At 48.0% G+C, this 143,514-nt stretch overlaps 3 protein-coding genes and 1 non-coding gene across 4 annotated transcripts; 3 read left to right on the forward strand and 1 right to left on the reverse strand.

The window, feature by feature from the left end:
• The first annotated feature begins 2,467 nt into the window (after positions 1-2,467).
• On the forward strand, positions 2,468-44,529 carry LOC102268389 (epididymis-specific alpha-mannosidase-like). Its single transcript, XM_070371905.1, has 19 exons — positions 2,468-2,554; positions 3,026-3,080; positions 4,269-4,441; positions 4,830-4,918; positions 5,690-5,867; positions 12,026-12,224; positions 15,334-15,524; positions 26,706-26,844; positions 27,720-27,853; positions 31,349-31,623; positions 37,076-37,267; positions 37,767-38,019; positions 39,126-39,236; positions 39,314-39,506; positions 40,227-40,370; positions 42,036-42,043; positions 42,565-42,669; positions 43,009-43,129; positions 44,432-44,529. The coding sequence occupies exons 1-19, from the start codon at positions 2,468-2,470 to the stop codon at positions 44,527-44,529; spliced, it is 2,745 nt and encodes a 914-aa protein (XP_070228006.1).
• A 19,704-nt stretch (positions 44,530-64,233) lies between these two features.
• On the reverse strand, positions 64,234-64,305 carry TRNAC-ACA (transfer RNA cysteine (anticodon ACA)). Its single transcript has one exon. It is a non-coding gene; the product is annotated as a tRNA-Cys (tRNA).
• A 425-nt stretch (positions 64,306-64,730) lies between these two features.
• Positions 64,731-66,960, forward strand: LOC138988246 (MORF4 family-associated protein 1). The gene is made up of 3 exons (XM_070372739.1): positions 64,731-64,877; positions 64,997-65,430; positions 65,931-66,960. The coding sequence occupies exon 2, from the start codon at positions 65,034-65,036 to the stop codon at positions 65,415-65,417; it is 384 nt and encodes a 127-aa protein (XP_070228840.1). The 5' UTR covers positions 64,731-64,877; positions 64,997-65,033; the 3' UTR covers positions 65,418-65,430; positions 65,931-66,960.
• Positions 66,961-105,265: 38,305 nt separating this feature from the next.
• BLOC1S4 (biogenesis of lysosomal organelles complex 1 subunit 4) lies at positions 105,266-106,017 on the forward strand. The gene has a single exon (XM_070372740.1). It carries the CDS (start codon positions 105,324-105,326, stop codon positions 105,975-105,977), a length of 654 nt encoding a protein of 217 aa, XP_070228841.1. The 5' UTR covers positions 105,266-105,323; the 3' UTR covers positions 105,978-106,017.
• The last annotated feature ends 37,497 nt before the right edge of the window (positions 106,018-143,514 follow it).

Consider the following 143,514-nt stretch of genomic DNA (forward strand, 5'->3'; position numbering starts at 1 on the left):
TCTGAGCAATCACATGTGGCCGGAAGAACCTATTCAGGCAGGCTAGAGGACTTCCAAGGGAGTTTGTAGGTTGAAACACTGTCACACCCAGGAATTATTAACTGGAGCTATAAGCTAACTCTTTTTTCAGAGAGGTAGTGGGGGACAGCCCCCCGTAAAGTCAGAAGTGTAGGTGAAAGCACAAAACAGAAAGTAGGCAGACTCTGGTTTTGGGGGTAGATTGCTCGAGAATTTCCAGGGAGACTCCTGAGGCTTGATCCCGCCTTTGCGTATGCCAAGCCTCCTTCCTCATGACCTTTGCCAGAGGCGGAGCTCGCTCCCCGCAGGTCTGTCTAGTCAAGGCTATGGTTTTTCCAGTGGTCATGTATGGATGTGAGAGTTGGACTGTGAAGAAAGCTGAGCACCAAAGAATTAATGCTTTTGAACTGTGGTGTTGGAGAAGACTCTTGAGAGTCCCTTGGACTGCAAGGAGATCCAACCAGTCCATTCTAAAGGAGATCAGCCCTGGGTGTTTTTTGGAAGGAATGATACTAAAGCTGAAACTCCAGTACTTTGGCCACCTCATGCGAAGAGTTGACTCATTGGAAAAGACTCTGATGCTGGGAGGGATTGGGGGCAGGAGGAGAAGGGGATGACAGAGGATGAGATGGCTGGATGGCATCACTGACTCGATGGACGTGAGTCTGGGTGAACTCTGGGAGTTGATGGACAGGGAGGCCTGGCGTGCTGCGATTCATGGGGTCGCAAAGAGTCAGACACAACTGAACGACTGAACTGAACTGAACTGAGCTTTACTACATTCACTGATTCCCTCTAGTAATTTTCTGGTGGCATCTTTAGAGTTTTCTCTGTATATTATCGTGTTAACAGCAAACTGTGAGAATTTTACTTCTTTTCCTGTCTGGATTCTTTTTTTTTTCTTCTTCTCTGATTGCTGTAGCTAAGACTTCCCAAACTATGTTGAATAATAGTGGCAAGAGTGGGCTGCTGCTGCTAAGTCGCTTCAGTCGTGTCCGACTCTGTGCGACCCCATAAACAGCAGCCCACCAGGCTCCCCCGTCCCTGGGATTCTCCAGGCAAGAACACTGGAGTGGGTTTCCATTTCCTTCTCCATTGCGTGAAAGTGAAAAGTGAAAGTGAAGTCGCTCAGTCGCGACTGACTAGTAGAGACCCCATGGAATGCAGCCCACCAGACTCCTCCATCCATGGGATTTTCTATGCAAGAGTACTGGAGTGGCTTGCCATTGCCTTCTCCCTTGTCTTATTCCTCATCTTAGAGGAAATGCTTTCCGTTTCTCACTGTTGAGAACAGTGCTTGCTCTGGCTTTGTCGTGTAAGTCCTTTATTGTGTTAGGTGTGCTCCTTGTATGTCTACTGTCTGAAGAGTTATAATAAATAAGTGTAGAATTTTGTCAAAAGCTTTCTCTTAATCTACTGAGATGACCACGTGGCTTTTATCTTTCATTTTGTTAAGATGGCATGTCATATTGATTGATTTGTCTCTTGTGTGATGGTGATATTCTGTATATTGGAGAATCCTTGCACCCCTGAGATAAAGTCTACTTCATCATGAAGTATGATCTTTTTAATGTGTTGTTCGATTCAGTTGGCTAGAATTTTGTTGAGTATTTTTACATCTATTTTCACCAGTGATATTGGCATGTAAGTTTCTTTTTTGTGCCATCTTTGTCTGGTTTTGTTATCCGGGTGATGGTGGCCATGTATAATGAACTGGGATGATTTTTTCCTGTGCAATTTTCTGGAAGAGTTTGAGCAGGATAGGTAACAGCTGTTTTCAAAACTTTTGACAGAATTCGCCTGTGAAGTTCTCTTGCCCTGGGTGTTTCTCTGTTGGAAAATTTTGTGAATACAGTTTTGGGAATCTGTGCTTGTGACTGGCCTGTTCATATTTTCTATTTCTTTCTGGTTCAGTTTTGGAAAGGAGTATTTTTCTAAGAATGTGTACATTTCTTCCATGTTATCCATTTTATTGGCATATATTTCCTCATAGTAGTCTCTTATGATCTTTTGTATTTCTGTGTTGTCTGATATAACTAATTTTTCATTTTCAATTTTATTGATTTGAATCTTTCTATTATTTTTGATAAGTCTGGCTAATGATTTATCAATTTTGTTTAGCTTCTCCAAGAATCAGATTTTTGTTGTATTGATCTTTCCTATTGTCTATTTCTTTTTTTTTCATTTATCTGCTCTGATGTTTATGATTTCTTTCCTTCTACTAACTTTGGGGGGGTTTTGTTCTTCTTTTCTGTTGCTTTAGTGCAAAGTTAGATTGTGTATTTGATGGTTCTCTTGTTTCTTGAGGTAGGCTTGTATTGGTATAAACCTCCCTTTTAGCACTGCTTTTACTGCATCCCATAGGTTTTGAGTCACTGTGTTTTCATTCTCCTAGGTCTTGATAAACACTCTCGAGACTTAGTTTTAGATAGAATATCTCAATGGGGGAATGGCGGTTTTCCCAGCAGCTCAGAGGACAGGACGAGCTGAGTGTGGGCATCAGGCCCTGGGGATGCGAGCTCATCCTCTCCCTGAGGTGACACTTCTCAGCTGGGATTCTCAGCAGAGGCCTGGAAGAGAGGTGGGACACAAAAGGGTGCCCCCAGTGACCCCATCCTCTGAGAGGGAGCCCAGCTCAGGTCACATGGGGGCTGGGGCTCCCATAACTGCAGTGACAGAAGCAAATGTCCCCAAGAGGGAAGGACACGCCTGGGGCAGTCCTGAGAGGACCCTGCTGTCCTGGTTATTCCTGCCCCAGCTCTCGGCCTGTGCCCACCCCCTCCCCCTCCCAATACCAGTAATCCCCTGTCTCCTGGGTGCCCCTCTGTTCCACCTCCCTGCTTCTCTCTGACTCCTCCTCAGCAGAGTTAAAAACTGCTTAACATTCTCCTGAGGAGGAAGGAAGCAGGTCTCTCCAGCTGAGGCGGAGACCACAATTCCAGTGTCCCCTTGGCCTCTCGGGCACCTTGGCCCCTGCACTCTTGCCCCGCCCTCCATTACTGGGCAGGGAGGTCTTGACCTGGTCTTTGTGCTCATTAGGACGCTGGTTCAGCTGCAAGAAGGTGACTGAGTGACAGTGACTCAAGCAAGAGGGAAGGTTACTTCTCTCAGCGAGGGGGTGGGGCATGGAGTCTACACTGAGGGCTGTTCTGGGCCATCAGGGGTCACTGCTCCACAGAGTAATGAGGCTTCCAGTAGCTGGTGTGTTTTGCTCTGCCACCCCACAGGGTGTCCCTGTCTTCCTTGCATGGCTGAAGGTGCCTCACCCCCCTGGAATATCATCTCAGTTGGGAAGGGGAGGGGAATGAAGGGAAGAGGGCAGTGCATCCTCGAAAAGGTGACCCTGAACTACCTTCATCACTTCTGGGCACATCCACTGTTCAGAACCTCATCACGTGGTCTGTCATCCTCAGGAGGCAGGGGAATGCAGGCTCCTGCCGGGAGTCTATTACCCTGTCCTAATTAGGAGGGGCTGTGTGGTTCTGTTCCTAAAAGGCAGAGGGGAGAGTATATGTTGGGCAAAGATTAATTGTTTTATGCATTAATCACCTGTTCATCTGGACCTCAGGAAGATTTTCTAACAGTGTTGAAAAAACCTGAGGTACACTGAGCTGTCATTAAGATATTTACTGCTTCCTTACAAAGAAGGGGGAGGATTTAGGGACGGATTCTGCAGCCCACTGATGTTTCTCATATTCTCATATCCTCTCCCACATGATCACAGAATGGCTGCTACAGCTCCAGTCATCAGGAAAGAAAAGGGGTACAAGGGGACATTGCTTGCTGAATCTTCTTAAAATAGAAAATGTGTGAATTCTTGCCCTGAAACTCAAGCCAGTTAAGCCCATACATCTTTTCAGCTATAACTATTTGCATGCCCACTTCTAGTTCCCACAGAGGTGGAGAAAACAAGAATCAGGCAGAGGTGGGTGATCTTTCCATGACCTGTGGGACCAGTGCTAAGTCATCCCTTGGGTCTGGGTCAATATTCCCTGACTGAAGTGAGGATTCTGAGTGTGGAATTAGGGGACATCAGACCTGCCCTCCTCAGGCAGATGATATGGGGACAGGGTGTGCCCTTCACAGATTGCTGAACCCCCATCTCAGACCCCCATCCCCAAGTCTTCCGCCTCTTCTCCAGCTGCTCCTCCTTGGTCTCCTCTGCTTCCTGCACCTCCTCTGCTGCTCCCACTGGTCCCTGAGTTCTCAGAGCCCACCCCAAGTCCAACCGCCTGGCTGTCTCTTTGCAGAAGGACACGGCTTTCTCTATGAAACATTTGGGGTCCGGCCACAGTTCTCCTGGCAGGTGGACCCGTTTGGTGCATCCTCCACGACCCCCACCCTCTTTGCCCTGGCGGGCTTCAATGCCCACGTCATCTCCAGGATCGACTACGACCTGAAGGAGGCCATGCAGGATAACCGGGTGAGTGGTGAGCCGCATCTACTCAGCCACTTTCTCACCATCAGAACTGAAAAAAGCAGCAGTACCTTTAGTAATAGTGATGAGCTCCCGGTGTCTGCAGGCATTCAAGCCGAGTTACAGACAGCCTGGATGGCAGGTCCTGACAGAGAGTCCTGCCCTGAGGAGGGTCAGATGAAGGTGCAGACAGGCACCATCTGGAGGGCCGATTCCTCCGCCTCCTGTGGCTTTGGGAGGTCAGGGCGAATCTTGAGGAGGGGGCAGCAGAGGAGGATCTTGACCTGAACCCCTGAGAGCAACGGGGGCGGCGAGGAGACTCAGGCGGGGCCTGGGGGGGAGCTGGCAGCCGTGTCACCCCTGTGCCCTCACTCCCTTCCCTCTGGGTTTGCAGCAGCTGCAGTTCGTGTGGCGAGGGTCCAGATCCCTGTCGGCACAACAGGAAATCTTCACACACGTCCTGGACCAGTTTGGCTACTGCTCGTGAGCACCTGCCTCGGGCCAGCCCCCATCCCAGCTCCCTCCCTGAGGACCACCTCAGGCACGCCCCTCATGGCCAGCCCTGAGGGCACGCACTGAGCACCCATCTTACAGAAAGAACAACTGAGGCCTGGACATGCGCAGTAGCAGCTGTAGGGCAGCTGCACTGGGCTCAGAAGGCAGCACCAAGGCCTCCGTGTCCTCAGTCTCCCTGGGTCTGAGGATTTTGTAATACTGCTCTGTCTTTATATAGAATTTTGTGATTCTGTTCATCACGATGTTTTTTGCTTTTTTTTTTTTTTATTTGAAAAGTGTGAAAATCTCATTAAATTGTTACTGAGATTTTTACAAGTGCGCAGTTTTGTGTGAAGGCAAGTATCTCAGTTGCCTCATTCTGGTCCCAGCCCTGCTCGGGGTTCTTGGAATCAGAACTGAAGGGCACAAGGATGACCTAAAGAATGAGTGATCGCATGAATTGCTCCTGATCCACGTGAAGGAAGTGGGGCCCAGAGGTTGTGGGCTCCACGGAACAGCTGAAAAAATATGGGCTTGTAGGGTCACGTGCCCAAGGTCCTGCAGGGCTGAAAGGTGATGCCTTCTGTCCACTCAGCTCTCATCTGCCCACCACCGCCCTCTGCCCTCTGATGGGAGACAGAGGCCCCGAGCCAGGTCTGCAGGCATAGTTGCTCTGGCCTTGCTGAGTCTTCCCGACCTCCTAGGTCTCGGGCTGCTGCCCTTCTCAGGGCTGGTCCCTAACACTTGTTTCTCTCTCAGTGAGGGATTTTACTGGGATGGCGACCCAGTCTTCCCAGGTCCACCCAAGAATGGCCTGTACCCCTTCATGGAAATCCCTGTCACTGAGGACACCATCCCAAGCTTTACCAATCTCCTGGTGAACAACGTGTTGGCTCGAGCCACCTGGTTCCGGACACCACACATCCTCTGGCCCTGGGTAAGTGGGGGTCCCTGGCCCTGATCGCTCAACTCTGCACAAGGGCTGCTCTCATGTGTCCCACCCCAGCAGCCGGGTCCACCCCAGGATGGTGTGTCCTGTTCTAATCAGGCCAGTGTCCATCCAGACAGTGGGCCATCCCAGCTCCGGCTCAGTCCTCCTTCCCTGCACCCCGAGTCCTCACCCAGTCTACCAGCTCCTCACCCCACCCTGGATCACCCCAACAACCTCTGCCTCCAATGCAGCCCCTGCCCCACGCAGGCTCCAGCCTCTCCCCAGCTCTCCCCTCCTTTCTCCTTCTCAATGCTGGGAGCAGAGGCTTCGGCCTGAATCCTGGCTTCCTACTCAGGGGCTGTGGGACTGGGAACACTCTGAGCCTCACTTTCCTCATCTGTGAAATGGGGATGATGACAGGACCTGCTCCATAGGCTGGATCTGAGGTCAAGTGGGAAAGACACCCCAGGGGACAGTGCCTGATGTTATGTCGTCACTGCTAAACTGTAGGGAGCACCCCGTTCTATGGGATGCATGTGTATCCTCCATTTCCTCTGCCCACTGGGCATAGGGGCAGGCCCTATGGTGTCCTGTCTACTCATAAGGGACTGAGAGCCAGAGAGGTTAGGGAATCTCCCTGAGGCCACATAGGTGCTTAGCAGGGCAGCTAAGAAAGTGGAATTTGTGCTCAGAGCCGTCAGAAAAGCTCCCGAGCGAGAACGCACGTGTGCACGCTCCCGCACTCAGCATGCTGCACGTTACGTCCTCATGACGTGTTTTTCAGATGGAAACATAACTTCTGACCTCTGTCAAGCATTTAGCCTACCCTGCAGCCCCTGTCTTTGGATCTACCCATATGTTCTCTCCATACATGAAGCTATTTTCCACATACTTTCTGTTTTCCTTTCATTCACGTATACCTGAGACCATATAGTATTTCATCTTTCTCTGTCTGACTGGTTTCCTGAGCATAGTGCCCTGAAGTTTCATCCATGCTCTTGCAAACGGCAGGATTTCCTCTTTTTATGGTGAATAATACTGTGTACATATATAACATTTTCTTGATCTCGTCGTCCACTGATGCACATGTAGGTTGATTCCATATTTCTTGCCGATTATAAATACAGCTGCAGTGAACATAGGGTTGCAGAAGTCCTTCCAAGTTAGTGTTTTTGTTCTCTTTGAATAAATACAGAGAAGCGGGGAGACTGAATCACGTGGCAGCTCTATCATTCGTTTTTCGAGGAACCTCCACACTGCTTTCCATAATTGCTGGAACAATTTACTTTTAAATCAAAAGTGCGTGAATGTTTACATTTCTCCTTATCCTGATGTACATTTGTTGTTTCTTTTCACTTAGACAATAGCCGTCGTAACAGGTGTGAGGTGGTACCTCTGTGTGGTTTCGATTTGTTCAGCATCTTTTCCTGTGTCTGTTGGCATCTTCATGTCTTCTCAGACAAATATCTATTCAGGACCTCTGCCTATTTTTTACCTGGATCGTTTTCATCATTACTACTGATCTATATGTGTTCTTTTTATATATTGTGTATTATGCCTTTCCAGATTTATGACTTGCAAATGTTTCATTTCATGGAAGTGAAAGTGAAGTCGCTCAGTCGTGTCCGACTCTTTGTGACCCCATGGACTGTAGCCTACCAGACTCCTCTGTCCATGGGATTTTCCAGGCAATAGTACTAGAGTGGATTGCCATTTCCTTCTCCTGGGGATCTTGCCAACCCAGGGATCGAACCCAGGTCTCCTGCATTGTAGGCAGACGCTTTACCATCTGAGCCACCAGGGAAGTCCATTTCATAGGCTGTCTTTATTTATGAAGTTTCTTTGCTGTGCAGAAGCTTTTAGTTTGATGTAGTCTTATTATTCTCTGTGTTCCTTTTCCATGTGATGTCAAATCCAAAAACTCATCATCAAGATTGATGATGAGGAATTTACAGTGTATGTTTTCTTCTGGAAGCCCTTATAGTTCCAGGAGTTACAATCAAGTCTTCAATTAGCTTGACTTACTGTTTGAGTACAGTGTCAGGCAGTGGTCCAACCTCATTCTACACCTGAGGATGTGCAGTTTTCATAAGACCATTTCTGGTAGAAGACGTCCTTTCCCAGTTTATATTCTTGCCCTTTGCTTTAGTGTAATTACCATACACACATGGCTTTGTTCCTGAGCTCTCTATTCTATCCCATTGATCTATCTGTATCTTTTATTGTCTACTATTTAGATTGCTATGACTTTGCAGTGAACTCTGAAATCAGGGTGTACGATGCTTCTAGTTTTGTTCTTACTAAAGATTGCTCTGACCACTCATGGTCTTTGTGGTTCCCATAAATTTCAGGATTGGTTGTTCTATTTGTGTGAAAAACATCATTGGAATTTTAAAAGGTTTTGCCTTGAATCTTTAGATTGCTTTGGAAAACGCAGCCCTCCTCTTGCAGTCACGAGCTCAGAATATTTTCCCACTTAACTTGTGTCTTCCTCCATTTTGATCATCACAGTGTCATCTAGTTTTCAGTGTGCAAGGCTGTCACCTGCTCCGTGAAATGTATTCTTAGGCATTTTACCTTTTTTTAATTTTTTTTTTATTTTTTAACTTTACAGTATTGTATTGGTTTTGCCATATATCAACATGAATCCGCCACAGGTATACACGTGTTCCCCAACCTGAACCCTCCTGCCTCCTCCCTCCCCGTACCATCCCTCTGGGTCGTGCCAGTGCACCAGCCCCAAGCATTTTGCCTTTTTCATGTAACTATCAAGAGGACTGTTTCCTTCATTTCTCTTTCTGATGGTTTGTTGTTAGCATGTGGAAACACTAATCAGCAGGTGATTGTGTCTGTTGATATTTTATCCTGCAACTTTACTGCTGTTATTCATTTAAGACCAGCACGGCCACTATGGACAACAGTGTGGAGACTCCTTAAAAGCTGGAAATAGAACTGCCATGCTGCTGCTGCTGCTGCTGCTAAGTCGCTTCAGTCATGTCCGACTCTCTGCGACCCCATAGACGGCCTCCTACCAGGCTCCTCTGTCCCTGGGATTCTCCAGGCAAGAACACTAGAGTGGGTTGCCATTTCCTTCTCCAAGAACTGCCATATGACCCAGCAATCCCAGTACTGGGCATACACACCAAGGAAACCATAACTGAAAGGGACACGTGTACCCCAGTGTTCATCGCAGCACTGTTTACAATAGCCAAGACATGGAAGCAACCTAGATGTTCATCGGCATATGAATGGATAAGAAAGCTATGGTACATATATACAATGGAATATTACTCAGCTATTAAAAAGAATGCATTTGAATCAGTTCTAATGAGGTGGATGAAACTGGAGCCTATTATACAGAGTGAAGTAAGCCAGAAAGAAAAACACCAATACTGCATACTAACACATATATATGGAATTTAGAAATATGGCAATGATGACCCTATATGTGAGACAACAAAAGAGACAGATGTATAGAACAGTCTTTTGGACTCTATGGGAGAGAGCAAGGGTGGGATGATATGGGACAATGGCATTGAAACCAGTATATTATCATATGTGAAATGAATTGCCAGTCCAGGTTCGATGCATGATACAGAATCCTCAGGGCTGGTGCACTGGGATGACCCAGAGGGATGGCATGGGAAGGGAGGTGGGAGGGAGGTTCAGGATGGGGAACACGTGTACACCTGTGGTGGATTCATGTCAATGTATGGCAAAACCAATACAATATTGTAAAGTAATTAGCCTCCAATTAAAATAAATACATTGATATTAAAAAAATTTTTAAGATTTGTCTCTAGGGTTTTCTGTAGTCACTATTTTTATGACATCATTACAGCAGCTATTAGTGAGAATTTTATTTCTTCTGTTCTGATTTCCATGCTTTTTCACTACTAATTGCTGCAGCTCTGATTTATAATACCACATTAAATAAGTGGTGAGTGGGATCATCCTCATCTTTTTCCTGATCTCCCAGGAATAGTTTTACCTTTTCTTCCTTGAGTTGGTGTTAGCTGTCAGCTTGTCATGTATGGCCTCTACTATGTTGTAATTTTCATCCACACCCACTTTGAGGAGAATTTTTATCACAAATGGAATTTGAATTTTGTCTTATGCCTTTTCTGCATCTGTTGAGATGATCATATAATCTTTATCTCACATTTTCTCGTTGGTTGATTTGAGGATGTTGACTGATCCTTGCATTCCTGGAATAAATCCCTTGCATTCTGCTTTATGATGATGCAATATTGTCTTCAAGTATTGTTGATTTTGTTTGTTATTATATTGTTGAGGATTTTTGCATCTATGTTCCTAGGATATATTCAGCTATAATTTTCTTTTCTTGAGGCTTCTTTGCCTGGTTTGGTGTCAGGGTAGTCTTGGCGTTGTAAAATTATATTGAAAACTTTCAGTCCCCTTCTAGTTTGTAAAAGAGACTAACAAGGATCTGTATTCCTGAATCCTTGATGGCAATACCAGACCCGCTTACCTGCCTCCTGAGAAATGTGTATGCAGGTCAAGAGCAACATTTAGAACTGGACATGGAACAATGGACTGGTTCCAAATTTGGAAAGGAGTAAATCAAGGCTGTATATTGCCACCTTGCTCATTTAACTTATATAAAGAGTACATCATGCAGAATGCCAGACTGGATGAAGCACAAGCTGGAATCAAGATTGCTGGGGGAAATATCAGTAATTTCAGATATGCAGATGGCACCACCCTTATGGAAGAAGTGAGGAATTGAGGAGCCTCTTGATGAAACTGAAAGAGGAGAGTGAAAAAGCTGGCTTAAAACTCAACATTCAAAACACTAAGATCATGGCATCTGGTCCCATCACTTCATGGCAAAGAGATGGGAAACAATGGAAACACTGAAGGACTTTACTGTATTGGGCTCCAAAATCACTGCAGATGGTGACTGCAGCCATGAAAATAAAAGATGCTTGATTCTTGGGAGAAAAGTTATCACCAACTTAGAAAGCATATTAAAAAGCAGAGACATTCCTTTGCCAACAAAGGTTCATCTAGTCGAAGCTATGGTTTTTCCAGTAGTCATGTATGGATATGAGAGTTGTACCATAAAGAAGGCTGAGCACCGAAGAACTGATGCTTTTGAACTGTGGTGTTGGAGACAACTTTTGAGATTCCCTTGGACTGCAAGGAGATCAAACCAGTCAATAGTAAAGGAAATCAGTCCTGAATATTCATTGGAAGGGCTGATCCTGAAGCTAAAACTCCAACACTTTGGCCACCTGATGCGAAGACCTGACTCATTGGAAAAGACCTTCATGCTGGGAAAATTTGAAGGCAGGAGGAGAAGGGGATGACAGAGGAGGAGATGGTTGAATGGCATCACCAACTCGATGGCATGAGTTTGAGTAAACTCTGGGAGTTGGTGATGGGCAGGGAAGCCTCGTGTGCTGCAGTCCATGGGGTCTCAAAAAGTTGGACACAACCGAGTGATTGAACTGATTGAACAAGGATTTGTATAAATTCTTCAACATTCGATAGACATCACTGCTGAATGTTGATCTTTGCTTTCTTGAGAAGTATTTGGATCCTGGTTCAGTTTGGTTCTAGTATCCATTTGTTCAGGCTTTCTATTTACACATAATTCAGACTGGGCAGGTTATGTATTTCCAGGAATTTATCTGTTTTTCTACTTTGACATCTTTCTGAGGACGGGATTAAGGTCAGTAAATTCAAGCAAGCCATTCTGTTTTTTATTCTTGTTTAGTATCTCATCATAATCAAGGTTATTGATACCTAAGAGCAGTGCTGGGATTTAAGAAATTGTCAGGAAACGGAATCTGGCAGACACAGAAAACCAAAACCTAAATCATCTCACTTACGTGGAATTTTACAAAATCAGTCTCATACAGAAAGAGATCAGATTTTGGCAGCCAAAAGCGGCCCTGGAGAGTGTGCAGAATTGGGGGAATGTTGTGAAAGGGTACAAACCTGCAGCTGTAAGACAAACCAGTGCTGGGGAATCACCCTCAACATGGCAGAGAGGCAGACACAGCCCGCACAGGGCCCGGGATCCGTGCCCGCCGCGGGGAGTGTGGGCGGTCATGGGGGTAAGAGGGGCTCTCCCCGTGCAGGCTGGGCTCTGCACCCAGAAGGACAGGACGTTGCTTCTGTCCCCGGGCCTGCAGGGATGTGACAGGCAGTTCTTCAACGCCTCACTGCAATTCACCAACATGGACCGTGTAATGGAGGAAGTCAACAAGTTCACAGACAAGCACGGCATCCGGATGAAGTACGCCTCGCTCGGCAACTACTTCCGGGCTGTGCATGCGCACCGGCTCTCCTGGAAGGTCCGAGACCACCAAGACTTCCTGCCTTATTCCTCAGGTAGGAGCCGCTGGTTGGGGAGCAGGGAGGGATTCGGTGCCAGGGAGGAAAGGGGCCCCCAACTCAGTGCCTGCTCAGGCTTCTGCTTGGAGCCTGCTAGGGGCCCTGGGGGAGGTACAGGCCCTGACCCTCCTTCCTGACCCCCTCCACACTCTGCCCGCTTCCTAGCTCCCGGAGCCTCTCACGCTGTCCACATGCAGCAGGTCCCGTCTCTGCCTTTTATTGCAGTGCTGCCGGAAGGACTGCCCCGTGCCCACCTCCTCTTCCTGCAAAGTCCCAGTTGTCCTGTAATGTCACCTCCTCTGATCCCCAGGTGGTGCTTGTGGTAAAGAACCCACCTGCCAATGCAGGAGACACAGGAGATGCAGGTTGCATCCCTGGGTAGGGAAGATCCCTCAGAGGAGGAAATGGCAACCCACTCCAGGATTCTTGCCTGGGAAATCCCATGGACAGAGGTGGGCTACAGTCCGTGGGGTCGCAGAGTTGGACAGGACTGAGCATGCATGCATGCATGTCACCTCCTCCAGGAAGCCTTTCCTGACCTTAAGTCTAGATCGGGTGTCTCCTCTTCCCCTCAGGGTCCCACTTTTCACCTATTGCCACAGAGTCATTAGTGGGCACAATAATGCCCACGTCTCCCACAAGCCTGTGTCCTGGAGGCCAGGACAGGTTTGGCTGCGGCCAGCAAGGCTCAGAGTGAAAGGTCATGGAGTGAGCCTTGTGCTGGGTTGTGTGCACTGTGGAACCACTCTGTGTCAGGAGAGGGGGGATGTTCATCTTGGTTAGCTCATCCAGTGTGAGAATGAAGTGAGATGAGAAGAGCCCTTAGCCTAGTGCCTGGGCCAGAGCCAGGGCTCAGCAGATGCAGCTTTTAACACTGACAGCAGCATCTCCATCCTGGGAGGCCAGGCTCCATCCTGGACATGCTGTGGGCACTCCGTGTTGAGGAAGCTAGCCCGGGGCCTGATTGCCCTGAAGGAAGCCCAGCATCAGCGTCTCTTCCAGGTCCAGCCCCACCCACCTCCAAGCGGACCCCCTTAGAAGGTCCAGCCCCGCTATCTGCAAGCCAGACAGGAATTATGCACACACAGCTTCCCACTGACAGCTGGGGAGGCAGAACGCCCTCCACACCCCAGTCCAGCCTTTGCTCAGGGCATCCGCGGGGGATGGCGTTGGCTAAGTTATTGAGTATCTGAAACTCTTACTGCATACAATGCCAGAATCCTTGAAGGATCCTTGTTGTCCTGCTCCCCTTTTCCAAAAAAAAAGAGGAGCTAAGGGGTATGGTCGTGGGAGGAGACTGTGGCCAGGACCCCATGAGCCAGGATTGCCCAGGGACCCTGATCAGGTCCTACTTCCCAGGCAGGTTTGCCCAGCTGTAGGTCCATGGTGGGATCACTCAGCAGGACAGGTCGTTTTAGAAGGGAGAGGTGAGGTGAGTGTCTGTCTCCATGGACAGTTAGGAGACACAGGCTCACAGCAGCATCCACTGGCTAAGCATCCTCCAGGGGACCAGGGTGCCTGAGCTGCGCCTCTCCAGGGCCTGTGCCCTGCCCGCCCTCACCATTTAGCAGGCACAGTGTCTCAGCAGGGCTGGCCCCAGGCGGTGACTCAGATGCTCACCTGGGTTGAGATCACAGCTCCTGCCCCCACGGGCTGGGTGGCTTTGGGTAAATGACGTCACCGCTCTGAGGCTTGGTTTTGTCATCCATGACATGGGTTCTCAGAGGACTGGAGGGAATCCCACATGGCAGTTCAAATACAACCACTTCCCTTCTCATTTCCTTTCCTTCCGAAGAGACAACAGGATGGGCCCCCAGCTGCAGGGCTGGTTCTGGGCTGGGTGCCACCCTGACTGCCCCAGATCTGGATTTGCAGTGCCTCTCCGGCCTTGGTCTTCTGCCTGAGTGGTGAGAAAGGGGAGCTACATATCTCTCAGGACACTTCCCTTGGGACCTCATCAGATTGGGGGAGGGCTGGCTCCTAGAGTAGATGAGAGGGGCTACCAGAATGTGGGCGGTGTCCCAATTGAGGTGGGTGTGACACTGCCGTGTGGGCGTGGTCACACTTGAGGTGGGAGGGGATAGAGGATGTGGGCGTGGTTACCAGGAGGCAGGAAAGAGTGTATGCTGAAAGGTCCAGTGAAAAGCGAGGTGGGTGTGGCTACTTAGCCTCCCTCTAGAGAGGCACTATTTAATCAGAGACTAAAGTTCAAGGAGGAGACTTGGTCCTGATCTGAGCACAGGGTTATCTTGGTAGCTTTGTCTAGTTGGGTCCCTGCTTAGAGCTGAGGCTGTGGTGAGCCAGTGCCTGACCTGTGTGCTCAGCTTCCGGGAGGAGCTGTGGAGGGTCCCTGTGTCTCCCCCCTCAGATTGTAGCCTTTCCCAGGTCCTCCTGGCTTCCCTTCCTTGTCTAGCCAAGGTCCTCTGAGGGAAGAACAGAGAATGGAGGCACAACCCAGCCTGGGGAGGAGGCAGGAGGAGTGAACATTCGGGAACCCTGAACCACCTGCTGAGACACATCCCAGCCCCAAGGTGCTCAGACTCTTGCCCATTCCACCAGCCTCACACTCTTAGTCCAGGGTCAGGACCGTGGCTCCGGGGCTCTCACAGCTCCCACACCGCTGCCATCCTTCCCTGCTGAGCATCCAGAGAGAACTGCTGAAATGCATGCCTTCCGGGACCCACTTTTTCTCCAGAGGCACACAGGGGCTGCCAGCACTCCAGCACTTCCCCCTGGGTCCCTCAGCCCTCGCCGTCATCCCTCTCCCTCCTCCCCTGAGGTACTCAGGGCCTTTCCCCACAGGCCCTACCGAGGGTTCAGGTGCACACTGAATTCTTGTTGTCATCACAGTGCTTCAGCACTCGGGCCTCTCCAGGCCTGCCCCAGCCCAGCCTGTCCCTGCCAGCTGCCCAGCCATCCAGGAATCTTGTACCATTGCTGATCTGGCTGGGACAGGAGCCCTGAGATCACCCCCCTGACGTAGGCTGTGTCCCTGGGGACCCAGGCAGGTCTATCTCTGACCTCATCTTCCTCAGCATTTCCCAGATGAGGCTCAGGGGCCTCCATGGGCAGGACCTCACACCCACTACTGACCTTTTGCTTCTAGAAATATTTCATGCTTGGACCGGATTCTACGCCTCCCGAAGTGGTCTCAAGGGGCTGGCAAGGCGAGCCAGTGCTCTGCTGTATGCTGGAGAGTCCATGTTCACACGCTACGTGCTGTTGGCTCCCCACCGGTTCCTGGACCCGGCCTGGGGCCTGCAGCAGCTCCAGCAGCTCCGCTGGGCCGTCTCCGAGGTAACACAATGCCTCTCAGAGACAGGACAGGATTGGACCCTCCTGGGCTGTGTGCTTCTCCCTCCCTAGGTCAGCACACCTCCAAGTCCCTGGTCACTACAGGTCCACTTTACAGATGAGAATACTTAGGTTGCCTTGGTCACAAGACCTGTGCATGTTGAAGCTGCCCCAAGGCTAGGACCATGGCCTGCAAGGGTTCAGCTTGTGGTTCAGTGAGATTCAGAGCCAGATTACCCAGAGGGGAAAGGGCAAAGTGGAATAGCACTGATATCCAACAATCCAAGGCTGGGCTCAGTTCTGTGACCTCAGGCTGCTGAGTTCCCCTCTCTGAGCTTTGTTGCAGAAACCAGTGCTTGAGAAACCAAGCACCACACTCAGAGAGTTGGAGAAGTCAGGTTTACTATGCTGGCAGGCCTGGAGGAGTTGGCACTCTAAGCTGGGATCCCCAAAAAAGGGGTTACCGAGTTTTTAAACACGGACAGGAATGACTCTGTGGGTTTGCAGGGGCTGGGAGATTCCAAAGAGCAGGACAAAGGTGAGTGAGATAAGCTCCAGTTCCTAGTATTGTGAGTCCCCACTTTCTGAGACGGTGTGACCTGCGTGATCCAGACTTTGCAAGGAGCAAGCTGAATCACAGAGGCAGAAGGAGCAGGGGGTTATGTAAAACTTTACCTTATCCTCTGCATTCCCCCCTCTTGATGCTTCTGTCATTCCCTGTAGAAAGCATCATCTCGTGTTTCGGTAGGGTATTCAAAGCTCCCCTTTGTTTAGGGGGTATATTGAGCGATTACCATTGTAACTATGGATTCGGTTCGAGAGGTTATGAACTGGGTAATAGCACTGAGAATACAAGGACCAAACAAGAGCGGCACAAAGAACGTGAAGAGAGGACTGGCTTAAGGGCGGACCCACGATGTCCAGCTCCATATGTGGTTCCAGTGACCCCAGGAATTTGCTAGTTCCTCTCTCTTTTTCATCATTCATTCCCTTAGATATTAGGCCGTGTCCCTGACTATTCCTGATTGGTTTACATAAAAGCAGCAGTCTTTGTTCAAGAAGAGGCAGAGGCCTCCCTTTTCAGCTGTCAGTAAGTCTAGTCCTCTCCTATTCTGTAAAGCCACCTTAGCCAGGGAATCTGTTCGGTCCTGTAAAGCCACTAAGGATTTGGCTGCTCTCTCAGTGGTCTGTGAAGTCCCTGGATAGTGTATGGTAGGAGGAGGTTGATGAAACAATTCCTCCTATTCCCATACCTATTCCAGGAGTAATTTCCAGACCAACTAGTAGAGGCATAAACTGGATGGCCCTTTTTGAGCATGTCTTTGCTGCCAAAGGTGAGAGTCTGGCTGTTAGGGGCAATATTCATCGGCGGAGTGAGGAAAGCTAAGATGCAGATACGCATCCAACTGACTGGTAGGCATAAGTAAGCATCTTTCCCACAAAGAAAAGGCCTTGATAAGGGCAGCAGCATATCGTGTTTGTGGGAGGATGAGTGAGCCACTCACCTTTTAAAGTTTGATTACATTGGTCCCTGGCTAATTTGTCTACAGGTTCAGTTCCTGCATTATTTGTAAAGCATTCTGGAGCCTTCTGAGTTAGCTCAATTGTCCTTAAGACTGGCCCTTGTAAGGGTGAATATATAGGCGGTCCCATGGCTGTTGCGTTGTTCAGTGGTACTGGTGTACCTAAGTGCCGTGGCACTCCGTAGGATAAGCAAAGCCGGCAGTCCCTGACCAGCTGGGGGATGGTGTCTTTAAGAAGGCGATGGGTTGCACTGAGAAGCTGGTACAGATGCGGGTTTAAAGGGGAGTTAACTCTGTAACCTGAGTCACGCTGCCAAAGGACAGAGCCTGAGCGTTCAGGGCAAAGTTGCTCCGTGATTGTGTCTGTCTGCATTATTGTTCCTGTCCAGTAGGTTTTTCCATTTATTTGTAGACAGACACCTGTTCTCTTTTATTGCATCTGTGTGCTGTTTGGGGGTAAACGGAGGCACGGGGGCATGATGACAATGGCATGGCATCAGGATACCCCTGGGGCTTGGACCACCTGGTGGGGGAAAGGTAGCAGCAGTGGGGGGCATGAATGGAGAACATTTTCGGTGCCCAGGCCTCTGGATATACGTCACATGGTTAAGGCAGTAGGTGACCAGCCTATAGGATTGGCTATCTACACATTGTTCACGCTGATGATTAAGGACACAGTTTTCCAAGGGTTGACTGTAATGTTGACCGGTGCGTGATGGGTAAGGAACGGCACCATCTGTTACAGCAAGCGACAGAAAAGATTGCAAAGCAACCTGCACATAACAGATAACTGAACACTAGCAAAAGGTTTTCTCCCCGTCTTTGGGCTGTCATGGCTATAGCAACTGAGCCTATCATGAAGGGGGTCAGCTATACTGTGAGCGATTTAGTTAGTAGGGCGAATTGATCATAAGAGACATGATCTCTGAGGCTTCCCGCTACAGTGAGGTAACAGACAGCTAACTGCAGCTTCGGACCCAAATCCCAGTCCTGGAGTGCAACCAAAGCTAGTCCTGGAGCAAAGAACACAGCAATAACTCCAACCAGGGATACAGACCAAGGTTGACAATGAAAATCCATTGATATTTTGATAGCCAGATCCTCAGTCTTCCGCCAGGGAATGACCAGTCAGCTATCGGAGTGTGGCTGGAACAATCCTCAAACTTCTGCTCTGCATTGATTGGTCAGCTTCTGAAGTGACTAGAGCAGAGCTCAGCGAGCGCCCTTTGTGGGTGAGGGCCACTGTATTTGGAACCAGACCTTGAGGGGATTTTCCGAGTCCTGAATTGCTTTCCAGATGTCCTCGTCACAGGAAGCCACTGCCTTCTTGACTCTGGGGGTGGATCCAAGGCATGAAGTCTATAACTTTAACAGCAGTAGGTGTTGCCAGGACGACAGTGAGAGGGCCTGTCTGAACTTGTGGAAGTGGTTCTTTTTCCAGTCTTTAACCCATAGCTCATCTTTGGGCTGATAAGGATGAATCCAATTGCCCAAAGAAATGGGTGTCCTTTCTAAGGTTTCTTGGGCTATACGGTGGAAGACTTTTCCCAGAGCCTGGAAGTGTCAGTACATCTCCAGGCCAGCTGGTTGTTGGGGGTTTCCTTTGAGTTTTCCTATCCCTGGGGGCATTTTCCCATATAAGATCTCAAGAAGAGAATTGTCTGAGGACTGCAAGATACATCTGGCTCGGACTAAGGCTAGCGGTGACATGTCAACCCAAGATAAATGAGTCTCCTGACAGTGTTTAGCTAATGTAGTCTTGAGGGTGCCATTCATGCGTTCAACTTTCCCTGAGCTCTGTGACCTGTAAGTGGTGTGACCCTTCCATTCGATACCCAGTGTCCTGGATAAAGTTTGCATTATCTCAGACGCAAAAGCTGGCCCATTGTCAGACCCTAAGGACCGAGGCAGCCCGTATCTCGGGATTATGTCTCTTAGTAGGGCCTTGGACACTTCTCATGTCTGTCCAGTGCGTGTGGGGTGGCTTCAGCCCATCCCTAGTAGGTGCAGACTGCCACAAGTAAACACTAACAGCCCCTATACCGCTTGACTTCAGTAAAGTCCACTTCTAGATCTTCAAAGGGCAGAGTCCCAACTGTCTGCATCTCTGGGTTAGGTCTTGGTCCTTGGCTGGCGTTGTTTTGTGTACAAGTCACACCTCTAGTACTGATCTGGGCACACAGGGTTGGGAGCTTAAAATTGAAACAGTAGCAGCTCAGTAAGCTCTCCAGCACAGTTTTTCCTAAATGAGTTGTCTCATGATGTTGTTTTACCAGCTGGACTGCATGACTGCTGGGGACAGTGAGTTTTTGGTCTGGGAGCTTCCACCAGCCCTCCTTTGCTTTTATTCCTCCATCATTTAGAGCCCATTGGTCTTCTTACTTGGTGTATCTCGGGGATGGAGGCAATTCTGGTGCCAAGAGGACCTTAAAGGTTGCCTCAGGGTCGACTTTGGGGATTGGTTGGGTCGCCGCCTCCCTGACTGCCTGGTCAGCTGACCAATTTCCTTTGCTGATTGGATCAGTTCCTCGCTGATGGCCTTTACAATGGATGACTGCTATTTGGAAAGGCTTCCAGACTGCGTCTAACAACTAAAGGATTTCTTTTTTGTTTTTAATCTCCTTTCCCCCTCCTGTCAATAGTCCCCTTTCGTTATAAATGGCTTCATGTACACGTAGAGTATCCAAGGCATGCCTGGTATCAGTATAGGTGTTGACTCGTCTCCCTTTGGTGTGCCTTAGCGCCTGGGTGAATGCCCGTAGCTCAGCCTGTTGTGCTGACCACCCTTGTGGCAAGGCCTCGGCCTGCACTTTCTCGTCAACTGTTGTTACGGCAGAGCCTGCTTTGTGCTGCCCGTCTTGGATGAAACTGCCTTTGTCAGTGAGCAGTTCCAGCTCTGGGTTCTGGAGGGGGATGTCCATCAGGTCCAGCCTGCTCAAGCGAATTTCATCTATGACCTCCTTATAGTTATGGTCGGGGGTTCCCACTTACACAGGTAAAACTGTGGCGGAGTTCAGCGTCCGCACAGTCTCGAGTTGTACCTGTTTGTTTTCCCAGAGCAGTCCTTTATAGCAAATCATCCTGGAGTTGGTCAGCCACTTATGGCCCTGGCTGTTCATCAGGGCAGTAACAACCTGGGGAACCTTTGCTTTTATATTTTGTCCTAGAGTAAGCTTATCTGCTTCTCTGGCCAAAATCACAGTGGCAGCTAATGCCTGGAGGCATGGTGGCCATCCCACAGCCGCTGGATCCAGTCGCTTTTACAGGTATATGGCCGGGCGCTGCCATGACCTAACTGTTTGTGTGAGGAGCCCTGCTGCAGTGTGATTTTTCTCATGCACAAAGAGGTTAAAGTCCTGTGCCACATTTGGCAGCCCTAATGCAGGAACAGTGGTCTAGAGTCTCTTTATCTCCTTGAAGGCCTTTTCCTGTTAAGGGTGCAACTCCAGGGGATCCTTACCACTCTGTTGTGGCTTTCAACAAAGGCTTGGCAATTTCAGAGAAACTCAGTATCCATATCCAGCAGAATCCAGCCCCGAGGAACTCACAGACTTCTTTCTTGGTGTTCTGCCGAGGTAGTGAGCAGATGGCTTGCTTCCCCTCCTGTCCCAGTGCCTGATGCCCTTTTCAAATGACAAAGCCCAGGTACTTGACCTCCTGTGTACAGATCTGAGCCTTTTCCATGACACCTTGTACCCTGTGGTGGAGAGAAAAGCCAACAGGGCTTTGGTGCCTCTCCAGCAATCCCCTGGGTGGGACTGGCTAGCAACAGGACATACACATACTGGAGTAGTGTGCAGTTCAAAGTTTCTCTGCGAAAGGCAGCAAGGTCTTCAGCCAGGGCTTCACCAAACAGGTGAGTTTTTGAAGCCTTGTGGCAGCCGGGTCTAAGTCAGCTGTGCCTTCGTCCCAGTGTGTGGGTCTTCCCTTTCAAAGGCAAAGAAGGGCTGGCTGGCAGGCTGGTGAGAGCCAGAGCCAGAAGAATGTATCCTTGTGATCAAAGCAGGTGAACCAGCTTGCATGAGAGAGTAAGAGACTCAGGAGAATGTTGAGATTTGGGACCACGGGATGGTTGGTGATCACCACACTGTTGATGCCACAGAGGCCCTGGATGGGGCGGTAGTCATTCCCTCCTTTTTGACTGGTCAGAGTGGGGTGTTCCGGGGACACTGACATTCCATTAGGATCTCGGCATCTCGTGGGCACTGGCTGTGGTCCCAAATTCCCAGGCATGCCTCCCGTAGGTACTGGATATTGTTTCTAACAGGAGTGGCTCCTGGCCTCGGGTCCACTACAATGGGGGCATGGTTTGTGGCCAAACCTGGGGGCTCCTTCTCTGCCCAGACATCAGAGAATTCTATTAGCAAGCTTGGGGGATTTATTTTTTCCCTCCGTGAGTAGCAGAGACGCCATTCATCTTCCCTGGGCATAGTCATGGCCTTCATCAGAGCTGATTGGCTCCCCAGAGTGAGGCTCGTATGCTTTCCAGGAGCAAAGGTAATTTGTGCCCCCAGGTTTGTCAGTAAGTCTCTACCCAGCCAGGGAATGGGGCATTCAGGTAAGTAGAGAAATTCATGAGTCACCAGATGGCCCCCTAGCTGACACGAATGGGCCTTGCACAATGAGCAGGCTGCCATGTCCCTGTGGCCCCAACAGTAGTTGCTGTTCGGCCTGTGAGGGGAGCCAGAGGTGTGGTTTCCATGAAGTGTTCAGCTCCAGTATCTGCCACAAAAGTCATTGATTGGCTTCCTACTTTCACTGTGACCAGGGGCTCCCAAGGGCCCAGGATTAGTGAGCCCAGTCTTCTTTAGTCTGCTTTTGCTCCAGCCAGGCCAACAAGGTTTTTGACGGCCAGCTCAGGCTGGTGCCTTTCTTTTTGGGTTGACCGAACTTCTTTGACCCTTAGATGTCCCTCTGTGACGGTGGCACTCAATCCAGTGTCTAGTGTCCTTGCAATAGGTGCACTGGTCGTGGTGTAGAGGTGGTCTCTTCTTAGTTTCCCCTTTCCACAAGGGGACATTCTGTTTCACTTGATCTGAGCTCCTCAATGATGCTGCTAGCAGGGCTGCTCTCTGTTTCATTAATTTATCTGATTCTCATTGGGCTTCATGGTCTAGGTTCACGAAGACTTTATTTGCTACCTCCAGTAAATGTGAGGGATTCATCCCAGTGAAGCCTTCCGGCTTTTGGAGCTTTCGTTGGGTGTCTGCACAGGATTGAGCCACAAAGGAAGCATTAATCATTGGTTGATTCTCTATTGTCTCAGGGATGAACAGGTTGTATGTCCGGAATGCTTCACACAGTTTTTCATAGAAATTGGTGGGAATGTCATCTCCCTTTTTTGACTGTTGTTGTAATTTTGAACATATTGGTGGGCTTTTTGGCTCCTGCTTGAAATCCATGTAGAAAGGCATCACAGTAGCAACCCAGGGTTTCTTATCCTCCTCTGAAATTGAAATCCCAACCAGGCCTCATCTCTGGCATCACTTCTTGTGCCCATCCTTCTGCATCTAAGACCTCTGTGGACACTTGTCCTCGGAGCCATTTGGGGGCTTCTGTTGAGATGCATCACCTTTCTTCAGCGGTGAAGAGAGACGTAAGGGGCTGGTGACAGTCATCCCATGTAGGCTGATGGGTGTGGGAAATGGACCCTAGGAGGTCAATCATAGCTGGTGGTTTATCCGAGTACGCTGGGTTATGGTGTTTCCAGTTTAGGAGATCAGTAGGGCTGAAGGCTGGTGATAGAGGAGGGAGCGACCAGGCTGGACTGAGCCTCGTCCACTTGTTGAGGACCTTGAGTTTCTTGCAGTGGCGTCTCATGGGCGGTGGCCAGCTGGTTAGACTGTTTGGCTGAGCGGAGCTGCTTCCCTACTGGCTCAGGGCTGGTGTCTTGCTCATGAGGTGCTGCGGGGGATGTGGAGGGAGGTGGACTGTCTGGCAATGGGTCTGGCGCTGACTGTGCCGGGGCATCTGGAGTCCGGGGAAGGTATGGCAGGGGCAGTCATGGGTCTTCCACTGGATCTCCCTGGAATATATATTTTTTCTCTTCTTTCTTTTTCTGAGTTCTGGTTGGGGAACAAATACCCTACTCTGTCCCTATCTGTTCATGCAAAATCTTGCCCATGGGGGCAGGATCTGTGCTATTAGAAGCCAGGTGTCTATGTATGGGGGCTTCCTTGGTGGCTCAGAAGGTAAAGCGTCTGCCTGCAATGCAGGAGACCTGGGTTTGATCCCTGGATCAGGAAGATCCCCTGGAGAAGGAAATGGCAACCCACTCCAGTACTCTTGCCTGGAAAATCCCATGGACAGAGAAGCCTGGAGTCCCAGTGACTACCTGGTTCACTGCTTGGACAGTGGGAAGGTCAGGATTGCCCTCTGGCAGCCATCCAACATCAAAGGATGGCCAACTGAGCTCACATAAGTTAAGTTTCCTGGGGGTCATCTTGACTAATCTCCTGCAAAGCCCTTCTTAAAGTTCTTTATCAGTCTAAAACTGTTGCTTCAGAGGAACTGCCACCCATGTTGACAAGCATAATCTACCTGGCAGGGTTTTGAGGAAAACCTCATCTCTTACCTGTCAGCTCAAGGAGTCAGTCAACAGAAGAATAACCAGTAACCAATAATTTCTCCCTCACTGTATATCCCGCCTTGAGTCAGTGGTGCAAAGACAAGCAAGGGTGGCTGGCCCGTCAAAAGAGAATACCATTCAGGTGACTGCTTGCCTGCGTCCCTGGGGGGAACTTAGGTGCCTCTTAGCATTGGCAGATCAGTATATACCCCTGATCCAGTTCTGTCTCGCAGTGAGGGACTGGGTCCCTCAGAACAGATACCGCCTTGAACCACATGAGATCACCACGGAACCACAAGTTAGGGCCTACTCGGACTCCATAGCCATGACGGCCGTGAAGCCACACAATCAAGCCAGAAGCGCAAGCGAATCAGGCTGCACACTCGTTCACATTCATGTCTCACCCTCTTGGCTGCTCTCTTGAGGGAGATTTAAGATGCCTCTGAACATTGGCAGGTTGGTATAAACTGCCGACCCAGACCAGCTTCGCAGGGAGAGATCAAATCCCCCACAGACTGGCCCTGCCTTTCAGCCTTATGAGGTCATCACAGAACTGCAGGTTTTGGATCCTCTCAGGCTCTGTAGTCCGAGGACTGTGTAGCTCACTTCCACTTCCTTCAATCAGCAATCATGTATACACAGTAATTCAAGAGGTCATCACAGTACCTCCCTTTTCCTGAGTCCCCAGGTCTCCCTATCTGATGCTCCCTTCCTGGGATCTCCAAGGAGGTGATCAGTCTCCTCTTCTACCCGTTAGGGTAGGGCCTGACTGGGGACTGGCCACGGGGCCTTACTTGATCCTGTGGCCGTTCCTGGTGAGTTGGTCCATTCCTCCAATGAGTCCGGTCAGGGCTAAGCCACCTGGAGAGTCAGAACGCTGGTCCAAAAGAGAACCCAGAACACCACCAGGTGGTGTGCCACCTCGTCCCTTTCGGGGCTCCTCCACTCCGACCCGGCTGAGCAACCAGTCTGGTGGCTCAGGTGGCATGGTTGCAATCTTGCTGGGGCCTCCAGAAATGTTGCAGAAACCAGTACTCGAGAAACCAAGCACCACACTCGGAGAGTTGGAGAAACTCAGGTTTTCCAGAGGAGTTAACACTCCAAGCTGTGAGCCCCAAGCACGGGGCTTACAGTTTGTATACACAGACAGTGATGATCAGTGCATTTGCAGGGGGCTGGGCGATTGCAGAGAGCAAGACAAGGCTGAGTGAAATATGATCCAGTTCCTAGTACTATGAGTCCCCACTTTCTGAGACTACATGACCTACATGATCCAGACGTTGCAAGGAGCACGCTGAGTTACAGAGGCAGAAGGAGCAGGACGTTATGTAAAATTTTAACTTTTCCTCTTCACCTAGGTCAGCACAACTCCCAGTCCCTGGTAACTACACGTCCACTTTATAGATGAGAACACAAAGGTCGCCTTTGATCACAAGACACATGCATGATGAAGCTGCCCCAAGGCTAGGACCATGGCCTGCCTGGGTCAAGCTTGCGGTTAAGGAAGATATACAGCCAGATTGCCCCAGAGAGAAAAGGGCAAAGTGGAGTAGCACTGATGTCCAACAATCCAATGCTGGGCTCAAATCTCAGCCCAGATCTCTGAGCTCAGGCTATTGACTTGCCCTCTCTGAGCTCTAATGTCCTCCTTGGAAAATGAGAACCCTATATCCAAACACACATAGGTTGTTGGGCTCTGTGCTGCCACAAAGGAAGTTGTTCATAACTCTGCATCTTACTTGTCCCCACTGTACAGATGGGAAAACTGAGACCGAAGATCTCCTACAACTTGTCTCTTCAGTAGTCAGAAATGGGCCACGCTGCTCATGACATTCAGTCACTAAAAAGAATTGTTGGCAGGACTAGTCATTGCGCGGGGGTGAAGGGGATTGACTTTAGCACCCATCAGAGGGGGTGGCCATGTGGCTTCACCTCACGGGGACTCAAGTTTCCCTTCTGTGAAGAGGAGGTCATCCAACCCTACGTGGTGCAGGCAAGTAATAGGCCATGTGTGGGGCTTTTCTGGAGCAGGGTATCAGCACTTATTGAAAGGTTGTTGCTGAACCATGAAAAACACCAGATTCTTGGCCTCTGGAGGAGAATTCAATCCAGGGCCAGAGACGAGGCTTGATCACTCAGAGCTTTTGTGTAATAAAGTTTTATTAAAGTATAAAAGAGATAGAGAAAGCTTCTGACATAGACATCAGAAGGGGGCAGAAAGAGTATCCCCCTGCCAGTCTTTAGCTGGGTGTTACATAGCTACTAGAAATCTGCTAATTAGAGAAAGGAAATGTCTCAAAACTCAGAGAATGGCACCAGGCCCCTCACCCACAAGATTCACTGAGATAACATTAGCACCAGGGGAGTCATCCCGGGCCATGAAATGATTGACGTGAATCTTGAAGAAGGGCAGACTGTCATACACAGACACAGTTTCGGTAACATAGATTAGGAGAGCAATGCATGAGTACAACATACTGGCTTGTCAAGTGGGTCCTGAGTCTTTAGGGGGAACCGACTTGAAGACAGAGTCTGGGGAAATACACTGTACGTTAGCACAGCTTAAGACCAACACTTCCATAAGGAAATGCGTTGGTGAGCTCAAGGTTGGAGAAAAGTTCAGGTGGAACCAGGTGTCATTATGGCAACACAGAGTTTTAAGAGAAACCTCTTTTTAAATTTGTATAGAAAAGGGAAAAAAAATAACACTAGTTTGTTTCCTCCTGCCTCTTAAGAGAGAAAAATGTTTGACACTCTTCCATTTGGAGACCCCTGGCCTTCCTGCTTGTTACCCTCTCATTATGGGATGGCTGGGTCATGGAGGGAAGCTGGGGAGGGTCCTTTTCAGAAGTCAGTTTTCTGTCCAGAGTCAGGGACACAGTTATGCGTTTTCCCAAGGTCAAAAACACTTGGGAAAGTTCATCGACCTCTCTGACCTCAGTTTCCTCTTCTGTAAAGTGGGAGGAACCCCCAATTCTCCAGCAGCACCTGCTGAGAGGGAAGTGGTGTCAGGGCCCTGTGGGTGTCAGGACAGCAGGTGCTGAGCAGAGGCTGGCCTGACCCCACTCCTGTCCTGCTCCTGCGGGGGCCCAGGTCCAGCACCACGATGCCATCACCGGGACTCACGCCGGCAAGGTTGGTGACATGTTTGTGGAGCACCTGAGCACCGGGATGCAAGGGGTGCACAAGCTGATGGCCTCCATCACCCAGGACAGGTCTCCAGCAAACTCAGGTAAGCGAGGCCCCTGGGGGCACAGTGGGCCATGGCAGGTGTCTGCCCGGTTGTACTGCCCAGCTCTGCCCTCTGCTCTGTGTCTGTGTGCAGTCCCATCCCACTTTCAGAGTCTGGAAGGGCCCTGGAGACCAGGGGTGCAGCACACAGGAACTCTGCCCATGCAGACTGGTGTTGGGAGGGGAAGACTTTCTCAGTAAGGGACTTAGAACTGGGTTCTTCCGGTTCCTGGTGGGGCTGGCTATTCCAATGAGCTCAGAAGGGCGACTGACTCCCCAAGCAAGGTGTAGGTGGAGACCCCAGAAAGGCATCCAGCCATGGGAGCTGCCTGGGCAGAGGCCAGGGACTGGACAGTGTGTGCAGTGTTCAGGGATCCGGGAGTCATCGGACACGACCTTATCCTGGGGCACATCTGGTGGAGGATGGAGTGGAAAGAGAATCCAGGTTCATACCAAAGAGACCTCCAGTGCTGACCTTGGTGATTGGCCTTGACCCTTCAAGCTCCAGAGAATTTTCTGTACATTTCCAAGCTTTTAAGCTTTGGAACACTGCCTTAGAACATGGGTCACCTTGGGCAGCTGACCCTTCTTTCTGCAGCTCAGTGTCCGCACCAGTAAAGTGGGCTGACAGGAAGAGATGACTGAGGAGCTCATGGACCCTCATCTCTGGGTGGATGCTCTCCCACCCCTCCTGGGAACCAAGACCCAGCTTGAACAGATTAGGAGGGAGTTGGACGTCAGACCCCACGTGTCTGCTTGTTCCTCCCCCTGGACTCTGCAGAACTCATCTCACCTGCCTCAGTTTCTCTTGTTCCAAGGGGCACCGGGGTGAGGGGTGGGTCAGGTACAGCAGTAGAGCCTGTTCTCTGTGTGCAGGCCCGGAGCCTGGGGGCCACTTTGCAGTGGTCTACAACCCGCTGGCCTGGACAGTCACCACCATCATCACCCTGACTCTGGACTTCCCCAATGTCAGCATCACAGACGAGTCAGGCCGCCCTGTCCCTGCACAGGTAAGGGTGACATCCCATCTATGGTGCATGCCCTGTTGCTGACCCTGCTTTGGGCTGGGGCCCCAGAAGTAGGCATCTAAAAGGAACATGTGACACGCTGCTCTCACTGTGAGGACAGTGTCCTATGGGTGAGTCACCATCAGGGTCAGTGGATCCACCCAGGGGACTGACCCTAGGCTTTGGGCATCTGAGTTGACCAGAAGTCTGCTCTACTCTTCCTGCCCTGGAAGGTCTCATGGTATCTTCAGCTCCATGGGAGGCATCCACCCACAGTCCAGCCCCTCATTGGGAATATATATATATACACATATGTGTACATTTCTACTTCTCATGGGGAAGCCAGAAATAGTCCTAATTGTGCATTTATGGAGGTGCTGTCGTAGGGGCAGGCCCCAGCTATGACATCCACATCCTGTGTGGTCCCTCCTCATCTCCTTCCCAGACCTGGGGCTAGACTTGGTTCTAGAGCTGACCCTACTATTACCAAGCCAGCCCTTTCTTGAAGAGGTGAGAGAGGGAATTTCATCAGTCCATCATTCCAGAAACACTGCCAAATGTCTGTTCTGAGCCTGGCCCCAGATGAGTGCTCATCCCTGGACTGTGGAACCATCCTGGGATTCAAGAAACAGACACAGAAACGGACAGTTAAGGCATGGGGTGATGACCTGGCAGGCAGGGCAGTGATCCTTAGCTGAGACAGAGGAGGAAGATTCCTCTATGTCAGGGTCGGGAGACATGAGGGTGTTGGGATGAGTAGATCCAATATATAACATCCCCCTCCAACCCAAAGGCACCACCCACTAAGTCTAAATGCTCTTAAATACTCAGATCAGATCAGTCGCTCAGTCGTGTCCGATTCTTTGCAACCCCATGAATCGCAGCACGCCAGGCCTCCCTGTCCATCACCACCTCCCGGAGTTCACTCAGACTCACCTCCATCGAGTCAGTGATGCCATCCACTCATCTGATCCTCTGTCGTCCCCTTCTCCTCCTGCCCTCAATCCCTCCCAGTATCAGAGTGTTTTCCAATGAGTCAACTCTTTGCATGAGGTGGCCAAAGTACTGGAGTTTCAGCTTTAGCATAATTCCTTCCAAAGAAATCCCAGGGCTGATCTCCTTCAGAATGGACAGGTTGGATCTCTTTGCAGTCCAAGGGACTCTCAAGAGTCTTCTCCAACACCACAGTTCAAAAGCATCAATTCTTTGGCGCTCAGCCTTCTTCACAGTCCAACTCTCACATCCATACATGACCACTGGAAAAACCATAGCCTTGACTAGACGAACCTTTGTTGGCAAAGTAATGTCTCTGCTTTTGAATATGCTATCTAGGTTGGTCATAACTTTCCCTCCAAGGAGTAAGCATCTTTTAATTTCATGGCTGCAGTCACCATCTGTAGTGATTTTGGAGCCCAGAAAAATAAAGTCTGACACTGTTTCCACTGTTTCCCCATCTATTTCCAAGGAAGTGGTGGGACCAGATGTCATGATCTTCGTTTTCTGAATGTTGAGCTTTAAGCCAACTTTTTCACTCTCCACTTTCACTTTCATCAAGAAGCTTTTGAGTTCCTCTTCACTTTCTGCCATAAGGGTGGTGTCATCTGCATATCTGAGGTTATTGATATTTCTCCCGGCAATCTTGATTCCAGTTTGTGTTTCTTCCAGCCCAGCGTTTCTCATGATGTACTCTGCATAGAAGTTAAATAAACAGGGTGACAAGATACAGCCTTGACGAACTCCTTTTCCTATTTGGAACCAGTCTGTTGTTCCGTGTCCAATTCTAACTGTTGCTTCCTGACCTTCATACAAATTTCTCAAGAGGCAGATCAAGTGGTCTGGTATTCCCATTTCTTTCAGAATTTCCACAGTTGATTGTGATCCACACAGTCAAAGGCTTTGGCATAGTCAATAAAGCAGAAATAGATGTTTTTCTGGAACTCTCTTGCTTTTTCCATGATCCAGCGGATGTTGGCAATTTGATCTCTGGTTCCTCTGCGTTTTCTAAAACTAGCTTGAACATCAGGAAGTTCACGGTTCACATATTGCTGAAGCCTGGCTTGGAGAATTTTGAGCATTACTTTACTAGTGTGTGAGATGAATGTAATTGTGCGGTAGTTTGAGCCTTCTTTGGCATTGCCTTTCTTTGGGATTGGAATGAAAACTGACCTTTCCCAGTCCTGTGGCCACTGCTGAGTTTTCCAAATTTGCTGGCATATTGAGTGCAGCACTTTGACAGCATCATCTTTTAGGATTTGGAATAGCTCAACTGGAATTCCATCACCTCCACTAGCTTTGTTCGTAGTGATGCTTTCTAAGGCCCGCTTGACTTCACATTCCAGGATGTCTGACTCTAGGTCAGTGATCACACCATCGTGATTATCTGGGTCATGGAGATCTTTTTTGTACAGTTCTTCTGTGTATTCTTGCCATCTCTTCTTAATATCTTCTGCTTCTGTTAGGTCCATACCATTTCTGTCCTTTATCGAGTCCATCTTTGCATGAAATATTCCCTTGGTATCTCTGATTTTCTTGAAGAGATCCCTAGTCTTTTCCATTCTGTTGTTTTCCTCTATTTCTTTGCATTGATCGTTGAAGAAGGCTTTCTTACCTCTTCTTGCTATTCTTTGGAACTCTGCATTCAGATGTTTATATCTTTCCTTTTCTCCTTTGCTTTTCACTTCTCTTCTTTTCACAGCTATTTGTAAGGCCTCCCCCACAGCCTACTGAACACCTAATATGTGCCAGGTGTTACTCTAGGCACTGGAGAAACTTTAATAATCATGTAGACAATAATCCCTGCTCTCATGGGGCTTCTATTCTAGTGGGGGATGCAGGAAAGAAGAAAATAAGAAAGTGTAGGAGTGACAGATGACAATTGTGGTGGAGGAAATCCTTCAGGACAAGTGTGGGATGTGAGGTGGCAACAGGTGTCTTCTTTAGCTCAGAGAAAGGCCGTGCTGGAGACTGTGAAGTGAAACATGAGTTTCTTCATAGATCCCCCAAACCCTCCACACAGGACTCAGAAATGACACATGTTCCCTAGAAAGTGAAGGACCTCCTGCATAGACCTCTTGTCCTCATCCAACTCCCTTCCCTGAATCAGATGACATGAAGATGGAGAAAGTCTTGTAGGATAATCTGGAAACCTCCCTCCTTGGGAAAACTGGAGGATTAAGAGACAAGGGAGCCCCCTTCAAAGAGGTCAAGGGAATGGCATGAACAACGGCTCAGAGGCAGGAACAGGAGGGAATGTGTGAAGAGGGCAGGTGGTTTGCAGCCCCGATGGAGAAAGAGGAAGGAGGGAGAAGAGTTTGGACCCGGTTGAGCAGGGAGGATGCAGGAGGGGAGCCCAGCTCAGCCCAGTTTTGAATGACCCAACTGTCTCTGTGCAGAGCAAGCACCCCATCCACCAGGTGTGTAAGCCCAGGATTTCCAAGGGGACTGAGGCATCTTCCATCCCTGACATCCATCATTCATCTTTTCCCTCAGGCGTTTCAGGTCCAGAGTTCAAAGGAGATGCCCTCTGCCTATGACCTGCGCATGCTGACCACAATCCCAGGACTCAGTTACCGGCACTACAGCATCCGGCCCAGCAGGAGTTCCCAGAAGGCCACTGGGGAGACTGCACCCTTTGTGGCCAGCACCCAGCATTTTGGACCCAGACTCAGGAGACGTGGCAGACAAGTGGGCTGCCACCTGGTGCTTGTGGAGAATGACTGCTACACCGTGTTCCTGGACACAGACACCAACCTGATGCACAGCATCTGGGAGAGGTAAGGTGCAGCCATTGTGCCTCTGAGGCCAGGAGCACCCTGGACCTGGGCAGGTGATGCCCCACCTGGGTCTCCATTTCCTCAGCTGCAGGGCGAGGGTGTGATGGTGATGAAGCTCCCTGCAGTGAAACCAGTCTAGTTGTGGGAATCTAAGCCAGGTCCATACAGCCTTTCTTGAACTTGTTCATTCCAAAAATTTTAATCCTCATAAAATGGGGTATATCCTAACACACCCCGGGAAAACATACTAATCATGAGATCAACTTTTTAAAACTGAGAGCCATATGAAATCCGTCTATTCACCCACAGTCCCATCCACTATGCACTCACACAACCACTTATCTATGCATCTAACCTTCCTGGTTTCCATCCATCATCCATCCATCCATGCATCATCCATCCATCCATCCACCCATCCACTGAACTATTCACTCACCACCCGCTATTCGTTGGCAGCAGAGAGGGCAGCTGAGCCCCAGGAAAGGCCCCCAGAGCCCTGTCCATGGTGAGGTCACACGATAGGCAGTTTCGACACCTCTTCAGCTCTTTGTCCAACGCACCCACTTCTGTTTCTTGATGTGATCTCCTAACAGGAACAGAAGTTTGCCAGGGAGAGGGTCAAGGAACCTGGGGTGGGGGTCCAGGCACCGGGCAGAAAGTGAGGTAAGGAAAGAGAAGGAGGAGGCAGCCAGAGAAAGGGAGGAAGACAGGGCACATCAGTCTGAGGTGAGTGTCACCTGCAGCTCAGCCCTGTCATCTGTCAGCAGTCTGCAAGCACAGACCTGGACCCCCTCAATAGGGCTCCCTCCTCCAGTCAACCCACAGGTCCTTCTTGAGAGGGCATGAGGCACGTAGTCAGGGCTGACTGCAGAGACTCTGGTGGAACAGAAGAAATGGGCTGTCACCCCAGTAGGTTGTGAGTGACTGCCCCCCCTCCTCCAAGGGGTCATGCTTTGAAAGGTGGAGTCTGCAGGCCAGCTTGAGCTCTGTCATCACTCAGGCCCCATGCCCCTTCTGGAACACCCCTGAACAGCCAGGTCCGTCTCGCCACCCCATTCTTCCCTCCCTCAGGTACCCCATCCCTAAGCCAGGACCCCACATGGTGCTCCCCAGGGGAAGAGCACGCGTCCTGCTGTCCACCTTCCTCACCCTGTGTGTCTTCAGGTGCTTTTGTCTCAGGGAGGACAGCATGTTCCTTATGGTGCCACTTCACGTCCCAGTAGGGAAACCACCAGTGCCTGCTGCAGAGTCAGAGAGGGGAGGCTGTGGGGACTGAGAAAGGGTGGTGCAGAGTGGGCGTGGCAGGGATGAGGCCCCTGGAGCCAGGTGTGAGGCCTTGAAGGGCAGGAAGGAGTCTGTGGGTCAGAGGAGGGGGCAGTGGTTCCTGGGAAGGACCCGAACATGCAAAGGCCTAAGGCAGGGAGCCAGCATGTGCACAGACCACCCCAGGGCAGTTTTGCTGGAGGAGGGCCTTTGTTCTTTTATATACATCAAGGGTGTTGCTGAAAGGCACATACCGTCTGGGTCATCACTTTACACTGTACACGTCTGTGCTGTTCCCTGTGATCACAGCGTCGTACAGGCATCTCCACACTCAGGTTAGGACAGTTACATCACCCCCGAGAGAATCCTCACATGTCCTCTTTTCACCTCCCTCAGGGACCTGGCTTCCCTGCTGGCTCAGGTGGTAAAGAATCCAGCTGCAATGCAAGAGACCTGGGTTCAGTCCCTGGATTGGGAAGATCCCCTGAAGAAGGACATGGCAACCCACGCCAGTAATCTTGCCTGGAGAATCCCATGGACAAAGGAGCCTGGCAGGCTAGAGTCCATGGGGTTGCAAAGAGTCAGACACCACTGAGCAACTAAGCACACACACAGGGCTACCTGGCTAGTGGAATCTCCTGGACTTGCTTAATTTAGACATTTCAGTCAATGGAATCACACCCTACGGGGCCCTTTGGAGCCTGGTATCCTTCACACGGTGGTTGTTGTTCTGTCGCTACAGCGTGTCTGACTTTGTGACCCTATCAATTGCAGTGCCCCAGGCTCCTCTGTCCTCGACTCCCTCCGGGAGTTCACTCACATTCATGTCCATTGTGTCAGTGATGCCATCCAACCATCTCATCCTCTGTTACCCCCTTCTCCTCCTGCCCTCAGTCTTTCTCAGCATCAGAGTCTTTTCCAATGAGTCTGCTCTTCTCATCAGATGGCTAACGTATTGAAGCTTCAACTTTAGCATCAGTCCTTCCAATGCATATTCAGGGTTGATTTCCCTTAGGATTGACTGGTTTGATCTTCTTGCAGTCCAAGGGACTCTCAAGAGTCTTCCCAAGCACCACAATTTGAAAGCATCAGATCTATGGCTTTATGGTCCACTTCTCCCATCTTTGCATGACTACTGAAAAAACCATAGCTTTGACTATACAGACCTTTGTCTGCAAAGTGATATCTCTGCTTTTTTAGTGTGCTGTCTAGGTTTGTCATAGCTTTCCTTCCAAGGAACAAGTGTATTTAAATTTCTTGGCTGCAGTCACCATCTGCAGTGATTTTGGAGGTAGAAATTAAGTCTGTCTTTGTTTCCATTTTTCTCTCTTATATTTGCCATGATGTGATGAGAATAGATGCCATAACCTTAGTTTTTTGAATGTTCAGACTTAAGCCATCTTTTTCACTCTCATCTTTCACCCTTATCAAAAGGATCTTTAGTTCATCTTCATTCTCCACCATTAGAGTGGTATCATCTGCATGTAGGGCTTCCCTGATAGGTCAGTTTGTAAAGAATCCACCTGCAATGTAGGAGACCCAAGTTCAATTCCTAGGTCGGGAAGATACCCTGGCGAAGGAATAGGCTACCCACTCCAGTGTTCTTGGGCTTCCCTTGTGGCTCAGCAGGTAAAGAATCCACCTGAAATGCAGGAGACCTGGGTTTAATCTCTGGTATTGGAAGATCCCCCGGAGAAGGGAAAAACTACCCACTCCAGGATTCTGGCCTGGAGAATCCCATGGACTGTAAAGTACATGAGGTTGCCAAGAGTCGGACACAACTGAGGGCTTTCCACTTTCACTTTCATCTGCACATCTCAGATTGTTGTTCTGCTGACAATCTTGATTCCAGCTTGCGGTTCATCCAGCCTGACATTTTGCATGATGACTCTTCCACTCAGCATCATATTTCCAAGTTTCATTCACATTGCAGTGGGAGTGAGACCCAGTTCCTCTTGGGGGCTGATTTATATTTCACTGACAGATATTCCTGGGTTCATTTATCCAGTTCTCACCTCATGGACATGTGGGTGGTTTTCATTCTGGGGCTTTTGTGAATAAGTCCACTGTGAACATGCATGTACAAGATTTTGTGTTGACAAAAGCTTTCCTTTCTCTTGGGTCATTTCCTAGGAGTGGAATTGTTTGGTCACAGGAAACTCTATGTTTAACACTTTGAGAAGTTGTTGGACTGTGTCCCACCCAGCTGCACCATTTTTCAATCTTATCCAAAACTATGAGGGTCTGATTTCCCCATACCCCACCTGCATTTGTATTAACTGCCTGGTCCATATAGCTACCCTAGTGAACGTGATGTGCTATCTCACTGTGGCTTTGATTTCCAACCCTATGGACTGTAGATGTTGAGCATCTATTCATGGGCCTCTTGGCCATTTGTGCATCTTCTCTGGTGAAATGTCTTTTTAGATCCTTTGCCCATCTCAAAATTGGGCTGTTCTTTATTGTGCAGTTGTAAGAGTTCTTTCAACTTAGGAAGAATTACTACAAACAAACCTTGTGAAGGTGATGGAATTCCAGCTGATCGATTTAAAATCCTAAAAGATGATGTGTGATAGTGCTGCACTCAGTATGTTAGCAAATTTGAAAAACTCAGCAGTGGCCATAGGACTGTAAAAGATCAGCTTTCATTCCAGTCCCAAAGAGGGGCAATGCCAGAAAATGTTCCAACTAATGTACAGTTGCTCTCATTTCACATGCTGGCAAGGATGTATTCAAAATCCTTTAAGCTAGGCTTCAGTGGTATGTGAACTGAGAACTTCCAGGAACTAGAGGTCAAATTCCCAACATATGTCGGATCAGGGAAAAAGCAAGGGAATTCCAGAAAAATATCTATTTCTGCTTCACTAATTATACTAAAGCCTTGGATTTGGATCAAAAGAAACTGGAAAATTCTTAAAGAAATGGGAACCGCAGACCACCTTACCTATCTCATGAGAAAACTGTATACAACTCAAGAAGCAAGAGTTAGAACTGGATGTGGAATAACCAACTGGTTCAAAATTGGGGAAGGAGTTCCTCATGGCTGTATAGTGTCACTTTGACTATTTAACTTATATGCACAGTGCATCCTGTGAAATGCCAGGCTGAATGAATCACAAGGGGGAATCTAGATTGCCAGGAGAAATATCAACAATCTCAGATATGCAGATGATACCACTCTAAAGGCAGAAAGTGAAGGAGGAACCTAAGAGCCTCTTGATGAAGGTGAAAAAGGAGAGTGAAAAAGTTGGCTTAAAACTCAACATTCAAAACACTAAGATTATGGCATCGGGTCCCATCATGTCTTGGCAAATAGAAACAGGAAAAATGGAGAAAATGACAGATTTTATTCTCTTGGGCTCCACAAATTACTGCAGCAGATCATGACGTAACGTGAAATTCAAGATCCTTGTTCCATGGCAAAAAAAAGCTATGTGAAATCTGCACAGTATATTAAAAAATGGAGATACCACTTTACCAACAAATATCCATATACTTAAAGCTTTGGTCTTCGCAGTAGTCATGTGAGGGTTTGAGAGTTGAACCATAAAGAAAACTGAGTGCCAAAAAATTGATGTTTTTGAAGTGTGGTACTGCAGAAGATTCTTGAGGGTTCACTGGACTGCAAGGAGATCAAACTAGTCAATCCGAAAGGAAATTAACCATTGATATTCATTGGAAAGACTGATGCTTAAGCTGAAGCTCAAATACTTTGATCATGTGATGGGAAGAGCCCATTAATTGGAAAAGATCTTGATGCTGGGAAAGATGGAAGGCAAAAGGAGAAGGGGGCAGCAGAGGGTGAGATGGTTAGATAGCATCACCAACTCAATGGACATGAATTTGAGCAAACTCCAGGAGATAGTGAAGGACAGGGAAACCTTGTGTGCTTTAGTGTGTGGGGTCAGAAGATTCGGACATGACTTCGCAACTGAACAACAGCAACAACCAGGAAAGGGAAAGGATCTGATGTCATGTGAGCTCTGGTGGGTCCATACCGCTCTTATCCAAACCAAGTGCATGAGCTTCACTAAGTGAGCTCACACATGTCACTGGTGCACTTAGGAGGTTGTTTGTGTTCCCCCCTTGGCCCAGGCTGGCATCTCCAGAGGCTCTGTCAGCCTGGGTCCCAGAATGAGGATGAGATGGCCATGATGATGACACTCTTTTCTCTTTCCTTTCTGTGCAGGCGGAGTAACCGAACAGTACGGGTGACCCAGAGTTTCATGGAGTATCATGTGAAGAGTGATTCCAATCATGACCCCATTTCAGATAATTATGTGTTCACACCCAGTGGTAGAGCAGAGCCAGCGTGGGAGGCTGTGAGGATGGAGATTGTGGAGGGGCCGCTGGTGACTGAGATCCGGCAGTACTTCTACAGGTGAAGGTGGCCCCCTGGTTGTGCTCAGCACATGGAGGTGCTCACAGGCAGGTGAATGGGGAAATGAGGGCCCATCATGCTTCAGACACCCAGCTCCTGGACCTGGGCTTGGCACATGGTCCTTCCTCCATGGAAGTTCGATGAAGTCATGAGCTGCTCCAGTCTCTGCAGTCCTGCTCTGCTTGCCTGTGCTGTGTCACCTTGGTGGTACCTAAGTCTAGAGGCGGGACAGGAGCCCACAGTGACAGTGACCTAGACATGAGAGCAGTTCTTGTGTTTTCATTAGCAGGACAGACAGAGCCACCCAGGTATGACTTGGTAACCAGAACCTTCAGAGAACTGGGTTGCTCCTGTTCTATTGCCTGAGCAGGCTCCCTGTACCCCTGGCGGCAGGAAGGATGGAGGAAGGGAAATGGAAGGAGAGGAAGGAAGAAAGAAGAAGGGCAGGGCACCCAGAATGCTCCCAAGTCTTGACCTACCTCTCCTGCTTCTCCTCCAGGGAGGTGAACGACAATGAGCCCACATTCGCCATCTACTCCTGGCTGGCCCGCGGGCCCCAGAGCTCTGACGGGGAGCTGCTCTGCCATCGCATAGAGCAGGAGTACCGGGTGGGCCCCTTGGAGCTGAACCGTGAGGCCATCCTGAGGACAAGCACTGATCTGAACACGGGGCAGGTCCTCCACTCGGACAACAATGGCTACCAGATGCAGCGCAGGCCCTACCGGCAGAACATGTGGAACACCATCGCTCGGGTACACCCTGAGCTGTCCCGGGGTGTGGCAGCCACAGATCCAGTCCTGGTGACCTTTCTCCAGAAGGCAGGAGAGCCCCTTTAGGTCTAGAGCATCTCCCAGAGCCCAACTGCCCTTTGTCCGCCCCTAGGGGCTGTGGCCCAGGCATGTTCAGACGTGGTCTCAGAGTCTGGGGCTGCCGTGTGTGAGGTGTGTCCTTGAGGTTTCCTATGTCCACCGTGGGTCTTACTCGGTCAATGGGTGACCCACTGGGGGCTGCTTGAGGATTAAGCATGTGGTACCTGGCTAGGCCTGAATGGGGTGTGACCCTCCTCTGCTGCTCTGAGCTGAGCCACAGCCTGGCTGCCAGGGAGGGCTGAGCAGGGGCTGAACTCCAAAATCAGTCAGCTCCCAGGGCTTCGCCCTCCAAAAGCGTGACCTTGGCTGAGTCCCTGGGTGTCCCTGGCCCTCGGTACTCTCCTGGGAAGAGAAGTGCACTGAGCCCTGGGATGATCCAGGGGCAGTGCCGTGCTGACCACCTCCTGAGCCTCCATCCCTGTTAGTTTTCGCTCCTTCCACTGGAGCCCTGAGAATGGGTGTGGTTCCTCCCTGCTCTGTCTTCCTTGAACCTCTGTCCCTTCATCTCTGCAGCTGTTCCTCACCCATTGTGACCTGGGCTCCAGAGAGTCTGGGGAAATCAGCCCAGGACATCTTGCTCCAGTAGAACAAACAAACAGAACAAAAAGTTGTATGAGCACTTTCCAGCCCAGACACCAGGCCCTTTCTATTTGGAACCCCTGGCTGGGGGCCATCCCTGGCTGGACTGGCACAGATGCCTTATTGTCTCCCTCCACCAGGGGGACCTTTTGGGCACATTTCATATATGGGGAAACCAAGGCTTAGCTGGGCTGAGTCCCCCAGGGCATAAGGTCAGGAAGCAGTGGAGCTGGATTGAATCCCAGTGTGTTCATCTCACAAGTCAGAGCCCCTCCCATCACTACTGTGCCAACCTGGGCTGCTGCTGTGCCCATGCAGGAGGCCGCCTGGGGCCAGAGGGAGACCCCAGACCTGCTGGCTGACCTGGCCCTCTGCTCTTACCACCAGCCTGCCAATGTTTGTGTCCACAGAATTACTACCCCATGGTGCAAATGGCTTCCATCGAGGACTTACCAAGCAGGCTGGTGCTGCTGTCTGAGCAGGCACACGGCATCTCCAGCCAAGGGAACGGGCAGGTGGAGGTAGGAGGAGGCCCCTTTGGTCACTCTCCAGGACCCCAGGGCCCAGGCAGGCCTGGTCAGACAGTTGTCCCCTGCAGGTCATGCTCCACCGGCGGCTGTGGAACAATGACCAGTGGGCCCTCGACAATAACGTCACACTGAATGACTCCTCGGTCGTCCACCCAGTGTTCTGGCTCCTGCTGGGACCCAGGACACTCACCAGTGGCCTGCGCCAGAGGAGTGGGCTGGCGCTGCAGCACCGGCCCGTCGTGATGCTCAGAGAGATGAACGGTGAGGTGGGGGGTCCCACAGTGCACCTGTCATCACTGCCCCGGGTGAGCCGACCTGTCTAGCACTGGCGCTGAGCTGGTGCCTGCAGGGACCTGAGCTACTGTGGGGCAGGAAGTGACCAGGGACCTCAGATCTAAGCCCCTCCTTGTAAACGTGGGCATCCTGAGGTTAAAGAGGTTTCAATGACTTGCTCAAGGTCATACGGCTAGTATGAGGAAATGAAACTCCTCTCTCAAGAGCAGAGATCCCAGAGAAAGTTTCTGACTGGTCCTGATCAAATCATGTGACCCGAGACTGACCAATCCCCATGGCCTGGGAACTGTGAGGGGATGGTAGCTCCAGCTGGAGCCCAGAGTTGAGCAGAACATCTCCTGGAAGAGGAGAGCTCGGTCCCTCTGGGCAGAGGCAGCGATAGATGACAGCACAGAAGCTGGCTTCCCAGAATTGTTCACAGAGCAGGTCTCTGTGTAAACTCGCTGCATTTTATGGAAGAAATGGCATCTTCTCTCTGGTCTCAGTCTCCCCATCTGCAGTTTTGAAAGGGCTGGACTAGAGATTCAAGGCATTTTGGGGCATTTGCACCAGCAGGTGCTTCAGGCTGCCTGTGGTGTGGTTGAAGGAAAGAGATCAGATTAAATGGGGGCCTTAGTGTGGAGAGCTAAGAATGCAGAGAGGAGAATTTGGCCCAAAGCCTTTCCTTGTTGTCCATCTGCCTTGCAGAAACTGCCCACAGAGGCAGTTGGAATGGTTCTTGGAAGCAAGAGGCTGTGACACTCCCCTCAAGTGTCCACCTGCAGATCCTCAGCATCCCCGGCTGGAAGTACAGCTCGAACCACACAAAGCACCTGCGGACTCTCCAGAAAGGTGAGGCAGGTGTTCAGGTGTCCAGACTCACTCCTGCCTCCACATGTCAGCCATGTCCCCAGCCCTTCACCGTACAAAGGACTCTCCTCAGAGTCGTCCAGGCTCTGTGAGGTCACCTGGTTCCCTTATCTGGCCAAAGACGGATCTGAAGCCTCAGGGAGGCGGGTCACTCAGCAAGCAGAAACAAGGTGCGTCTGGATGACGTCAGGTGCTGTGACTGTGTACAGAGGAAGCCCCCAGCAGGGGGTCAGGGAGGGCTTCCTGGAGGAGGAAACAACTGCCAGGAACCCATTATTCATATTGGGGTTGCTGCAGCTTATCTGCTCCCTTAACTCCATGCTTTTCAAAGGATGGACTGGCTGTGCCTCAGCCACTCCCCTGCTCCATGAGACCCACCAAAGGCTGGCACGCTCCAAGTGTCTGTGAAATGAGGAGAAGGTGGAAAAAGGCAGAGGTCATCTTTGTACCTGATAGAGGGGCATTGCCAACTGTGGCTCAAGTCTGTAGACATGAGAATTCTAACACTGACACACAGCATCTCCACTTGTCACAGAAGGTGAGATGGGGGAGCCTCACCTGGGGTGACAGAGCCTCTGCTACTGTTATGTGTGTCAGGCTAAGTGCACTGAAAACGCATCTTCCAGGGGCAGCTTGTGCCAAAGAGGAGGCCAAGGGGGCTGGGCTGGGCAAGTCCACCCTCCTAGAGAGACGTCGGTAGAGACTGCATCAGGGGAGCCACAGGGGATGGCGTGAGGCCTGCTGCCTCTCATGATGCTTGAATCCTCGAGGAATCTCCACCAGCATGATCATTGCCATCATTATCATTGTCTTCACCATTATTGTCATCACCATCACAGTCATAATCACCATCACCACCATCACCATCACCACCATCACCATCACCATCACCACCATCACCACAATCGCCATCACCACAATCACCATCACCACCATCACCATCATCACACCATCAGGACCATCACCATTACCACCATCACCACAATCACCACTGCCGCCATCATCACCATCAGCATCACCATCACCATCATCACCACACCATCATCACCGTCATCACCACCATCATCACCATCACCACAATCACCATCAGCATCACCATCACCATCAGGACCATCACCACCATCACCACAATCGCCATCACCACCATCACCATCATCATCACCATCACCATCATCATCACCATCACCACCATCACCATCACCACCATCGCACCATCAGGACCATCACCATCACCACCATGACCACAATCACCATCACCACCATCATCACCTCAGCGTCACCACCACCATCATCACCACATTATCATCACCATCATCACCATCACCACAATCACCACACCATCACCAACATCATCACCACCATCACTACCATCACCACAATCACCAACATTATCACCATCACCATCACCACCACCGTCACAGCATCAGGACCATCACCAGCATCACCGTCACTGCCCTCATCACCAACATCACCATCTTCATCACCATTATCCTGGTCAACTTCGTGTTCTGCTCTGAGAAGTCCTTCCCTGATTCTAGAGCTCCAGTCCCTAATCTCAGCACTTGATGGAAACAAGAGACTTTGCAGGCCTCTTAGGCTGCAGTAACAAGGAGCCCACATGATCTCAGTCCTCCTCACACAGCACAGGTCACTTCGTCCCTGTGCTCTGTGGGGTTGTCAGCATGGGTCTTTTCATTTGGTCACCAAGGACCCAGAAAGTGGAAGCTGTATTACAACACATTTCCTAGGTCTTGGTGGCAGTGACCTGACACATCAATCCTGAAGATGGCACCTCATCTTCAGGGTTACGAGGCCATACCATGCTTCACAGTGGCCAAGCCAGAGAGAATCTTCCAGAGAACTGGAAGGTGAAAGGACGAGCCCAGTGAAGACCCCACCAGTGAATAAGAATCAGCGCCGGCTTCAGCGTGGGTGGTGGAGGCGGTAGCTTTGGCTGCACCTGGGGTGGATCCTCCCCCTCCTTCTTTATGCACACCAGCTGTGTGTCTGGGCAAGTGCCTGCCCCTCTCTGAGCCTTGTTTGGCTCATCTGCGAAGTGGGGCTGTGTTAGCTGCCTCTGAGGGACGGTGAAGATGTGAAAGGGAGGTGAGAGTGTGAAGAGCCAGGCCAAGACTGTGTCCTCATTCCACCTTCCTTCTGTCCCCAAGACCGAGAGCACGAGGCCAAGGCAGACCTTCGCCGTGTCCTGCTGCGGCTCCAGCACCTGTATGAGGTGGACCAGGACCCCGTGCTGTCTCGGCCTGTGACGGTGAACCTGCAGGTCACCTGCCCCTCCCGTGTCCCGCTCCGACATCACTGAGTCAGGCCCCAGGAGGAGGCACCTCGGGAGACAAACCTTGGTGACTGTGTGTTTCCTGGGGTGGCCCCACCTGCCTGCCACCTGCTGGGAGTGCTGATCAATCTCAGCACTTGGGAGCAGCTCCTTCCAGCCTGTTCCTCATCTGTAAAATGGGACTGCCCCTCCTCCCGCAGGGACTTGCAATACAATGAATGTGGGGGATCCTGTCCCTGGGCCCTGGTGTGGCCGCCCTTCTTCGACGGGTTCTCTGCTCAGATCTGCGGTCCGGGTGCTCAGCCCTCCCTGTGCTCTGTCCTGCAGTCTGTGCTGCGGGGACTGGGCTCCGTGGTGTCCGTGGAGGAGCGCTCACTCACAGGGACCTGGGACGTGAGCGAGATGCACCGCTGGACCTGGAGCACGCGGGACCCTCACGGCCACAGAGGTTCGGGCACCCTGGTCCTGACCCCGCCCCGGGTAGCCAGCCTGACCCCAGCCAGACCCCAGCTCTTCCTCTAAGGCCTGTGTGACCTTGAAGTGGTGCCCTCCTGCCCCAAGTCTAGGTCTGCCTGCATCCGCCACAGAAGGTTCACAGTCTTCAGGAGAGTCATCACACAGACTATGTATGTAGGCTGTGTGTGCATGAGTCCGAGACCACACACCCTCTCCCTGCCTTGGGTGAGCCTCGTCTTGCAAGTATACCCTCGGGTTCTGACATTTGCCCGCTGTGCGTTGCACTGTGCCACACAGCCAGCTCCTGCAAACCACAGCCTGCCTTACTACTCTATCTGCGCTGCTCCCTCTACCTGCAAGGCCCTTGTCCCCTTTATCTGGGCATCTCCTAATGGGGCTCTTCCAGGTCCAGGGCTGAATCCGGGGCCTCCTCTGCTCTCCCCTCTCCTTCAGTTTGCTCTGACCCATTTATCTCCTCTTTGTCTACTGCACACAGCATAGTCTGGCTACATAGGTAGACACTTTGTCAGTCTTGACTGACAGATTAATAGAAGGCTGGTTAGTTGGGTAAAAAGGATATAAAGAAGGGTGGAAGGTAAGTGAATGCTGGACAGGTGGGTGATTGGATGATACATGGTTGGAAAGATGAAGGAAGAAAAGAAGATGGATGGGTAATGGATGGGTGGATGGATGGATGAGGAAAGGAATGATGGAAGGAGGGAAAGAAGATAGAAGATGGATTGTTGAGTAGATGGTGAATGGGTGGATGATTAAATGGTGAATGTTTCGATGGATAGATTGATGCATGGATGGAAGGATGGATGGATGAGCGTGTTTCAACCCAAGGAGGAAGCCTAAATCCCAGGCTGTGACCCCTCAGTGGAGTCCGCTGAGATCAAGGACAGGGCCCACTAATGACCTCACTGATAAAGCTCTTAGGAATTGAGTTCCACACCCTATGGGATAGGAGGCCAAGAGGGACCAGGGCCCCCTCGTGGCCTCAGTGAGAAGGCTCTTATATACATATACAGGGCCACAACCCATGGAGATATGAGGCCAAGTGGGGCCAGGACCCCTGTACATGCCTTCACTGTGCTGTCCCTCAGAGGAGGCCAGAAATGAGAGAGTGCCCCTGGCAGTGAAGTCCTGTTGAGAGGGGTCAGCTGAGGGCTGTAACCACAGTGGGAGCCACAGACACAGCAGGAGCCCTGTTGCAAGGGGGATGCTGAGAGGAGGGGCCCCGGAGAAGCAGGTGGTCCAGGGGCCATGCTGAACTGACTCTTTGTGCTCCCAGGAAACTCCAGTCGGCCCTCACCACCGCCAAGAGGCCCCAAGGTCACCATCTACCCGAAGGAGATCCGGACGTTCTTCATTCACTTTCAAGAGCAGTGAGCCCTTGGGAGATTCTTGGTCCCAGGACACAGGAAAGCAGCCTACAGGGATGAGGGGAAAGCTGCCAATCTGGAGGGCTAACAGCAGGAAATGGACGGATGGGGGGTGTTCTGACTTCTTAAATAAAATTGCATTAAGGACCTGTGTCTTCCCCTGCCCACTGGAGCCAGCCCTCTCTCTCCTCTCCTATCACAGACAGTAGCTTCACACACACTCACACTCCTGCTTCACCTGCAAGAATCAAAGGCAGGAAGTTCTCCCAAAGACAGAAAGAAATAATCCCCAGTGATACCAAAATGTCTGCAGCCTTGCCAGATCTCAGCAAGTCCACCAGTGTTAACAGTGACCCTGCTGTGTGACTAGTGACCTGAGGTGCCAGGAGCCAGCATGGTGGGGACAAGAGGACTTCATGGCCCATGGTTTCTATGTTGGGAAAGCTGTGGAAAGGTTATTCCTGGCTGGAACTGTATAAACACCTCACAGACACAGCTTGAGGCCCCCTCTTCCTGTAGGGTCCCCCGCATCCTGCACTGGAAAATTTCATCTGCACTCCCTGCAAAAAAGAAATGCAGACAGGAAATCTATCATTGAGCTGGGGCAGACATATTGAGGAGTCCATTCGGGGTGATGCAGGCACCCAGCAGAGGGCTTCTTGTGGTGGCTCCAATGCTCTCTCAGGCTGGATGTCTTTCCCTAAACAGAACAAGGCAAACACAGCAGCTACATGCAGGAAGGTACGTCCAGTCTCCTCTTCCAGAGGAGTCTTGAAAAAGTTGGAGGATGGTTGAGAAGACAGACCACTGGGCACTATCCTCTGGGAGGTGAGGCAGGCAGCTGGGATGGATGCTAAACCAGTTCCAGCATTGTGAAGTGTTTGGAAGGGTGATGTCCATGAGCACTCATGGAGCTGGCTGAGGTCAAGGGGCCCTCTGATCTTTTGCTGCCTTGACCTGGAATGGCAAGAGGTGGGGTGGCCAAGCAGAGCCTTTGGGGGTCATTCCAAAAAAACCCGCAAAACTCCCATCTGGGCTGTTGGTGGAGCCAGACTCCTGGGTGCAGGGGATGTCAGGATTGTAGGGGGCTCTCAGGAGATATCTAACCAGGTCACTTCTAACAGGACACCTCACCTGGGCCCTTGGAGGAGCACCTAGGGATGACACCAGATCACAGCCCACAGGCTGTCAGGATCTGTGTGCAACAGAGGTCCTCACACAGAGTCTGGGACCAGCCAGGTGTCCCAGATCCTAGAGCTTCTTCGGATCTTAGAAAGAGATAAACAGTACCTGTCCTGTATCACAGAGCACCCAGCAGTGGATTTAGGACAGCACCCATGATCACAGGCTACAAAATGTGTCTCCCCAAAATTTGTATGCTGAAGTCCTAACCCCTAGCACCTCAGAATGTGGTTATACTTGGAGATATGGTCTTTAAAGAGGCAATTAACATAAAAGAAGTTATCTTGTTGTTTTGTTGTTCAGTTGCTAAATTATGTCCAACTCTTTGCGACCCCATGGACTGCAGCACTCCAGGTCTCCTTGTCCTTCACGATCTCCCGGAGTTTGCCCAAGTTCATGTCCATTGAATCAGTGATGCCGTCCAATCATCTCATCCTCTGCCACCCTTTCTCCTTTTGCCTTCAATCTTTCCCAGCATCAGGGTTTTGTCCAATGAGTCAGCTCTTTCAGTGAGATATTAGGGTGGGTCCCAATCCAGGCTGACTGGTGTCCTTGTGAGAAGAGGAGGCTGGGACACAGATGCACAGAGGGATGACCGTGTGAGGACACAGTGAGAAGATGGTCGTCTACACATCCAGGAGAGAGGCCTCGGAAGGAAACCAACTCTGTCTGGTCTTGGACTTCCAGCCTCCAAAACTGTGAGATAACAAAATTATATTCACTGGCCCACCCAGTCCCTGTTACTTTGTTATGTTGACCCTGGCAACGTCACATGAACATTTACACAGTGAGGATATGATATGCACAGGAAGTAGCACGAATAAGTGCTACAAATGCCCTCACATCCGTCAGGCCATGTTTACCAGCAAAGAGGTTAAAAAGCAATGTTTCATTTTCAGAGCTTTTTAGGTTTCAGAACTACAGCTGAGCAAGTGTGGAGCACTGTAAATTCATAATCAATTTAGAATAACTGTTAAATCGTAAAATTTACTTATTAACCTAAAGTCAATTCTCAGTTTCTACTTATATAAATTTTAGAGGATTTAGTTAACAAATCCCTCCAAGCATCACCAAGGAAGGGCAGACACCAGAGGGACACAGGGGCCTTGAACTTATTCATACCCATGACAAATCTCCAGGGGAAGAGCTGGGAGGGTATTCTGAGCATCAGGCTCTGATGGACCCTGCAGGGAGGGACCCACTAATTGGCTTAGAAAAACGTGCTTGACACATCGTTGAAGGAAAAAGTGAATCCGAGTGTAACCAAAAGCAAAGGTCCACCTGCTCGACGCTCAAAAGCCAGTAAAGAAGCAAGGATGGTGGAAAGTAAAATTTGCTTTATTTTGGAGCCCCACAACCAGAGGGGTAGGGGGAGGACAGATGCCTGTCCAAAGGCTGACTCCCTGCCACTGACAATCAGTGGGCAAAAGCTTTTATAGACAGAGGGAAGGGGCTACATGAAGAAACAGCACAGTCAGCTCTGATCATCATCTTGAAATTCATTCATTAGCATCAGCTTGATTGTTTTAAGCACAGTTAATCTTCAGTTCTTGCAGTGGTTTGTTTCCATTTCTTTGAGGCCAGTTCTTGGAACTGTGGCCGCCTATGCCATAGCTACAGTCTGGTCAGGTAGTTACCTTCTTCCACCCGATGGGGGTTTTAATATCTACGAGAAAGCTCACAGTATATGGCTTGGAATATAAGTCCTTAAGAAGGAACTAAAGGTCCCTGGCTTTGCTTAATGACAAAACTATAATTATTTAGTCTTATTGGACTATCTTCATTTGTTTCTGCTTTTTCTCACTTCTGTGATTAAACTTTGGCTAACTGTTTCCACATACAAAAGGCAAACAGAGGACATGTGGGGAGGGGGACCACAGGGCCTGGCTCCATGACAAGAACACCCTCACATTAGTTTTCTTCAGTTCAGTTCAGTTCAGTCACTCAGTCATGTCCGACTCTTTGCAACCCCATGAATCACAGCACACCAGGCCTCCCTGTCCATCACCAACTCCCAGAGTTCAGTCAGACTCACCTCCATCAAGTCAGTGATGCCATCCAGCCATCTCATCCTCTGTCGTCCCCTTCTCCTCCTGCCCCCAATCCCTCCCAGCATCAGAGTCTTTTCCAATGAGTCAACTCTTCGCATGACGTAGCCAAAGTACTGGAGCTTCAGCTTTAGCATCATTCCTTCTAAAGAAATCCCAGGGCTGATCTCCTTCAGAATGGACTGGTTGGATCTCCTTGCAGTCCAAGGGACTCTCAAGAGTCTTCTCCAACACCACAGTTCAAAAGCATCAATTCTTCGGCGCTCAGCTTTCTTCACAGTCCAACTCTCACATCCATACATGACCACAGGAAAAACCATAGCCTTGACTAGACGGACCTTTGTTGGCAAAGTAATGTCTCTGCTTTTGAATGTGCTATCTGTGTTGGTCCTAACTTTCCTTCCAAGGAGTAAGCGTCTTTTGTTTTCATGGCTGCATCACTATCTGCAGTGACAGAGTACTACAAACTAGGTGGTTTTTAAAAAAAAAAGAAAAGAAAAAGAAAAAAGGTGATTTATTCTATCACAGTTCTGGAGGCCAGGAGTCTGAAATTATGGTGTCCACAGGGCCAGATTCTCTGAGGCTCATGGGAAAGGTTGTTTCTCACCAATTCCAGCTTCTGGTGACTCCCAGCAATTCTTCCGTCACTTCCCATTCTTCCCCTGTTTTCACATAGCCATCTTCCCTTTGTGAGCCCCACCCCCTTCTTTTAAGGACATAAAAGCAGTCATATCGGATTAGGGCCCCGCCCTGTGCCATCAGGGCCTCATTTGAACTCGATTACATCTGCAAAGATTCTATTCCCAGATAAGGTGCTGTTCACATACACAGAGCATTAGAGCTTCATCAAATCTCTGGGGAGATACAATTCAACGGACTGCAACCCTACATGGTATAGTTTGTGTCGCTGTGGGTGTGGAGAGATTTCCAAGCACCAAAATGTTCTGGGAGAGCCTAGTGAAAATTTCCAAGATGTGCCCAAGACCTGTTTTTCAGGAACAGATGGGACTAACAGATCATGGCACTTGCTTTTGAGCAAGTTGTGGTATTGTTTGTGACAGCTGTAAATTGTGAATAACCCAAAGATCCCTTGACAGCCAGATGAGGAAAGTGTTCAGTTGGTCTCAAAGTGTGACCCCAAGACCAGCAGTACCAGCATTGCCTGGGAAGCTGTGAGAAATACAAACCACCAGACCCTGCTGCTGCTGCTGCTGCTGCTGCTAACTCGCTTCAGTCGTGTCCGACTCTGTGTGACCCCATAGACGGCAGCCCACCAGGCTTCGCCGTCCCTGGGATTCTCCACAAGAACACTGGAGTGGGTTGCCATTTCCTTCTCCAATGCATGAAGTGAAAAGTGAAAGTGAAGTCGCTCAGTCGTGTCCAACTCTTTGCGACCCCATGGACTGCAGCCTACCAAGCTCCTCCGTCCATGATTTTCCAGGCAAGAGTACTGGAGTGGGGTGCCATCGCCTTCTCCGCCATCAGACCCTACCCCAGATCAAATAAATCCAAAACTCTAGGGTTTGGGCCCAGAAATATGTGTTTCAACAAATTCTACAGATTTTTCTGATGCACAATCAAATTTGAGAACTACTGCCAGAGAACACTCCCTACCATGGTGGCGCTAGTGGTAAAGAACTCCTCTGTCAGTGCAGGAGACATGAGACTCGAGTTGGATCCCTGAGTCAGGAAGATCCCCTGGAGGTGGGCATGGCAACCCACTCGAGTGTTCTTGTCTGAAGAATCTCGTGGACAGAGGAGCCTTGTGGGCTAGAGTCCAAAGGGTCACAAAGAGTCAGACACAACTGAATCGACTTAGCACACACGCACACACACACATACCTACCCACGTCAACACAGGTGAGTCTCATATATAAAACTGGTAAAAGAAGCAAGATACAAACAAATAATTATGATTTCACTTATATAAAGTTAAAAAATGGGAGAAAAACTATACCATATTATTTATGATTACATTTATAGCTGATAAACCAAAGAAAAGCCAAAATAAATAAATAACCAAAAGTCATAAAAGGGGTTATCTCTAATGGGGAGTGGGAGGGCTGGATTAAGAAGAGATGTCTCATGACTTCCCTGGTGGCCCAGTGGTTGAGAATCCCCCTGCCAGTGCAGGGGATATGAGTTCAATCCTTGATCCAAGAAGATCCCTCATGCCTCAGAGTAACTAAGCCTGTGCACCACAACACCTGAAGCCCTCCCTCTTTAAAGTCCATGCTTGGCAACAAGATAAGCCACTGCAATGAGAAGTCTGTGCTGCAAAAAAGAGTGACCCTCGAGGGGGAGGTCCTAAGATGGCAGAGGAATAGGACGGGGAGACCACTTTCTCCCCCACAAATTCATCCAAAGATCATTTGAGAAAATTCCACAAAACAACTTCTGAACCCAGAAGGCCACCAGGCAGAGGACATCAGGCACCCAGAAAGGCAGCCCATTGTCTTCAAAAGGAGATAGGACAAAAGATAAAAGATAAAGAGACAAAAGAGTTAGGGACGAAGACCCATCCGGGGAGGGAGTCTTTAAAGAGGAGAAGTTTCCAAATACCAGGAAATCCTCTCACCAGTGGGTCTGTAGGGAATTTTGGAATCTCAGAGGGCAACATAACTGGGAGGAAAAATTTAAAAAAAAAGCCCCACAGATTATGTGCCTAATGGCAACTCCCAATGGAGAAGTAACCCAGACACTTGCATCTGCCACCAGCAAGCGGGGGCTGAACAAGGAGGCGTGGGCTGCACTGCTTAGGGAAAGGACCGGGCCTGAATGCCCTGAGGACAATTAAAGAGGTAAGTGACCTGATCTGGACACATCCAGCCAGCTCTAATGTTCTAAGAGTCTAGGCAGCCATGAGTGGAAAACTACAAGGGATAAATTATGAAAGGAACAAAATGCTCTTCCTACCAGATGCTAAACTTGAACTAGGACCAATTTTGAATATACCCATGTTGTTTCCCTCTTACCCTTGAACTTCACATACAGTGGAACTATCATTTAGAAGAGAACAGGAAAATATGGTTTTATTGAGCAAATAATCATTATTTTGATCATTGGCAGGGCTTTGAAAAATTCAGCAACATCCAGCAACACTAGCCAGATCTGCTGTCCTCTTTCTGTACTTGTTAAATTTCTCATAATAATTTTCACTTCCAATTGCTTTTTAAAATATGTTTTGGAAGTCCATGAATCCTTTGAAAATCTTATGAAATATGGGGGCTCATATAGCAAAATGCACTTATCTACAAAGTAATGAATGCAACTTGAGAAGGCTCCCCAAACCTTGAGGGCCTAGGGTTCCAGAGTAAGTTTATATTGTGACTTACAGTTGATGGTATACAGGGCAACCTCAACTGTGGGATAGCCAGAGAGAGAGAAAAGAAGAGAGAGAACTTTCTCATGAAAAGCTATAAACTAAGGCACTGCCGGGCCTGCTCACAGAACAAAGGACTGAGCAAATACCAGAGGAGAGCTAGCCAGCTGCGGACCAGCCCTTCCCCCGCTGGAGGCAGAGAGGCAGGCAGCCTACAGCCAGAGCCAGAAAGGGGCAATCTCGGCCCCAGAAACGGCATCCTCTACCAAACTGTGAGCAGGCTCCCAGTTGCTAACCAAGTCTTCCTACGATCCTGGATGGTTGACATCCACCGGGAGGGTCGCAGTCAGAGGTTAGCTCCCCAGAGGAGACATATGGCACACCTGAGACAGCGCTCCTGCTGCGCACCCGGAAACCGAGCGGCTGTGACCGGGGAGGTGATAAGACACACTACCCCACCTGGGGAGAGTGCGCTCGCCAAGTACCTGGTCACCTGAGTTGCTCGGACCTGGGAAAGGCACAAAACGCAGCCCCAACCAAGTCTGTGCCTTTGTGGAGTACCGAGAACCTGAACCTGAGTGGCTTAGACCTGGGAAGTGCACGCAACCCAGAGCCCACTTTAGACAGTTCCCCTGCAGAGCAACCTGGAGCCTGAGCAGTGTTGACTGGGAAAGCACACACACCGTGAGCGGGGGCAAACCCAGTGTGGCCCCAACACTGCGAGCACACTGCGAGCACTCCCCACACACGCCAGGGACATTTGTTTGCAGTGTTCCTCCCTCCCCACAGCACGACTGAACAAATGAGCCCAAATAAGTGACCACCTTCACCCCCTTGTGTCAGGGCAGAAATTAGACACTGAAGAGACTTGCAAACAGAAGAAGCCAAAATAAACAAAAGGGAACCACTTTGGAAGTGACAGGTACAACAGATTAAAACCCTGTAGTTAGCACCAACTACATTGGAAGGGGCCTATAGACCTTGAGAAGTATAAGCTGCAACAAGGAACTATCTGAAACTGAACTGACCGAACGCTGCCCACAACAGCTCCAGAGAAATTCCTAGATATATTTTTACTATTATAAATTTTTTAATTTTTAATTTTTTTTTTTTAAGTCCTTTATTACTCCTTTAATTTTCATTTTTATAACCTACTGTTACCTTGCAAGAAAAAACCTATTTTTAAAGCAAATTTCATATATATTTTTATAATTTTGTGATTTTTTTAATATTGTATTTTTGAGAGTCTAACCTCTACTCTAACTTTTTAATCTTTGCTTTTTGGTATTTGATATCAATTTTCTACCTTTAAAAATCCAATCTTCAGTACCCATTTTTACCTAGGAGTGTGATTACTGGCTTGATTGCCCTCTCCCCCTTTTGACTCTCCTTTTTCTCCTCTAGGTCACCTCTATCTCCCCCCTCCCCCTTCTCTTCTCTACCCAACTCTGTGAATCTCTTCGGCTATTCCAGGCTATGGAGAACACTTTGGGAACTGATTATTGGCTAGATCTGTCTCTCTCCTTTTGACCACCCCCCCCCCTTCTCCTCCTGGTCATCCCTATCTCCCTCCTCCCTCTTATCTTCTCCATGTAACTCAGCAAACCTTTCTGGGTCTCCTTCACTGTGGAGAATCTTTTCACCATTAACCTAGATGTTTTATCATTGGTTCTGTATGGATGGAGAAGTCTTGAGGCTACTGTAAGAATAAGACTGAAAACCAGAGGTCGGAGGCCTAAATCCCAAACTTGAGAACACCAGAGAACTCCTGACACCAGGGAACATTAATCAATAAGAGCTCATCCGAAAGTCTCCATACCTAAACTGAAACGAAGCTCCACCCAAGAGCCAACAAGTTCCAGAGCAAGACATACCACACAAATTCTCCAGCAACACAGGAACACAGCCCTGAGCTTTAATATACAAGCTGCCCAAAGTCACACCAAACCCATAGGCATCTCAAAACTCACTACTGGACATTTCATTGCACTCCAGAGAGAAGAAATCCAGCTCCACCCACCAGAACACCAACGCAAGCTTCTCTAACCAGGAAACTTTGACAAGCCACCCGTCTAACCCCATCCACAGGGAGGAACCTCCACAATAAAGAGGAACCACCAACTGCCAGAATACAGAAAGGTCACCCCATACACAGCAATATAACAAGATGAAAAGGCAGACAAATACTCAGCAGGTAAAGGAACACAATAAACGCCCACCAAACCAAACAAAAGAGGAGGAGATAGGGAGTCTACCTGAAAAGAATTCAGAATAATGACAGTAAAAATGATCCAAAATCTTGAAAACGAAATGGAGTTACAGATAAATACCCTGGAGACCAGGGTTGAGAAGATGCAGTAAATGTTTAACAAGGACCTAGAAGAAATAAAAAAGAGTCAATCAATCATGAATAATACAATAAATGAGATCAAAAATACTCTGGAGGGAACCAACAGTAGAATAACTGAAGCAAAACTTAGGATAAGTGAGGTGGAAGACAGAATGGTGGAAATAAATGAAGCAGAGAGGAAAAAAGAAAAAAAGAATTAAAAGAAATGAGAACAATCTCAGAGACCTCTGGGACAATGTCAAATGCCCCAACATTCGAATCATAGGAGTCCCAGAAGAAGAAGACAAAAGAAAGGCCATGAGAAAATACTTGAGGAGATAATAGTTGAAAACTTCCCTAAAATGGGGAAGGAAATAGCCACCCAAGTCCAAGAAACTCAGAGAGTCCCAAACGGGATAAACCCAAGATGAAACACCCCAAGACACATATTAATCAAAGTAACAAAGATCAAACACACACACACACACACACACACACACACACACACACATATTAAAAGCAGCAAGGGAAAAACAACAAATAATACACAAGGGGATTCTCATAAGGATAACAGCTGATCTTTCAATAGAAACTCTTCAGGCCAGGAGGGAATGGCAGAACATACTTAAAGTGATGAAAGAGGAAAACCTACAGCCCAGATTACTGTACCCAGCAAGAATCTCATTCAAATATGAAGGAGAAATCAAAAGCTTTACAGACAAGCAAAAGCTGAGAGAATTCAGCACCACCAAACCAGCTCTTCAACAAATGCTAAAGGATCTTCTCTAGACAGGAAACACAGAAAAGGTGTATAAACTAGAACCCAAAACAACAAAGTAAATGGCAACGGGATCATACTTATCAATAATTACCTTAAATTAAATGGGTTGAATGCCCCAAATAAAAACAAAATCTGGCTAAATGGATACAAAAACAAGACCCCTATATACACTGTCTACAAGAGACTCACCTCAAAACAAGGGACACATACAGACTGAAAGTGAAGGGCTGGAAAAAGATATTTCACACAAATGGAGACCAAAAGAAAGCAGGAGGAGCAATACTCATATCAGATAAAATAGACTTTGAAATAAAGGCTATGAAAAGAGACAAAGAAGAACACTGCATAATGGTCAAAGGGTCAATCTAGGAAGAAGATATAACAATTATAAATATATATGCACAATTATAAATATATATATATATATATATATATATATATATATATATATTCTCTCCCAACATAGGAGAACTGCAACATGTAAGGGGAATGCTAACAAGTATTAAAGGGGAAATTAACAGTAACACAATAATACTGGGAGACTTTAATACCCCACTCACACCTATAGATAGATCAACTAAACAGAAAATTAGCAAGGAAACACAAACTTTAAATGATACAATGGATCAGTTAGACCTAATTGATATCTACAGGACATTTCACCCCAAAACAATGAATTTCACCTTTTTCTCAAGTGCACACGTAACCTTCTCCAGGATAGATCACATCCTGTGCCATAAATCTAGCCTTGGTAAATTAAAAAAAAAAAAAATCAAAATCATTCCAAACATATTTTCTGATCACAATGCAGTAAAATTAGATGTCAACTACAGGAAAAATAAAAATAAAAATTCCAACATATGAAGGCTAAACAATACACTTCTCAATAACCAACAAATCACAGAAGAAATCAAAATATGCATAGAAATGAACGAAAATGAAAACACAACAACCCCAAACCTATGGGACTCAGTAAAAGCAGAGCTAAGGGGACGGTTCATAGCAGTACAAGCTTACCAAAAAAAAAAAAAAAAAAAAAACAGGAAAAAAGTCAAATAAATAACCTAACTCTACATCTAAAGCAACTAGAAAAGGAAGAAATTAAGGACCCTAGGATTAGTAGAAGGAAAGAAGTCATTAAAATTAGGGCAGAAATAAATGCAAAAGAGACTATAGCAAAAATCAACAAAGCTAAACGCTGGTTCTTTGAGAAGATAAATGAAATAGACAAACCATTAGCCAGGCTCCTCAAGAAACAAAGGGAGAAGATTCAAATCAACAAAATTAGAAATGAAAATGGAGAAATCACAACAGACAATACAGAAATATAAAGGATCATAAGAGACTACTATCAGCAACTATATGCCAATAAAATGTACAACTTAGAAGAAATGAACAAATTCTTAGAAAAGTAAAACTTTCCAAGCTTCCTTGGTGGCTCAGATGGTAAACCATCTTCCTGCAATGCAGGATACCCAGCTTCGATCCCTGGGTCGGGAAGATCCCCTGGAGAAGGAAATGGCAACCCCTCCAGCATTCTTGCCTGGAAAATCTCATGGTCACAGGAGCCTGATAGGGTACAGTCCATGTGGTCACAAAGAGTCGGGCACGACTAAGCGATTTCACTTTTCACTTTCACTTTGCAAAACTAAACCAGGAAGAAATAGAAAATCTTAACAGACCCATCACAAGCATGGAAATCAAAACTGTAATCAGAAATCTTCCAGCAAACAAAAGCCCAGGACCAGACGGCTTCATAGCTGAATTCTACCAAAAATTTAGAGAAGAGCTAACACCTATCCTACTCAAACTCTTCCAGAAAATTGCAGAGGAAGGTAAACTGCCAAACTTATTCTATGAGGCCACCATCACCCTAATACCAAAACCAGACAAAGATGCTACAAAAAAAAGAAAACTACAGGCCACTATCACTGATGAACATAGATGCAGTAATCCTTAACAAAATCCTAGCAAACAGAATCCAACAACATATTAAAAATATTATACATCATGACCAAGTGGGCTTTATCCCAGGGATGCAAGGATTCTTTAATACCTGCAAATCAATCAATGTAATACACCACATTAACAAATTGAAGAATAAAAACCATATGATTATCTCAATAGATGCAGAGAAAGACTTTGACAAAATTCAAAATCCATTTATGGTATTTAAAAAAAAAAAAAAAAAACCTCCAGAAAGCAGGAATAGCAGGAACATACCTCAACATAATAATAAAAGCTATATATGACAAACCCTCAGCAAACATTATCCTCAATGGTGAAAATTGAAAGCATTTCCCCTAAAGTAAGGAACAAGACAAGGGTGCCCACTCTCACCACTACTACTGGACATAGTTTTGAAAGTTTAAGCCACAGCAATCAGAGAAGAAAAATAAATAAAAGGAATCCAGTTTGGAAAAGAAGTAAAACTCTCACTTTTTGCAGATGACATGATCCTCTACATAGAAAACCCTAAAGATTCTACCAGAAAATTATTAGAGCTAATCAATGAATATAGTAAAGTTGCAGGATATAAAATTAACACACAGAAATCCCTTGCATTCCTATACACTAACAATGAGAAAACAGAAAGAGAAATTAAGGAAACAATTCCATTCACCACTGCAATGAAAAGAATAAAATACTTAGGAATATATCTACCTAAAGAAACAAAAGATCTATATATAGAAAACTATAAAACATTGATGAAAGAAATCAAAGATGACACAAATAGATGAAGAAATATACCATGTTCATTGATTGGAAGAATAAATATACTGAAAATGAGTATACTACCCAAAGCAATCTATAGATTCAATGCAATCCTTATCAAGCTACCAACAGTATTTTTCAGAGAACTAGAACAAAAAATTTCACAATTTGTATGGAAATACAAAAAGAACCTCGAATAGCCAAAGCAATCTTGAGAAAGAAGAATGGATCTGGAGGAACCAACCTGCCTGACTTCAGGCTCTACTACAAACCTACAGTCATCAGGACAGTATGTTACTGGCACAAAAACAGAAATATAGATCAATGGAACAAAATAGAAAGCTCAGAGATAAATCCACGCACCTATGAACGCCTTATCTTTGATAAAGGTGGCAAGAATATACAATGGAGAAAAGACAATCTCTTTATAACAAGTGGTGCTGGGAAAACTGGTCAACCACTTGTAAAAGAATGAAACTATAACACTTTCTAAAACCATACACAAAAATAAACTCAAAATGGACTCAAGATCTAAACGTAAGACCAGAAACCATAAAACTCTAAGAGGAAAACATAGGCAAAACACTCTCCGACATAAATCACAGCAGGATCCTCTATGATCCACCTCCCAGAGTAATGGAAATAAACCCAAAAATAAACAAATGAAACCTAATTAAACTTAAAAGCTTTTGCACAGTGAAGGAAACTATAAGCAAGGTGAAAAGACAGCCTTCAGAATGGGAAAAAACAATAGCACTCGGAGCTGGTGCACTGGGATGACCCAGAGGGATGGTACGGGGAAGGAGGTGAGAGGGGAGCTCAGGAAGGGGAACACGTGTACACCTGTGGTGGATTCATGTTGATGTATGGCAAAACCAACACAATATTGTCAAGTAAAATAATAGAGAAATGATAAGTGGTTAAAAAAAAGAAATGATGACAAACATGTTTGGTTTTCATCCAACCAAATACAATGTTGATAAAGTGCTTTCAGCAAAAAAAAAAAGAAAAAGAAAAAAGAAAATAATAGCAAACGAAGCAACTGACAAAGAATTAAACTTAAAAATATAAAGCCACTCCTGCAGCTCAATTCCAGAAAAATAAATGACCCAATCAAAAAATGCGCCAAAGAACTAAACAGACATTTCTACAAAGAAGACATACAGATGGCTAACACACACATGAAAAGATGCTCAACATCACTCATTTATCAGAGAAATGCAAATTGAAACCACAATGAGGCACCATCTCACACCGGTCAGAATGGCTGCTATCCAAAATTCTACAAGCAATAAATGCCGTAGAGGGTATGGAGAAAAGGGAACCCTCTTACACTATTGGTGGGAATGCAAACTAGTACAGCCACTATGAAGAACAGTGTGGAGATTCCTTAAAAAACTGGAAATAGAACTGCCATATGACCCAGCAACCCCATTGCTGGGCATACACACCAAGGAAATCAGAATTGAAAGAGGCACGCGTACCCCCAATGTTCATTGCAGCCCTGTTTATAGTAGCCAGGACATGGAAGCAACCTAGATGTCCATCAGCAGACGAATAGATAAGAAAGCTGTGGTACATATACACAATGGAATATTATTCAGACATTAAAAAGAATACATTTGAATCAGTTCTAATGAGGTGGATGAAACTGGAGCCTATTGTACAGAGTGAAGTAAGTCAGAAAGAAAAACACCAATACAGTATATTAACGCATATATATGGAATTTAAAAAGATGGTAATGATGACCCTGTGAGACAGCAAAAGAGACACAGATGTATAGAACAGTCTTTTGGACTCTGTGGGAGAAGGCAAGGGTTGGGTGATTTGAGAGAATAGCATTGAAACATGTATATTATCATATGTGAAACAGATTGCCAGTCCAGGTTTGATGCATGAGACAGGGTGCTCAGGGCTAATGCACTGGGATTACCCTGAGGCATGGGATGGGGAGGGGAGGGGAGGGGGCTTCAGGATAGGGAGCAGATGTACACCCATGGCTGATTCATGTCAATGTATGGCAAAAACTACTACAATATTGTAAAGTAATTAGCCTCCAATTAAAAGAAATTTTAAAAAGAGTGCCCTTCACATGTCCTTTAAAACTTTATATTATAGTAAATATACAAATATATGTAATAAAATAGTCCCTATATAAATATATGACATACATTACATATATAATATTTATGTACATGTCATTGTCACATAAAAATATTTAAAATGTTTCAAAGTACAAATATGTGAAAAATAATCAATGTCAAAGTGAAAAAAGAAGAAAAATTGTTCAAATTCACACCTTACCTCTAACAGGTTTTCTTACCTAACCCAGACCACACAGGCCTAACACAAACCGACTTAAACAAGATGGAGATGCTTTGGTTGTAGCAAAGATGGTCAGCTCTCTACCAAAATCCATTCTTACCCTCCACGGTATAAACTGGGCTTCCCCGATAGCTCAGCGGTAAAGAATCCGCCTGCAATGAAAGAGGCCCTGGTTCAATCTCTGGGTCAGGAAGATCCCCTGGAGAAGGGATATACTACCCAGTTCAGCATTCTTGGGCTTCCCTAGTGGCTCAAACATTAAAGAATCTGCCTGCAATGCAGGAGACCTGGGTTCAATCCCTGGGTTGGGAAGATCCCCTGGAAGAGGGCATGGCAACCCATTCCAGTATTAAACAAGATGGAGATGCTTTTGTTGTGGCAAAGACGGTCAGCTCTCTACCAAAATACATTCTTCCCCTCTACACTCCACAGCCAGAGACATTTCCCAGTTTCTGTTTCATCCAAAGGCTGCATCTGAACCTCACCACTGTAATCAGAGAAACCAGTGAGACCTTTGGGGGCCTCCCGGCCCATCCAGCCAGCAGGACAATGAAGCTGAGGAAGTGGCTCCAGGCAGCACTACAAGAAACAGAAGAAGCAACGAGTGAGCCCTGCCCAGATTCCTGAATCCCAGAATTGTGACAAGTGAGCCTTAGGGTTCTAGGCCATTGTGTTTTGGAGTCTTTAGAAAGCAACAATAGATGACTGAAACATATAGTGAAAGTGAAAGTGTTAGTATCTCAGTGATGTCCAACTCTTTGCGACCCCATGGACTATACCTGGCCAGGCTCCTCTGGCCATAGAATTCTCCAGGCAAGAATACTGGAGTGGGTAGCCATTCCCTTCTTCAGGGTATCTTCCCGATCCAGGGATCAAACCCAGGTCTCCTGCATTACAGGCAGATTCTTTACTATCTGAGCCACAAGACATCTTTTATCAGTGCACAATGTCCTTTTTTTCTCTTTCACACTTTGGGGCTTCAATTCTACTTTATTCCTTCATTTTTATACTTTCATTGCATTTCATCACTGGTGTGATTCTCATAAATAACACACACCTGGACTTTAAGTTTGACTCCAAATGCCAAATTCTTTTAAGGAAAGTCAGCATGCTCACTGATTGGGCTTTACTTCTTTTCTCTTCTGTTTATATTTTATTATTTTTCTCATTTTGCCTTTCCCCACAGAATAAGTGTCACTGCCCTAAAAACTCCTCTGTGCTGCACCTATTCCTTACCCCAGACTCTAAACCCCTGACAGCTAATGCTCTTTTTACTGTCTCCATTGCTTTTTTTTTTCCAGAATGTCATATAGTTGGAATCACACACTATGTAGCCTTTTCAGATTAGCTTCTTTCACTTTGTGATGTGTAATTGCATTTCCTCCATAGATAGTTCATTTCCATTTAGTACTGAATGAGATAATCACGATGGTGTGATCACTCACCTAGAGCCAGACATCCTGGAATGTGAAGTCAACTGGGCCTTACGAAGCATCACTATGAACAAAGCTAGTGGAGGTGATGGAATTCCAGTTGAGCTAATTCAAATCCTAAAAGATGATGCTGTGAAAGTGCTGCACTCAATATGCCAGCAAATTTGGAAAACTCAGCAGTGGCCACAGCACTGGAAAAGGTCAGTTTTCATTCCAATCCCAAAGAAAGGCAATGCCAAAGAATGCTCAAACTACTGCACAATTGCACTCATCTCACACGCTAGTAAAGTAATGCTCAAAATTCTCCAAGCCAGGCTTCCACAATACATGAACTATGAACTCCCAGATGTTCAAGCTGGTTTTAGAAAAGGCAGAGGAATCAGAGATCAAATTGCCAACATCCGCTGGATCATGGAAAAAGCAAGAGAGTTCCAGAAAACATCTATTTCTGCTTTATTGATTATGCCAAAGCCTTTGACTGTGTGGATCACAAGAAACTGTGGGAAATTCTGAAAGAAATGGGAATACCAGACCACCTGATGTGCCTCTTGAGAAACCTATATGCAGGTCAGGAAGCAAGAGTTAGAACTGGACATGGAACAACAGACTGGTTCCAAATAGGAAAAGGAGTACGTCAAGGCTATATATTGTCACCCTGTTTATTTAACTTATATGCAGAGTACATCATGAGAAACGCTGGGCTGGAAGAAGCACAACTGGAATCAAGATTTCCGGGAGAAATATCAATAACCTCAGATATGCAGATGACACCACCCTTGTGGCAGAAAGTGAAGAGGAACTAAAAAGCCTCTTGATGAAGGTGAAAGAGGAGAGTGAAAAAGTTGGCTTAAAGCTCAACATTCAGAAAACTAAGACCATGGCATCCAGTCCCATCCCTTCACAGCAGATAGATGGGGAAACAGTGGAAACAATGTCAGACTTTATTTTGGGGGGGCTCCAAAATCACTGCAGACAGTAATTGCAGCCATGTAATTAAAAGACGCTTATTCCTTGGAAGGAAAGTTATGACCAACCTAGACAGCATATTGAAAAGCAGAGACATTACTTTGTCAACAAAGGTCCATCTAGTCAAGGCTATGGTTTTTCCAGTAGTCATGTATGGATGTGAGAGTTGGACTGTGAAGAAAGCTGAGCGCCAAAAAATTGATGCTTTTGGAGATGACTCTTGAGAGTCCCTTGGACTGCAACCAGTCCATTCTAAAGGAAATCAGTCCTGAACATTCATTGTAAGGACTGATGCTGAAGCTGAAACTCAATCCTTTGGCCACCTGATGTGAAGAGCTGACTCATTTGAGAAGACCCTGATGTTGGGAAAGATTGAGGGCAGGAGGATAAGGAGACAACAGAGAATGAGTTGGTTGCATGGCATCGCCAATTCGATGGACAGGGGTTTGGGTGAACTCCGGGAGTTGGTGATGGACAGAGGGAGGCCTGGCGTGCTACAGTTCATGGGGTCGCAAAGAGTCAGACACAACTAAGTGACTGAACTGAACTGAACTGATAAGCCATCCTCTGGATATACCACACTTTTCCATCCACCTTTTGAAAGCTACCTTCAGTTCAGTTCAGTCACTCAGTTGTGTCCGACTGTTTGTGACCCCATGAATTGCAGCACGCCAGGCCTCCCTGTCCATCACCAACTCCCAGAGTTCACTCAAACTCATGTCCATCGAGTTGGTGATGCCATCCAGCCATCTCATCCTCTGTCGTCCCCTTCTCCTCCTGCCCCCAATCCCTCCCAGCATCAGAGTCTTTTCCAATGAGTCAACTCTTCGCATGGGGTGGCCAAAGTACTGGAGTTTCAGCTTTAGCATCATTCCTTCCAAAGAACACCCAGGACTGATCTCCTTTAGAATGGACTGGATGGATCTCCTTGCAGCCCAAGGGACTCTCAAGAGTCTTCTCCAACACCACAGTTCAAAAGCACCAATTCTTCAGTGCTCAGCTTTCTTCACAGTCCAACTCTCACATCCATACATGACTACTGGAAAAAGCATAGCCTTGACTAGATGGACCTTTGTTGACAAAGTAATGTCTCTGCTCTTGAATATGCTATCTAGGTTGGTCATAACTTTCCTTCCAAGGAGTAAGCATCTTTTAATTGCATGGCTGCATTCACCATCTGCAGTGATTTTAGAGCCCCCCAAAATAAAGTCTGACACTGTTTCCACTGTTTCATTTATTTCCCATGAAGTGATGGAACCAGATGCCATGATCTTCGTTTTCTGAATGTTGAGTTTGAAGCCAACTTTTTCACTCTCCTCTTTCACCTTCATCAAGAGGCTTTTTAGTTCCTCTTCACTTTCTGCCACAAGGGTGGTGTCATCTGCATATCTGAGGTTATTGATATTTCTCCCAGCAATCTTGATTCCAGCTTGTGCTTCTTCCAGCCCAGCATTTCTCATGATGTACTCTGCATATAAGTTAAATAAGCAGGGTGACAATATACAGCCTTGACGTACTCCTTTTCCTATTGGAACCAGTTTACTCCTTGGAAGGAAAGTTTGTGACCAACCTAGATAGCATATTCAAAAGCAGAGACATTACTTTGCCAACAAAGGTCCATCTATTCAAGGCTATGGTTTTCCCAGTGGTCATGTATGGATGTGAGAGTTGGACTGTGAAGAAGGCTGAGCGCCAAGAATTGATGCTTTTGAACTGTGGTGTTGGAGAAGACTCTTGAGAGTCCCTTGGACTGCAAGGATATCCAACCAGTCCATTCTGACGGAGATCAGCCCTGGGATTTCTTTGGAAGGAATGATGCTAAAGCTGAAACTCCAATACTTTGGCCACCTCATGCAAAGAGTTGACTCATGGGAAGACTCTGATGCTGGGAGGGATTGGGGGCAGGAGGAGAAGGGGACGACAGAGGATGAGATGGGTGGATGGCATCAATGACTCAATGGACGTGAGTCTGAGTGATTTCCGGGAGTTGGTGATGGACAGGGAGGCCTGGTGTGCTGTGATTCATGGGGTTGCAGAGTCGGACACGACTGAGCGACTGAACTGAGCTGTTGTCCCACGTCCAGTTCTAACTGTTGCTTCCTGACCCGCATGTAGGCTTCTCAAGAGGCAGGTCAGGTGGTCTGGTATTCCCATCTCTTTCAGAATTTTCCACAGTTTATTGTGATCCACACAGTCAAAGGCTTTGGCATAGTCAATAAAGCAGAAATAGATGTTTTTCTGGAACTCTCTTGCTTTTTCGATGATACAGCGGATGTTGGCTATCTTGGTCACTTCCAAATTTTAGCAATTATGAATAAAGAGGGCTTCCTGGTGGCTCAGACAGTAAAGAATCAGTCTGCAATGCAGGAGACCAGGTTTCAATCCCTGGGTCAGGAGGATCTCCTGTAGAAGGGAATGGCAACCCACTCCAGTATTCTTGCCTGGAGAATCCATGGACAGAGGAACCTGGCAGGCTACAGTCCCAAGTGAAAGTGAAGTCGCTCAGTCGTGTCCAACTCTTTGGACTGTTGTCTACCAAGCTCCTCTGTCCATAGGATTTTCCAGACAAGAATAATGGAGTGGGTTACCATTTCCTTCTCCAGGAGATCTTCCCAACCCAGGGATTGAACCTGGGTCTCCCGCATTGTAGGCAGACGCTTTACCGTCTGAGCCACCAGGGAGTACAGTCCAAAGGCGCGGGGGGGTTACAAAAGAGTTGGACACGACTTAGGGACTAAACAATAACAACCACACACACAAATTCCTTCAGGAGACACACTTTGGACCCAGGCCCAAAGCCAGCGTAGCAGCCGGATGGAGGTTTGGGGATGAAAACGAAGCGAGACAAGAGGGAGTGTTGCCTGCCCCTGCGTGGGTTGCGGAGGCGAGCGCAGCATGATGGTAACGGTGAGGAGAACACGAGAGCCCACGTGCACACTGCATGGGTTAGCAGCGGCGGGCCGCCAGGGGTGAAGGGGGAGGGAGATAAGGGAGCTCGTGCGTGTGCGTCTGCGCGTGCGTGTGTTACAGAAGGACGCAGCCCGAAGGCGAAGGGGTAGAGAGAGCTTGGGTGTGCGCGCGTGCGGCCGCAGTAAAGCGGGTTGCGTCGCCCTCTACTGACGTGCGCGAGCCCGCAGCTAGTTCCACCAGCGGCGTGACCGTAAAGAGGCACGGCGGTGTCGTGAAAGGGGCCGCAACACGCAGGGCGCTGGTTGACGGCTGAGCCTCCATTTTGTCCTCCGCTTCTCTGCTCGTAAGTCGCTCGTCTTCCGTAGCTTCTGTGAGGCGAAAAGTTTAAAAGGGGTGAAAGTTTTAAAGAATATTCTGGAAGTGTGTTGGTAAGCCCCGCGGGTCTCCATTTTCTCTCTGCAGCCGCCTCGCATCCTGTGGTTCGGGAAGAGCGGGGAAGATGCGGCCCTTGGACATCGTGGAGCTGGCGGAGCCGGAGGAGGTGGAGGTGCTGGAGCCCGAGGAGGACTTCGAGCAGTTCCTGCTGCCGGTCATCAACGAGATGCGCGAGGACATCGCAGCACTCTCCCGTGAGCACGGGCGGGCCTACCTGCGGAACCGAAGCAAGCTGTGGGAGATGGACAATATGCTCATCCAGATAAAGACGCAGGTGGAGGCCTCGGAGGAGAGCGCGCTCAACCATCTGCAGAATCCGGACGACGGAGTCGAGGGCCGGGGGACCAAACGGTGCGAGAAGGCGGAGGAGAAGGCCAAGGAGATCGCGAAGATGGCAGAGATGCTGGTGGAGCTGGTGCGGCGGATAGAGAAGAGCGAGTCGTCCTGAAGGAGGGTCGGCGGTAAGGCGGGGGGTGGGGGACAGCAGGGGGGTCCCAGCGGTTGCCCGACGGTTGGGTCGGCCTCGGGGACGTTTGTTTACAGGGAATGCCTGGCGGGTGGGAGTTGGGAGAAGAGAATAGAATTCTACTCAAGTTTTTACGTTAGGAGGTGTTAGGGCGTACAAAAATTGTTTACTCTTGAACTGGCAATTAGGGGGAAAGCCAGTTGGTTGGTTTTGACTTAGTAAGTGGTTGAAAGCTAAAATCACGCTCATTAGGATAACTACTAGGGTAATAAACAACAAAAATCACAGTATAGACCATTAAGCAGACGGGGATAGAAATAACAGAATTAACAGAGAGAAGGCCATTATTGGACGGTCCCAGATTTTGCTTGAAGGAGTCAAATGGCCTCCGGAAGAGATGGTTTCCTGCGAGGCTGAATTTGTAATGTTATTGGGTTGTTTTTTTCCACTCCGGATTAACCTGTTAATGATGAGTTTCTCCCACTTTCACTTTAGATTTACAGCCAATGGATTCTGGTCAACTGATGGAGATTGGCTGACACCCTGGAGAAGCTGAAACCAGAGAGCCTTTTGTTTTCTCTTTCTTTCCCGCCCCCTCCCCACCCCCCACCTTTCTGTCTATACTCTGTTCTCACTTACACTACGTTTCTGCTGTGGTCTGTGGTTAATGACCTCAATTTCAGTTTTGACTGTTAAATGTTTTTGTTTGGAGAGGTAACTTTAATTTGGAAAATGCACTCACAAGAGTTAGGGCCTAGATTGTAAGCTCTTACAGCAGCCACATTTGTTCCTGGGCTTTTCTAAACTTGTTCCTAAGTTTTGAGGTGCTTTGCTCTTTCTTGTGTGACCTGATAGCTCCCTGGAACTTTGGGTCTGTGTGTGACAGATGAGACTCAGAGTTGGGGTTCTCTGGCTCTGAAGGTCCTGAAGGAACTACATTATTTCTGGAAGATGACTCCATGCAACGATCGCTAAAGAAGCTGAAGAAGGGACCAGACTTCAACTGGGAATGTGACTGGAGCTGATCTGGCTGGGACTGATGAACCAGAAGAAGGGCTGGAGGATGATATTATGTTTGGGGACTTTGATTTCTGTGTGAGACCAAAGGAGGAGAAATGTATTTTGTTCAAAGTTTTAAGTTTTATGCGGCACACTGATGTAACCTGTCTGGTCAGCTCGTTTGGAAAAGGTAACTCAGCTTTATGTGACACGGAACCTAAAATAGGACGCAAGCTAGGTCTCCGTATTCTGTGTAATGGTTGTGATACCCTGATACATTTCAGGGGGTTCTGGACATGAAAGCGATATTTGCAAAGGCCCTTAAGGGTCTGGGGAAGAAAAGCAATGGCTATTTTGGACCCTAAACTGGACAGGGACTAGGTATCTTCAAGATTTGTAAATTGTCTAGCTGTAAGTTCATTTCAGTAGCAGACCTGACAAGCATTTGAGGTCAAAACCCTACCGTGTGTTTAAAAACAATTTACCATGTTAATAAAAGTATTCATTTGCTTGGAAAGACAAAAGACCTGAAAGATTATTGACTAAGAAGTTTTGTTTCTTTAAGAATGAAATTTAATGTTATCATTGCTTACGGTTTTTGAGGCTCTCAGTAAGCCTGGCTCATAAGGAAGGTTCGTTGCTGTGTGTGACTGAAAAAAGTGCAGTTGTCACTCTAGAGGGTGGAAGGGGTGGTTCTAGGACCCCCACCTTCCCACAGGTCCCAATCCAGGGCTACTCAAGGTCCTTGTTAGATGACGGCACAGTCAGCCCTCCAACCCTCAGTACCCACGATTCTGCATCCTGCAGAACTTAGCTGCACTTCAGTCTTCACCTTAAAGTCTAATTCGTGGGGAATCCAATTGATGGCAAGTAAGAAACAAGAGTAAACCAACTGTCACAGCCAGATACGGTACCTTAGAGCACTGAGGGAAGGAAGGTGAGGAAAGCACTTCAGAGCAAGTAACTGGTGAACTTGGCCTTGAAGGATGGGTGCAGCGTTGGAGGAAGAGAGAATGAGAACATCCCACACGCAGGGAATAGCATGAGAAAAAGCCAGAGTTCCAGGAATGGGGAAGAGTGGGCATGATGAAAAAAGAACCAGGAAAAAGTCACCAAAAAATCTGCATTTGGTACATTTGCCAAAACAAGGACATTAATGCTGTACAGTACTACTAACTAGACTATACTTTATTCTAATTTGACTGGTTTCCCACTAACACTTTTTTCTGTCAGGATATCACATTGCATTTGGTGATTTATTTTTAAAAGAAGTAATATAAATGGCCCAAAATTCAAAAGAAAAGTGACCCTCTCCTTAGCGTCCCAGTTCCCCTCGAAGATGACCATTCACTAGCGTCTTTTATCGGTCAGTTCAGTTCAGTTCACTCACTCAGTCGTGTCTGACTCTTTGCAACCCGATGGACAGCAGCATGCCAGGCTTCCCTGTCCATCACCAACCCGCAGAGCTTGCTCAAACTCATGTCCATTGAGTCGGTGATGCCATCCAACCATCTCGTCCTCTGTCGGCCCCTTCTCCTCCTTCAGTGCCTTCTTTCCCAGCATCAGGGTCTTGTGTAGCCTTCCAAATGTGTATGTCTGAACATACACATATATAGCTCTCTCCAACCTTTTTATTTTGCATAAATAGGAACACACTGATCTATGACTGTCCTTTGACTTTTTTTTCCACCTAAAACTATAGTTTGGCAGTTAACCCTAGCCAAACGTCCAGGCCTGCATTCTTTTTTAAAAGACTGAATTTTGTTCACTGAACTATGAAGTCAGAGGTGGTTTCTTACATACCCAGAAGTTTGAGACTTGTCCTAGATTATTTTCACTCCTTAATTCGTCTTTCTTACGATTTCACTAACAGTGCAGCCGATAAGTCCCAATTTCTCCATTTGCTGAAATCAGTCTTGGCTTGCTAGCAGCTGGAGCAATTCAATCTTGCTTTTTCTGGGCAAAGAATGGTAAGAAGCCAATCTGACAGGTAGTCTGATAGGGCTGTATAATGTTAGATTGAGTCTAACTAGGGTTGCCAGAATTTTTACCATGGATCCATATGTCCCTGCTGGGCCCCAGGCTGTTCAGAGGTAGGTCATGGACAGCTGTGCAAAAAGCCTTGTTGGGGTCCTTGGACAGGTTCCTGCTAGCAGAGGCCCACTGGAGCTGGAATCTATCTTTGCTCAGATGTGACAAGTGACCTTTTTTTATCAAAGTGCTATTACAGGAAGAAGCATGAGGGCTGTGGGAGCATGGGGTCTGGAGAGGCATTCAGGAGGAGATAAACATGGTATTTCGTAACAGAACATCTGATGAAAGGTGCAGAATGTTCAAAATCTGCTGGTCCTACTTGATCACAATCAGGCTGGGGAGATCAAAAATTCGTGCTACAAAGGTTTTGACATCTGGTTTCATCAGCTGAGATGGCCCCAGGGAGAAAAGAAAATTCTAGTGGACACTACAGAAGTACTGGCAATAGCCAAGGACACTTTCAACTCTGAGGCAGGGTGTGTGGCAGCATGAGTGAAAGTCTGACTCTAGGTGAAGGGAGGTGAGTCAAGTGTTTCTAACCTTGCCAAAGATAAAAGCTCGGAATCCAGGGGCTGGAGGACAGGAGACCCGGCTCCCAGTCAGCCCACTGCCGCTTTCTGTGATCTTGGGCAAGTATTGGCTTGTCTCTGAGGTTTCCAGCCCTGGGTTTCTTTTTGTTGTTCAGTTGCTCAGTCATGTCCAACTCTGCAACTCCATGGACAGCAGCACTCCAAGCTCCCCTGTCCTCCACTATCTCCCAGAGTTTGTTCAGATTCATGTTCATTGAGTCAATGATGCTATCTCATCCTCTGCTGCCCTCTTCTCCTTTTACCCTCACCCTTTCCCAACAGCAGGGTCTTTTCCAGTGAATCGGCTCTTCGCATCAGGTGGACAAAGTATTGGAGTTTCAGCTTCAGCATCAGTCCTTCCTATAAATATTCAGGGTTGATTTCCTTTAGGATTGACTGTTTTGATCTTGTTGTCCAAGGGACTCTCAAGAGTCTTCTCTAGCACCACAATTAGAAAACATCAGTTCTTTGGCATAAAGCTCATCTGAGGTAAAAATGCCATAGAAGTCCTGAGTACTGTTGAAATAAATTCCAGTTCTTCACCTTGCATGCATCTGACCCCCGGCAGTTATGGTTGTGTTGTGTGTGTGTGTGTGTGTGTGTGTGTGTGTGAGTTGTGAGGGAAACATCCAAGCCAAATTCTCCAACATGAGACCATCCAGAGCTCTTTCTTCTGGCTCAGGGACACAACTTTCCAGATGGTGGTTGACTGTCAGCCTGTGTTCCTTGCCGGCCAGTGATGAACATGTCGCACAAACAAGGAAAAACTTTGCTTGTTTTAAGCCACTGAGATTTGGAAATTGTTAGGATGACACAGTCTAGACTGAGATGACTGATACTTTCATTCCTTTCCTTTCCTGTGTTTTGATGAAAGCCTTGTCCTTCTCTCTGAGGCCTGTATGTTCACTTATCCTCACATCTCCCTCTAGCTCAGGGCATTGTCCAAAAAAAAAACATTATCTTTCTCTTTCTTTCCTTTGTAGCTGTTTTCTCTCCTCTGCTCTCTAATGACACCAAGGAAAATCCATCCTCCCCATCCCAGGCAACAGATAAACATGAGTTTTAACCATCTTCCAGAAACAAGTAGGGATTTGTTATCTGCTTAATGCTGTGTCCAGAAAAATCTAAGTCCAAACAGGGAGTGCTTCTGCTGCTGCTGGAAGTAAGCCCCACCCCTGATCCTTTCTCCCTTTCTCTGTAGTTCTTTTCTCCTGATTTATATCCCCATTCCTTCTTTCTTCAAGCTCTCTGTGACTCATAAAATCCTCCATTCTGTTATTCCCAGACTCATCCATATTCTTTGACTCTTCAAACAAAGTTTCTTTACCACGTGTAACAGCTGAGACTGGACTCCCCCCACCCCACCAAGCCTTGGGCTTTCCTGCTGCCCCACTGGTGATGGTTCCAACACCCAATCAATCAAGGGCTGCATTTTTCAACAGAGAGGCGTGAAGGGCAAAAAAAGAAAAGGGGAGTAAGAGGTTGGGGTTATGACAAGGGTGTTATTTCAACCATGACCATGCCCACTAAGTGGATGAGCAGGGGAGAAAGCTGTTCAAGTGAGCTGAGGGCCTGGTGAAGCTTAAAAAGGGTGCCAGTGGGGACTTCCCTGGTGGGCCAGTGGTTAAGAACCTGCCTTGCAATGCAGGGGACATGGGTTTGATCTCTGGTCGGGGAACTAAAATCCCAAATGCCGGCTCACCACAACTACTGAGTCCTTGCACCACAACGAAAGATCCTGCACGAGGCAACCAAGATCCCAAGTGTCCCAACTGAGACCCAAGGCAGTCAAATAAATAAGGTAAATGGGGCTAGCGACTATAGTGGAAATGGTGGGAAGGATGGGGCTGAGATCAGAAAAGAGGACTGAGCAGCTACTAAGCAGGTTTGGCGGCAGTAACAAGCCTTAAGTCACACTTAGGAGTGAGTGACAGAAGCAAGCCCTGTTTGGACTTAGATTTTTCTGGCCACAGATAACAAATCCCCACTTGTTTTTGGAAGACGGTGAAAATATGTTTATCTGCTGTCTGGAAGGGGGAGGATGGATTTGCCTTGGGGTCATTAGAGGGCAGAGGAGAGCAAACAGCTACCAAGGAAAGAAAAAGATTTTTTTTTTTTTTTTTTTTGGACAATGCCCTGAGCTAGTGGGAACTGCTCATTGGATACGAAGAGACTGAGGACCTGGGGCCCCAGGTGTGGGATGGTGACCGTATGAGCATGGAACTCAGATAGGATGATGGTGGCAGGCAGGGTGTGGGGTGGGGAAGAGGCCCAGGGGCCAGGTGGGAAACCTGCAGTGGGTGGGGCATCCATGCAGTGGGGGGAGGGGCTTGGAGGATGACAAAGGAAGAGGACTGTCAGATGAGCAGCAAGCACTCCAAAGGCATGTCTGTCCCATTAGACACGGGGAAGACAGCAGCAGTGTAGCCACAGTCAGGGGAGGAGCACGCACGAGGAACACAGGGAACTGAGCAGCTTTCCCTCCACGGGCCTGAGTACAGAGTTGGCACAATTCTCCGTGGACAGTCCAGCCAGGGGCAAGATGGGGGTGGGTGAGCCAGGCACGTGAAGCTGTGGCTCAGGAGAGGGTTTGGGGGAGGAGAGCTTTATGGGAAACTTGGCAGAAGAATAGCACCCGAGGCTGACATCTACTTGCATCATCCACAGGAGAAACAGGGGTGACAGGCAGTCCCGAACCCCATCTCCTCGGGGAGGAGGGTATCCCTTTGGTGTGAACACTATTGTTGTTTAGTCACTAAGTCATGCCCCAACTCTTTGGGACCCCATGGACTGTAGCCTGCCAGGCTCCTGTGTCCATGGGATTTCCCAGGCAAGAATACTGGCATGGGTTGGTGTGGGAAGTGGGAGGGAGGTTCAAGAGGGAGGGATCATATGTATACCTGTGGCCGATTCATGTTGATGTATGGCAGAAACCAACACATTATGGTAAAGCAGAAAGTAAAAGTGTTAGTCGTTCAGTTATGTCTGACTCTTTGTGACCTCATGGACTGTATCCAGGTTCCTCTGTCCGTGGAATTCTCCAGGCAGGAATACTGGAGTGGGTATCCATTCCCTTCTCCAGGGGATCTTTCCAACACAGGGATGGAACCTCAGTCTCCTGTACTGCAGGCAGATTCCTTACCATCTGAGCCACCTTGGAAGCCCCAATTATTCTCCAATTTAAAATAAATAAAATGTTTTTAAAGTTAAAAAAAAATAATGGAATGGGTTGCCATTTCCTCCTCCAGGGAATCTTCCCAGCCCAGGGATCAAACTTGAGTCTCCTGCTTGGCAGGTGGACTCTTCGCCACTGAGCCACCGGGGAAGCCCCATGAACAGTATGGTGGAACCAAAGAAGCTGTGGCTGAAGGTTGTCACCCAACTGTGCTTCCTGAATAGCGTCCTTGAAGGAGATCTAGGAGGCCACCACCGCTGTCCTTTGGGGTGGACAATGGCAAGGATTTCTGCACCCCAACCTGAAACAGCTGTAAGATGGCTCCAGAAGTTGTCTTCCAGATGAGATGAGACCGAGGCCCCAAGATTGTTTTCACGTGTCTCCTTTAAAGGTGCTTCCCCAGATGGTGAATGCCTGCCAAGCAACAGAGACCAAAGGATTACTGTCACCGTCCTATCAAGGCCACTGCTTCACACAGACATCATGGGGCTGAAAGAGTCGGGAGGGATGTCACAGAGACCACTGAACAAAACCCAAGCGTCTTCGTGAGATTTTTGTCTGTGATTACCTTCCCATTAGAACTGACCTGACCAGAAGTAAACAGGAAGCATACTTGGGTATTGAAGACATGACATCACCAAAGAAATTCCAGACCAGGTGTGCTAAACCTTGGAGGAACTCCTGAGTCTGGCACTTGCAGCAGCAAGAAGCAGGCTTCCAAAGCTACATTACCCCCAAAAGGGTGCACTCCCCCAGGGTGTATTTGATCTGTGGCCGCAGAAGGCAAAAGACAAGGAAGAGCCTCCCTGCATAGGTCCTCTTACACAGCAAAGCAGGAGGCGCTTGATGGCTGAGCTGGGGCTTTGCCCTCCGCCTGTGGACTCTGGTGGCTGTGTGCTGAACGTTCTTCCCTTTTCTGAATGGAACTTGTAATCAGTGGTCTTTTACCAACTCCGAGGCAGCAGGTTTCCCCCAAAGAGAATGATCCGAGAGACACGGAGAAAGCACAGGTAAAAATTCCAGTCTTTTATTTTTTTGTAACAGCACCTCAGGAACTCCTAGGATCTTAGTGCCCCAACCAGGGATGGAACCCAAGGAGATCAAACCAGTCCACCCTAAAAGAAATCAACCCTGAATATTCATTGGAAGGACTGATGCTGAAGCTGAAACTCCAATACTTTGTCCACCTGATGCGAAGACCCGATTCATTGGAAAAGACTCTGATGATGGGAAAGATTGAAGGCAGGAGGAGAAGGGGGCGACGGAGGATGATATGTTTGGATGGCATCATCGGCTCAATGGACATGAGTATGAGTAAACTCCGGGAGATGGTGCAGGATAGGGAAGCCTGGCGTGCTGCAGTCCAAGGGGTCACAAAGAATCAAGCAGGTCTTAGAGACAGAACAATAACAACACCTGAGCAGTCAGAGCACAGAGTCTAACCCATGGATTGCCGGAAATTCCCCAAAAGCTGCAGTCTTTTGACAACTTGATATCACAAGTGAAATATACCATCGGTTCTGCTTGGCCTCGTCAGCAACAGGCCAGAACCACATTCCAAGGAAAGGGGAATCAAGTTTCACCTCTGGGGAATTCCCATGTGGTCCAGTGGTTAGGACTCACTGCTTCCACTACTGTGGGCCGGGGTTCAATCCCTGGTCAGGGAATTAAGATAACACAAGCTGCATGGCATGGCCGGAAAAAAAACGTTCCACCACTCAACAAGGGAAATAGCAAGGAATTTGTGGACACATTAAAACCACCACAGCTATTATCATTACAATCCGATGAAATGTTTTTAAGACATCATAGATTTGAAAGAGTCTAAAGATAAATTATCAGAATTAGTAGTAGAGTTTAGTACTTAGCAAGTAGCAAGTTTTCACGTTTTCTAGAAAAAAAATCAATACCTAAAAGTAAGTAGTGTTTCTATTCACCAGGAACAAAGAAAAAATATACTTTCTTTTCTTTTCTTCACTCTTTTTTGGCCACATTTTTGGCTTGTGGGATCTTGAATGCAGGCCCTCAGCAGTGAAAACTGTGGAGCCATAACTACTGGACAGCCAGGGAATTCCCCAAAGAAATATATTTTCTGAAAGGTATTGTTTGTAAAAAAAATAAAATAAAAACCCAAAAAACACTTTAAAAAATTTTTTATTCGTGTATAATTGATTTATAATACTGTGTCAGCTTCAGATGTACAGCAAAGTGATTCAGTTATATATAACTTTTTCAGATTATTTTCCATTGTAAGTATTAAAAATAGTTCTTTGTACTATACAGTATTATCCTTATTGTTTATATATTGTATATGTAGTGGTGTGTATCTGTTAATCCCACACTCCTAATTTGTCCCTCCCCTCTCCCCACATTTTCCCTTTGGTTTTCTACGTCTATGTTGGTTTTCTAATTGGAGAAGGAAATGGCAACCCACTCCAGTGTTCCTGCCTGGAGAATCCCATGGTCAGAGAAGCCTGGTAGGCTGCAGTCCATGGGGTCGCACAGAGTCGGACATGACTGAAGCGACTTGGCAGCAGCAGCAGTTGGTTTTCTATGTCTATGAGTCTGTTTCTGTTTCATAAATAAATGCAGTTAAATTATTTTTTAGATTTTTTAGATTCCACATATAAGTGATATTTGTCTTTCTCTGTCTGATTTGCTTCACTCAGTATGATAATTTCTTGTTGCAACCATGTTGCTGCAAATGGCATTATTCCTTCATTTTTTATAGCTGAGTCATGTTTCTTTGCATATATGAACCATATCTTTCTTTGGTTTTCTCTTTTCTTTTTTAGTTTATTTTTTTATTGAAGGATAATTGCTTTACAGAATTTTGCTGTTTTCTGTCAAACCTCAACATGAATCAGCCACAGGTATACATACATCCCCTCCCTCTTGAACCCCCCTCCCACTGCCCTCCCCATCCCACCCCTCTAGGTTGATACAGAGCCCCTGTCTGAGTTTCTTGAGCCAGACAGCAAATTCCTGTTGGCTGTCTATTTTGCATATTGTACCACATCTTTTTTAACCCTTCATCTGTTGTTGGACATTTAGGTTACTTCCATGTCCTGGCTATTGTAAATAGTGCTTCTATGAGCATTGGGGCACATGTATCTTTTTTAATTAGAGTTGTCTATTTATGTGCGCCAGGAATGGGATTGCTGGACTATATGTTCACTCTATTTTTAGTTTTTAAGGAAGCTCCATACTGTTTTCCATAGTGGCTGCACCGATTTACATTCCCACTAACAATGTAGGAGTTTTCCCTTATCTCTACCCTCTCTCCAGCATTTATTGTTTATAGATCTTTAGATGATGGCCATTCTGACTGGCATAAAGTGATACCTCGTAGTTTTGATTTGCATTTCTCCAGCAATTAGGGATGTCGAGCATCTTTTCATGTACCTGTTGGCCACCTGTATGTCTCCTTTGCAGACGTGTCTATGTCTTCTACCCATGTTTTGATTGGGTTGTTTGATTTTTTGATATTGAGCTGCATGAGCTATTTGTATATTTTGGAAATCAATCCCTGACAGCCACTTCATTTGCGAATATTTTCTGCCAGTCTGTAAGTTGCCTTTTCATTTTGCTTATGGTTTCCTTTGCTATGAAAAACCTTTTAAATTTGATAAGGTCCCATTTACTTATTCAAAAACATTTTTAACAATATATTATTTTTCCTTTGGATACCATAATTGCCACAAATTGAGTGGCTTAAAATAATACAGACTGGGGCTTCCCTGGTGGCTCAGTGGTGAAGAATCTGCCTGCCAATGCAGGAGACTCAGGTTCTATCTGTGATCCGGGAAGATCCCACATGCCTTGAAGCAACTAAGTTGGTGCACCATGGGTTTGAGCCTGTGCTCTAGAACCCAGGAAGCATAACTGCTGAGCCCACGTGACCCAACTACCGAAGCCTGAGCACCCTAGAGCCCATGCTCTGCCACAAGAGCAGCCACCGCAGTGGGGAGCCTGTGCACTGCAACTAGAGAGAAAGCTCACGTGCAGCAGTGAAGACTCAGCACAGCCAAAAAGTAAATAATTTAAAATAGTAATAATAATAGACATTGGTTCTCTCACAGTTCTGCAAAGTAGAAATCAGAAGTAAAGGTGCTGGCAGGGCCATGCTCCCTCCGAAGGATCTAGGAGAGAATCTCTCCGTGCCCCGTCAGCTTCTGGTGACGGCTGGCACTCTGTGGCCTTCCTTGACTTGTGGCTGCCTCAGCCCCGTCTCTGCCTCTGTCATCACGTGGCCACCTTCCCAGTGTTTCTGTGTCTTTGCTTGGCCTTCACATTGGATACACATAGTGGACTGAGGGCCCACCCTAGGCCAGTAAGATCTCATCTCACCTCATTACATCTGCAAAGACCTGTTTTCAATACAGTCACATTCTGAGGTTCAGAGAGGATATGAATTTGGGGAAAGATCACTGTTCAATCCAGCACAAATAGTAACTAGGAAATTTTAACCAAACAGATGTAAAATCTTCATGCATAAAATTATAATATTCTATTAAAATACATTGTTGTTGTTGTTGCAAGTAGAGAGTAGCCCCCGCTCACCGCAACTAGAGAAAAGCCCTGCAGCTATGAAGACCCATTGCAGCCAGAAAATAACCATTTAAAAGTCAGGACATTTCTAAGGAAGAACCAGGAAAGAAACTTGCCATACTTAACCAGATATCAATACTTACCATAAAGCTAATTTAGTTGTCATCATTAAAAATAAGTCTACAAATAACAAAAGCTGGACAGTGCATGGAGAAAAAGGAACCCTCCTACACTGTTAGCGGGGGTGTAAATTGGTGCAGCCACTGTGGAAAATGGTGTGTAGTTTCCTTAGAAACTAAAAATAGAGTTACCATATGACCCAGCAATCCCATTCCTGGGCATATATAAGGAGAAAACTGTAATTTGAAAAGACACATGCAGCCCATGTTCATAGCAGCACTATTTACGATAACCAAGACCTGGGAACAACCTAAGTGTCCATCGACAGATGAATGGATAAAGATGATATGATATGTATACTGTTGTTCATTATTCAATCGCTAAATTGTGTCCAATTCTTTGCAACTGCATGGACTGCAGCACGCCAGACTCCTCTGTCCTCCACTATCTCCCAGAGTTTGCTCAAATTTATGTCCATTGAGTTGGTGATGCCATCCAACCATCTCATCCTCTGCCAACCACTTCTCCTTATATAAATACACACATACAATGGAGTATTACTCAGCCATAAAAAGAATGAAGTCTTGCCATTTGCAGCAATACGGACGGACCTAGAGACTATGATACTAAGTGAAGTAAGTCAGACAGAGACAAATATCATGATATTACTCTTATGTGGAATCCGAAAAAAATCATACAAATGAACTTATTTACAAAACAGAAACAAACTCACATAGGAAACCAACTATGGTTCCCAAAGGCAAAAGGGAGGGAAGGCTAAATTAGGAGCTTGGGATTAGCAAATACAAACTGCTATATATGAAATAGATAAACATATAGCACAGGGAATGGTATTCAATACCTTGTAATAAACTATAATGGAAAAGAATCTGAAAACGAATATAATAAATAAATTCATGTGTTGAAGCTCTGACCCCAAATATGACTAAGACTTTGTCTAACATTTGGGCTGTTATAACAAAATATCACAGACTTGGTAGTTTATAAGCCACAGGAATTTATTTCTCACAGTTCAAAGGTCACAAAGGGTTGCCTAACCCTAAGTCACTAGTGACTGAACAACAACAATGAAAACTAAATCCTCAGCATTAGTTAAATCCTCCACTGGACTCTTTGGTTATTACAGCCATTTGGTTATTACAGTCCAGTCCAGACAAGAGTAATGGAGTGGGTTGCCATTTCCTTCTCCAAGGGATCTTCCCTACACAGAGATCAAACTCAGGTCTCCTGCATTGCAGGCAGACACTTTACTGTCTGAGTCACCAGGGAAGCTTCAGCATTACTAGCAAAGTTTATCTAGGTTTCTAGAAGCAAAATTATCTGGAAGTCTAAGATCAAGGCACCAGCATGGTTGAGTTTTGCTGAGTCTCTTTTCCTAGTTTATAGCTAGAGCCTTCTCACGAAATCCTCCCATGGTGGGAAAGGTTAGAACATACTGGGTGGTCTCACTGATAACAGCATTAATCCCATTTACGGGGACTCTACCCTGCCAACTTTAACAATATAATAGTCGGTTATTTTACCAGCAGAACTGAGCTGATTTAAGAAAAGCCAGGGGAATTGCATTTGGAATATAGAAACTATGGTGTACCACAGGCAAATCCAGACAACAAGGAAGAGTAACTTGCTTTTATAGGGGAAAAGGGATCTTTGGGAAAGGCTATAATAACCAGAGTCCAGTGGAGGAACCAGGAGTCCAGTCCAAAGTATGGAGGTTTCTTACCGGTTGGGGTGCTACAGTCTCTGGTTGGCTGGACTGTCATCTGGTGGAGAGAAGTCTTCTTCTTACTGCCGGATAGTAAAGTAGGCGATACCTTCTTGTCTGAGAGGTAGGCATGGATCTCTTCCTGTTTGGAGTTGTTGACAATCCATCGTCTGTCCTGACTCCAGTTTCAGCTCAGCATTCTTTCTTTAATTAGTTCCACAACCCTCATGACTTCCCTCCCAATTCTTTCACACTGGGAGTCAAGATTTCTTTTTTAATATTTATTTATTTGGCTACATTGGGTCTTAGTTGCAGCACGCAGGATCTAGTTCCCTGACCAGAGACTGAACCCGGACCACCTGCATTGGGAGTGTGGAGTGTTAGCCACTGAACCACCAGCGAAGTCCCAGGAGTTAACATTTCAACATATGAATTTTGGGAGAGACACAAACAGCCAGACCATGGCAACCAGGTAGCCTTTAAAGAGGTAGTTGAGGTTAAGTGAGGTTATAAGGGTGGCACCCTAATCTGATACGGCTGGTGTTCTTAGAAGAGATACTAAGGATGCTCATTCACAGAGGAAAGCCATGTGAGGAAACAGGGAGAAGATGGCCATCTACACACCAAGGAGAGAGAATCAGAGAAACCAACCTGCCCTCACCTTGATCCTGGACTTCCATCCGCCAGAACTGTAAGGGTATGAATTTCTGTTGTTTAAACCACTCATTCTGTGCCATTCTACTGTGGCAGCCCTAGCTGACTATTACATACAGCATATCCAAAAAGTGTGCGTGCTAAGTCACTTCAGTCACGTCCAACTCTTTGTGACCTCAGGGACTGTAGCCCACCAGGATCCTCTGTCCATGGGATTCTCCAGGCAAGAATACTGGAGTGGGTTGTCTTGCCCTCCTCCAGTGGATCTTCCCAACCCAGAGATCAAACCCCCATCTCTTATGTCTCTTGCATTGGCAGGTGGGTTCTTTGCCACCAGCGCCAACTGGGAAGCCCGTATCCAGAATAGGTAAATGCATAGAAACAGAAAGTAAACTAGTGACTGCCAGGGGGTGAGGCAAAGGGGAGCATGGGGTTATTACTTAATGGGTAATGAGTGTTTTTCTGGGGCGATGAAAAGTAGAGAGCTGAAAAATTTTTTAAAAACAAAAACAAAAAACTAGAGAACTGGCAGTCACATAACATTGTGGATACACTAAAGGTCACTGAATTCTACACTTTAAACTGATTAACTGCATGTGACATGATTTTCACCTCAATTTTTAAGCTGCTGCTGCTGCTAAGTCGCATCAGCTGTGTCCGACTCTGTGTGACCCCATAGATGGCAGCCCACCAGGCTCCCCCGTCCCTGGGATTCTCCAGGCAAGAACACTGGAGTGGGTTGCCATTTCCTTCTCCAGTGCATGAAAGTGAAAAGTGAAAGTGAAGTCGCTCAGTCGTGTCCAACTCTTGTCGACCCCATGGACTGCAGCCTACTAGGCTCCTCCGTCCATGGGATTTTCCAGGCAAGAGTACTGGAGTGGGGTGCCATTGCCTTCTCCGTTTTTTTAAGCTAGGGCACACAAATTCACAGACACAGAAAGTAGAATGGTGGCTACCAGTGATTGGGGGAAGGAAATTAGGAGTTATTGGTTGATAGGTCCAATTTGGTTTTAATTTGGAAAGATGAAAAAGTTCTGGAGATGGATGGTAGTAATACTTTGGCCACCTGATGGGAAGAACTGATTCATTGGAAAAGATCCTCATGCTGGGAAAAATTGAAAGCAAGAGGAGAAGGGGGCAGCAGAGGATGAGATGGTTGGATAACATCACTTACTCAATGGAGATGAATTTGAACAAATTTCGGAAGATAGCGGATGACAGAGGAGCCTGCTGCTACTGCTGCTGCTAAGTCGCTTCAGTCGTGTCCGACTCTTAGCGACCCCATGGACTGCAGCCTACCAGGCTCCTCCGTCCATGGGATTTTCCAAGCAAGAGTACTGGAGTAGGGTGCCATTGCCTTCTCCGACAGAGGAGCCTGGCATGCTACAATCCATGAAGTCACAAAGAGTCAGAAACAACTTAGCGACTGAACAACAAATGGTTGTGTAACGTGAATATACTTAATGCCACTGATCTGCTCACTTTTAAATGGTTTAAATGGCAGGTTTTATGTTATGCATACTTTATCATAATTTTAAAAAAAAATTTAACTACAATCTTGCATTTATCAAAGAAAACTTAAAGTGAAAAGTTGAACCACATACTCTCCACTATCTTCTCAACTTTTCTGTAAACCAAAAAGTGTTTTATAAAGGCTATTTTAAAAACTAGTCAAGTCTCAATTAGGAGAAGATATTTGCCACATACATCTTAGCAAAAGAGAGACAGAAGAGGGAGAGAGTCAAAGATAAGTGAAAAGAGAGGTCAGAGAATAATAAAGCTGTGAGAAGGCATCAGATCAGATCAGATCAGATCAGTCGCTCAGTTGTGTCCGACTCTTTTTGACCCCATGAATCGCAGCATGCCAGGCCTCCCTGTCCAACACCAACTCCCGGAGTTCACTCAAACTCACGTCCATCGAGTCAGTGATGCCATCCAGCCATCTCATCCTCTATCGTCCCCTTCTCCTCTTGACCCCAATCCCTCCCAGCATCAGAGTCTTTTCCAATGAGTCAACTCTTCGCATGAGGTGGCCAAAGTACTGGAGTTTCAGCTTCAGCATCATTCTTTCCAAAGAAATCCCAGGGCTGATCTCCTTCAGAATGGACTGGTTGGATCTCCTTGCAGTCCAAGGGACTCTCAAGAGTCTTCTCCAACACCACAGTTCAAAAGCATCAATTCTTCGGCACTCAGCCTTCTTTACAGTCCAACTCTCACATCCATACATGACTACTGGAAAAACCATAGCCTTGACTAGACGAACCTTTGTTGGCAAAGTAATGTCTCTGCTTTTGAGTATGCTATCTAGGTTGGTCATAACTTTTCTTCCAAGGAGTAAGCGTCTTTTAATTTCATGGCTGCAGTCACCATCTGCAGTGATTTTGGAGCCCAGAAAAATAAAGTCTGACACTGTTTCCACTGTTTCCCCATCTATTTCCCTTGAAGTGATGGGACCGGATGCCATGATCTTCATTTTCTGAATGTTGAGCTTTAAGCCAACTTTTTCACTCTCCTCTTTCACTTTCATCAAGAGGCTTTTTAGTTCCTCTTCACTTTCTGCCATAAGGGTGGTGTCATCTGCATATCTGAGGTTATTGATATTTCTCCCAGCAATCTTGATTCCAGCTTGTGTTTCTTCCAGTCCAGCGTTTCTCATGATGTACTCTGCATATAAGTTAAATAAGCAGCGTGACAATATACAGCCTTCACGTACTCCTTTTCCTATTTGGAACCAGTCTGTTGTTCCATGTCCAGTTCTAACTGTTGCTTCCTGACCTGCATACATGGGGGGGGTCTTTATTCACCTTCCTGTATCCTTAGGCTCATGACCAACTTTCTTCTAACCTTATACAAATGCTCCACAGGCTAAACTTCAAGCCCCACTTCCAACAGCCCCCTCCTGCACTAGTTCTCTATTGCTACTGTAACAAATTACAAATTTAGCACCTCAAAACAACACAATTTATTTTAACAGTTCTGAAAACCCTAAGTCCAAGTCAATTTAGCAGTTTTCTCTGCTTTGGTTCTGACAAGGTCAAAGGCAAGGTGTTAGGGGCTTCACTGGTGGCTCAGTGATAAAAGAATCCACCTACCGATGTAGGAGACACAGGTTTGATCCCTGATCTGGGAAGATTCCATGAGTCGAGGAGCAGCTAAGCCGGTGCACCAAAGCTATTGAGCCTGTGCTCTAGAGCCCAAGATCTGAACTACTGAAGCCCGCACAGCCTAGAACCCATGCTCTCCGACAAGAAAAGCTGCCACAGTAAGAAGCCTGTGCATGGCAAATACAGAAAAGCCCATGTAGCAATGAAGATCCTCCACAGCCAAAAATAAGTTTACAAAAATATAAAAAGCAAGGTGTTAGCTGACAGGCCTCTTATCAGGAGACTCGGGGATGTAGGCTCATTCAGGTTCATTCAGGTTGTTGGCAGAATCCCATTAGTCCTGGAATGTAGGACTGAGGTCCCCACAGTCTTGCTGGCTGTTGGTAGGGGCCACCCTCAGTTCCTAGATGACTCTCTCTTATCCTTTTTAGGCTCCCAGATTTTCAATAATGGGCATTTTTAGATCATTTGTAGGCAGTTACTGTTTCACTCTGACTCTTTCACAAATATGCTTCCTCTTACAAGAGATTCACGGAAAGAATTCTGACACTTACTGTAGAATATTCGTTTCTGATAAGCTTTCGGGTCTTACCATTGAACTGGGCATAGTGATAGTTTACCATCTGGAGATGATTAATCACTCCTGTAAGATTCCTCCTGATGAGGATCCATGTCTGTTTTGAAGACTGCCTATGACTCACTTCCTAAAATGACTCCTTGTTTTTGTTTTTACAATTCAGTTTTAATTTTTTAACACCAAAAACATTTGTATTGGGGTATGGCAGATTAAAAATGTTGAGGTAGTTTCAGGTGAACAGCAAAGGGACTCAGCCATACATATATATGCATCCATTCTCCCCCAAGACCCCCCTGCCATCCAGGCTGCCATATAACACTGAGCAGAGTTCCATGTGCTATACAACAGGCCCTTGTTGATTGTCCATTCTAAATGTTTCAGTGTGTACCTGACCCTCCCTAAATCCCTAACCATCCCTTCCCCCTGGCAACCATAAGTTCACTTTCTAAGTCTTGAGTCTCTGTTTTATAAGCAAGTTCATCTGTATCATTTCTTTTTAGATTCCACGTATAAGGGGTGTTCATATGATATCTCGCTTTCTCCGTCTGACTTACTTCACTCAGTATGACACTCTCTAGGCCCATCCATGTTGCTGCAAATGGCTTTATTTCATTATTTTTAATGACCAAGTAATATTCCTAAAATGGCTGCTTGTCGTTCAAACGTCGCCATAAGCTCTCTAAGGGCACACCTCTCACACAGCGCTGCTCTCTCTCCTCTGTGAGACATGACTCTCTGGGACTGAGCCTTCCCAGCACCAAAGGGAGAGGATACCAATGCCAAATACCCAAAAGATCGCTCACCAATGCTTTCTAAAGAAAGATCTTGATCAAAGGGGAGAAATGTGAAAGGAAAAGTCAAAATGGAGTCATTATTGCTCAGAGAGCTCTAAAATGAAGCTGGAGGCCATTAAGGAAGTGTGACTTAATGCACAATTTGTAAGGATGGAACCCAACATTTGACCTGATGAAGTATTCCAGAACACCTGTCAGAAACTCAAGATACTTATCAGAACCTTATCATAAAGTATCTCGTGACAGTCCATCTACTTATCCGACCCTTAACCTGAAACAGCTTGTGATTCCTTAAGGATAAATATTTTCACGTCAGAGCTGATCAAGTCTTGCCAGGCAATTTTTAACAACAAGCATAAAGCTTTTTGTCCTTATAAGCCCCTGACTCTTTCTCTTCCTCAGAACACACTTTTGAGGTTACCCTGAACCTGTGTGTCCCAAATTGCAATTCTTAAGATCCCAAATGAAGTCTTTTCTTATTTGCAGCCTCTTGTACTGTTTATTTCGGTTGACACCCTACCTGTGGCTGCTTGCATCTCAGACCCAGTCATGGCACCTTAAATCATTCTCATGCTTTAAATTTGTCCAAAGTCTCTCAGACGACAAGTTGTGAGGCTAACTAGAACCAGCATCAGCACATCTGATTATCTCATGCTTGCAATATCTCTGATTCTTCCTGCTTTCCTTTTCTACCTCACTTCTTTAAATCCAGCCCCAAAACATTCTTTGCTTTAAAGGGCAGAGATTGAGTCCACTCAGATGATCCAGGCCAGTCTCTTTATTTTATGATCTGTAACTTTAATTACATCCACAATGTCCTTTTTGCCATGTAATATATTGATAATTACCAAATATATTATGTAATTCATAATATACTCTCAGGTTCCAGGGATCAGGAATATGGACATCTTTGGGGGCCACTCTGCCTCCTACACTTCCCTAGAGGTCTTGGTTCCCAACACCACTAGGTATGGGAGGAGACATTGAGGCCCAGAGACCTATCTTCCAGCCATTACCTAATTTGCCCAGATACTCCCAGCCAGCAAGTAGTGGGGTTAGGAACCAAACCTCAGATCTGTCTAAAGCCAACACTTTGCCCTCAACCACCACATTATGCAGTCTAACAATAATGCCACTTATCTGCCTCATACTGTAGCAAGTTTATGATGCACTTTTGCACCCATTTTCTCACTTAATCCTGTCAATAGCCCTGATGGGCATTCTGAAGTGGGAATACCAGCTCCACTTGGTTGTCAACTGAAAGAAAAGTCCTCAGTGTAACAGTTGTGAGTTCAGTTTTATTCAGGCCCTTACTGAGGACTATAGTCCAGAAACCAGCCCCTCAGATGGCTGAAGAACTGGTCCAGGTGGGCAACAGAGGAGGTAAGGCTATATATGAATTTTTTGCTAGGGGGGGAGGAGGGAATCATGTTTCAAATATCACAAGATACTGCTAATCACAAAGAAGAGACATATCAAGTTAATGAAAAGTTTCCTTAGATATGTAACTTAACAATCTGGGAGTTGGGACTTCCCCAGTGGTACAGTGGTTAAGAATTTGCCTGCCAGTTCAGGGGACATGGGTTCACTCCCTGGTCCAGGAAGATGCCACATATCTCAGAGAAAGTAAGCCAGTACACCACAACTACTGAGCCCATGTATCTAGAGCCCGAGCTCTGCAACAAGAGACGCCCCTACAGTGAGTAGCCCCTGATACCAGCAACTGGAGAATAGCTCCTGCTCCACACAACTAGAGAAAGCCAGCACGCAGCAAAAAAAAAAAAAAAAAAAACTGAGCACAACCAAAAGTAAAATAAATTAATTTTTTAAAAATCTAGGGGTTGGTATATACAAAGCACAAAATGCCTTCCATTTTTCCATCCTGAATTCCTCTCAGGGCACACCACAGTGAGGTGAGACAGCAACCAAAGACATTGACAGAACTGGAATGACGGGCAATATTCATTTCCTTTACATGATTTACTAGGGCTTCCCAGGTGGCACTAGTGGTAAAGAAAGCACGTGCTAATGCAGGAGACATTAGACACATGGGTTCCATCCCTGGGTCGGTAAGATCCCCTGGAGGACGGCATGTCAACCCACTCCAGTATTCCTGCCTGGAAAATCCCCTGCAGAGTGGAGCCTGGCAGCTACAGTCCATGGCGTCACAAAGAGTCAGACACGACTGAGTGACTAACATTCTCACATGATTTACTGGAAAACTGAGGCCCAAGTCCACAGCATTTGTGCAAACAGGATCCTCCACCCCACACACAATATTTATTGTGTGCCTGGGGGCCATGGGACTAGAACATAAACTTATCCACTTATTCCTTCCCAGTAGTTAGTTAGCGCTCTCCTCACAGACTTTAGTTTGGTAAGGATTCGTTTTAATAAACTCTCCCTGAGGACCCGCTCTATACCAGGTTTGGGCTGAGACACCAGACCAGCCTTTGCTTTGGAGAGTTTACAGAGATGGGAAGGGAAGGCAGCCATGAGCTTCACAGCCCTGGCTGACAGGGCTTGGTGTAACTCAGTTTCTGCTGTGGAAACATCACTTTTGCAACTCAGAGTTAAAACCCACGTCCTCAAGACGCAACCCAAAGGAAAGGGCACGACTAGGAAGCGGAATGTGCGAGCACAGATGCCCATTTGCCTCACTCCAACCCGTACCCGGATAGTGGTGGCTCAGCCTTTCCACCTGGGGCGTGGCCGTAAAGGGGTCCCGGGGTGTCGTGAAAGGGGCTGCAAAGCCACACCCGGTCCATGGCGGGGGCCATTTTGGGTGTGGCTATCGCTGCTTTGAGGCGAAAGGCAAAGCTTTATCAAAAAGCGAACAAAACTCAAGAACCTGTTGCTCGTCACAGTGGCGCTTCGCCGAGCTCAGCACCGCTCCCGCCGCGCCTCTCGGGCACGGCGACGGAACCCCGGGCCGTGGGGCCGTGGCGGGGCGAGCACCGGAAGACGCCGGGGAGAGGGTGGGGAGACCCGCGCTCCCCGCCGCCCACCGGGAAGTCGGCGCCCGCGAGCGCGCGCATCTGAGGGCGGGAGGGCGACGGGTTGCCGGAGCGGGAGAGCGAGATGGGGGCCTCAGAGGCGCGCACCGGCCCGCCCTGTTGTGCCTTAGCGGAGGAGAAAGTGATGAGGCTGTGGGAGGAGAGGGCGGAGGAGGCAGTGGAGACCCCGCTGACTGGGCGGAGGGCTGTGGAGCCACACCAGAGGATGCGTGGGCGCGGGCGTGACTGAGGCCCTGGGGGCGGGGGGATCATGGGGGGCTAGTTTGCCCTGCCTGGATTTGATCACACAGGGCGGTGGGCGAGCGAGGGTGAGACCTTGCTGAGCGGTTGTCTTACATGTCGGTTTCCATTTTTCAGCCTTGGCCTTGTGGACTTAAAAAATATTTACAACCCATAAGTTGAGAGTTGTGTTTTAGTCAGTGGAAAATTTTAGAATTTCAAGCCCAGAAAACAGTAACTCAAGTGACCCTGAGAGAACTCTTCCAAGGAGGCAAGGGAAGGGAGCCAGGTTACATGGAGGTTTTGCAACGAAGGGCAGGTCGTCTGACCGTCAGAAGATTATTGTAAACTAAAGAAAAACCAGATACCCCAAGTTAAGGAATGTAGTGCTTTTCTGTATTGGGGAAGATACAAGAGTCTGGGCTCACTGAACTCATATGTGTGTTACACACCTCACCTGTCTGGGGCCAGTGTGCTGTGTTCACATCCTGAGTTTCCTCAGGGCTCTCTGGGGAGCGGTTGCAGTCCAATGGCTGCTACATGGCAGGTCTTCTTTCCTCCCTGAGTTCTCCCAGGCTGACCCGCTAGCTGACTATTCGCAGTGGCTGCAATCTCTGATGACTCTGACAACCTTTGTTTACTGATAATCCACTGCAGGAACCATCCCATTTCTCAGCAGTTAAAATAATTTCATGTGTTGTGAAACGTAAAGACCACTTCTAGTAAAATATTTGCAGAATGTGGACTGGCTCAGGCTTCCCCAGTGGCTCAGCAGTAAAAAAAATCTGCCTGCAATACAGGAGACACAAGTTCAATCCCTGGGTTGGGAAGATCCCCTGGAGGAGGTAATGACTACCCACTCCAATGCTCTTGCCTGGAGAATCCCATGGACAGAGGAGCTTGGTGGGCTACAGTCCATAGGGTCACAAAGAGTCGGATATGACTGAAGTGACTGAGCACGGACTGGCTCAGAAACTGGAGTGAAGAACCCTGGTCGTAGGGCCAAAAAAAAAAAAAACAGAAGGGGGAGTGTTAGAGACTGGCTGCATGAGCCTACAGCTTCTCATATGTCCTCAGAGCAAGTGGTAGCATTCCCATGAGTGGTCGGGGTTGCCTATCTGCCTCTGAAAAGAGACTCTAGAATTTATGTTGTATTGATGAACTTGCCCCAGTCTAGGTTACCGCTGGTCGACCCTGTTCAGCTGGTAGGGACTGACTTCTTGGAGAGGCTGAACCAGGAGTCTTTTCACTTTCTCTCTCCACATTTCCGTCTGTGTATTCACCCCTTAAACACTAAATCTCCAGTACTAGTATGGTAGATGGTTTCAGTATTACGTTGTCATATGAGAGATTTGACTAAGTATATTTAGCTTGGGAAAGACCACTTGTAACTGAATGATGTTACATAAAGGAACAGGGCCTAGACTGTAGCTGCTGTGAGGTCCAATTTTTGTTATTGTGATTTTATTGTATTTTTAAAGCTTGAACATATATTCTTGCAACTTCCCTGGTGGTCCATGGTTGAGAATCCACTTTGCAATGGAAGGGACATGAGTTCAATCCCTGGTCAGGGAACTAAGATCCCACAAGCCATGGAGCAGCTAAGTCCATGTACTCCAGAGCCTGCATGAGACAATGAAGATGATACGGCCAAATAAATAAAATACTTTTAATTAAAAATTAAAAATTTTTGAAAAGAAAGTATATTCTTACATTATATTATTAAGCATTAAAGTTGCTTCCCAGAATCTGGGACCCAAGAAAGAGACTGGAGGCCAGAGTTCTATAAGAAAAAAGGCATTACTTGGCTGCAGGTGTGGAAGCAAGAACTGAGCCTTCACACCACAACTAGAGAATCCATGTGCCACAACTACTGAGTCCTCACACCACACAATAGAGAATCCATGCACCACAGCTAGTGCACCATCACAACACAACTAGACGATCCATGCGGCACAACCACTGACTCCTCACACCACAACGAGAATCAGTCACCACAACTGCTGAGCCCTTACACCATAACTAGAGAGTCCATGAACCACAACTTCTAGGTCCTCAGACCACAACGTAGAATCCATGCACCTCAACTACTGAGTCCTCACACCACAACTGGAGAACCCATGCACCACAATGAAAGCTCCCACAGGACAACCAGGATCCCGCATGCCACAGCTAAGACCTGATGCAGCCAATAAATAAATACCAAAAAATACTAAAAAAAAAAAAAGTGATTCAAACAGAAGACTGTTAGACAAGACTCTATTAGCACGTACTGTTTTTTTCCTAATAAACACTTGACTTGTTTCACTACTTCCCATCTCGTGGGAATTCATTTCCACACAGTTGACAGATCAGGGCCTCATCGCTGGCCACGGTCACTGGTGGTCTAGTGGCCAGGATTCAGCACTCACTGCTGCAGACTGAGTTCAGTCTCTGGCCAGGAAATCAAAATTCTGCTTCAAGCTGCAGCAGGCCAAAGTCACCCGAGATCAGGCCCAGTGCCCAAATGCCTAGGTCAGCCAGGTAGGCAATGCTAGTGGGCACTGGGTGACTGAAAGCCAAGAGCTCCCAGGGGAAGGCTGAAGGGGCATGGCCCTGGCTGAGGGTAAAGTTCTTTTGTTTCTTCCACTCCTCCTGACTACATAACACCAATGTTAGACGATTATGGCAGAGCATGAACTGGGGTGGGTGGGGTTGGGGGGCATTTGTGCTGAGGCAGGAGCACTTTTCTTTCCTAGATCAGCCTGCTCAAAAGGTTCAGCTCCTCTCTCAACTTCCTCTCTGCTTCTTCACTGCTATTACCCTAGCACCCTGCACAGTCTCACTGCTGCAAAGAAGACCTTGGGTGCCCAGGCCTGGAGGGTGGAAAGGAAAATACCCTTGACCTGGTCAGGGACAGAAGGTTCCTTCTGCATGATGTAATTCATAGTTTCCTTTTGGGAAGGAACTCACTGTCCAGATAAAAGTGGTTTCTGCTAAATTTTAAATAGGGTTCAGATTTGGTCTCGGAACGTAGTTATCCACCCACAGAGAGACGGTTGGCTGACAGAGATCAGGAACTTAGTGATCTTTAACTGGGTGTTCTTTTCTATTTGTGTTCACACTAACAATGGTGATCTAACCACTCCATTTCCAATCCCTGGAAAGATCTCCAGCAAGATAGGTCTTCTTATGGGACCCCTTTGGCTTTCATAAGTTTGAGAACAAAACTTCAAACTTTGGGAAGAACACATATTCATAACCAAATTCATGGGAAAAGCTTTTTTTCTTAGCAAAGAGGTGGAAACGGAGGATGTGATTGTGCTGCTGTGGATCAGCCCTGTGCAGGCACTGCCCTGTCCCTGGCTGCCATAGGCTTTCCTGTTTCCATGAAGGTGGCCCCAGACCCACCCCTTTCTGTCCCATGTCTGACCCAGCAGGTCTGAGCGCTGTCCTCTGGGTCTGACAGACTCTTTTCTTGAACAAACTTTAGTCAACATCCTCTGTTGTTGTTTATTTGCTAATTCACATCTGACTCTTTTGCGACTCTAATACTTTGGCCACCTGACATGAAGCACCGACTCTTTGGAAAAGACACTGATGCTGGTAAAGATTAAGGACAGGAGAAGGGGGCAACAGAAGATGAGATGATTGGATGGCATCATCGACTCAATGGAATTGAGTTTGAGTAGACTCGGAGATGGTGAAGGACAAGAAAGTGCTTCAGTCCATGGGGTCGAAAAGAGTCAGACAAGACTTAGCAACTTAACAATAACAATGGACTGCAGCCCACCAGGCTCCTCTGTCCATGGAATTTTCCAGGAAAGAATACTGGAGTGGGTTGCTATTTCCTTCTCCAATGGATCTTCATGACCCAGGGATCAAACCCGTGTCTCCTGCATTGGCAGGTGGATTCTTTACCACTACGCCACTAGGGAAGCCCCAGTGTTCTCCGAGCCCTCTTTAATGCTATGGCCTCAGGTTTCATCCTTCGATCTGCCTAACCCGACTGTACAAATATGAACCAAAAAACTTTACAAACAAGAGAAAAACTTATTTGGAGTCTTAAGAATTACAATTCAGGAGACATATTCAGGTATTAATAAAACCAAGAGTGTTCCAGGGGCTTACACAGGCAAGGCCACAGGTGGCTAAAGTTGCTTGGTGAGGCTGTTGATGGATTCTGATAGAAGTCATGAAACATTTGTCCTTAAAGGAATCACAAGTTGTTTTCGGATAAGGTCCGATAAGTAGATAGACTGTCAGGAGCTATTTTACGAGTTATTTTAGTGTAAGTTTCAGATAAGTATCTTGAGTTCCTGGCAGGTGTTCTAGATGGCTTCCTTAGGAAAATAGGTGCTCGGAAGGTCAGATTCACCCAGGCTGAGACGCATATGTCAGACTTCCTCAGCGGCCTCCCTGCTCTGTATTAGAGTCTGGGAGCAATACCAACTTTTAAAAAAAATTATTCATTTTTTAACTGAAGGATAATTCCTTTACAGAATTTTGTTGTTTTCTGTCAAACCTCAACATGAGTCAGCCATAGATATACAAAAGGGAGGGGATATATGTATACCAACTCTGTTTTGATTTTCAGAGTTGAGCCGGTCTCTCTCCCTGATTGCAACAGACCTGAATAGTCTTCCTTCCATTTTAACAAGCATCAGAAGCTTTTCTTCAATGGGCCCTCTGACATGAGGGGTCGTCTGTAACCCTTTCTTGGGAGTGCAGGCCCGTCCTCTGAGGAGGGACCCTGGGGGCCGGCACCCATTCTTGTCGGGCTTGCTGGTGAGTTACACCAGCAGGGGCCGCCCCAGTGGCTGCTGACACTTCAGGGGTGAGGAGAACAGCTCCCACCCGATGTCCTGGCCCTCCTCCCACAGTCATGGAGCTTAAAGTGAGTGATGGAGTGTCAATGGTGGGGCTTGGCTGTGGAGCAAGCACCTTCCTTTTGTGTTGCTGATCAGGTCCCCAGTTAATGCGTTCCTTCCAGAGGTTTGTCCTCCCCAGATCTCATCCTATGAGGGAATCAGTCGTCCAGCATGTGGGTGAGGCTGACCTTTCCCTGCTCCCCAAATGATCACCAGCAGGGCCACACCGAGCCTCCCTTGCAGGAGACCTAGAAAAAGGCAGTTCATCCAAGGGAGAACCCTGGGAAACACCAGGCCGGTGCTGAGTAGGTCGCCTGAGTTCATCTCCCCATCACCCTGACCTCCAGGTCCCATCCGGGCTCTCCCTTGACATCCAACATTGGGCAGCTGGGGCCCTGCAGGCTTTCCCAGGAACAAATGCCCCCACCACTGGGGAGGGAGGAAGTGTGCAAACCTGACCTAGACACTGTGATCAGAAGCATTCCTGGGAACACTCCTGCACTGTAGGTGGGAATGGAATTTGGTACAGCCACTATGGAGAACAGTATGGAGGTTCCTCAAAAAACTAAAAATAGAGCTACTGTATGACCCTGCAATCCCAATCATGGGCATATATCCAGAGAAAAACATGGCCTGAATAGATCCATGCACCTCAATGTGCATTGTGGCACTGTTTACAATAGCCAAGACGCAGAAGCAATCTAGATGTCCGTTGACAGACGAATGGATAGAGAAGATGTGGTACATATATACAATGGAATATCATTCAGCCATTAAAAAGAATGAAATAATGCCACTTGCAGCAACATGGACGGACCTGGAGAGTGTCATACTAAGTGAAGTATGTCAGACAGAGAAGGAGAAATATATGCCATCCCTTATATGTGGAATCTGAAAAGAAATGATACAAATTAACTTACAAAACAGGAGAGTCACAGACTTAGAAAAGGAACTTACAGTTGCTGCAGGGAGGGGATAGTTAGGGACTTAGGGAAGGTCATGTACACACTGCTATGTTTAAAATGGATAACCAGCAAGGACCTATGGTGTAGCACATGGAACTCTGCTCAGTGTTACGTGCCAGCCTGGCTGGGTGGGGCTTTGGGGAGAATGGATACATGTGTGTGTATTGCTGAGTCCCTTCAACGTTCGCCTGAAACTACCACAACATTGTTCATCAACTATACCCCATTACAAAGGGATTTGATGTTAAAAAATAAAATTAAAATTAAAAAAAAGAAAAGAAGTATTCCTGACACGCACAGAGCCCCAGAAGAGGCTTGCTTGCCTGACCCCTGCAAGTACTGTGGGTTTAGGGAGCATCACCCAGGGGACAAGCTGGGGGGCTCCATCCGGTGCAGGACAGGCTTGTTGGGGGAGCATGGAGAGGGTTAAGGAGGATGGTGGGGGCAAGAAAAAGAGGAGGGTCTAGAAGGCAGAAGGGACAGAAAGGGTCAAGACCCTGCTGCTCTGAGACAGCCGTCTCTGGGAAGGGAGGCCAGCAAGCCCAGGACTGCACCTGCTGCCAGAGGCTGAGGACCGAGGGCTTCAACAGGGAAGGGCCGCGGCCAGGCTGACCGTCATAACATGGGGTTGGAGCCCCAGTTACCCGTGACCAGGATTCTTCCTCTGCAGGGGGCCCGTGGGGGAGAGGGGGGGTGGGAACCCCAGAACGGGAGGCCTGGGGACACAGGGACCAAAGCCAGGAACCTCTCCAAGGCCCCCTCAGAACCGTCCCTCTCCGGGGCCCCCTGCCCCACCACCTGCCTGCCGCCTTGCTCCTGGTTCCCAGGCTGCCTGGTGCTAGCGGGACTGAAAGGAGCAATGACAGGAGGAGGCCCTGTCCTGGCACTTATCTGCCCACAGCCCTCCAGCCTGGAGCCTACAAGGGCCCTCTGCCGTGGCCTCTGAACAGAGGGCCGCCTTCCTCCACCTCGCCTCCCGCCACCCCGCCCCTGCCCTTTCCTCACGTCCCTCCTCCTCTCCGCTCCTCCCGCTCTGGGCCCCTTCGTCACCCCTCCCCCTGCCCCACCACACTCCACCTACCCACCCTCTAAGGGGACTAAGCTGAATCTTCCAAATGGAAGCCTGAGACTTTCAGCCTAAAGTGTCACTTCAAAGACTGAGCACTGGGCTTCCCTCGAAGTCCAGTGTAAGAATCCGCCTTGCAATGCAGGGAACAGCAGTTCAATCCCAGGTTGGGTGCACGTGCTGCGGGTGACGAAGCCCGAGCGCCACAAGTACTGAGCCCATGTGCTGCAACTGCTGAAGCCCACATGCCCTAGAGCCTGTGCTCTGCAAGAGCCCTGCAGTGAGAAGCCCGCGCACCGCAACTAGAGAAAAGCCTTGGTGCAGCAACAAAGACCCAGCACAGCCAAAAATAAATAAACAAATATACAGCCACGTGGAGGGAAGACATGCCCCCAGTACAGACTTTCCCTCTCCCTTCCGTCTTTTCCCCATGCAAAAGTTGATGCGACTGAACTTCTAATTTATATGCAATTTAATTTCTTTTCGAACTCAGTGTTATCACCTGCATTCTTAAGCTCTGATTCTCACTGAACACCCCGTGTCATACGGGGGAATGCCAGGAACACATTTTGAAAACCTGTGGGTGATTAAGTATTCTCAAACTCAGATAACATCAAAAGCACCAGGGGGACTTCCCTGGCAGTCCTGCGGTTAAGACTCTGAGCTTCCGATGCAAGGGACTTGGGCTTAATCCCTGGAGGGGGAACTAAGCTCCTGCCTGCCACTGGGGGTATGGCTAAAAAAAAAGGATAACCAGGTAACTTGGTTAAAAAAAAAAAAAAAGTAAAGGGCTCAGTGAAAAATCAGTCAGTCATGTCGGACTCTTCAAGACCCCACGAACTGTGGTCCACCAGGCTGCTCTGTCCATGGAACTCTCCAGGCAAGAATACTGGAGTGGGCAGCCATCCTCTTCTCCAGGAGATCTTCCTGACCCAGAGATTAAACCCCAGTCTCCTGCGCTGCAGGCAGACTCTTGACTGTCTGACCCACCTGGGAAGCCCTTCAATACGCCTGGCCTGCAACTGGTGCTGAAGCCCAGGACAGCCGGAGGAGCTCCAGGCTCAGCAATGCCCAGAGCCTTGCGTGCAGCCCAATGCCTGGCACAGTCAGAGCTTCATGCACGCTGCTGGCTGCCAAGCTACAGATTTCCAGAGCCTCCCTTCCCAGGTATCCTGCCACGTGGAGACACTGCTCAGTGTACCGTGGAATTTGTGGCTGCAGGACTGGGTCAGCAGCGGCCCCTGCTGCTGCTTTTCAGATCTGCACCGTGGTGGTGTTTGGTCCTCGCTTGCCCACTGATGTCACATGAGCAGGCTATCAGAGGCAGCCCCACCACCTGGCCTCCCAAAGACCCTGGGGCCCACAAGCTGGGTGCCTGAGCAAGGCAGAGAGCAGCTCTTGGCCTTATTTACTTCATCTGTAACCTGGGGTGATGCCTGCTCCTTGCCAGGTAGTTGTGAGTAATAGAGCTAGCTTGGTGCAAGCAGGAGATGGGTGCTCAATAAACACAATGCAGAGAATTTTAATGAAGTGACATCCACAGAGCGAGCGGCACACCAACGACACAGGACTGAGGGGCGCATTCCCCGGGACTACTCATGTTAAAGCCCGTAGTACAATCCAAAGGCAATCCCCTTCAAAACATGAAAGTTAAGGTAAACATTGCGTCCTGCACTGCAAGACACAATTCAAGTTTGGCCTAAAAACAAGCAAACAAACAAAAAACCCTATAGATTGCTTCCTGTGACGTCACACACATGAGGGCCGCTCACAGCTTCTCAGAGTCCCAGTGTTCTTTTAGGGTCCTGGCTCCAGGTCCACATGAAGGCAAAGGTGGCACAAACTCTGCCAAGGCCCAGCACTGCCCAGGCACGCTCATCGCTGATGCCAGGCCCGTCTCCTCTGGACCGGAAGGTACAGGGACGCTGTGGACAACCGGCCCAAGGACCCGGACACGCGGATGGAGGCCTCGAGGTGGGCTTTGGCCAGTTCAGAGCGTCGCAGCTGCACTGGCACTTTGAGTAGGGAGAGTTCACCAGGTGCCCTGCAGATCCAGATTCCTGAAGGGTGACCAGGCAGTATCAAGCAGCAGGCCCTGGCTACCGGAAAGCCCTTGTTGGTAATTATTTCCCTGGGCTGAGCCCGATGATGGCTCTCTGATTAATAAAATCCTCATGAAATGGCACTGGTCTCAGAGAAACTGATGGTTTCCTTAAACCTTGGTGTTGGGGGAAGCACACTGACTGAAACCCCCACCCTGGCAAGGCACCATAGTAACCATTTGCATGAATTGTTTTACAACAGGAGCTCCTGGTAAGGAACACGGAACTAATAAACCACCACCAATCAGAAGAGTTCAGGGAAAGGTCAAAAGGAGACACCATGTGTCCAACCACCTCCCAGGATCCTCTCTGGCATCCACCTTGGCTGAACAAGGCGAGCACCACCAGGAAGGACTCTGAGTCAGAACGATTGGCTAAGGACAACCCGGAAACTAAGCCCATCACCATAAAACCCGAGACCTCGAGCCACGCGGCAGAGCTGTTCTCCTGGGTTCCCTTACCCTACTCTCTCCATCCAGGTGCCCCTTCCCAATAAAGCCTCTTGCTTTGTCAGCACATGTGTCTCCTCAGACAATTCATTTCCGAGTGTTAGACCAAAGCCCAGTTTTGGGCCCTGGAAGGGGTCCCCCTTCCTGCAACATCAGCACCACCCCCAACACATACACACAGCACATAATCAGCTGATTTACCCCTTAATGCTCACTGCCTGCCCAGCAGAGAGACAAACAACACAGAATCCACTCACAGGCCATTTCCCGAGTGCCTGCCGTGTGCCAGCCTGATGGCGGAGGGACAGTCCCTGGCTTTTGCTGGCTCATCGGCACAAACTGAGCACCACCCTGTACTGGACCCAAGGGAAGTGCACGGAACCCAAGTGCATCCATCCAGTCAGTCAGTCATGTAGCCACTCATCAAACCCTGGCCCCCGAATCTCTCCAAACACGTTTTTTCAAGTAACATATTCTTGGTACAAATTTTTTTTTTTTTTGCCACCAAAACCATAAAACACAATGTGTATGTATGTGCTCAGTCATGTCCGACTCTTTGTGACCCCACAGACTGTAGCCCACCAGGCTCCTCTGTCCACGGACCTCCCCAGGCAAGAATACTGGAGTGGGTTGCCATTTCCTCCTCCAGGGGAGCTTCCACAATAACAAAGAAATGAAGAAATGAATTACAAGTGAGGGTTAGAATCACCAGTGAAAAACTGCCCAGATAGGTGCCTTTACAATTTTATGAATCTGTTTTAGAAAGTAACCCATGATGCAAGTGAGCTTTGGGGTCAATAATTTACCCTGGTTTTGAGAGTCCTTTTTTTTTTCCTTTAAATACCCAGCAGCTGAAGTCTATTCTCAACGTCTGAAGACACATTCACCAGAGCAGAGGTGATCATCACCGAGAGACCCTGCACGTGGTGGTGAACCAGTCACATCTGGCTTCGGCTGCTCCCTCGCTTGGGAAGGGACGGCCCTGTTGTTATTGTCGTTGCTGCGCATTTACTTACCCTGCTCCTGTCAGGTCTTAGTTGCAGCACACAGGATCTCTGGTTGAGGTGTGTGTGGACCCAGTAGTTGCGCTGTGGGCTGAGTTGCCCTGAAGTGTGTGTGATCTTAGTTTCCCAGCAAGGAATCAAACCCACATCCCAAGCAGTGGGTTCATGTAGGTAACGAATGGTGGCTGCTTGTTTTCTTCAGCTCCATGGTGGAGAGATATCTGATTTGGGTTAAATTTTTTTTTAAATCTGTTAGCAACACAAATGTCCATCTACAGATAAATAAATAAGCAAAATGTGGTCTGCTCACATGATGGACTGTTACTCCACCTTCAGAAGGAAGGAATCCTAATACATGCAGCAAATTGAATGAAGCCTGAAGACATTATTCTAAGTGAAACAAGCCAGTCATGAAAAAGACAAATTCTGTGTAATTCCACTTACATGAGGTCCCTAGAATCATCAAATCCACAGAGACATAAAGTAGAGTGGTAGGGGCCAGGGGCAGGACTGATGTTGTCGAATGGGTTTAATGCATCCATTTTGCAAGATGAAAAGTTTTGAAGATTGGTTGCATGATGATATGAATACACGTAGCAATACTGAACTGCATGTACTCTTAGAAATGGTTAAGATGGTAAATTTTATTTTTTTATCACAATAAAAAATTATCCTTTGACCCAGTAGTCTCAGGTTAAAAATGGAATTCATTTCTGGGAAATTATCTGAGCACAAACAGATGATAATAACAGCCTAGGATTATAAATAGGAGCCCCCAAATCTGCAATTTGTAATCTTACCAGTGGGGTGGATGCACTGCCCAGGACCCTTTTCCCAACTGGGACTCCATATTGCTGTTACTTGGGACTTTCCAGCACTATTCAAGTCTGAATATAGGAATTGGCCCAATTTGGTGCTGTATATACACTATCACTTCTCTCTGTTGTTTCAAATCTAAAATTAAAGTAAAACTTTTGGCAAAACAACTGAGTTGGAGGAAGTCTAAGGCACTGATCTTCTTCACAGCTTCCTCACCCAGAAACAGCTAATTATAATTGGTACAAGGCAGTTCATGGAGATATTTGATGCCAAATGTTTTAGAGTTGGACAAATCCAGAACTGGTTCTTAGTTCCTCCAATTACTTGCTCAGTAGTCCAATTACTTGGACAAGTTGGTTAATCTGAACACATCTCTCTGGATCTGAATGTCCACCTATTACCCTAAGGTGGGCATGAGGCATACATACTCAAAAGCAGAGACATTACTTTACCAGCGAAGGTCCGTCTAGTCAAGGCTATGGTTTTTCCTATGGTCATGTATGGGTGTGAGAGTTGGACTGTGAAGAAGGCTGAGTGCCAAAGAATTGATGCTTTTGAACTGTGGTGTTGGAGAAGACTCTTGAGAGTCCCTTGGACTGCAAGGAGATCCAACCAGTCCATTCTGAAGGAGATCAGCCCTGGGATTTCTTTGGAAAGAATGATGCTAAAGCTGAAACTCCAGTCTTTGGCCACCTCATTCGAAGAATTGACTCATTGGAAAAGACTCTGATGCTGGGAGGGATTGGGGGCAGGAGGAGAAGGAGACGACAGAGGATGAGATGGCTGGATGGCATCACTGACTCGATGGACGTGAGTCTGAGTGAACTCCGGGAGTTGGCGATAGACAGGGAGGCCTGGCGTGCTGCGATTCATGGGGTTGCAAAGAGTCGGACACGACTGAGTGACTGAACTGAACTGAACCATAGTATGATCTGCATGGTTCATAACAATCATATCGCATAATTTATCCAAGATTTTACACCTCCTGTCTTGATGTGATTGTTAATAGTGTCCCCTTTCACTCCCCAAACTTTCCTAGTTTGGTAAATTGGACTTTATTAAAATTATGAACTTCTATTTACCAAAAGACACTACTAATAGAAGAAAAAAAAAAAAGTCACCACTAAGAGAGTGAAAAGTCACATTGCAGAGCAGGAGAAGTATTTTCAATAGATTTGTCATTTCCTGACAAATGTTGTTGTTGTTTAGTCACTAGGTCGTGTCTGACTCTTTGCCACCCCATGGACTGCAGCCTGCCAGACTCCTCTGTCCATGGGATTTCCCAGGTAAGAATATTGGAATGGGTTGCCATTTCATTCTCCAGGGAATCTTCCCAACCCAGGGATCAAGCCCACGTCTCCTGCATTGACAGAAAGATGCTTTACCACTTAGCCACCAGGAAAGCCTTGTATTCAAGCTGTATTGAGAATTTCTACAGATCAATGAGAAAAAGAAAACTCAATATTTAAAAGGTGGAAAGACTTGAACTGGCACTTCACAAAAGGGAATATCCAAATAGCGAATAAGTGTTTTAAAAGGTGGGCTTCCCAGGTAGCCCTAGTAGTAAAGAACACACCTGCCGATGAAGGAGGCATAAAAGACGCAGGTTTGATCCCAGGGTCGGGAAGATCCCCTGGAGGAGGGCATGGCAACCCCCTCAAGTATTCTTGCCTAGAGAATTCCATGGACAGAAGAGCCTGGCAGGCTACAGTCCCTAAAGTAGCAAAGAGCTGGACATGACTGAAGCAACTTAGCACACAGGCATGAATGTAAAAAGGTGCTCAACTTCACGATTCACAGGGAAATGCAAATTAAAACCACAGTGAGATAGCGCAATGCATCCACTAGAATGGATAAATGTAAAATGTTGACAATTCCAAGTCGTGGCAGTGGACGTGGGTTGGATAAGAACTTCCAGACACAGAGTATTACAGAAAGGAGTGATTTTATTAAGAACAAAGAGCAGAGATACTGTGGGCACTACAAGCATTGTGGGCGAATACCTCCTGACAGGCCAGGAAGAGTCAGTGCTTTTTGTGGATCAGGCAATGGCACCCCACTCCAGTACTCTTGCCTGGAAAATCCCATGGACGGAGGAGCCTGGTGGGCTGCAGTCCATGGGGTCGCTAAGAGTCGGGCACGACTGAGCGACTTCACTTTCACTTTTCACTTTCATGCATTGGAGAAGGAATTGGCAACCCACTCCAGTGTTCTTGCCTGGAGAATCCCAGGGACGGGGGAGCCTGGTGGGCTGCCGTCTATGGGGTCGCACAGAGTCGGACACGACTGAAGCAACTTAGCAGCAGCAGCAGCAGCAGACAACTTTTAGCCTCAAGACAAAAAAAAAAAAAGTGCTGGAAAGTTGGCATTAGGTGATTGGTTAGGGCACTCTGGGGTAAGTACCAGGGTGGGCATTTTTGCCTAATTTGGGGTCAGGAAGTCTGTTGGTGATGATCACGGGCGGGAGGCGGGGGAGGATGCTTTTGGCAATGGTTACAGTACATTTTGGAGGTTCTGGGCCTCGAATCTGTGGTCTTGGTGAGGATTCCACACTGGGGAAGATGTGGAGCATCTGAGACACTCACACTTTGCCACACAGCATGTGGGATATAGTTCCCACCGGGGACTGAACCCATGCCCTCTGCCTGGAAGCACGGAGTTTTAACCAGTGGACCCCCAGGCAAGTCCCCAGGAATGCTCATACAGTCTTGATGGGTGCCTGAGTCTGCTCAGACTACAAAACACCACAGCCTAAATCACAGGCTTTCCCCCTTCACAGTTCTGGAGCTAGAAGTCCATGATCAAAGTGCCAGCATATTCAGTGTCTGGTGAGTTCTCACTTCCTGGCTTGCAGACGGCCACACTCTTGCTGCAGTCCTCACATGACCTTTTTGTGCATGTATAGGCGGGGATGGTTTGGGAAGAGAGAGGGCAGTGAGCTCAGGTGTCTCTTTCCTTACAAGGAAACTAATCCTATCAGATCAGCATTCCATTTTTATGACCTCATTTAACCTTAATCACTTCCTTACTCCAAATACAGCCCAATCGAGTGTTAGGGCTTCAGCGAGTGTTAGGGCTTCAGCATATGATTTGGGGGAAATGCATACATTCAGTCCAGTCCATAAATATGAATGTAAATTGCTACAACTTTGGAAAATTATTTGGCAGTGACTACAGATCGGCTAAAGAAGCCTCCTGCCAATGCTGGAGCTGAGGGTCCGACCCCAGGGTCAGAAAGATCCCCTGGAGAAGGAAATGGCAACCCACTCCAGTATTCTTGCCTGAGAAATCCCATGGACAGAGAAGCCTGGCAGGCTACAGTTCGTGGGATCACAAAAGAGTCACACATAACTTATCGACTAAGCAACAACAATAACTAAGACTAAACATATACCAAGCCTGTGACCTAGCAGATTTGATGCCTTGGTTAACGTTCAAGACATTTTGAGCAGATGTGTCCACGAAAAGATATATAGAAGAATATTCATAGCTGCTTTATGATAATTTCCCTAAAGGTAAAACAACATAAATGTTCATAGGTAAGAGAATAAATAAATAAAACAAATAAATTGTAGTATACTCCTTCAATGGTAGGTTAACCATATTGCTGTAACAGATTACCCCCAAAGCTAGCAGCTGAAAACAACAGATATTTATTATCTCACATAGTTTCAGCTCAGAACATTTAATTAGGCTGCAGTCAAGGTATCAGTTGGGTCTGAAGCCATCGTTGGGCTTGAATGGGGCCGGAGGATCCACTTACAAGATGGCTGAGTCCTGTGGTTATTGGAAGGAGGCTGGTTTTTGCTGGCTGTTGGTAAAAGACCTCAGTTTCTTGCTGTGTAGATTTCTTCACAGATGTCCACAAGAAGTAAGAGCGAGTGATTTAAGAGTGAGAGATAATGAGACAAGCTGGGGCCTGGGACCATTTGCTGCAGGGCTTGCACCGGGACAAATGGCCTCCTCCAGCAGCAAAGTATGAAGAAGCCATCTGTTGCTTTGTTTAGTTGCCAAGTCGTGTCCAGCGCTTTGTGACCCCATAGACTGCTGAACGCCAGGCTTTCAGTCCTTCACTTCCTCCCAGAGTTTGCTCAAATTCACGTCCATTGAGTCAGTGATAACCATCTCATCCTCTCCCACCCATTTCTCCCTTTCTATAAAGAACTAAAAATAACTGTGTACACGAGCAGCTGGCCCAAATGATGCACAACAAGATGCAAAAAAAAAAGACTCAAAGCCCAACTCCCACTTTTGAAGAGCAAGGAGCAAACACGGGGTGTCAAGAGCAAAAGCAGGGCGTGTCCCAGCACACAGCACCACTGCAGGGGTGGGCAAACCACCTAGCCACCCCCGGCCCAACAGCCTTCTGAAGACCCTACTGTCTGATTGCAAGGCTCTGAGAGGCACACGAAGGACCTCTTTAAAACGTTGCTTTTCTGGCTGAACAGTACATTGAGTGGCCATCTTTTATTTTTCTGGTTTTTTTTTTTTTTTTTTAAGATTTTACATCATTTGCCTCTCTGTTTTCTAAGTTTTCTCCATTCAGCACATGATGATTGAGCAACTGGAAAATGGGGGAAATTTTTTTAGAGGAAGATGATGTTTTCTTATTTAACAATAAATTGGGCAACAAAAGGGGAAGGTGTTTGATGAAGTACAATTACTTTTCGGTCAGGACAGAAAAAAATATGAATATAGTTTGGGCCACTATGTCTATTTGGGCCACGATCCCTCTTTAGTGTGCACTGTGCCTCTGCATTGCACATTAACCAGATTCCCTCAGAAGACACAGGAGTGCCTGCTTGCAAAAAAAAAAAAAAAAAATAGTTTTTTCCTGTCACAAACAAGGTAACTCTTTAGGAAAAGACATTCTTTCTCAACACTGTGAGGGGTCAGGATGACCCACAACTTGCCTTGCACATGCAGATCTGGACTATGAAAACTGTAAATATGTTACTTTGGTGTATAATCCTTTGTCTCAAAACTAAATAATAGTGTTTTTTTCTCTTACTAGTGGAACAGTCCTCAGAGCGTTCTGAAAGACTGTCTCCCAGGTTATAATATAATCCTTGGGTTGGCTTGAATAAAATTTGCCATTTCTTTCTTTGGTTAACTATTGATTAAGAGGGATTTTATAGTCTCAACTCCCTTTTTTCCTGGAAGTACCCTTGAGGCAGGAAGTAGATGGTCCCCCTAGAGTACAGCAACTGGAGACTCATTCCATGTGGATCTAAACTCCAAGACAAGAGTAGCATGAGAAGGGATGAGACGGGAGAAGGCTGGGCCCTATCTAAACCACATAGTTCTCATTCCCAAAGTCAGGAGACCGCTTTAGCCACACACGTGCCGAAAGGCTCCTTGGAGGCCAAAAGGGAGTGATGCTAACTGAGGCTGTACCCATACGGCTCTTTGGTGGAATACATCTTGGCTAAGAGACGCGTGTGCACACATGGAAGGATCCTGAGATATACCAAATATGGACTGTGAACCAGGTAAGTCAAAATGACTGGCCAAAGGAAACCCAGAGGAAACGCCCCGTAAAAGTAATTCAAACTGCCGTGAGGTCTCAGCGACTCTGAGTCCACTCCTGTCTATCCACACATGCACTCTTTTTCATCCTCATAAATACTTGTTTCACTACTTCCCACCTTTGTGTGAATTCTTTGCAAAGCCGAAGGGCCAGGGCCCTTGTCACTGACAACTGGTCCAGTGGCCAGGATCTGGGCTCTCACCCAAGTCCTGACTCAAGACGTTGCAGGCTGAGGCCACCCAAGATCACCCTGAATGTGATTTTTAAATTCTGCTTATTTTGGCTTCCCTGATAGCTCAGCTGGTAAAGAATTCACCTGCAAAGCGGGAGACCTGGGTTTGATCCTTGGGTTGGGCAGATCCCCTCAAGAAGGGAAAGGCTACCAGCTCCAGTATTCTGGCCTGGAGAACTCCATGGACTGTGTCGTCCATGGGGTGGCAAAGCGGCGGACAGCGACTTTCACTTTTCTTTTGCCATTTGGAAATGCTGAGAATTTTCAAAGTCACCAAAATAGCAAGGTTTGGGACTTTCCTGGCAATCCAATGATTAGGATTCTGCCATTCCATTGCTGCTGCTGCTGCTGCTAAGTCGCTTCAGTCGTGTCCGACTCTGTGTGACCCCATAGACCGCAGCCCACCAGGCTCCCCCATCCCTGGGATTCTCCAGGCAAGAACACTGGAGTGGGTTGCCAGTTCCTTCTCCAATGCATGAAAGTGAAAAGTGAAAGTGAAGTCGCTCAGTCGTGTCCGACTCTTCGCGACCCCATGGACTGCAGCCTACCAGGCTCCTCCGTCCATGGGATTTTCCAGGCAAGAGTACTGGAGTGGGGTGCCATCGCCTTCTCCACCATTCCATTGCAGGAGGCATCAATTAGACCCCTGTTCAGAGAACTAAAATCCCGCAAGTCTCACAGCCAAAAAAATAAGTCGAGGTTTAACAGACCTTCATTTTGCTTATCTGACTTCTCTTTCATTTTACTATAAACAGCCAGAAGAAGCTAGGTAAATGAGGGGGAAGACCGTCATGGTTCCTGGACGTGTTCTGTATCTTGACCTGGATGCAGGTTACATGGCTATATGGATATGGAAAAACTAGTCAGTGTGTACACTTAATAAGATGTACAAACTTTATTGTACTCCTGTTACACATTTTTTAATGTGTTTATCTTTAAAGAGTTTTTTAATTTTTTAAAGTTTTCTAAAAAATTTTTTTAGATTTAAAAAATCTTTTTTAATTGGAGGCCAAAGGGGAGTGATGCTAACTGATGCTCTACCCATACGGCTCTTCGGTGGAGAGTCTTTTTTTTGTTTGTTTTTTAAGATTTCTGAGCCTGAGCACCTGCGCGCGGAGACCACAGTGCGCGTGCACGCCCGTTCCACGGCTGGAAGCAGAGATGTGTGCGCATGCGCGGGCGAGGGGTTTGGGAGGGGGGTGTCCCCTAGAAAGGGCGGGTGTACGTGCGGGTACGTGCTCGCGCAGAGGCCGGAAGTAGTGCCGCGCGTGCGCAGGTGCAAGCGCGCGTAAAGCCCGGAAGTGGGGCTGTCTAGCCCGGCAGTTGCGGGCTATGGAGGATTTCCCGCCGAGTTGCGGGCCGGTTGCTGAGGAGCCGGCCGAGGAGGCCGAGGCCCAGGTGGCGGCCTGGAGCGGGGACAGCGGCAATGTGTCGCAGAGCCACAGCAGCGCCTCGGGGCCGTGGGAGGACGAGGGCCCGGAGTCGGGCGCGCCGAGCCGGGACCCGCCGCTGCTGCGCCGCGCCGCCGCGGGCTACGCCTCCTGCCTGCTGCCCGGCGCGGGGGCGCGGCCCGAGATCGAGGCGCTGGACGCGAGCTTGGAGGACCTGCTCACCAGGGTGGACGAGTTTGTGGGCATGCTGGACATGCTGCGCGGCGACTCCTCGCACGTAGTCGGCGAGGGCGTGCCTCTCATTTACGCCAAAGCCACCGAGATGCGGCGAGTCTACAGCAAGATCGACCGGCTGGAGGCCTTCGTGGGCATGGTCAGCGCCAGTGTGGCCAGGCTGGAGGAGCAGGTCGCCAGGGCGGAGGCCGAGCTGGGGACGTTCCCCAGTACGTTCAGGAAATTGCTGCACACGATTAACGTGCCCTCCTTTTTCCACAAGGCGCCCTCCAGCAGGTCCCAGCTGACCGGCTACGAACCCCCCGTCGTCTTTCGGACGGAAGACCACTTTCCCTGTTGCAGCGAAAGACCTCAGGTCTGAGTCTGCTGGACAGCGCTGCAAGAGGACAGGTCTGAAATTATCTCGACTATTAATCAGATCAGTTGAAATTCCTGCTACTGGACACCTCTGATGTTGGAGTATGGAATTGTAAAGTTTGTTTTTTGCACACTTGATTGCTCACTCTCCTCATTTCACGTGGAATGTATGGTTTTCTATGTCTTCCAGTTCAAACTTGAAACACGAAAGGTGCTTGGTGGGGGAATCCCGGAAGCAAAATGTATGAACTTCCTGCACACTGTGGCAGAACTGTTATTTTTAGGCATTTTACAGCTCAACTAACAGTATTATTACCTTTTCAACATTTGTATATTTGCAATACTCTTAGGAAAACTACTGAGCCCTTAAATCCTTGTTAATTGGAGCCTAACAACTTATTGACCAGAGATGTATTCATACGTCTTTTGTTACCCAAACTATTGCCTGGAGACAGTTCGATATTCTCTTATAGAACAAATCAACGGCCACAGCTGTTAATTTCTGCAAACGTCTCCCAATCAGTAAAGTGCTGATAGTGATTCAGATTTCTATAGCATACTTTAGGGTAGATGGTAAATTATTTTAAATTATATTAAACTTTCCATATGATGGATTGTAAACCAAAGGAAATTATACAATTTTTGAGAAAATGTTTTTATTGCAACTCATTCTGAAGTATTTGAAAGTATAACTCCAGTCTTAATTTGTCCGTAGCTAACACATCTATATATGATTACCAACGTTTGGTTGTAATTTAAAAATTAATAAAAAGTTTAAATTTTATTGGAAAAGCTTTCTGTCTGAAAAGGACTTTACATGTTTGCTTTTTGTTTGTTCGAAAGTAGACATGTTGTGTATGTAATTTTAGGAGTGGGATAAAGTTCACGGCTTTAGATATTTCTCCTCAAAATGAATATTTAAATCATTTGTGTGATGATACGACTGGTATTAGGACTTTGTTCTTTCACCCTGAGGACCTGGAATCTTGAACATCCCTTGAAGGCACAGTAGACTAATCTGTTTTATAAGGTGGTCTTCCTAGTGTGTTGTTCAGCCTCTAACTTGTGTGCGACTCCTTTTTCGACCCCATGGACCCGGCTGCCAGGCCCCTCTGTCCATGGGATTTCCCTGGCAGGAATCCTGGAGTGGGTTGCCTTTTCCTTCTCTAGGGACTCTCCCTGCCCAGGGATCTAACCTGTGTCTCCTGCATTGGCAGGCGGGTTCTTTACCACTGAGCCACCTGGGAACCCCAGTCCTCCTAGGTAATAACAGTCCTCAAATAAGCGTACACCTTGGTTGCTTTTGTGTCATTTATCATAGATGTTTAAGGTTTGTAAAGTAGATATCTTCTCACTTAGCTGTGTATTGGGAGAAACTGACTGTGTAATCTTTAACCGTAGCTTTCATGGACCTTCTCTGTCACATATTTACATTTTTTATTCAGGTGGTTCACTAATTACAAACTAAGAACTCCTGGATTTAGAAGTGGAAAAGAACAAGTAACCAACATAGTAATTGGTGACTTGGGTACCTGCCGTAAGTAATTAGTACAGGCTTCCCAGGCAGCGGCGTGGTAAAGAACTCACCTGCCTGTGCGGGAGATGTTAGGAAATACGGGTTCAATCCCTGGTTCTGAGGAAAATGGCACCCACTCCAGTATTCTTGCCTGGAGAATCCCGTGGACAGAGGAGCCTGGCGGGCTCCAGTCCATGGGGTCACACAGAGTTGGACGTGCCCGAAGCAACTTGGCACCGCACATGTGGCATATCCACTGAATATGAAAATAGCTTCCTTACATGTCTATTACTAAAATATTTTTTGTTTGTGGTTAATATTTAAAAAGTAGTAAGACAAATTATGACAAATTATAATAATACTGTGTCTCTTTGGCCGCGCCGCACAGGTTCAGGACCCTAGTCCCTGACCAGGGATTGAAGGTAATAATACTGTGTCTCTTTGGCCGCGCCGCACAGGTTCAGGACCCTAGTCCCTGACCAGGGATTGAAGGTAAGCCCTCCACAGTGGAAAGGGTGGTACCCTAACCCCTGGGCCACGAGGAATTCTCAAAAAGTCCTGGTTTGGGAGATAATTTACATCATTATCTGTGCGCCTTATCCCTAAAGGGTTCTGAAATCCTCTTAGTCATTTGCTGTTTCTGACGTTTCTGCACAAGATCAGTGCAGGGCCTCGTTTGGAATGGCGACTTGAAGCTGGTTTGCACAGTGCAAGACAGCTGTTAGAGCAGGGTTACTTTTGTGTCTTCACAATGGAGGCTGGGGAGCCAGACACCCTGCCCTCTTGGGCACTGTCGCCTTCAAACCTCCTGGTTCCCTCCTCTCCCCACTCCCGTCCCCTGGACCATCTGGAGAGTTAAGAGGGCCCTCCTGAATCTTAGGATTCTGATCTTTCTCCCTCTTCCTAAGTCAGTAACAAGTTGGGAGGGAGGCCCCACTGTCACGCCTGGGTGACCCCTGCAGACCATGTCTGCTGCTGGGGTCTAGAGCTCCCTTACTTTCTAGAAGAATAATCAGGGTTTGGGATGGGGTCTAATAAAGGATGAGGGGAGCACCCCACCAGTCACCCTGGAGTCAATTAACTTGTTCATTCCCACACCTAAGAGCACAGGAACCATGTAGCACGTCGGGAGTACCTGGGACATCGTCTCATCCACCCCAGGACAGCCTCGGGCACCCAGGAGTCACCCTGGACACACTCATAAAATTGGGTGCTGATAATTCACACATAGCAAGTTCACACATGTGAAATGAGGCAGTAAGCACCTGTCGCTTATCCTCCAAGCTAGAACTTTCAGGAATATGAGCCTTGGCCCATGTCCTGGAGTCAGCATGGTGTGGAGCTGCTGACTGAGCTAGGACAGGGGGCCACAGAGTCCTTAAAGGGCCACTGAAAAGAATTACAAGCCACCTGGTCTCACAACTACTCACTCCATCCTTGTGCAAAAACAGCCATGGACAACATGTAAACAAACATGTAAGCAGTATGTAATAAATACACAAAGTAAATAGATACATGAGTAAATAAAACTACTTATAAAAACGTATTTCTTGGGCTTGCCTGCTGGCTCAGTGGTAAAGAATCTGCCTAGCAGTTCAGGAGACACAGGTTCAATCCCAGATCCGGGAAGATCCCACATGCCTCGGAGCAGCTAAGCCCACGCCCCAGAACTATTGAGCCGGTCCAACTCCTGAGCTGTATTCTCCCAGTGCCCAGCACTCTCAGATACCTGTTGAATGAATGACTCAGATGACGGAAAGAACCAACAGCTAGATAAAGAGCAGCCCCTCCTTGAGGAATGGGAGGCAGGCAGATCCAGTAACTCAATCTCGTGTTTGCTGGGAAGTCAAAGTCAGTCACCACAGGAGGACTGAGGACCCCAAGGAAAACAAGACTTCCTCCCAGGAGCTCAACAGGCCAGTGGGAGAGAAGGTCAGATGCCAACCTGGACCAACCCGCCTCACATACTGAACTTGTTATATCCGTACAAGCAATCCTATGGGATCCAAGAAGACCATGTTCTTAACTGTGCCTCAGAGATAGAGGTACAGAACTTTAGGTCTATCTTTCCAAAGAGACTTCTTTTACACATCAAAAAATTAAAAATTATTTGTTTTTTTAAAAAGCATTTTCCAAAGTGACCTAGATCCCAGTAATAAACAAGGAAATGCATTTCTTTTAGAATGAGAGATTTTTCTTTATGATTTTCATCCTCAAAGGGGAGGGATCAGTCTGTGGTCACATGAGACCCTGGGATGGGAGGAGGGAAGTAACCAGGTACTGTTGCCCGAGTGGTGCAGTGGTAAAGAATCTGCCTGCCAATGCAAGGAGACCAGTCCAGTCAATCCTGAAAGAAACCAACCCTGAACTGGAAGGACTGATGCTGAAGCTGAAGCTCCAATACTTTGGCCACCTGATGCGAAGAGCTGACTCGTTGGGAAAGACCCTGATCCTGGGAAAGATGGAAGGCAGGAGGAGAAGGGGATGACGGAGGAAGAGATGGTTGGATGGCATCACCGACTCAATGGACATGAGTTTGAGCAAGCTCTGGGAGATGATGAAGGACAGGGAAGCCTGGTGTGCTGCAGTCCATGGGGTCACAAAGATTCAGACACGACTGAGGCACTGAACAACAATGCAGGAGATGCAAAAGACACAGGTTCGATCCCTGGGTCAAGAAGATCCCCTGGAGTGGGAAATGGCAACCTACTCCAGTATTCTTGCCTGGAGTAGCCCATGGACCGAGGAGGCTCTCAGGCTACAGTCCCTGTCGTCCACCTGTTGCCGTGGTAACTGTGGGAGTGCCCTAAGCGGCAGGAACAGTTTCTGTCCAGCAGGGGGCGCTGTGGGAGCAAGACCAGCCTTCAGAAAATAAACACGCCAGCATCTGGCAGTCAGAGCCGCCAACTGCTATCCAACCCCGGGGCTCACGATGTGAGGACCACAGCTGTGCTCCAAGGCAGAGCTTGTTTGTTGTCCTCTCTCCTCTTCTCTCTGTGGGAAGGAAGCTTGTTTATTTATGTGCTTGTCTTTTCTTTCTTTTTTTTTTTTTTGAAAGAAAAACTTTTAATTTAGTAGAAATTCTTTTTTTTTTTATATAGTTTATCTCTGTCTTTATTTTTTTTTTTTTTTTTTTTACCATGAGGTACTTTAGTTATTTTCAGTATTCATCCCACTTGCATAATATCTAAGACAGAACTATGTCATACCATATTCTTTTTTTTTTTTTCTGAAAAATTTCACAATATAATGTTGATAGTTTACCATGAAGAAATTAAGAAAAGAGAATAGTTTCTAATGTTTATCCATGTATTGACTGTTCGTAGTGCTCTTTACTCCTTCCTGTATTTCCCAGTTTTGATATTATCATCATTCATAAAGGACTTTATCATTTTTTATAGCTCGTGCATGCTTCCTTAGCTTTCATTTCTCTGAAGGTGTTTTCACTCCCATTTCAAAAGATACTTTCAATGAATATCTATTACAGAATTGACAGCTTTAATTTTTCAGCACTTTATTTATTTTTTATTTGATAAATTTAATGCCTTTTATTGCCATACCTCATTTTACTGTGCTTTGCTTTAGTGAGCTTTATAGATACATGTTTTTGTTTTTTTTTTTTCCTTGTTAATTTTCTGTTTAGTTGATCTATCCATAAGTGTGAGTGGGGTATTAAAGTCTCCCACTATTATTGTGTTATTGTTAATTTCTCCTTTCATACTTGTTAGGATTTGTCTTACATACTCATGTGTGCTCCCATGTTGGGTGGATATATATTTATAATTGTTATATCTTCTTCTTGGATTGATCCTTTGATCATTATGTAGTGACCTTCTTTGTCTCTTTTCACAGCCTTTGTTTTAAAGTCTAATTTATCTGATACTGAGTATTGTGACTCCTGCTTTCTTTTGGTCCCAATTTGCATGGAAAATCTTTTTCCAGCCCTTCACTTTCAGTCTGTATGTGTCCCCTGTTTTGAGATGGGTCTCTTGTAGACAACATATGTAAGAGTCTTGTTTTTGTATCCATTCAGCCAGTCTTTGTCTTTTGGTTGGGGCATTCAACCCATTTACGTTTAAGGTAATTACTAATAAGTATGATCCCGTTGCCATTTACTTTATTGTTTTGGGTTGAGTTTATACACCATTTTTGTGTTTCCTGTCTAGAGAATATCCTTTAGTATTTGTTGGAGAGCTGGTTTGGTGGTGCAGAATTCTCTCAGCTTTTGCTTGTCTGAAAAGCTTTTGATTTCTCCTTCATACTTGAATGAGATCCTTGCTGGGTACAATAATCTGGGCTGTAGGTTATTTTCTTTCATCATTTTAAGTATGTCTTGCCATTCCTCCTGGCTTGAAGAGTTTCTATTGAAAGATCAGCTGTTATCCTTATGGGAATCCCCTTGTGTGTTATTTGTTGTTTTTCCTTGCTGCTTTTAATATTTGTTCTTTGTGTTTGATCTTTGTTAATTTGATTAATATGTGTCTTGGGGTGTTTCTCCTTGGGTTTATCCTGTTTGGGACTCTCTGGGTTTCTTGGACTTGGGTGATTATTTCCTTCCCCATTTTAGGAAGTTTTCAACTATTATCTCCTCAAGTATTTTCTCATGGTCTTTCCTTTTGTCTTCTTCTTCTGGAACCCCTATGATTCAATGTTGTAGCGTTTAATATTGTCCTGGAGGTCTCTGAGATTGTCCTCATTTCTTTTAATTCGTTTTCTTTTATCCTCTCTGATTCATTTATTTCTACCATTCTATCTTCTAATTCACTAATCCTATCTTCTGCCTCTGTTATTCTACTATTTGTTGGCTCCAGAGTGTTTTTAATTTCATTTATTGCATTATTCATTATATATTGACTCTTTTTATTTCTTCTAGGTCCTTGTTAAACCTTTCTTGCATCTTCTCAATCCTTGTCTCCAGGCTATTTATCTGTGATTCCATTTTAATTTCAAGATTTTGGATCAATTTCACTATCATTATTTGGAATTCTTTATCAGGTAGATTCCCTATCTCTTCCTCTTTTGTTTGGTTTGGTGGGCATTTATCCTGTTCCTTTATCTGCTGGGTATTCCTCTGTCTCTTCATCTTGTTTAAATTGCTGAGTTTGGGAGTCCTTTCTGTATTCTGGCAGTTTGTGGAGTTCTCTTTACTGTGGCGTTTCCTCGCTGTGTGTGGGTATGTAGAGGTGGCTTGTCAAGGTTTCCTGGTTAGGGAAGCTTGTGTCAGTGTTCTGGTGGGTGGAGCTGTATTTCTTCTCTTTGTTCAGTCGCTATGGGGAGGGAGGGAGGGATGCTGCAAACAAATGACACTGGCGTGCGCCGCAGTGCCTCAGCCACACTGGGTCTGCCCGCTCACGGCGCCGCGTAGCCTCCCTGCCCACACTGCTCAGGCTCTAGGTTGTTCCGCCGGGAACAATCCGAGGCTGGCCCTGGGTTGCATCCACCTCCCAGGTCCGAGCCGCTCAGGTTCAGGCACTCAGGTAGTCCTCAGAGGCGCAGACTCAGTTGGGGCTGCGTTTTGTGCTCTTCCCAGGTCTGAGCAGCTCAGGTGATAAGGTGTTTGGCGAGCGCCAATGCTGCGACTTATCACCTCCCCGCCACTTGGTTATCTGGGTGTAAAACCGGCGCATCTTCTCAGGCAGATGTTGACCGTCCAGACCCCCAATAAGTTTTAGTTAGCAAAGAAGCCAGTTTTATAGATAATGTCTCTCTGGGGCTGCGATTGCCCCCTTCCGGCTCTGGCTGCCTGTCACCGGAGGGGGAAGGTTTGCAGCCGGCTACCTCTGTTTAGTCCTTTGTTCCGTGCGCGGGCCTGGCGGTGTCTTAGGTTAGGGCTGGCTTTTCGCATGGTAGGTATCCCACAGTCTGGTTTGCTAGCCCAAATTATTTCGCTCAGATAGTGCTCAGGGTATTCAGGCCAGATTCTTACTCTCAGTGATGCAGCCCGCGCCGCGCCTCCCTGCCCAGCCCCCGCTTGCTAATGGCGGATGCAGGCGTCTGCGCTGCTTCTCCGCTGGAGGAGTTACCGTAGGGCTCGCAATCTGCGAGTTTTAATTGTTTATTTATTTTTTCTCCCTGTTATGTTGTCCTCTGTGCTTCCAAAGCTCGGCATGGATTCGGCAGTGAGAAGGTTTCCTGGTGTTTGGAAACTTCTCTCTTTTTAAGACTCCCTTCCCGGGACGGAACTCCGTCCCTCCCTCTTTTGTCTCTTTTATTGTCTTTAATATTTTTTCCTACCTCCTTTCGAGGAGTTGGGTTGCTTTTCTGGGTGCCTGATGTCCTCTGCCGGCATTCAGAAGTTGTTTTGTGGAATTTACTCGACGTTTAAATGCTCTTTTGATGAATTTGTGGGGGAGAAAGTGTTTTCCCCGTCCTACTCCTCCGCCATCTTGGCGCCTTCCCTGTCTTTTCTTTCTTTAACTTTCAAAAAAAAAGGAAATTTTATTTCTTTTGCTGCGCTGGGTCTCAGTCACGGCACACTGGATCTTCAAGCTGCCTTGTGGCATGTGGGGATCTTCTTTGTGTGTTTTTTGTCTCCCCTACTAGGACACGGAGAGTGGTCTGTGTCCATTTGGTGCAGCCCCAGATCCGTGGCACCTGGCACAGTGCTGAGCACATCTAAGTCGTAAATGTAAGTATTAACATTTTTTAACCAAATTTTTAGTACAATCATTGTTTTTGTTCCCCCCCCCAAAAAAAATAAAGAGTGGTAAAATGCACATAACAACAACAACAAAAAAAACGCACAAAAATGCACATGACATAAACTGACCGCCGTACCCGTTTTTCAGTGTGCGGTTCAGTGGCATCGAGTCCATTCACATTGCTGTGCAGCCGTCAGCACCATGCATGCCCACAGCTCTTCTGGCAAAACCGAAACTCTGCCCACATGAAACAACTCCCCACTCCCTCCCTCCCAGCCCCTGGTGACCACCATTACCGTTTCTGTCTCCTTGAGTTTGACAGTTCTGAGGACTTCATACAAGTACATCCATGCACGCTGGTGCTCAGTCATATCTGACTATTTGCGACCCCACGAACTGTAGCCCACCAGGCTCCTCTGTCCATGGGACTTTCCAGGCAAGAATTCTGGAGTGGGTTGCCATTTCCTTCTCCAGCGGATCTTCCAGACCCAGAGATGGAAACCGCGTCTCTTGTGTTAGCAACCAGCCTCTTTCCCACTGAGCCACCTGGGAAGCCTCATGCGAGCACAGTCACATAGTATCTGTCTTTCTGTGACTGTCGCTGGAGAAGGGAATCGCAGCCCTCTCCAGTATCTTTGCCAGGAGAAATCCACGGACAGAGGAGCCTGGTGGGCTCCATGGGGTCGCAAAGAGTCAGACACGACTGAGCGACTAACGCTTTCACTTATGTCACTGAGCGTAATGTCTTCAAGTTTCCTCCCTGTCATAGTGTGTGTCAGGGTCCCTTCCTTTTTAATAAAGGCGGAATCATATTTCCTTGTATGGATAAGCCACACTTTGTTTATCCATCCATCTGGGGGTTTTGTTTGTTTGTTTTTCGGCAGTGCCACGTGGCTTTTGCGATCTTAGTTCCCCAACCAGGGATCGAACCTAGATCCACGACAGTGAAAGCATCTGGTCCTAACCACTGGACTGGCAGGGAATTCCCAATATCCATCCATCTGGTGATGGGCCCTTAGGCTGCTTCCAGCTTTTGGCATTTATGAATAACACTGCTATGAACGTGAGGGCTTGAGACCCAGTTGTCAGTTCAGAGGTGTATATACTCAAAAGAGTTCTTGGGCTTCCCTGGTGGCTCAGGTGGGAAAGAATCACCTGCAGTGTGGGAGACCTGGGTTTGATCCCTGGGTTGGGAAGATCCCCTGGAGAAGGGAAAGGCTACCCACTCCAGTATTCTGGCCTGGAGAATCTCATGGACTGTCGCAAACAGTTGGACATGACTGAGCGACTTTCACTTTCCACTTTCTTATTCTCCAAAGTGGAACTCCTGGATCATGTGGTGGCTCCATTTTCAGTCTTTTTTGAGGACCCTCCATACTGTTGCCCACGCAGTTGCATCATTGGCATCCCCACCAGCAGTGCATGAGGGTCCCAGTTCCTTCACATCCTCACCAACACTTGCTATTTTCAGAGTTTTTTGACAATGGCCACCCTGATGGTGACCATTCAGAAAACTAAGATCATGGCATCTGGTCCCATCACTTCATGGCAGATAGATGGGGAAACAGTGGAAACAGTGTCAGACTTTATCTTTTGGGGCTCCAAAATCACTGCAGGTGGTGATTGCAGCCATGCAATTAAAAGATGCTTACTCCTTGGAAGGAAAGTTATGACCAACCTAGATAGCATATTAAAAAGCAGAGACATTACTTTGCCAACAAAGATCCATCTAGTCGAGGCTCTGGTTTTTCCAGTGGTCATGTATGGATGTGAGATTTGGACTATGAAGAAAGCTGAGTGCCAAAGAATTGATGCTTTTGAACTGTGGTGTTGGAGAAGACTCTTGAGAGTCCCTTGGACTGCAAGGAGATCCAACCAGTCCATCCTAAAGGAAATCTGTCCTGAATGTTCATTGGAAGGACTGATGTTGAAGCTGAAACTCCAATACTTTGGCCACCTGATGGAAGAGCTGACTCATTTGAAAAGACCCTGATGCTGGGGAAGATTGACGGCAGGAAGAGAAGGGGATGACAGAGAATGAGATGGTTGGATGGCATCACCGACTCGATGGACATGGGTTTGGGTGGACTCTGAGAGTTCATGATGGACAGGGAGGCCTGGCATGCTGTGGTTCATGGGGTCACAAAGAGTCAGACACGACTGAGCGACTGAACTGAACCCTGACGGCGTGAGGCGGTGAGGAGGTAGAGGTTTTTCAGGGTTGATGATGATGGTGATGATGGGGAAAACGCCAACAGGAGTACCAACAGCCGTAGCTGGCACTCCAGCCCCCTCTCTTCCAGTCCACTCTCCCCACCACCACCCAGCAGGAGGAGTCATTTATCTGGGTGCTGAGTGCAAGACATGGGCACCTCTGGTTCGTTTCTCAGTCGGGTGGAGTTACTGAATTACAACCATTCTGACCAGAGTGAGACAAGATCTCCTTGTGGGTTTGACTTGCATTTCGCTGTGATTGGTGATGTTGAGCGTCTTTTTATGTGCCTATTGGCCATCTATGCTTCGGACAGTTCAGTCGCTCAGTCGCGTCCAACTCTTTGTGACCCCATGGACTGAAGCACGCCAGGCCTCCCTGTCCATCACCAGGACACCAGTCAGTGATGCCATCCAACCATCTCATCCTCTGTCATCCCCCCTTCTCCTTCCTCCTTCAATCTTTCCCAGCATCAGGGTCTTTTCATATTGAGTCAGTTCTTTGAATCAGGTGGCCAAAGTATTGGAGTTTCAGCATCAGTCCTTCCAATGAATATTCAGGACTGATTTCCTTTAGATGGACTGGCTGGATCTCCTTGCAGTCCAAGGGACTCTCAAGAGTCTTCTCCAACACCACAGTTCAAAAGCATCAATTCTTTGGCACTCAGCTTTCTTTATAGTCCAAATCTCACATCCATACATGACCACTGCAAAAACCATAGCCTCGACTAGGCAGACCTTTGTTGGCAATGTAATGTCTCTGCTTTTTAATATGCTGTCTAGGTTGGTCATAACTTTCCTTCCAAGGAGTAAGCATCTTTTAATTTCATGGCTGCAGTCACCATCTGCAGTGATTTTGGAGCCCCCAAAAATAAAGTCAGCCACTGTTTCCCCATCTATTTGCCATGAAGTGATGGGACCGGATGCCATGATCTTCATTTTCTGAATGTTGAGCTTTAGGCCAACTTTTTCACTGTCCTCTTTCACTTTCACAAGAGACTCTTTAGTTCTTCCCTTTCTGCCATAAGGGTGGTGTCATCTGCATATCTGAGGTTATTGAGATTTCTCCCGGAAAAATTCCAGCTTGTGCTTCCTCCAGCCCAGAGTTTCACATGATGTACTCTGCATGTAAGTTACAAGTTACTTAGTTATAAGTGAATTTATAACTTATATAACATATAAGTTATAAGTTACTTATAAGTTACATCTATGCTTACTTTGGATTGAATTTGCTCTTCTTTTTCTAGAAGCTTAGATGATTGATTTTAGAATAGTGTCTTCCAGTAGACGCACTTTAGGTTTCCTTGTACGAACTGCTTTCATTAAATCCCACAAATTCTGATAAGTTGTCGTTTCACTCTCCTTTAGTTCAAAATGTTTTAATATTCTCCTGAGAGTTCTTGACTATTTAGAAGAGTGTTGTTTAATCTCCAAGTCTCTTGGGGTTTTCCGCCTATCTTTCCATTATTGCTTTCTTTTTTAATTCCACTGAGGTCTGAGAGTATTCATTGTATAATCTATATTCTTTTTTTTTTTTTATTAAAAACTTTTTTTTTTCCTGCCTGTACCATGAGACTTGCCAGATCTTGGTTCCCTGACCAGGGATTGAACCTATGCCTGCTGCATTGGAAGTGTGAAGTTTAACCCCCAGACCACCAGGGAGGTCCTGATCTGTTTTGTTTTAAATTTAAGGTGTGTTTTGTGGCTTGTTTTAGATATGATCTATCTTGGCGAATATTCCATGTGAGTTTGAGAAGAATGTATATTCTGTTGTTGGACGAAGTCATGTTAATGTTTTTACTTTGAAGTAGTTTTAGACTTGCAGAGAAGTTGCAGAAATATAATTCAGAGAACTCACATGTGCCCTTCACCCAGCTCCCCATGACGGCATCTTACAAAACTGTGAGGCAATGGCAAGATCTAGAAACTGACACTGGCTTGAAACTGCCAACAAAACCACAGAATTTATTTGGATTTCTCCCACTTCTCCATACACTGGATTTTTCTCTTTGTATATACTTCTGTGAATTCCGTTGCACACAGATTTGTGTAACCACCTGCCCAATCAGGATACAGAGCTGCTCCACCATTCTAAAAAAGTCCCTTATGCTATTTCCTCTGATCATCCACCTCCCCATCCCAGCCCCTGGAAACCACTGATCTGCTCTTCACAGTTTTATATACATATATATACATATATATATATATCTTTAGTTGCTAAGTCGTGTCCGACTTTTGAGACCCCGTGGACTGTAGCCTGTGAGGCTTCTCTGTCCATGGGATTCTCTAGGCAAGAATGCTGGAGTGGGTTGCCGTTTCCTTCTCCAATACATATGTATAATTTTGTTTTAATGCTGAGAGTCTTATGTAAATGGAATCACAGCATGTCATCTTTTGAGAGTGGCATTGTCCGCACAGCACAAGCCCCTGAGCTCCATCTAGGCTGAGTCCAGGACTCATTCCTTTTGGTCTTTTGCTGTCTCTGTTCCAGCCTCAGGACGAGGCCTTGACCCCTTTCCTCTCCCCCAGGTTCCAGGCTCCATGCAAGCTGGATGCTCTGCTCCAGGCAGCAGGACCCTGAGCTCCCAGGGACACTGGGCAGTGATTCCCCTCGACCTGTCTCCACATTCCACAGCCAGCATAGACTCTATCAGGTGAGGACCCAGAGTTGACCCCCATGGACCCCCACGTTTCAGATGGGGAGCAGAAGCACAGAGAAGATGTCATTCTTTAATAATCTGCTTTGTGTATTTATGGTTGCGTTGCGTCTTTGCTGCTGTTGGCGGGCCCTCTCTAGTTGCAGCCAGCAGGCCCGCTCTTCACCGCGGTGCACGGGGTCTTCATCGCAGCGGCTTCTCTTGCTGCGGAGGACAGGCTCCGGGCGCTCAGGCTTCAGTGGTTGTGGTGCACGGGCTTAGCTGCTCCGTAGCATGTGGTATCTTCCCAGACAGGGATCGAACCCGTGTCCCCCTGCATTGGCAGGCGGATCCGTATCCACTGTGCCACCAGGGAAGTCCCTGTCATTTGCTTTCAATCTGGCTGTGAGCAGAGGCACCCTGCACGCTGGAAACCCAGCCCCGCCACATCCCACTCACCATGCGGGATGCTCTGTTTCCATCCCCCGGATAGGCCAGGATGAAAGACCTCTGGCCAGAGGTGTCATCCACCCTGAGACCTGAGCCAGGAGAGCGAGGCAGCCAGACCCTATCAGGAGCAGAGCAGCTGTGGCACCCAGTGCCTCGGTGAGATGGGGATTCCACTTCCTGGCTGTTCCTCCTGACTCTGGCTGGATAAACCTGACCCGGGGACAGTGGAGCTCACCCAGGACCATTGCACAGAGAGAGGACAGAAAGCCACGTTCTTTCAAGCAGAGATGCTTGCACAGCTTGCACACGTGTGCATGTACGTGTGTGCATGTTGAGACACAGTCCACTGCTTCCCAACGTAAAGAGGAGTGTGGGGGCTTCCGGAGACCTCAGCTATGGAGGGTGAGAGGCTGAATCTCTGCAAGACAGGGAACGGCAAACAAAGGGTGGTCGTGAAGAGGCGGAGTGACCGGTGCAAGGGCCAGGCTTGTTCAGTCGGTAAATCGTGTCCGACTCTTTGCGACCCCATAGACTGCAGCACACCAGGGTTCCCTGTCCTGCACTGTCTCCCGAAGTTTGCTCAAATTCATGTCCATCAGTGATGCTATCTAACCATCTCATTCTCTGCCACCCTCTTCTCCTTTTGCCTTCAATCTTTCCTGGCATCAGGGTCTTTTCCAGTGAGTCAGAAGGATTCACTGGAAGGACTGATGCTCAAGTTCTAATACTTTGGCCACCTGATGGGAAGAGCTGGCTCATTGGAAAATGGCCAGAGTATGTGGGTTCGAATCCCAGCTCCACCACTGTGCAGCTGTCTTGCCATGGGAAACAGTTTCCCCATCAATAGAAGGTCTATGATCACACTCATAAAGGATCACGTGAGGATTCCGTGAGATAATTTAATTTCAGAAGGGCAGGATCCACATTTCCCAGAAGGAAACAGGGCGTGGACCTGGCCTTGGTCACACCCAACTTTGTCGGGCTCCGTTGCCAGTGCTCTTTCTTTCTCTATCTCGGTGTTCCCATCGTACTTTATACATTTTCATGTTTCCTCCCAGTCTTAGAATCAGTTTGTTCAGTTCAGTCACTCAGTCCTGTCCAACTCTTTGTGACCGCATGAACCGCAGCATGCCAGGCCTCCCTGTCCATCACGAACTCCTAGAGTCCACCCAAACCCATGTCCATCGAGTCAGTGATGCCATACAACCATCTCATCCTCTGTCGTCCCCTTCTCCTCCAGCCCTCAATCTTTCCCAGCATCAGGGTCTTTTCAAATGAGTCAGCTCTTCCCATCAGGTGGCCAAAGTATTGGAGTTTCAGCTTCAACATCAGTCCTTCCAATGAACATTCAGGACAGATTTCCTTTAGGATGGACTGGTTGGATCTCCTTGCAGTCCAAGGGACTCTCAAGAGTCTTCTCCAACACCACAGTTCAAAAGCATCAATTCTTTGGCGCTCAGCTTTCTTCACAGTGCAACTCTCACATCCATACATGACCACAGGAAAAACCAGAGCCTTGACTAGATGGACCTTTGTTGGCAAAGTAATGTCTCTGCTTTTTAATATACTATCTAGGTTGGTCATAACTTTCCTTCCAAGGAGTAAGCGTCTTTTAATTGCATGGCTGCAATTACCATCTGCATGATTTTGGAGCCCAGAAAAATATAGTCAGCCACTGTTTCCACTGTTTCCCCATCTATTTGCCATGAAGTGATGGGACTGGATGCCATGATCTTCGTTTTCTGAATGTTGAGCTTTAAGCCAACTTTTTCACTCTCCTCTTTTACTTTCATCAAGAGGCTTTTTAGTTCCTCTTCACTTTCTGCCATAAGGGTGGTGTCATCTGCATATCTGAGGTTATTGATATTTCTCCCGGCAATCTTGATTCCAGCTTGTGCTTCCTCCAGCCCAGTGTTTCTCATGATATACTCTGCATATAAGTTAAATAAGCCGGGTGACAATATACAGCCTTGACGGACTCCTTTTCCTATTTGGAACCAGTCTGTTGTTCCATGTCCAGTTCTAACTCTTGCTTCCTGACCTGTATACAGGTTTCTCAAGAGGCTGGTCAGGTGGGCTGGTATTCCCATCTCTTTCAGAATTTTCCACAGTTTATTGTGATCCACACAGTCAAAGGCTTTGCCATAGTCAATAAAGCAGAAATAGATGTTTTTCTGGAACTCTCTTGCTTTTTCCATGATCCAGCAGATGTTGGCAATTTGATCTCTGGTTCCTCTGCCTTTTCTAAAACCAGCTTGAACATCTGGAAGTTCACAGTTCATGTATTGCTGAAGCCTGGCTTGGAGAATTTTGAGCATTACTTTACTAGCGTGTGAGATGAGTGCAATTGTGCGGTAGTTTGAGCCTTCTTTGGCATTGCCTTTCTTTGGGATTGGAATGAAAACTGACCTTTTCCAGTCTTATGGCCACTGCTGAGTTTTCCAAATTTGCTGGCATATTGAGTGCAGCACTTTCACAGCATCATCTTTTAGGATTTGAAATAGCTCAACTGGAATTCCATCACCTCCAGTAGCTTTGTTCATAGTGATGCTTCCTAAGGCCCACTTGACTTCCCATTCCAGGATGTCTGGCTCTAGGTGAGCAATCACACCATCATGATTATCTGGGTCATGAAGATCTGTTTTGTACAGTTCTTCTGTGTATTCTTGCCACCTCTTCTTAATATCTTCTGTTTCTCTTAGGTCCCTACCATTTCTATCCTTTATTGAGCCCATCCTTGCATGAAATGTTCCCTTGGTATCTCTAATTATCATAGAACAGTTCTATGAAGACCTACAAGACCTTCTAGAACTAACACCCAAAAAAGATGTCCTTTTCATTATAGGGGACTGGAATGCATAAGTAGGAAGTCAAGAAATACCTGTAGTAACAGGCAAATTTGGCCTTGGAGTACAGAATGAATCAGGGCAAAGGCTAATAGAGTTCTGCCAAGAGAACACACTGGTCATAGCAAACATCCTCTTCCAACAACACAAAAGAAGACTCTACACATGGACATCACTGATTCTGGTCAACACCAAAATCAGACTGATTACATTCTTTGCAGCCAAAGATGGAAAAGCGCTATACAGTCAGCAAAAACAAGACCAGGAGCTGACTGTGGCTCAAATCATGAACTCGTTATTGCCAAATTCAGTCTTAGAATCAGCTGGGGTTAAAAAAAAAAAAAATACTCACTGCTTGATGAAAATACCTGTGTAGAACCTGGCCAACTCTTTTCCGACTCTCCAGCCTTTCAGATGACTGAGACCCAGAGAAGCCAAGGAAACTGCCTAAAGCCTCACAGCCCGTAAGTGGTGGAAAATGGAAGTTGGACCCAGGCTGGCTGGCTCCAGCATCTGAGCCCTTGGCCACACCCCTGGATGGCCTCATTTATACATGAAATTCTTGATTCATTCACCTAACACTGTTTTGAGTTAATAATAACATGTTGGGTACCGGTCTGGACAGGGAGGATACAAAGGTGAATAAGACCCAGTCCCTGAGCTCAAGGTACAGCAGGGGGCGGAGACTGCTAAAGAGTCATCTAGTGGTCATGAGAAAAAACCTTGACCTTCTGCATGAGGTCCAGGATTGGAGTGGGCAGTCAGGGATGACTCCCTGGAGGAGGTGATGACTGAGCTGAGCCTTGCAGGATGAGTTGAAGTTTGCCGGAGAGAGATTTGAGGGGAAGGGCACTCCTGGCAGAAGGAACAGCATGCGCAAACACACAGACGGAGAGCATAAAATAAAGTGGGGTCATCACTGTGCAATTAACTTATGGAAAATTCAGCTTGGCAAACAATTTTTACATTTTTTTAAAAAGAAAAAAAAATTGGCTAAGCATGAGATGGGACCAAGGAACCCACAGGGCTGGGCTGTTGGTCTGACTCCCACATGCCTGCAGAGCTTGGGCCTCTGCTGACCGTGGACTTAATTGGTGGGAACCTCTGAGGGCTGACAGTTCGAGTCTGTGGTGGGGGGTGGGGCAGGGACTGGGTGCGGCCTCCCAAGACATTTCAAAGACTGTAGCCTTTACCCTGGGACCACGGGAGTCATTGATGGTTTCTCCCTGGTGGCTCAGATGGTGAAGAATCTGCCTGCAATGCAGGAGACCTGGGTTCCATCCGTGGGTCAGGAAGATCCCCTGGAGAAGGAAATGGCAACCCACTCCAGTATTCTTGCCTGAGAAATCCCAGGGATGGAGGAGCCTGGAGGACTACAGTCTGTGAAGTTGCAAAGAGTGGGACGTGACTGAGCGACTAACACTTTCACTTTCACCAAATGTTAAGAGTGGACTTTAACCCTGTGGCCATTTGGCCGGCCACTCAGCAGGCAGCTGTTCCGGTCTGCACCACACTGCCCCCTAGTGGAGATCTCCAAGGGTGTCACTGATGGGAGCTGGGGTCACTAGTTGGACCAAGCCTGATGACATAAATGTGCGTTGACCTCACTCTGTGCAGAGGCAGCCAAGATTCAAGAGTCTTCCTACTCGTCCAGGAAGGGCAGGGCCAGCCCCCCGCCATCCACACAGGTTCTCAGGCCTCGGCTGAGGGACATTCGCCGTCACTAGAGGGCGATGTCCTGCCGCTGAACCGGCATCCTCAGAGCAGAGGGCCTTCAGCAGGTTCCCTGGGCCGCAGTTCCCTTTTCTGGAAGCTGCAGCGGAACTACGTGGGCTTGTCGTTCGGTCACTCAGTCCTGTCCGACTCTGCGACCCAGCCTGGACTGCAGCACACCAGGCTTCCCTGTCCGCACTGTCTCCAGAAGTTTGTTCAAACTCATGTCCATTGAGTCGGTGATGCCATCCAACCATCTCATCCTCTGCCCTCCCCTCCTCCTCCTGCCTTCAGTCCTTCCCAGCATCAGGGTCTTTCCCAGTATGTGGACTCAACAGAGTAACAAAAACATCCAGAGAACCTGCTGGGGGGCCCTGTGTCTTCCTAAAGGACCCTCCCTACACAGCTCCCACCAAGCGGCGGGGAGCCCCCTCCCCTGGGAGCACCCTTCCACCTGCCTCCATCTTTGGGGTGCTCACTCTGGGGGAAGCTGGCCCACACTGAAGGCCTGCTTGGACAGGAATGGAGCCCCCGCTAGACAGCCGGCACCGACCTCTCGACCTGATCAAACTTTCAGGGGACTCCAGCTCTGGCTGAGGCCCCAAAAGAGCCCAGACTCCCAGCTCATGAAATCTGTGAGCCTAACATGTGGCTGTAAGTTTCCGGGGTAATGCCCCCCCCACCCTTGAGAGGGGAGCAGCTCGGGGGTGGTCACTCATCACAGTGACCAGAGCTGGGCAGGGGAAGTGCAAGGGCCGGGAGCCGGGGCAGAGTCTTCAGGAGCCTTGGAGGAGGGGAGAGGCCCTGCCCTGCCAGGAGGGCCCTCAGGGTGAGGATGCCACACAGCATCCCAGGAGCACAGCCAGGGAGGCTGGGCCTGCGTGAGTGGAGAGCACCTCGAACGCAAATGAGTCCAAAGTCAGGGGAGGCAGGAGGTGGGGGGTGAAAGGGCAGGCCCGGCGGCCGTGGGGTCTGTCCTCGGACAGCTCTGAACCTGTACGGGGGCAGGTGGATTTGACTGAAAAACTCTCTGAGGACGCGGGATGGGAGGGGTGTGGTGGGAATGGGGGAGGGTCAGAGGCCAGTGTACCACGAGGAGGTCACATCCCCAAAAGCATTGAATCCTCCTTCCCAAGCAGGTGGGCCTGCCTTAGGGTGGGAGGTTCTGCAGACCCCCTCCCCTCCCCCTCTTCTCCTCCCCCTCATCCCTCCTCCCCCTCCTCCCCTCCCCCTCATCCCTCCTTCCCTCCCCCTCCTCCCCTCCTCCTCACCTCCCCTCCCCCTCCTCCTGTCTCTCTAGTGCTCTGTGTCCATTTCCTGCCCACCAGGCTTCCAGGGGCCAACCCAGCTCCCCAGAACTCTGACCCCATGAAGGAAATGCCCCAGCCTGAAGTGGGCACTCTGTTTTGGTCACCAGCAGAGGGCATTTTGAGGGTACTGTTCCCTGACAGTTGCAGTGACTAAGCCCACACTGTGTGTCCTGACCAAGTCAGATTTCTGAAGGAACACTCAGACCTCACACACACACACACAGACACACCCCAGGGTGGTGAGATTATACGGGTGCTGGGCTCAGACAGGCCTTGGCTCCATCCATGTCCATCTGTTTCCAGCCGTGAACCTGGCCGAGTCCCCAGCACCCTCTGACCCTCTGCTTCCTCAGCAGCGGTGTGGGGGTCACTAAGGCACCTGCTCCGCTGGACTGCTGAGGACCCCTGAACCCAGGCCTCACAGGCCCTCAAGCGGCACCACCCAGCACCATCATGTAAAGAGAAGTGGAGTCACTCGGTCATTGAGATCTCATGGACTGTAGCCCACCAGGCTCCTCCGTCCATGGACTTCTCCAGGCAAGAATACTGGAGTGGGTTGCCATTTCCTTCTCCAGGCGATCTTCCCGACCCAGGGATCAAACCCAGGTCTCCTGCATTGCAGGCAGACACTTTACCATCCAAGCTACCAGGGAAGCCCCATAGTGTAAGAATTGTTTAAAATGTCTCTGTGCTAGGGGAGCAGGGAGAAGGAAAGGGATCTGGGCACCCATGAGAAAGAGAGAGACTCTGTGTGTGTGAGTGTGTATGTGTGTGTGTGCATGTGTGTGTGTGAGCCCCCCATGGACCACAGATTAGACTCGCCTTGTCTGCACACGCCCGTGACTCTGTGTCCAGTCCCCAGCCCCTGGAAGCCTCTGGAAGCCTGCAGATGGACGGCCCAGAGCATGCTCTGTTCAGGCTGTGCCGGGCCTCCCGTAATAAAGACCTGTTTCTTCCTGGCCGCACACTTGGCCTGGTGACTGAGGGCTCAGTGGGCAATTCTGAGCTCCTGCCTGCCCGCCCTGGACACACTCGGGCCTTCTGTTTACCCCACGCCCTCCTGTGGGATGCTCACAATGCGGCCCTGTTCTCCCCTCCGCCAGCCGCCCCGGGAGGAGTCCGTGCCAGCTGCAGGGAGGCTGCCTTCGCTGGTTTCCAGGAAGACATGCGCGCTGTGTGTGGCCGGGGATGGGGGCACCTCCTTGCTGGCAGCCCTTAGAATTAGGGGTGATTTGTTAAGAGCAAAACCCATGTTCATCAGGCAGGGCTGCTGTTCGCTCGCTTGAGAGCAGGCTTCCCCTCGGAGCCTGGAGCGCTGAGTCCACTCCGGTGCTGGGCCCTTGTGTGGCCTGCTTCTCTCTGATCTTCCTGGGTCTCCTCCTACTCGCCTGGAAGCCCAAGCAAGTGATTCCTCCTGGAGCTGGGATCTGCCGTCACTGACCACTATCTTTCAGCCCTGTTTGATTTTCCACGTGTATTTAGCATCTATCGTGTCCCTTGAGAGGGTAAGCTTCATGGATCAAAGAGCTGTTTTTTCATGCCTGGTCCCCAAAGCCCAGCACAGTGCCTGGAAGGCCACAGTTGAACCTAAAATATGACACGAATGAACTTATCTACGAAACAGATAAGCCAGAGGGCTTCCCTGGTGGCTCAGACGGTAAAGAATCTGCCTGCGATGCAGGAGACCCAGGTTCGATCCCTGGGTCAGGAAGATCCCCTGGCGAAGCGAATGGCAACCCACTCCAGTATTCTTGCCTGGAGGATTCTATGGACAGAGGAGCCTGGCGGGCTACAGTCCATGGGGTCACAAAGAGTCAGACACGACTGAGTGACTGACGCTTTCACTTTTCATGAAACAGAAACACACTCACAGACATAGAGAGTGGACTTGTGGCCATCAAGAGGGAGGGGGATTGGGGAGGAATGGAGTGGGAGCTGGGGTAAGCAGGTGCAAACTGGTGCATACAGAATGGATAAACAAGAGGTCCTATTGTATCGTACAGGGAGCTTGATTCACTATCCTGTAGTAAACCATAATGGAAAAGAATATGAAAAAGACTAGATATGTATATAGTCGTATAACTGAATCACTCTGCAGTACAGCAGAAATTAACACAACATTGACATCAACTACTGCTGCTGTTCAGTCACTAAGTCACGTTCAACTCTTTGCAACCCCACGGACTGCAGCATGCCAGACTTCCCTGTTCTTCACTGTCTCCTGGAGTCTGCTCAAATTCATGTCCATGGAGTCAGTAATACCATCCCACCATCTCATCCTCTGTCGCCCACCTTCTCCTTCTGCCCTCAGTCTTTCCCAGCATCAGAGTCTTTTCCAATAAGTCAGCTTTTCGCCATCAGGTGGCCAAAGTATTGAAGATTCAGCTTCACCAGTCTTTCCAAACTATACTTCAATAAAATTTTAAAAAAGAAGGCCACAATCAAGATTTGCCAGATAAACCAATGAATAAACCAACCACCCTATTGAGAAATCAACCTGTGAGTCAGGGAATCCATGAGTCAATGGATCAATTGCTTGGTTCATGAGATAAGGGCGGGTGCACAGGGAGGAATCCTTACCTAATATGTCTATCTTTAATCATCTGATCTTCCCCCACTCGCCTTTAATCCCTTCCAGGGCAGTGGTGGGGCAAGGGGATGCAGAGATGGAGCTAAAGCCCAGAGTGAAGGAGACAGGCAGGAAAGAGGCCAGTGCTCCCATGGAGAGGAAACTGGGACAGGCTCTCTTGGGCAGAACTGGTCAGGGAAGGCTCCCTGTGGGTGGAGTCCCAAGAAAGGAACTGTCAGGCCACAGGGAGTGGAAGGCGCGTGAGCAGCCCTCTGAGGGGACATGGGGCTAGCCTGGGGCTCTGAGGATTGCTGCAAGAATGAGATCTAGGTTTCCTCTGCACAGTCTCGAGAGCCAGGGTTGGGGTGGAAGCCCAGGAGGATCGATCGTTTCAGTTCAGGGGAACATGTCCCAGGGCAGAGCCATGAAAAGATGGAATTGTGGCCAATATCATGGCTCTCTGTGCACCAAAGCCAAACAGAGATACAGAGGCAGAGTCAGGGAGGAGAAAGAAGGAGAGGCTTCGCTACTTTGCCATACAAAGGGGGAACACAGCAGGCTAGTGCCTCAAGATGGCAATCCCCTCCAGTATGCCTGACCCCATGGACAGAGGAGCCTGGTGGGCGGCAAAAGGTCGGACACCACTGAAGCGACTTAGTGTGCAGTGCCTCAGGGACTGTGTGCCCTTGCCTGGTGATTAGGGAGAAGTCAGGCGGGCTTCCCTGGTGGCTCAGATGGTAAAGACGCTGCCTGTGATGCACGAAATCCGGGTTCGATCCCTGGGTCAGGAAAATCCCCTGGACAAGCGAATGGTAACCCACTCCAATATTCTTGCCTGGAGGATCCCATGGACAGAGGAGCTTGGCGGGCTACAGTCCATGGAGTTGCAAAGAGTCAGACACCACTGAGTGATTAAGCACACACATATAGTCAGGCAGGGGTATGTTATAAAGATCAAGGCAGTAAACAGTCTTACATTTTTTCCTCTGCAGTTTGAAAAGGGCAGGGTTGCTGATGAGATCAGGGTGTGTGCAGGGTCCTAGGTGGTTTCTCTCCTACTTCTGATGACCCCCTGCTCTGGTGGTTTCTGATGAGCCCCTGCTCCGGTGTTTTCGTGACTGCTTCTCCTCTGATTGGGCTTCCCTGGTGGCTCAGCTGGTAAAGAATGGCTGCAATTCAGGAGACCTGGGTTTGATCCCTGGGTCAGGAAGATCCCCCTGCAGAAGGGAATGGCAACCCACTCCGGTATTCTTGCCTGGAGAATCCCCATGGACAGAAGAGAATGGCAGGCTACTGTCCATGGGATCACAAAGAATCGGACACAACTGAGCGACTAATACTTTCACTTTCTCCTCTGATTAGCAATTGCTCTGCTCTTTGGAACTCAGAGAAGGACATGGAGGCTGGAGTCTTGCCTACAGGGAATGGGGGATCAAAAGGCCTCTGTGCCCTAAGTAAGCTACATAAGGAAAGGAACAAGGGGTTAGATGAGACTTGAAAGCAGCAAAATCTCTTCAATCCAGAGAACCTACAGATCTATTAGAGAAAATTGTCTATACAGGCAGTTCAGTTCAGTCACTCAGTCATGTCTGACTCTTTGCGACCCCATGAATCGCAGCACACCAGGCCTCCCTGTCCATCACCAACTCCCGGAGTTCACTCAAACCCATGTCCATCGAGTTGGTGATGCCATCCAGCCATCTCATCCTCTGTCGTCCCCTTTTCGTCCTGTCCCCAATCCCTCCCAGCATTAGGGTCTTTTCCAATGAGTCAACTCTTCAAATGAGGTGGCCAAAGTATTAGAGTTTCAGCTTTAGCATCAGTCCTTCCAGTGAACACCCAGGACTGATCTCCTTTAGAATGGACTGGTTGGATCTCCTTGCACTCCAAGTGACTCTCAAGAGCCTTCTCCAACACCACAGTTCAAAAGCATCAATTCTTTGGCATTCAGCTTTCTTCACAGTCCAACTCTCACATCCATACATGACCACTGGAAAAGCCATAGCCTTGACTAGATGGACCTTTGTTGGCAAAGTAATGTCCCTGCTTTTTAATATGCTATCTACGTTGGTCATAACTTTCCTTTCAAGGAGTAAGCATCTTTTAATTTCATGGCTGCAATCACCATCTGCAGTGATTTTGGAGCCCCCCAAAATAAAGTCTGACACTGTTTCCACTGTTTCCCCATCTATTTCCCATGAAGTGATGGGACCAGATGCCATGATCTTCGTTTTCTAAACGTTGAGCTTTAAGCCAACTTTTTCACTCTCCTCTTTTACTTTCATCAAGAGGCTTTTTAGTTCCTCTTCACTTTCTGCCATAAGGGTGGTGTCATCTGCATATCTGAGGTTATTGATATTTCTCCCGGCAATCTTGATTCCAGCTTGTGCTTCCTCCAGCCCAGTGTTTCTCATGATGTACTCTGCATAGAAGTTAAATAAGCAGGGTGACAATACACAGCCTTGATGTACTCCTTTTCCTATTTGGAACCAGTCTGTTGTTCCATGTCCAGCTCTAACTGTTGCTTCCTGACCTGCATACAGGTTTCTCAAGAGGCAGGTCATGTGGGCTGGTATTCCCATCTCTTTCAGAATTTTCCACAGTTTATTGTGATCCACACAGTCAAAGGCTTTGCCATAGTCAATAAAGCAGAAATAGATGTTTTTCTGGAAATCTCTTGCTTTTTCCATGATCCAGCAGATGTTGGCAATTTGATCTCTGGTTCCTCTGCCTTTTCTAAAACCAGCTTGAACATCTGGAAGTTCACGGTTCACATATTGCTGAAGCCTGGCTTGGAGAATTTTGAGCATTACTTTACTAGCGTGTGAGATGAGTGCAATTGTGCAGTACTTTGGGCATTCTTTGGCATTGCCTTTATTTGGGATTGGAATGAAAACTGACCTTTTCCAGTCCTGTGGCCACTGCTGAGTTTTCCAAATTTGCTGGCATATTGAGTGCAGCACTTTCACAGCATCATCTTTTAGGATTTGAAATAGCTCAACTGGAATTCCATCACCTCCACTAGCTTTGTTCGTAGTGATGCTTTCTAAAACTCACTTGACTTCACATTCCAGGATGTCTGGCTCTAGGTGAGTGATCACACCATTGTAATTATCTGGGTCGTGAAAATCTTTTTTGTACAGTTCTTCTGTGTATTCTTGCCACTTCTTAATATCTTCTGCTTCTGTTAGGTCCATACCATTTCTGTCCTTTATTGAGCCCATCTTTGCATGAAATGTTCCTTTGGAATCTCTAATTTTCTTGAAGAGATCTCTAGTCTTTCCCATTCTGTTGTTTTCCTCTATTTCTTTGCATTGATCACTGAGGAAGGCTTTCTTATCTCTCCTTGCTGTTCTTTGGAACTCTGCATTCAGATGCTTATATCTTTCCTTTTCTCCTTTGCTTTTCACTTCTCTTCTTTTCACAGCTATTTGTAAGGCCTCCTCAGAAAGCCATTTTGCTTTTTTGCATTTCTTTTCCATGAGGATGGTCTTGATCCCTGTCTCCTGTACAATGTCACGAACCTCCGTCCATAGTTCATCAGGCACTCATGTATCTGATCTAGTCCCTTAAATCTATTTCTCACGTCCACTGTATAATCATAAGGGATTTGATTTAGGTCATACCTGAATGGTCTAGTGGTTTTCCCTACTTTATTCAATTTAAGTCTGAATTTGGCAATAAGGAGTTCATGATCTGAGTTCATGACTTCCCTGGTGGCTCAGACAGTAAAGGGTCTGCCTACAATTCGGGAGACCCAGGTTCAATCCCTGGGTAGGAACGATCTCCTGGAGAAGGGAATGGCAACCCACTCCAGTATTCTTGCCCCACCCCCCCAAAAAAGGGGCTCAAAGAAACACAGAAAGAGAAGGTATTTATCAGGTAATATCCATATACTGCTAATATAAATATGCATACAGATGATCATCACAGTGTCTTTTTTTTTTTTTAATAATGAAAAGCATCATTGGTGTTGTTTAGTTGCTAAGTCATGTCTGACTCTTTGTGACCCCCATGGACTGTAGCCCGCCAGGCTCCTCTGTCCATGGAATTTCCCAGGCAAGAGTACAAGCAGGTTGCCGTTTCCTTCTTCAGTGGATTTTCCGACCCAAGGATGGAATGAATGTGTATCTCCTGCATTGGCAGGTAGATTCTTTACCAACTGAGCTATCAGGGAAGCCCTCCATAAAGAAGGCTGAGGGCCAAAGAATTGATGCTTCTGAACTGTGGTGCAGGAGGAAACTCTTGAGTGCCCCTTAGACTACAAGGAGATCAAACCAGTCAATCTTAAAAGAAATCCACCCTGAATATTCATTGGAAGGACTGATGCTGAAGCTCCAACACTTTGGCCACGTGATGCGAAGAGCTGACTCATTGGAAAAGACCCTGATGCTGGGAAAGATGGAAGGTGGGAGGAGAAGAGGGCAACAGAGGATGAGATGGTTGGATGGCATTACTGACTCAATGGGCATGAGTTTGAGCAAACTCTGGGTGATGGTGAAGGACAGGGAAGCCTGGAGTGCTGTAGTTCATGGGGTTGCAAAGAGCTGGACACGTTGTAGCAACTGAAAAACAACAGCAATAATCCGCATATCTGAGATTGTTGATATTTCTCCCTCAGCTGTTAGAATGCTCAATGCAATGTTATTTGTAACAGAGAAGAATTGGAGATGGCCTGGAAGTTCATTTATATGTTTATTTCTGGCTCCCTGTAAGTTGAGCTCCAAGAGGATAGGCCCTTGTCTCTCCTTTTCACTGCACTGTCTGTCAGATCTAGTGGGTAAATCAAATACAGGGCACATTTTTTATTGTATTTTTTAATAACAAGAATGGGGAGAGTCTAGAGAAATGCAAGAGATACATCAGTGTTAACAGTGACTGTTTCTGGGAGATGGAATTAAAGGTAATGTTTATTTTCTTCTTTGTTGTACTATCTATAAAAAAACTATTATGCTTGGAGTGTGAAAATTTTTTAAGAAAAAAGTAGAATGACATCAGGGTAAAAAAGAAAGAGAGAGGGAGAGAGAGGGAGGGAGCTTGATTTGCTGAACTCTGAGAATGGATTTTTAAAGCCAAACTGAATCATGTAAGACCATCAGAAATTCCCCAGTGGCAGCCTTTTGCCATCTGGCTAGGATGACACAGGAACAGTCCAACTCTGCAGGGTGGGAAAAGAAAGAAATTTCAGTTCTGCAGTGGCCAGCCCTAAAGCCATCCCCTCCTCTCGGGGTGGCTTTTCCATAACCTCCTTTGGGTGCAGACTTGACATTTATCTGTGCAAACAAGGCGTCCAGGCTCTTTGGGTGTTCCCAAGCACGTCTGCTCAAGGAAGATAACAAAACACAGATAACTCCGCTGACGGGAGTCTGCCTTTGAATTTGTCTTCCAGAACAAGCAAGCTCTCTCACTGCTGGGGAGAAACAAGCCTATTTTGAATTGTTTAAGACTGTGAGATGGTCCTCTCCATTTCTCCACGACCAAAGGGAATTAGCCTCCACGCAGGGTTGCTCAGAAGAATGGTGGCCACCCACTAGAAATCATCATCACCATTTATTACCAGGAAGGTACACAACTCCTTGACACTGTATGTGTGAAGCCATGACAGGGAAACCCCTTGTTGGGGGCATTATGTGGGGAATTCGAGGGTCATGTTAGGGGCAGTGTCAAGGACTGAATACTGTTCCCCCAAAATCCATATTGAGAGTCCCTTGGACTGTAAGGAGATCAAACCAGTCAATCCTAAAGGGAATCAACCCTGAATATTCATTGAAAGGACTGATGCTGAAACTGAAGCTCCAATACTTTGGCCACCTGATGTGAAGCGCCAACTCATCAGAAAAGACCCTGCTGCTGGGGAAAACTGAAGGCAGGAGGAGAAGGGGATGACAGAGGATGAGATGGTTGGATGGCATCATGACTCAATGGTCATGAGTTTGAGCAAGCTCCAGGAGATGGTGAAGGACAGGGAAGCCTGGCGTGCTGAAGTTCATGGGGTCACAAAGAGTTGGACATGATTTAGTAACCAAACAACAAACCCCCATGGTGGAGCCCTAGCCCCCGTACCCCAGAATGTGACTGTATTTGGAAATGTGCCTTTAAGGAGATGATCAAGTTAAGATGAGGTCACTGAGCTGGGCCCTAAATCCATCAGGTCTGGTGTCTTCATGAGAAGGTCAGGTCAGGACATAGATGCACACAGAGAGAAGGTGACGTGGACACCCAAGGAGAGAGCCATTGCAAGCCAAGCAGAGAGGCTGCAGGAGACCAAGGCACCCTCATCCTGATCTCGGACTTCCAGCCTCCAGAACTCTGAGAACAGAAGTTCCTTTGCATAAGCTCCGTCTCTGGCCCTCTGTTATGGCAGCCCTGGCAGGGTGGGTACCAGTGTCTCAGCTGTTCTGGTGAGAAAGCCACACTCGGAGGGGTGAAGGGAAACTCTCAGGGTCCCATCGCCACCAGCAAGTCCAGATTCCAGTCCAGGTGGGCCTGCCCCAAGCCTTCTTACCGGACCTGTATTTTGCCATGATGGTCACTGGGTAGTCATTTGTACAAGATTCTAGAATTCCCTAGAAGAGGAAGGGGGGACCCAGGGAAAGCTTCCTAGAGGTGGTGGTGGTGGTTTGTCACTAAGTCATGTCTAGCTCTTTGTGACCCCATGGACTGTAGCCCGTCAGGCTCCTCTGTCCACAGGGTTCTCCAGGCAAGAATACTGGATGGGTTGCCATGCCCTCCTCCAGGGGATCTTCCCAACCCAGGGATCAAATCCAGGTCTCCTGCATCACAGGCAGATTCTTTACCAACCGAGCTATGTGGGAAGCCCCTTCCTAGAGGAGGCCTAGCTTGAGCCAGGGCTTGGAGGGGTGGTAAACCCTCACGAGGGAGAGAAGCAGACCACCACCCTCAAGAACAACACAGGAGCTGCCAGTCCCAGGGCTCGACTCCGGGGACCATGCGCCTGTGTGGGCGTCCTGTCAGCTCCCACCGAGGGATGCATGTGCAGGCATCACCCGCCCCGGCAGAGGGCTCCCGGAGCTCTGACTCCCGCTCCAAGGAGTGTGGTGTCAGTAGCTCAGTCGTGTCTGACTCTATGCAATCCAATGGACTGTAGCCCACCCCGGCTTCTCTGTCCATGGGTTCTCCAGCCAAGAATACTGGAGTGGGTTGCCATTTCCTTCTCCTTGATCCGAGGATCGAACCCGGGTCCCCTGCATTGACAGGTGGGTTCTTTACCATCTGAGCCACGAGGAGGCCCGGTTCAAATCCCAACCCTCTTCTGGCTGTGTGCTCTTGGAGAAGTTATACAACCTCTCTGAAAAAAAAAAAAAAAGTTGAAAGTTGTTGGAAGTGAACTTTCTTCCCAGGATGCATCTATTCCTCCACTGTATATTTCTGGAGCACTTTCAAAGTGCCAGGCGCTGCTGTAGGTACTGAGGACAGAGCAGGGAACAGATCTATCATCCTAGTGAAGGACCCACGGGAAGCAGGGGAATGCCAGCACGCAGTCAGGACAACCTCTCTGCAGGGGGCACCTATTGCAGCCATCACAGAAATGAGTGAACAGCCTTTGGCGCATACCAGCCACACAGGCCTGCAAGAGTTGAACGATCTTGGTTATTCCTCACCTGGCACAACTGGCAAACACTTGTAGCTGGACTTGTCCTTCACAAAGCTAACTACTCTCTGAGTGCATATGCATTCTACTCTGCACCTGGCATTCTCTACCACCTCACCCGCACCCCGCCACGACTCCCTTGTCAGATGCTGGCATCTCAGAAGGGAGACACAGAGGATAACTTCAGGAACACCAGACCGGGTTGCTGAGCCACCTGACCCCAGAGTCTGGCTGTAAACTTACAGGAAAAAAAAAAAAAGTACAAGACCTTCATGAAGATATAAAATGTGTCCCTATTCCCCTGGGCTTCCCTCATAGCTCAGTTGGTAAAGAATCTGCCTGTAGTGCAGGAGAACTGGGTTTGATTCCTGGGTTGGGAAGATCCCCTGGAGAAGGAAATGGCAGCCCACTCCAGTGTTCTTGCCTGGAGAATGCCATGGATAGAGGAGCCTGGCGGGCTACCGTCCATGGGGTCTCACAACTGAGCAAATGAACCGCCGCCACCACCATTCCCCTGGGGAGGGGGCACCGTTCTTAAGGCACTAGCCTGCTGTGTATTCCCCTTTGCCAAGCAAAGATAAAGCAAAGGAAATAAAGACATTTCCTCCAAGCTGTCTCCCAATTTTTTTTTTTTTTATTTGACACCAGTGGTCAGGCAGCCAAGATTTTGGCAACAGTACCCTGCAGAAGTCTGGGAAGGAGACCAGCAACAGACGGTGTCGAAGGCGCGGTGCCTGCAGGCCGGTGGGCGTCAGGCCGGGGGGCGTCAGGCCGGGGGGCGTCAGGCCGGGGGGCGTCAGCGCTATTATCTCTCATCATCAGTCCTGTTCCTGCTGCAGCATCTCTCCGGCCACCCGAGGACCGCCATCCCCAGGCTCCTCTCCAAAGCCGCCTGCCACTTCCTTGACATCAAATCCAAGAGACGAGCTCTCCTGTTGGCTGAAACCTGAAATGCTGGTGACCAGAAGGGACCTCAGGAAGGACCCCGCATCTCTCTCACCTTCACAAGCTCCTCCTTTGCCCTGACTTGGTGTCCCTGCTCTTGAGGAAGTGGCTTCCCAGGGAGCCGGCACCCCATGTGGAGGGAGGCTGGGGTGGCCACCCAGCGGGGTCTACTGCACCCTGCTCAGATCCCAGGGCTGATTCCCCCAGCAGGGTGACTGCTGCTGGGGGTGCACCCCCAGCAGGTGAGCCATTCCCGAAGCTGGGGCTGGGCAGAGTTCTCCAGGGGCATCTGGTGCCAGGCCCATCAAGAGGAGGCAGGCAGAGGAGCCCACTAGCTCTCTCCAGGTTCTTGCTTTTCGTTCAAAGCCTCCAGCCCATCACCCAGGGGGCAAGGTGTGCTCAGGCCTGCTTCTTGCCAGCTTCTCCCTCCTTGGAGGAAACCTCCATCACTGGACAATCCAGGGTGTACAGAGCCAGGTGGGACCAGAAGATCAGACCTACCGATGTCAATTCAGGCCCTTTGTCTATTTTTAAATCTTGTTGTTTAGGGACCTGTGGTTGTTGAGTTGTAGGAGCTCTTTACACAGTCTGGATCTCAACCTCTTATTAGACGTATGTTCTCCAAATATTTTCTGCCATTCCATGGGTTTTTCCCTCTGTTGATGGTGTTCTTTGACGCATAAAAGTTCTTAATCTTAATTAAGTCCAGTGTATCTATTTTTTCTTTTTGTCTCCTGTGCTTTTGGTGTCATATCTAAGAAATAATTGCCAAATCCAATGTCATAGAGCTTTTCCCAAGTTTTCTTCGAAGTGTTTTACACTTTTAGGCCTTATGTTGAGATCCATTTTTAGTTAGATTTTGTATATGGTATTAGTAAGGGTCCAATTAATTCATTTGTATGTGAATAGTCAGTTTCCCCAACACGATTTGTTAAAATGGCTGTCCTTCCCCCTTTAAATGATCTTGACACTTATTGAAAATCTTTGCCCATGTATGAGAGGCTTTATTTCCAGGCGCTGTATCCTCTTCCACGGGTCCACATGCCTGTCTTCAAGCCATTACCATGCTGTTTTGACAGCTGCAGCTTTATGAAAGTTTTGAAATCAGAAAGTGTGAGACTTCTTTGTTTTCTTTCAAGATTGTTTTCACTCTTGAAGGTCCCTTGAGATTCTGCATGAATTTTAGGATTTTTTTCTATTTCCACAATAAATGTCATTGGGATTTTTGTGGGGATCCCATTGAATCTGTGAATCACTTTAGGTAGCGTTGACTTCTTAAAATGTTTATTTTCTTGGCTAGTTATTTTTGCCCTCACTGGGTCTTTGTCGCTGCATGTAGGCTTTCTCCCGCCGTGGCCAGTGGGGGCTCCTCTCTAGTTGCCACACACGGGCTTCTCATTGCAGTGGCTTCTCTTGTTACAGAGCACAGGCTCTAGGTACACAGCCTCAGTTATCCCGCGGCACGTGGAGTCTTCCCGGAACAGGGGATGGAACCCACGTGCCCTGCATCAGCAGGAGGATTCTTGACCACTGGACCACCAGGCAAGTCCAACATTCTTTTTTTTTCAGTATTGACATCTTAACAATATTGAAGATAAAAATTTTTAAATAGTCCTCAATCATGCATCTGCTGTGGAAAACAGTTTGGCAGTTCCTCAGATGGTGAGACATGAATTGCCAGGTGACCCAGCACTCCTAGGTACCCAGAGAACTGAAAGCAAGAATCAGATACTTGTATACCAGTGTTCAGCATTATTCACAACAGTCCAAAAGATGGAAGCAGCCCAACTGTGCAACCACAGATGAGCAGGTAATGAAACATGATCTATCCATATGATGGAATATTCAGTTCAGTTCAGCCACTCAGTCGTGTCTGACTCTTTGCGACCCCATGGACTGCAGCATGCCAGGCCTCCCAGGCCATCACCAATTCCCAAACCATTACTCAAACCCATGTCCATTGAGTCGGTGATGCCATCCAACCATCTCATCCTCTGTCACTCCCTTCTCCTGCCTTCAATCTTTCCCAGCATCAGGGTCTTTTCAAACGAGTCAATTCTTCACATCAGGTGGCCAAGGTATTGGAGTTTCAGCTTCAGCATCAGTCCTTCCAATGAATATTCAGGACTGGTTCCAAATTGGGAAAGTATGTATGATGGAATATTATCTATGCATAAAAAGGAATGATCTGTGACACATGCTACAACATGAACGCATCTTGAAAACATCATGCCATGTGAAACAAACCAGACACAAAAGAATAAATACTGCATGATCCTACTTATACGAAGTACCTGTAATAGAGAAAATCACAGAGACGGAAAGTAGAATAGAGGTTACGTGGGGTGGGGGCAGAGAGGAGTGGGGAATTGTTATCCGATGGGTCAGAGTTTGTGTTTGGGCTGATGAAAAAAGTTTCAAAATAAATAATGGTCATGGTTACACAGCATCAGCCTGTACAGCTATTATAATTTTTAACTTTTAAAAACTAATAATTGTATTTCTTTCTGGCTGTGCTAGGTCTTCACTGCTGCTCCTGGGCTTTCTCCCATTGCGGCCAGCAGGGCCTGCTCTCCAGTTTCAGCGCCAGGGCTTATCATCGCACTGGCTCCTCTTGCTTCGGCTCACGGGCGCTAGAGCGCAGGCTCGGTAGCCGTGGTGCATGGGTTTAGTTGCCCTGTGGCACGTGGAATCTTCTCAGACCAGGGATCGAACCCATGTCCTCTGTATTGCAAGGCAGGTTCTTAACCACTGGACTGCCAAGGAACTCCCTACGGTATTGTCTTAAATCTTGTTTTTCTTTCAGGCAAATTGAAAGTTCATCAAAATGCAAGTCTGGGTGCTCCTGTTGGGGGTGAGATTAGAGGTGACTTTTTTCCTGTTTTAAAAACGTTGATGTGCTTTATTGCATTATTGTTACAATAAACTCCATGTGCACATAATGGCCAGCACCCAGTGACGCCCTTTCCTCATCACCTTCCCACCATCCACCCCGAGCCCAGATGCCTGGGACCTACACTTATCTGGGGACCACAGCTTGCAACTGACAGCTGTCTCTTCCTGTTATTCTGAGTCAAGGCAGGGAACAGGGCACACAGGTGAAACCGGCAGGCTTGACACACACCCTGACCCCACATCTTGGTTACTCAGTGGCTGTGATCACCATGCTCCTCCCAGCCCCTGCCCTGTGCAGAGCCGCCCCCAGGGTGGGGAGGAGGAACGCAAAGAATGCCTGTTTCCTCACAGGCTCCGAGTCGCCTTCTCCACCCAGATGCAGATCCAGGCCACCCTGATGAAACCCGGTGTGCACCACAGCTGATGTCTCAGCCCAGCAAGACCTACCGGCTCATCAGACCCACAGCTTCCAGGTCAGGGGAGGAGAAAAGGTTTGGGACTCCATTTAGAGCTCTCACCACGTTTCTCCCCACCAAAGACATTCTGTTACAGATTTTCCTCTAGGAACTTCCCTGGCTGTCCAGTGATTAGCACTCTGTGCTCCCACCGCAGGGTACACAGGTTCAGGCCCCAGTCAGGGAACTAAGATCCCGCAGGCCACCTTGCCATGTGGTGAGGTCAAAATAAAACCAAAACAAAACAGCAAAAAAAACCTTTCATCTAGATTCACCCCCATTTCCCAAAAGAAAAAAGCATTTATACATAGGAGGGATTTAACCTCAGACTGATGCTGAAGCTGAAACTCCAACACTTTGGCCACCTGATGCGAAGAACTGACTCATTTGAAAGGGAAGCCTGGCGTGCTACAGTCCATGGGGTCGAAAAGAGTCGTACATGACTGAGTGACTGAACCTCAGAAAAGGGAAGATAATAAGAAAGAAGAGTTGTCAACTGCACACTGCTGTTTCCAAAATAATTTTGGAAAAAAGTACCTTAAAAGTTTGTTTGAACTGGTCAGAATGGCCATCATCAAAAAACCTAAAAACAACAAATGCTGGAGAGAGCGCGGAGACAAGGAAATGCTGGCGAGAGCGCGGAGACAAGGGACCCTCTTGCACTGTTGGTGGGAATGTGAACTGACATAGCCACCACGGAACACAGTGTGGAAATTCCTTTACAAATTAGGAATGAAACTACCATATGACCCAACAATGCCACTACTGGGCACATACCCTGAGAAAACCGTAATTGAAAAAGACACATACACCCCAGTGTTCACTGCAGCACTGTTTACAATAGCTAGGACATGGAAGCAGCCTAGATGTCTATTGGCAGATGAATGGATAAGGAAGTTGGCCGTCCGCGTCTGCATGTCCTCAGCGTGGCTGCTGGGCAGTACTGGTTCGGGCATGTCGGTGCTGCTGTCCTGGGAGGCCGTTCTGCCTGCCCCTCCCCAGATCCCCTGAGTCCCGCTCTGTCCACAATGCTGGCGGGAGTGGATTCTTGGGGTCCAGTGTGAACCGGAAGCTACATGTCACCCTGGGACCAGCGGGGAGCAGTCGTTGTACCCGGCAGTGGACCCACAACAAGGAAACCCCCGAGTAGAGGCTCTCTGAGGGGCAGGGCCCTGGCTGCCGTCTGCGGTATGGAAAGAACAGCAGGGGTTGGGGAGAGAATCCACTCTGAAGCAGCGGCTCCAGCGAAACGTCCATCCTGCTGAAGGTCCAGGTGCTCCAGGGGTGTGGTGGCTGTGGCCCCAGCAGCCGCAGGGGACAGGGTCCCAGGCATGGAGGTGTCCCCGGTCTGGTCTCACCTCCCTGGCCGACCGGGAGCCCCTGGGTCCTGCCAGCCATTGTGTGCACGAGGCTGAGTTGAGCATGGGGACACGTGTAATCGTGAGTGATGCTGAGTGAGTGTGAGTGGGTGACTGCCGGGGGTGCACAAAGTGGAGTCGGTGGGGAGGGCGAGAGTGTAGAGCTCATCCAGGGCCGGGAACGGATCGGCAGGCCTGCTGGCGGGCTGCAGGGGGCCCTTCCCCTCTCCAGCCGCAGCCCAGGCTTATGCCAGCTCTGCAGGGCCGCCCAGCCCTCGGTGGCCAGGCGGCTCGGTCCAGGCTGCCTCTCTCAAGATCGACCGCTTCCCCCCTCCCCTCCCACCTCTCCCCACACCCTTTGGGCTCTGTGTTCTCGTGTCTCTGTCTCCAGCTCCGTCTGTAGGCTTCCATCTCTCTCTCCCCCGCCCTCTGTCTGTCTCTGTGTCTCTGCCTCTCTCACTCACCTCCCCCTGGATGGAAGGGCTGGCTCAGGCCCCACTGGGCTTTCCGGCAGCCACAAGCCTGGGAGCCTAGCCTCCCCTCCCAGTGCCTGTTTTGTGGGGAGCTATCTCTCCCCACGTCCGATCCCACTGATTGTCTGCATCAATTTTATGGGGCCTTAATGCGTGCATTCAGGTGGACAGGCTGCACCGGGTTGGGGACTGATGGGATAATTACAGAGGGTGCCAGCAGCCCCAGCATGGCTGGCACCAGGGTGCCCCGGGAGCAGGAATGCAGAGAGGAGCTGCCTGCTTTGGACACCCCCGCGAGCTTGCCCACGGAGCCTGGGGCTCCAGAGAGCCCAGACCAACCATCTGCAGGAGCGGAGCCTTGCCGACTGCTCGCAGCCACACCCAGCGCTGGGGGGGCAACACTGCGGTCCCAACCCATCTCACGGATGGGAAGACTGAGGCCACACGGCCCAGTAAGAGCTCCGGCTGCCAGGACTCCCCTGCCTGTGGCTGTCTGGGCGGCGGAGGGCCGTACTCGCCTCTCAGGTGAGAAGGCCTGGTAGCCGGGAGGGGCTGTCCTCCCTCCAGTCACCAGCGTCCCCTGACACTTGCGTTACCACCTCAGAGGCTCGACCAAGTAACCTCCCGAGCTGAGTTCTCTCCCTGAGAAGAAGTCTTGAGTCTGACATAAAGACACTGAAACGTTCTCATTCACTCACTCCTTCCCTGAGCACTCACTAGAAAGTGAAAGTGAAGTCGCTCAGCCGTGTCCAACTCTCTACCACCCCATGGACTGCAGCCCACCAGGGTCCTCCGAGTGGGATTCCCTAGGCAAGAACACTGGAGTGGGTTGCCATTTCCTCCTCCAGGAGATCTTTCCAACCCAGGGATCGAACTCAGGTCTCCCGCATTGCAGACAGACGCTTTACCATCTGAGCCACCAGGGAACACTCACTGGACCGTCCCAACCCCCAGGCATGCCTTGGGCCCTGGGGGCCAGTAAGGGAACCTGGACTAAAGAAATGGTCCCAGGGGAAGAAGCCCTGGGCATGGGACCCTCCAAGGCCCAGCCCAAGGCTGCTGCTTTCTAAACACCTTGCCTGACCCTTCCCCCAGCCCCCACCCCTCCGGCCTTCCTTCTGGCGGAGGGCACCGGCTCCCGCTGTCTGTCTGTGTCCCCTGGCCCGTGGCCTTGCGGAGGCAGCAAGGGGGCCTGCCCCCTGCAGCAGCTCAACGGTGCTGTTTGTGTAAGAAGTGACGACAGCTCTTTTAGGTGAACGTAAACAGGGAGGGTTCACGCAGGGGTGGCCGGTTATGAGCGCGCTGCAGATGGGTGGGGGCGGGAGGGGTGGCGTCAGGAGGCCTGGACAGTGGCCTGGGCTGGGAGCGGCCCCAGCGGGGGGCCCTGCCCTCCTGGGATTACCTTGACCTTTCCTGGAGGCCGGCCACCCCGCCCCCCACCAGCAGAGCCTAGGGACGCACCCCAGACCCCGCCCCCGCCCCGGGAGGTGTTCAGAGACAGAGGGGAGACTCAGGGTTAAAGAAGAAATCCGTGCAGATGCACAGCTTCTCAGGAGACGCAGGGACCTGGAATCCAGCTGCGGCTGACCTCCCAGTGACGGGAGTCGCCTCCTTGTAGTGGAGGAGCAGCCGCAGCCACGCTCCCCAGCTTGTAGACGAGCTGCCTCCCTGCAAGCCCACTGCAGAGCGCTGCGGACCCGAGGGGCTGCGCGCTCGCCGGGTCCCGCCGTGGGAGGGGGCGGACCCAGCCCCCCGCGAGGCTGGGCCGGCTTCCAGCGTGGGAACCGGCTCCCACCCACGCTGCCGGCGCCCTTTCCGCCGCTCCTGGGCCGGCCGGCCGGCCAGCCACGGCTCCCTGGGTGGGCTGGACAGCAGGGAGGGAGTGACCGCCCCAGAGAGGCGGGAGCGGCC

This window comes from Bos mutus, chromosome 6 (assembly GCF_027580195.1).
Source record: "Bos mutus isolate GX-2022 chromosome 6, NWIPB_WYAK_1.1, whole genome shotgun sequence".
In the NCBI taxonomy this organism is placed as follows: Eukaryota; Metazoa; Chordata; class Mammalia; order Artiodactyla; family Bovidae; genus Bos; species Bos mutus.

Bases quoted from the DNA above. Each gene is read 5' to 3' on its own strand.
- LOC102268389 (XM_070371905.1), top strand. From the start codon at position 2,468: ATGGCGGTTTTCCCAGCAGCTCAGAGGACAGGACGAGCTGAGTGTGGG. The intron at 4,919-5,689 runs GTGAGCACCTGC...TTTCTCTCTCAG, and splicing joins GACCAGTTTGGCTACTGCTC to TGAGGGATTTTACTGGGATG. The intron at 31,624-37,075 runs GTAAGGTGCAGC...CTTTCTGTGCAG, and splicing joins ATGCACAGCATCTGGGAGAG to GCGGAGTAACCGAACAGTAC.
- LOC138988246 (XM_070372739.1), top strand. From the start codon at position 65,034: ATGCGGCCCTTGGACATCGTGGAGCTGGCGGAGCCGGAGGAGGTGGAG.
- BLOC1S4 (XM_070372740.1), top strand. From the start codon at position 105,324: ATGGAGGATTTCCCGCCGAGTTGCGGGCCGGTTGCTGAGGAGCCGGCC.